Genomic DNA, 140663 nt, shown 5'->3' on the forward strand with positions numbered 1-140663 from the left:
GAAAGATACAAAACATTTTAATAGTCGGCGATACGGGAAAAGAAAAAATAACGTTGAAACAATGTGTTTTCTAGGTTGGGGCGCAAACGCCAGTTTAAAACTTAGAATTTTTGATACATTTCTTACTCTTGTAAAGCTACGGAGCACGTATAGATGAAATGTTTTCGCTAATCTCAGTTATCACTGTTATTCAGTAAGCGAAGTGACTATGCGCAGCAGCCCAGAAATGCCCGAGAGTCAGAAATGTTCTCAGATTTTCCGCGGAAAGCCTGATTGAAACCTGTTTAGGGTATTCTTTGTATACATGTTTGTTGCTTAGCGATTCCAAAAATAATCTGAATTTTCTAGTATTCGAATTCGAAGATCATGTACACCGACACTTTGAAAATCAGTTAATGTTATGGGCAGTCAGGAAATCATCTCAAAAATTATGTCAAAGCTCTCAAGAGCGATAGAAATCTCGAGTACATGATGTAATTCTTTTCGAGAAATGCCGAGCGATTCTGGAAAGAGCACGACGGAAAAATCACTATCACGATTTTGTTACATATCCCGAAGTACTCAGCAACTGTACTGCATGGACTTCAGCTTGGATGAACCAGAAAGGATATGTAACATGTTCCTATAATGTCACGCACGACGGAAAAAATAACTATGACGATTTTGTTACATATCCCGAAGCGCTCAGCAACGGTATTGCATGGACTTCAGCCTGGATGAACCAGAAAGGATATGTAACATGTTCCTATAATGTCACGCACGACGGAAAAATAACTATGGCGATTTTGTTACATATCCCGAAGCACTCAGCAACTGTATTGCATGGACTTCAGCCTGGATGAACCAGAAAGGATATGTAACATGTTCCTATAATTTCACGCACGACAGAAAAAACTATGGCGATTTTGTTACATATCCCGAAGCGCTCAGCAACTGTATTGCATGGACTTCAGCCTGGGTGAACCAGAAAAGGATATGTAACATTTTCCTATAATGTCATGCACGACGGTAAAATAACTATGACGATTTTGTTATATACCCCGAAGCACTCAGCAACTGTATTGCATGGACTTCAGCATGGGTGAACCAGAAAAGGATATGTAACATGTTCCTATAACGTCACGCACGACGGAAAAATAACTATGACGATTTTGTTACATATCCCGAAGCATTCAGCAACTGTATTGCATGGACGTCAGCCTGGATGAACCAGAAAGGATATGTAACATGTTCCTGTAATGTCATGCACGACGGAAAAATCAATATCACGATTTTGTTACATATCCCGAAGTACTCAGCAACTGTATTGCATGGACTTCAGCCTGGGTGAACCAGAAAAGGATAAGTAACAGATTCCTATAATGTCACGTACGACGGAAAAATCAATATCACGATTTTGTTACATATCCCGAAGCACTCAGCAACTGTATTGCATGGACTTCAGCCTGGATGAACCAGAAAGGATATGTAACATGTTCCTATAATTTCACGCACGACAGAAAAAACTATGGCGATTTTGTTACATATCCCGAAGCGCTCAGCAACTGTATTGCATGGACTTCAGCCTGGGTGAACCAGAAAAGGATATGTAACATTTTCCTATAATGTCATGCACGACGGTAAAATAACTATGACGATTTTGTTATATACCCCGAAGCACTCAGCAACTGTATTGCATGGACTTCAGCATGGGTGAACCAGAAAAGGATATGTAACATGTTCCTATAACGTCACGCACGACGGAAAAATAACTATGACGATTTTGTTACATATCCCGAAGCACTCAGCAACTGTATTGCATGGACGTCAGCCTGGATGAACCAGAAAGGATATGTAACATGTTCCTGTAATGTCATGCACGACGGAAAAATCAATATCACGATTTTGTTACATATCCCGAAGTACTCAGCAACTGTATTGCATGGACTTCAGCCTGGGTGAACCAGAAAAGGATAAGTAACAGATTCCTATAATGTCACGTACGACGGAAAAATCAATATCACGATTTTGTTACATATCCCGAAGCACTCAGCAACTGTATTGCATGGACTTCAGCCTGGATGAACCAGAAAGGATATGTAACATGTTCCTATAATTTCACGCACGACAGAAAAAACTATGGCGATTTTGTTACATATCCCGAAGCGCTCAGCAACTGTATTGCATGGACTTCAGCCTGGGTGAACCAGAAAAGGATATGTAACATTTTCCTATAATGTCATGCACGACGGTAAAATAACTATGACGATTTTGTTATATACCCCGAAGCACTCAGCAACTGTATTGCATGGACTTCAGCATGGGTGAACCAGAAAAGGATATGTAACATGTTCCTATAACGTCACGCACGACGGAAAAATAACTATGACGATTTTGTTACATATCCCGAAGCACTCAGCAACTGTATTGCATGGACGTCAGCCTGGATGAACCAGAAAGGATATGTAACATGTTCCTGTAATGTCATGCACGACGGAAAAATCAATATCACGATTTTGTTACATATCCCGAAGTACTCAGCAACTGTATTGCATGGACTTCAGCCTGGGTGAACCAGAAAAGGATAAGTAACAGATTCCTATAATGTCACGTACGACGGAAAAATCAATATCACGATTTTGTTACATATCCCGAAGCACTCAGCAACGGTATTGCATGGACTTCAGCATGGGTGAACCAGAAAAGGATGTGTAACATTTTCCTATAATGTCATGCACGACGGTAAAATAACTATGACGATTTTGTTATATATCCCGAAGCACTCAGCAACGGTATTGCATGGACTTCAGCCTGGGTGAACCAGAAAAGGATATGTAACATGTTCCTATAATGTCATGCACGACGGAAAAATCAATACCACGATTTTGTTACATATCCCGAAGTACTCAGCAACTGTATTGCATGGACTTCAGCATGGGTGAACCAGAAAAGGATATGTAACATGTTCCTATAACGTCACGCACGACGGAAAAATAACTATGACGATTTTGTTACATATCCCGAAGTACTCAGCAACTGTATTGCATGGACTTCAGCCTGGGTGAACCAGAAAAGGATATGTAACATTTTCCCATAATGTCACGAACGACGGAAAAATAACTATGACGATTTTGTTACATATCCCGAAGCGCTCAGCAACTGTATTGCATGGACTTCAGCCTGGGTGAACCAGAAAAAGATATGTAACATGTTCCTATAATGTCACGCACGACGGAAAAATAACTATCACGATTTTGTTACATATCCCGAAGCGCTCAGCAACTGTATTCTTGGTTTTCACCAGTCATGTGATCAAAACTAAAAATCGTAACCATTCAATAAATAAATTCAAGAATCTAGGATATGATAGATGATTGCTATATAAACAACCTCGCCAAGAATCAGGTTTCTGCTGTTGTTCATTCGCCCGTTATTCGCAGAAGCGTGTCATCCAAATTTATAGCGGAGCTCCGGCGGCCCGAAGGGCCGCCAAGCGGAGCCCCATACTCATATAGGAGAGAAAAGGAAACCCATGAGTTGATTTTCTCATGGTCATCATGGCTAGCGGTATTGCTCGTGGGCGCGTACGCACGACGGCGACGACGACGGAGTCGCGCAACATGGCCGCCATACTCCAAATAATAGGTTGACAGAGACATGCAGTCTTGGTTTACCGTGTACTTCTTTGATATTGGACATCCATGTTATGATCAATTGACACCTGTCAAAACAAGGTATCCGCTGACCAGTATTACGTGACCATATCGCGGGCTCAAGTTTACAGCTTATCGAGGTCGCGTGGTTTTTTGAAGTTGACCGCTGACCAAGTGCTGGTTTTCGATTGGATTGCGGGCTCATCTCAGGTTAACTTGTTGAAAACAGGGCAGGATTGTTCGGAAGCTGGTTAACGCTAACCAAGGATTAAAAGTTAACCGAATTATAACTTTTTTTTCTATACAAATGTTTTTTGGCTGCTTTGTTTTGTGTATACAGTGATTATTAAAGCTCAAAACAGAAGGCCAAACAATATACAGAGAACCGCGCCGCAAAGCTACAAAACTGAAATCAAAATTCTACCTTTCTCCTGGGTTATTTGACTCTGAACAACGCGGCCCAGGAGCTACGCTTTTAGGCTGGCCTAAATCTATATATTAGAGCTTTGTATGGAGACGCCATGTTTGTACCCTTCGGAGGGGCACAAACATGGCGACCGTAAAATAACAAAAACATCCGTCCTTGAGTTTTGCTATTGAAACGAACATTTTTACTCTAGTGCTCCGACACATTGAAATAAATGCTTCTTCTAGTGCAAGCACCGTTTATTTAACAAAAACTAAAGCGATAACTCGTCTTTTGACCTACGCGACAGTCTTTTCTGGCCGCCATTTTCATGTCACGCAACGCAAAAGCTTGGAGTGCTCTGTTACAAAAAGAAGAACTCTGTCGAGCTAAAACATTGTCAAACGTCACGTTCCTACAGGGTCTTTTATCTGATGAAACTAAAACCTCAAAAGGAAGGATAATTTCTAATTTTGGAATATGACTACGTCACATGAAAACCAAGAATTGCATGGACTTCAGCATGGGTGAACCAGAAAAGGATATGTAACATGTTCCTATAATGTCATGCACGACGGAAAAATAACTATGACGATTTTGTTACATATCCCGAAATATTCAGCAACTGTATTGCATGGACTTCAGCCTGGATGAACCAGAAAGGATATGTGACATGTTCGTATGATATGAACGAGCGAGGGAAAATGACGATTTTGTTGTTGTTTTTGTTTCCTATAGTGTCACGCATTACTGAAAAATAATGTGGTTTTTGTAAAATATCCTGTAGCACTCGGTAACGTAGAAATACTGCGAGGACATTTGCGTGGGAAATCCAGAGCGGATTTATAATGTGTGGCTGCATGGTGATTTTACTATACATCTGGATTTGTCTTTCAGAAAACTAGTGTACCATGGACTTCAGTCTAGGGTCTAACCCACGAATGAAAATAGTGATTTAACATTTTAGTAGCTATCTAGACCCCATACAATCTAAAAGCATGACAATGGGTGTAAGTTATGATATAAATAGAATATTAATCGGAAGACTTAACTTGGTGCGTTTGACTTGTTGAGTTTTGAAGCTGTTGTCTTGATTCGATGCTCTGGGAGGTTGGTCACGGGCAGCGCAAGCTGAAAACACTTTCTGGTTCTCTCCGTCGTTCTTGGGTGAATGAATTCACGTATAAATCAATTGTGGCTGGCGATTTCGTTTGATTTTCAACAACTGTTTTATGGTTTAAGCGAAAACCAATCCAAATGTATAGTCAGGGCAGCTCCTTTGTTTCCCTTCCCGTGAAAAGAAAACCCACGCGCCTTCTTTAACTCCTCAAGGCAAATTCGATTGGAAACTGGCTCAATTTCGCACAAATGCGTCAGAGAGACACCATATCTTCTAACTCAGAGGCACATCTCGTTTTGTGTCCGTTTTTAACGACCGATGACGGGTTCATTCGAAGTCGAAGTCTTTTTTTTTATATATGACCGCGCAATATTCCCGCGTTATAAAAATTTATTTTAAAACATCAATTATGTGGCCAGATCATATCTGAAAATAACCAGGTTAATTTTGTACACAATCTCACTGAAAGCAATTATCACTAACCACAATAGAACCGCAAAAGTCTTGCGATGACAGCAACCTAACAGATAAATGACATCACCCCATAGCAACCGGACCTGGCGAATTTTTGAGCTTCCGGTTAGCTCTGGCTCGTGATGTGACATGCCTTCCTCTCGTGGTGCATACTGTTTCTCTAAGTGGGTGTATGTTCGCCTCATGTACAGTCCGTAGCTAGTCATTCGGATGGATGAATGCCTGTCTCTATTACAGTAGTTATTTATCTCTCTAGAAGGACAGATGCCAACCTCGGGTGCATCTCATCGTCCTTATAGATAGACATGCATGCCCTCGTCGAGGCAGTCAACCGTCCTTCTAAGAGGGCGAGTGCCTATGTTTGTACTTGAATCAGACCACAACAGCTGGGAATTATGAGGATTTATTTTTACACTCCTTCTGTCTAGAAGTATATAGTCAAACTGAAAGAAACAAATTACAATTACTTTGAGGCTCCGTGCCGTAATTGTCGTAATGAATGAGTTGCCAGTAATCGGATACCCGTGTTTGCGAAAAGAACTCTGGGATCGTCAGGGGGCAAACATTGCAAGTCGCTAGAAGGAAATGTATGGCGAAAAGTTGTTTCGACGCCCAAAAACATGGTTTTGGGGAAAGACCAACGATTTTTCGCCGTTGTTTTATCGCAAATGGATTTTGGCAATGTTGATACATGGAAAATGTAAGTTTTTGTTTGAATAACCGTGAAATAAGTGATAAAATTTACCGATAAACTCCCTTTTGCTTGCGTAAGGTTTATTGTGAAATACATTGAAGAGAATATTGAAAATTTCAATACATGCCTGATCTCAAGAGGCTACCCGGAGCAAATGGTAGAAAAGACCCTCCGAGAAGTTAAATATTAAGACAGAAAAGAAGCTCTAAAACAGAAATCGAAAATTGCAGAAGGAACTACTACCCTTTGTGTCGGGCAATTTCACTCAACCGTCAATACCAAACTTCGGAAAGCATAATCACGCACAAACGACACTTTCAAATACAACTACTCAGAGATATATTCAAGAGTAACCCTTGATCTGTTGTAGAAAAGGAAAATCACTGAAATACGTGCTTGTAAAAGCAAAACAAAGGCTTTGAGCAACACAGTAGCCACACAGCATGAGTCGCGCGGACTCGTTTGTCATTAAATCAACCCCAGACAGTACAGTGATCGCCACCGGGCTTATTTCCAGTTTTATTTGTACGACTGAGCTTTCAAATAAGCCAAAAGTAGCCTGTACACAAGTTGAAAGGCTTTACTGGGTTACTTCCTCTCGATTTATACCTAATTAATTTTGTAATATTTTCAGACCATTACGTGATGTAAATTTCACAATGAACCTCACGCAAGCAACGGAGTTTATCGGTAGATTTTGTCACATATTTCACAGTTATTCAAAGAAACACTTACATATTCCACATATCAACATTGTCCAAATCCATTTGTGATAAAAACGACGGCGGAAAAACGTTGATCTCTCTCAAAAATCGTTTTCTTGTACCTCGAAACAACTTTTCGCCATAAATTTCCTTCTAGCGACTAGCAATGTTTGCCCCCTGACGATCCCAGAGTTCTTCGCGCAAACACGGGTATCCGATTACTGGCAACTCATTCATTGTCCTCGAACTAATACAAACTGAAAATATGTTATAATTCTACTTACAATTCTTGTAATCCTTTCCCGTCCGTAAACCTTGCGTTTAGGTTATGATTCTTTCTCTGTACGAACTTAGCGTCTCTCAACGAAATAGCGTCCCCTCTGCGAGATTCGAACCGCGTGATCCCTTTTATAGAGGTATGTCCCTAGGGACCTTACATACCCACGCAAGGACTTAAGATAACTTCGTGTTCGTGCAAAACAGCCTATTCCTAGGCACCAGCCATTATCTCAGTTCAACGATGGGTGATTGTACCTGTCGGGTGCATGCATGTGAAATCGTCTTTAGCTATAAACGAATTCCTATAAGCAGGCATGCCTGGTGTGCCATGAATTGTATTTTGGGATGGGCGGATGACTACCTCAGGTGCAGTCTGTCGTCTTTCGGGATGGTCCAAATGCTATTAGACAATTGTGTGGAGGGATACCTTTTGAGATACCTAGGGTGCAGTCCACAGTTTTTTTAAGATTAAGGAGTGCCTACTTTGAGTACAGCCCATTGCCACTTTGTATAGATGGTCACTTACCTCCAAAGGGCGCATATCCCATTGTATAAGGAAAATGGCTGATATCTACCCTTATTACGGGCCGCGAGTCTAAAGAGAAAGAAGAATATCTCGAAAGCCGTCACCTGCCTCTCGAGATAGACTTTAATGCCTTATGATCACGATCATATATAAACTAAGCTAAAACCTCTTTTAAGAGATGTCAGTAATACCCATACCTACCTAGTGATGTGGCTGTGACACTCGTCCCCAATTTGAGTCTGTAAATAGTATGGCCTTTAATTTTAAGCCTCATTGGCTCATAGCTTCTGGCGCTTAACTACAGTTTGACCCAGTTTCTGTAGCCCACTCTTCTGGGCTGTGGATCGCAGGTTGCTCCCCGGCCAAGGATTCTGTCAGTTATTAATTAGCGTTTACCCCAACAATTCCCCTGTACGTAGAGGTACGGTGAGAGTAGTGTCTTGCCCAAGAACACACTGATCACAGTGAACCCGGCCAGGACTCGAACCCGGACCATGCGATTCAGAGTACAGCACATGCACTAAGAGTTATTCCACTGGGTCTACCCATTGCGATATGTTTCAAGACAAGCTAAAAACTAAATCCCGTAGGCTACTATTTCTGATCATTTTAGTTCGATGTAGAAAGTAAGAGGGGTTACAAAACAAGTCTAGAAAGGAATTCCGTAACCGAAATTTAATAATTCATTCACGACGGTTTTACCTCTTCATCTCTATATCTCCTTCAATGTTTTGGGGTTCTCTTGGCAACTACAAGTAATTTCTTTCACAACAGATATCACTTTGACTCGGACAGTTCAATTTTTTTCTGTAGTTCACATAAATCAGTTCTTTCACATGTTCTGATGACTGCCGTAGCGGAAACAAAAAACGGCGAGACCGCAAATAAATTTAACTCCGTAGGTTGGTCTGCTCCCACTTAATGCGTTTATAGGTATATTCAGCACTCGTCATTCCAACAGTGAGATTGAAAAAAAAAACGACTTAGGATTCTCTCTTTTTGATCACCGGTGCATAACTCTACAGTTCTGTTAAAAGCTTTTAACCGTTGCTTCATTGTTAGTATTGCAGCATTACAGTGCTATTAGCTTTGAAGGCAATCAACTAGTCAATGCTAAGTCAAAGCTGTCATACTGATCACGTGAATCCATAAAGTTGATCAGTGTCACCAACAATAACAGTTGATTGCTTTACCCATGAATGAGTTCTTTAATTAGAACGCTTCAGCGACATCGATCAAATGTAAATAACGCTTCGCTATTAGTAAAGTGCAGAGTCGCCACTGGAGGCAATTGTTTGTTATAGGGGGAACATTAACACTCTTCGAGCTCACTTTAGTTTATGGTGGTTCGCGGAAGTAGCTAAGGTGGAAGGTAAGAAGGCAAATGGGAACTCCGCCCTAGATCTTGGCTGCTTAATCGTTGACCCAAAGCCGTAGAAGCTGAAGCAATTCAGTAGGTAGTTATCCATGTTATGTAGTCGATATTAACATGCGGCCTTCAGCGTTTTTCATCTTGGGTTGGTTTATAATAGAATATCTAGTACTCTTCGCAACTGTCTTGAAGACCCAGTGAACGTTTACCTGATACAGGGAACATAAAACTGTGAAACTGTGGTTAAACATGTCACTTTTTCTTGCCTGCCTTCCACTATTTAAGCTGTTGAAACTGCACTGATGTTACGATTTAACGCCATGCAAATAACCTTTGCTGTTTATGTTGTTGGTTAATTAATGTATAATACCTTTGAAGGAATCAGGGCAAATCTGATTTATTACGTGGCTGTTGCTAGCTAGGTCTCTTTCGGCAGTGTACCATTTCTTGGTGTTATTGGTCACAGTTACTCCAGCGTCGATATTATTACGCTACTAGAGTAACGTGCCTTCTTGTTTCAATTTCAGAACCTTTAATTTCATGCATGGATCAGCAGAATTTCATCTATATCGTTTTAGCTGTGTCAGTGGTGGGTTGCGCTTGTCAACTCATTCTTTGCTCTACAGTTATTTATCTTCTTGTGCACCTTAAGCGAGTTCAAAAGAAAGTCCAGCGTCTTTCTTTGAGGGAGAACAGTTCTTGTAACCTTAGTAGCAACGAATCTTTACGCTTGACAGAACTGCATCTACTTCCCCTCCGGACGCAGCATGCACCAGGTGAATCCATCACTGTGTTACATCGCAATCCGCATCCTTCATTACCAGCACAGTTTAAAACTACAGCAGGAAACCTAAGACGAGATAATTTAGGTGAAGGTACAGAGAAGAACAGCAACCTGGAAGCAAACAACGAAGGATTTGATGCTTAGTTCACTGTGTCGACTGTGAACGCCAAGAGGCCTGAACAGATGAATGAATTCTGTACTCGTCGTTTTCAGGAGCTATCAGTACTAAAACTAAACAAAGTAAACAGAGGTAGTTCCGACAGCCATAAGAGTCTCGTAAAAAGAGTTTAAAAACTACGCTTGTAAGCATAACTGGCACAAGATTGGTTACATGTGAGATAAGATTACAAGCAAATGGTGGTATACATGCATGCGTTCGCTGAGGTCATGCTTGGCTTAGTCAGTTTACCCTTAATCGAGCATTTAGAGGCCATCGAAAACCGAATGACTAAAAAGCGGGATTGTCAGTATTGCTTTCAGTGTCAGTTGGGAGTTCAACCAATGGTCTATGGCCGTGCTGGACATATTTTTTCATGCCTAACCCCTCATAGAATACCCTGTATATAGGAAAGCTGTGCAATTATCTCTATTTAGTAACTCATGGAAATGAATGACTCGAAAGAAGAAGGTACTTTTTCGGACAAAACAATGAGCAAAGTCCCCCCCTAAATGTCATTAATTAGATAACATTTCGATTTCCAAAGACCTCATTTGCACTGCGAAAGTAAATGTACTTGGATTGCGATCCTATAATTAATTCTAACGAGCAGTGCTTTCCTGAGTTTTTGCAAGTCTTACAAGAGAGCTCCAATTAGTTATCAGTACAGCAAATATGCAAGCTCAGCAGTAATGCCGGGATTATTCCGAGTTCGTTTGCTATTTTTACTGTGCCCACTAAAACACAACATAGATGAAATAAGTTTCTAGTAAAATATTAACTCATGGTACTAAGAATGATGCGCTATTAAGGGACGCCGGATAACATTTAGTGAAATTCCTTTTCTTCGACTAAATTGGTTTTAATTAAATGACATCATTTCGAGATTTCGTCTGGTTTCACTTTCAAAGAGCATCATCAATATTCTTATATCACTGTACTTAACCCATATTCAGAGTCACGTTTCGTCAGTTTAAATATTTATGAACCAGCTCATTACTAAAAAGGAAGAATTCGACGCATTCCGGCTCAGGATCATATCGAGTGAAGTTTATGAGATAGAAAGAGAAGCATCTCTTTCAAAGTAGCCTGAATCATTGTCATGACCGTAGTCTCATAATTTGCAACTGAAGACAAGGGTATGTTGTAAAAATAGTTAATCACTGATCTTGTTATCTTCCCTTTTTGTGTTGCTTTGAATATACATCCTGTTTACCACATGCAAACTTGAGTTCTCCAGCTTGCAGAGACATATCCCGTGATGCATGACTCAGTCATTTTTCCAATATTTATTTCCTTGTAAAACCAAACAAGTCATTCTACAAGTCACTTCATGTGGCCACAATGGTTCAGGTAACAACAATTGTGATAAAACAAAAATGAAATATTTAAATGTGTATTATACGACTGAGATGTTTTCGCATATTTTATGGCTTTGTATTAAACACTCAAACTGCGTAAATTTCCTAACATCTTCAATTGTCAGTTCTCGGCCTCAGTCACGGTATGGTCTGTCAGGTACAAGACACTCCGATGTCCAACAAGCCATTTCAGAAGTCTGTGGCAGCTGTTATCGCTGACAATTCATTTTGAAGACAAACACACGCAAATGCGAAAACAAGCTCTCCGTTTCATATCCGTTTCAGCACAAGGTCAAAATGGGGGTAAACCCCTCTTGACAGTTTCGTTCTAATGGATCAAAATACCTTTCTTCGTGTTTTGTCAAAGCATGTTTTCGCCACACATAAAATGATCAGAAACGATACAAAATACAATGCGCTGAGGAGCTGTGGTTAGATCGACTAGTTTTAAAATTTTATTCAGGTATTGGGCTGCGGAAACACAGGGCTATTTTAGACCTTCCGGCCATTCAAGGCTTATTGTATGGATAACATTAACAGTCTCCCGTTACGTCCGTGAAGAATTTGCCAAATTTTATCGTGTTTAATTTTGGAAAAAAACCTAGAAAAAATAAAGATTTCGAGAGTAGAAGACAACAATGCAAGAATAGATTGCAGATTTAGTAGTATTCTTCCACCACAGCGAGAAAAGCCTCAATATTTCAAAATACTTCCTTTTGAATCTAATTGAATTGCAAAGATGCTCGCTCTTGCGTAACTGACAAAATTGAAATGCTCGTGTCAAAGGGTTATTCCCGTCACAATCTTTGGATTTTGCGACAACAAAGGAGGCACGATCTCGAAAGAGCTGCTACGTTTGCAAAAGTTAGCGCTCAAAAACAGGGAGAAAACTTGATAACTGACTCGCTGAGTTCAGAAAGAACGCTGTCTTCTGCATAATCGCTGTTTGGGACAGTCAACCGACGAACACTCATCGCTGCCTCGGTAAATCGGCGGAAGGCAGGATCGGCTCGAATCGCATCCTAGCTTCAGACAGTTCAGGCGATATTCAAGCCAGGCTTGTACCAGCCGTAGCTAAGGTTCTCGAGAGTTTTTAAACCACCTGTTTGAAGCTTCTTCGAATTTACTCTTCGCACGAGCGCTACGCGGGGAAACCAGGGCCGGTTACTTTACAAGGTCCACAGCACATTGAGTGACTCGCTGATCCTGATCACTTGCACAAGGTACTAAACAAATTTTAATATTCAAGGCAGGAGATCCGTGCATTACGCTCCTTATTTTCTTCTATACATTTTATCTACCAGACCAGATTGGCACGCCAAATTACCTATATCGTATGTATTGCCTTACTTCCTCAAGGAGCTCGTATCTTACCGAAGGTGTTTCCGCAGCGCGGTCTTATATTATTGTTGTTTTATTTTTTAAGTAACGTATTGCTTGTGTAAAGATTTCACCGCGGCGGGATATGTTGCATGGTTGCACGTTTCTACTGAAAAGCGTTTCTGACAGTCAAAAAGAGGCCTTGAAATTCCTTTTTAAGATACAAATCGCCAAAACCCCTCACATTTCTTAAGTGCGCTAGTCACATGGGCAAAGACAGCGATTAGTGACTTTCAGACACTTAGCGATTTGCATCAACATGCATAGATAGGAAGCCTTTCAATTCGGTAGGTAAAACGAAGTAGTAGCGAAACGTTTTTATAATTACATTTCCTCTTTTAAAACTAGCATTATTCCGCAATTTCGTTGTTTGGTAAAATTTCCTTAAAAAGGTGCTTCTGGAACGGAGTAAGAATTTCAAGAGCGCGTCGGGACTTAGATCAATGGATCATTACTACTTAATAATTAAGAACCGCCATTCTTGATTCTTTGATGCGACTCCCAATAGCCAGTTTGTATTATAAGGGGGTTTGCGATGATCTTATATTTCATTTTATATGGCTATCGGTTAAGAATTCCACCGGACATAGCTTCAATTGGATAAAACAATCTTTTTGTGAAGCACTTTCATTCAGCGACTTCTGAAACAACATTCTTATTATGTTTGGAATTCGCGCGGATAAAGCCATTCTCCGCTATTCCGGTCGCTAAGATATTGCCTTCATTTGCACTTTCCAGTCGAATTAAGGTGACAGCGACTCTTTTTTTAAACTTTTTACGACATCATGTTCCAATTTGAGTAATGCTGTCAACTGAATTACAATGCGTGAATTAACTGGTGACTTCAAAGAGACTATTTTTTAATGAATTAGTTCAGTGTGCTTGAGGTGATTAGCACAAATTGCATAGCTTCTCGCTTGGTATACGGAAATGAACTTTGCTTCGTTCCTGCAGTGGGGCTGATAAAATTAAAACTTCTCTTTTATATGTAGTGCTAAACTCAGTACGTTAGGTTACGAAAATCCATGACACGATCACTTTATGGAAAACGTCTTCATAAAACGTTAAATTCTCCCAGGAAAGTCAAGTAAGGAGAACTAAAACCAAACCTCCTTTGGGTTTTTTTTAAACTAATACCCCTTCAAGTAAGTGGAGTTCAAAAATATTATTTCCTTGCTATAATTATCACCAAAACTCTCCCATCACCGGAAGTATTCAAGAACGGCATCGGAGGTATTCAAGAATGGGAAATTAATCTAAACCTGATAACAAACGGAGAAAATTGAAGCGGAAAACAGGAAAAAGAATATAATTACAAGATTTTCTGGAAGAAAAAGAGAGCGCGTTCTTCATCCGATCCAGTGTTATTTTGGAGGGAAAAAGCGCCGTCCTGATTTTAAACGCAAGATACCCCAAAACGGAATGTCTTGGTAGCGAAAACCACCTCTTTAAAGATTGGCGACATCATATTTGACCATGAGAAAATGGCATAACTTTCCTGAAATACTGACTCGATATCGTCGATCACTTTGCTCAGTAAAAGGTGTAAAACGTTTTTTGTTGAATACTTGTTATTTCGCGAAAACGTTCCTTCGAATCTTGTCGGAATGGGGGTCGAAGCGTTTCTATTTACTCTCTCTAAGAAACAACGACAACAACGCTTAGAATAACAACAGCAATAAAAATGCTAAGTCATAATTATAATCCCAAGTCTGCTCAGTCTCTCACGCACATTAGCTGGAGGACCGAAAACTGACTACGAAGGTCCATACTGATATTGCAAGAAATCAAAAGCGGCACTGCATCTAGAGAAGCATAAAAGTAGTAATACAAATTATATTTGTGTACGTCTTTCTTTTATATCCATGCTGTAACATACAAAAGAACAATAGAAAACAAATATTGCTCAAGGGTAAAATTGATCCGCAAAATATGCCTGGCTATATTGCTTAAAGGAGCAATGTCACGCTTTGCGCATATTGAAAAGTTTAGCCTAAAATTTTCAAGTTCGTCGTTTGCAATCCGTGTTAATCTTCTCCATCCTCGACGTCCCTGCTCCTTTATAGTTTATTATTTTCTTTTTTGTGTTTTTCTATCTTAGTTAACTACTATTTTCAGGTGTTCTTCACTGAATTTAAAGGTCATTTTGCTAGTGGCAGAAATAACTCAAAATGCAATGAAAGAGCTCTTAATGAACGGGCAATTTTTCGTTTCAGCTCATGAACCTGACAGAGATCCTGACAGCGGTAGTGTGCGGCTGCTGTGGTCTCCTCTGCATTGTCGTGCTGTATCTGTGTGTCGTGGTGAGGAGAATTCGTCGGGAGTTGAATGAGCTCTCAAGAGACCAAAGCCCTCTTTACACCGATGCCAACGACAACGCCGGGAAAACAATCAAAGATGAAGACGTGAACAAAAAAAGAAGCTCCTCGGCCGGGCGTTACGCCATAGACCCTTGTGCAGGCAGGCTACTGAACAGGCCGGGATCTATTGCACGACTGGAACCGGACGAGACTGTCACGGTACTCGAGCGCACAAGACCTAATAAAGAGATTCCTGATACTGGCACAGCGAGCACCTCTCAAGAAGCTGGCCCCAGCAAAGAGGGGATCGCGTTACAGTTCGACAACGCAGCTTACGAGCCCGACGGTTTGCGGGACCATTCCAGCCGCGAAAGTTCCGGTGAATATCGACACACCAACGACGAATGCGAAGATGAACAGCCAGTATACGAAAACACTAACGAGCCGATAGATGAGCCAGTGTACCAGAACAGAGGTGACCTTGCCACTTTCAATAACCCAGAAAGGCCTAGATTACACACGATGGATATCATGGAAATTGCCTAGTCTCAGAAACCCTGAGATTGATCAACTTATAAATAGAGATGTCGGTGTTTCATTGAACAATGCATCACAGAAAGGAACTGGGCATCTACTGCTACTTAAGGATTTCCGCATAATATTCACTGAGTCATTGCTCGCTTGTATGTTGCAAAACGTTTCTTGTTTGAAGTGCAAGAGAGAAACGAGAACAGTTTTCTTGTTTTATCACAGGTTTCTGTACAGGTTGAGTCTCATGAACAGCAACATTTTGTTGGAACCACTCGCTCTTTCACAAATCTGATTTTTTCGTTCGTGGTTAATTAATTAATAGTAATAATAATAATAATAATAATAATAATAATAATAATAACAATTATAATAATATTTCAATTATTCGCTCGTAGACAATGATCTTTATATTGAAATATATCTGTTGATATTTGTTTTAAAATGTAGTTTTCTATCTCTCTGCCCATACTAAACGAGGGCGAAAAAGTCAAAGTGTTTAATATACATTTTCCGCCTAAATTGCGCGTGTATTAAGTCTGTTATGCCAGATAAACCATAAAAACCCTATTGTAAATATGTACGTAGTTTGGAAAATTATTTTTGTGACGTAGTCGATGATTGGAACAATAATATAGAAATATATTGCAAGAATTGTGTCATAAGTATTTTTATACTGAATAACACTTTTGCTTGAAAATTGTATGCTTTTATCTGGTCATACTAAGAATAAACGCGCCAAAATCAAAATTCACTGAACCGTTTTTCCTGATCATGCACTTGTCAGATAAAGGTTAATTCACGCACTGCGATTTGTAGGCGCGTTTTGGGTTGGTCCAAATAACCAGCCCGATTTTAAAATGAAGCAAAGAAAAAAAGAAAAAAAAAAAAACGTAGTGGGTAAATTGGAAATTGGCTTGTTAAAATGAGCCAACTCATGGAACAATTATTGATCGAAGCTTACAGACAGACACAAGGGGGAACGGTGCAATGAGGTTAACCCAATGTGAAGCACCAACCCGTGAGACGAGGCCAGACCAACGCAAACCATGGGACCTTCGTGCCCTACTCTTTGCGATAGGTGTGTGTGTTCTTTAACGTCCCTTGCTGACCACGTAACGCTGAAGAGCCAGGAAACGGGGCCTACGGTTAACCTACAAATTATCTTAATCCACTTAAGCAATACCGGCTTCAATTTCTTTCGACGCTCGGGTTTATCGGGATAGTTCAGTTCACCAGATCGGCAATGATTATCATACAGATCAAATATAATGACTACTTTGTCTGTTTACGCGGAGATATCGCCATGTTGCGTTCAGATGTAGCTTATTGTCGAGTCGGAAAGAAAAGGCGTTCTGGGGTGCTTACCATTTACAAACGAAAGCCATCCGATTAGAAATTTCAGGCATAAACCTTAAACAATTGAATGCCACGCTGTGGGAGAGGGAATCGCTATAAAGTATATCCACATCAGCTAGAAAAACTTAAAAGGGCAGAAAAATAGCATCAACTCAAATCACAGCCCATGTTTTCTGATGCTTCCCAAACGGAATGGCGCGAACCATTTGATTTTGCCCCTGGAATTTCCGGTTTTCCCATGTAAATGGCAAGTACCCCTGACGTCAGATGAATCAGGGATACTGCAACACGTTTCGAGAGTAACTGCTCCCCTCGAAAGTACAGATAAAATTCCATGATTGTACGCAATTTTAGAAACTATCCGACGCTCCCAAAGTAACGCTCCTCTAGGAGATATGAACTCCAACGTCATTTACTTGTTATGAGATGCAAATAACAGATAAAACAAGGCGAACCAAATCTAATATTTTGGTAGATGACCCACATTACAAAGGAAATATATGCTCTCTTTGGTGAAACATAAATGCTCTTCTTCAATATGTATCATGTTCTTGTCTCTATAAACCGAGAACAGTTTCTTTTTCTTAAGATGGATCAGCCCAAATTTAGTGCAGGTTTCCGCATCGGCTATAAGTAAAAATCACTCGAAAGCTATACTTGTTATGACCCTCCAAAAGAAGTGATATAAAAAAGCTTCTTATTCCGAAAGTACCGAGACCGCCACTTTCGAAACAAACAACATAGAAGGGGAAGTATTTTACATAATAATAGTTACGTAACTTTTGGTCCCACCGAGAACTAAGCATGACTTGGCCAAGGTCAACAAGATTGCTAACATCCAATCGCAAATAACAATCCTTGGAGAAATGTTAAACCACTTAGTTACAGACCAACAGGTGACAGAAAAGATTCGTCTGAGCTAACCTTGACTACTGAATAGCCTTCGATCACACGATAGGCACGTGACAAACTAATGATAACAGTGTAGTTATGCCCAATGCAAATTTAGCTTCCTTAACAATAGTGTTCTTGTGTTGAGTGTCAATTCGCTTATAGAATTCTCAGAGCGTACTTCTGGTAAACGACTGTTCCAATTTAGCTTCGTGGAAAGAATTGCTAGTCAAAGGATAAGTTTATTTGGAAAAAAGGCGTCGCCGAGCGATTGAAACTGATTTCAGTGAGGTTGGCAAAGTTTATTGAATGCCATGACTACTCGAAAGAAAGTGCAATGCTTTTTTTAGGTCCAAGTGGGCAAACAATCTGAGTTAGCAGTATCATCGCTTCAGTGTCGATCCATGGTGGAGACTCGACTGATTAATTGATTGTATTGGTTGATTGACAAGAGTACGATAACAACTGCCAGAATTACGCATCAAGTGAATTATGAATGCGTTTAATCCATAGATGGCGTTATGTGGCATGCACAGAGGGGAATTTTTGGAAAAGACAACAAAGAGCCGATTGAGCTGGCCCTGCCTGAATTACCATGTACTAAGTATTACAGCTCGCAATCTCGTCACTAACCATGAATTGAATTCAACGAAACGTCAAGGAAATTAACTTTGAATACAACAAAGTGTTTAATTTTCGTGCCTAGCATAAAGAAAGTCACTCAAAAAGACAGGCTGCCACTCAAGAGACCCTTAATTCTCAAACAGCGAATGTGCTAAAAGGTGCACTTTACTATGACGCAAAAATGTGACCCCGATCTGATTCACAGGTCACGTGACGTGTATTAGCTACCGCTGGTCTCTGGAGAGATTTTCAGTTCGGTGTGTTATGGCCTGAATGTCGTCTGTCTTTATGGAAGTATGTTGGCATTCTAGAAGAGGCTATTTCTAATGCTTGATACGTACACGAACTGAACTTTAATTACATCAAGTCTGGGCTCATTTTCATCATAAAGGTAGGAATTTAACTGCAAAACGTACTAGTGACGAGCGCGAATTAAAACAAACAGTACCTTGAAACGAGAATTTGAGTTTTTTTTTCTAAGCCTTGAGATAGATTATTACTTGGCAGATTTTCACTGTTACTTGGTTAATATGTTTTTTACAATCTGCACAAAAGTTACTGGAGAAATATTTCCGGCCGATACACAGCACATACCTGAATTCTATTTTTTTTATGGAGGAGGAGAAAAGCTTCTTTGTAAATATCTTACATTTCATTTCCGTACACAAACTTTAGCCATTATTACATGTAAGGTCGCCATAAACATCGATCAAGTACTCTCTCTGTCAATCGCTACATTTAGAAACGCAGCCTGAAAAGTCTGAACTTAATTATAATTGCTGTCATTCACGTCACGCAATAGATCAACCATTGTGCTGTCAACATCGTTTGATTTCTTGTTTTGTTGTTCTAAAAATTCTCTTTTTAAGACGAAGAGAGGAGTCTGCAAGAAATATGGCGTTAGATTTCAACACCTCAGAAATTTGTTATTTTGTCAATCAGTCAGTGTAACCTTATTATAGTGTCAGCATCAAATTGACCTAAAATATGTCGACGACAGCTTGTTTTGGTATTCAAAAAATACCAAGGATATTTCTCAGTATATGGAGGCCAATGTCCAAAATTATTTCCTCTGGAGAATTATTTCCTGGTACTTTATTCTCTTGAAACTAATGATAACAACTTTTCGAACGTCAGGGAGGTCGATCTACTATATAAAGAAATTAACCATCTACCTTCAATGTAAAAAAAATGTTATGATATGTAAGTGATTGTAAGAAGGGACTCTTTTAAGGGGAAAAAGGCGGACCATTTTTTATGTGTTTGATAAAGGAACTGTTTCGATGACTAAAGATTGCATAATATTTTGTTTTTGTCGGTAACAGAATTAAAAAAAACACGCACACACAAACGTCAGAGCTAGATAATAAAGAGATTAAACGACACACAGATGCGGGGGAAAGGGTGGGGGGGGGGGGGGGGTGGGTGGGTGTAGGAAATAGTGGCATATTGCATGAAAGATCCAATCCAAAGAACATTTCATAGATGATGAAGGGAAAAGGCTAGAGTAGATAATTTCGAAAGTTTGACATAAATCTGATAACAGAAACCTCTTCGGAAAGTAGTCGGTTACTACTCTGTAACATGTAATGGCTGGGATTAATCCTACTCCCACTGAATACTAAATGCTAAGAAATGGAATGCTAGTTAATATTAGTCCATTAGGGATACTGCCTATATATTAGCGCTGTTTCTTAGATTTCCCCAACAGTTCGTCAATACCCATAAACGCGTAGGGGCCAAACCACCCCCCAAATGTTTCGTCAGTTCTTGGGTATTTCACATTATTTCGCATTACTTAAAAAGTATTGACTCTTTCTACACTAAACTTGGCAGATGAGCAGGAGACCTATTGGCAATTGTATTTAGGTGAAAAATGTCAGTAAATGTCAAAGTTGTGACGTCACAGTGATGACGTCATGTTTTTTGCCACTTTTGAAGTTTTTAATATGCGTATTTTTTACAATGTGTTTGAAAGAGCACATAAAAGGGAGTGGAAACCTGAAAAAATTTTGTCCATATCACAAAAATTAAATGAAATATGGCATTTTTAAACATGAAAAATAACTCTGCAAAATATGGGGTCCCCCTCTTGAGAAAAATCCCCAAATTGGAGCCGTAACTTTGTTCCAGCAAATGCAGCTATGTTGCACATGTGATGTGCCAGATGACTAAAGCAAAAATAAAGAAGAAAATCGGAATAAAAAATTATCCCTCTAGTGCTATTGCGTTAAAATTAGTTTCGTTACGTCATAACCTGTGACGTCACCCGTTTTGCTACTGTTAATAGCATCCTAACAAAGCCGAAAATCAAATTTCTAAAACCATACGATTTTTGACAACATCAAGCTTTCTATTTTTCTAGATTATTAGCCTTCCTAGTATAAAACTGAAAAAAATAAACCAGAGAGACTGACTTAAGAAGGACAGTTTGGTTAAGCAAATTCCGGGGGGGAAACAAAAAAATATTTAACTTATCATATCTCAAAAAATAATCATCATAGCAAAACACGGTTTCCGGCGTTTTATTCCTTAAGTCAAGGCCTTTTCAATGACATAATCTTTTTATCAGATTTTACAAAAAATTATAGCACGTTTTGGTGACGTCATCAATCATGACGTCATAATCTGACATTTTGTCACAACTACCAAATTAAAATAAACTGGAGAACAAAGAAAGCTCATCTGCCAAACTTGGTTCAGAAATATATAAACCAAGCAAATATAGTCTTCATGAAACATTAGGGGGGTGGTTTGGCCCCTACGTGAATGCTCATAAAAGGTGAGTGTCAGGTGTAGGTGCTGTCCAAGAATTCTCTTCAAGAAACCTGAGTGGACTCAAAGCACGCACTCACTAACTGCCACCTAATGCAAACAGGCCTTATTAACTGTTTTTGTTTTCGTCTCTTTCTTCAGCTGCTGCTTTTTAAGCAGACACAACCACTAATCTAAAGCTAAAGACAGGCAAGAAAGCAATGGGAGCTGAAATGGAAATGATTTTAACTGGCCTTCTTTTGGCGCTTGCCACTGTTCTTATCATCTCGGTGATCGTTCTAGCGATGTACGTTGAGATACTAAGAAGAACCGTTGCATTGCTGGGGAGCAACCCGGTCATTTTGGTTAAGCAAGTCCCAATAAGTCCTGAGGATAAGGTCAAGGCCAGTGCTCCACGGCCCAGGGCAGTATCTGGAACGTGCTCCTGGAAATCGGGCTCTATGGAAAGTGTTTTTTATGTTCCCTCACGGGTGGGATCACCTGAAGTGTTCCGCAAGAATGACAATGACTTACTTGTTGCCAATACGGCCGCGTGTAACACATCTGGGTTGCCGACTGACTCATAATTAGTGAGCGAATTCCTAACCTCTAAAACCGAATAGTCTTTTGACAAATGGGCCCCTAAGCCTCATTAAAATGTTCTTCTAACTTATAGAGCTATTTTCATTTCAAGGCAAACGCCATAGCATCATTTGTTGCCTCATTAGTATACGACTTTGCATAGAGAAGACAGCACAATGACACAATTTGACTTCAAATTTTTAACGATCTTGCGAAACCAACTTCATACCCATTTAATGAAACTTTGTGAATCGTGACATTTCTACTGCTCTTTCGGTGTAAGATTAAGGCACATATCGACTTTCAAAAGATGGCGAAGGAGCTAACAAGCTCCTCCAATCATGATCTTTGGAAAAGTTGGAGTTTTTGGTCACAAATTTCTCGGGACAGTGTATTATGCCATCCCCTTTAAATTTTCAGTGTGGATATTTTTGTAGCTTGATCAGAAACTAAATCTCTTATACTAATGACGCAATTTCCTAGACTGACGTTAACCTGAGTTTCTAACTTGCAGCCTGGCCCTGACTGAGTTTTCCCTGATTTCCTCCTCTGAATACTCCAAAAGAACTTTGTTTGCAGTGCCACGACACTGCTTGCTTTCATTATTTACAACCAGAGTTGGATTTATCTGTGAAGGTAATATACTTAGAGACATTAAACAAAATCTAACTCTGCTGATTCAGATAGTCAGAGAGTCAGTGAAACTACATAGATATTTACAAAGCCAGGGTTGAACTCGAAACTTGTTTTTAACATCTATTGAATGGGTACAAAGCTTTTATCACTGAAACCTGCTCCATAACTAAAACCTGATGTAATTGTTTGACTGTAAAACTGGCAAGTTTAAACGCTGAAGAAAAACCACACCCCAAACCTCTGTGTTGACCTAATTATTTGACACCTAAAAGGGTTTTTCTACTTTGTCCATTACTTTGGCGTGGTCATAAGTGCCACGCAACACATACAGTCCGCTGATCATGGTCTCTTGATTTTAATGAAACGAGTTGATCGAAAGAGCCGTAAGTCGGCCAGCAAATTTCCTTTAAGCTATGATCAATGGCATATTTTTTTATGCTATAAGGAAAGGACGAAAGCATTTCCCCAGTTAACATCATTCTTTTCATGTTCATTTCCTTTCATTGGTTGAGATGAGCTCTATAAATTGACGTGCTTCCAATGTATGGCTCTTCATAGCTAAATTGGTAGAACAATGCAGCGCTAACACAGAGGCCACGGGTTCGAATCCCATCGAAGTCTCACAATCTTTACTGTTTCGGGTTTAACATGCAATTGCTTACATTGCTAGCGCAACTTCGATGACCACAGCTTCATTTTATATTTGTTAACATCATTTTATGTGTTCCCATCATTCATTCCAGGATCGAAAAAACGGGCACAACAAGTGCGCATGTGTCTATTGAACTGTTATGTTTACAATGTAACGCAGAGGAGATCTCTGCTGAACGTTTTACCCTATCAAGGAGGCTGCAGTTATCTGGAACTCCAAAAATGCCGTTTTCTCAACTGTCGGTTTATTGGGTGTTAACATGTAATGCTCACTTCAAGTCCGAATACATAATTTGTCCAGTTACTTTAAGTAAATGCTGTTTGAACACTGCTTTATCAACTATGGGACAGAACATCTAGTTTTACATGAAGAACTTGTGAACAGACTCTGTTTTGCAGAAATGTTATTGGCATCAAACATACGGCTAGCGTTGTTGTTTTTATTTTTCGTGTTTGTTTTGCCGTTTAGAGAAAGGAAGAATTTTAACTGTTTAGTTAAAAACACATAATTCTGTATTTACATTCTTTTCAAACTTTTAGGGACCGTTCATTTTTTATAAGGTAGGGGGGGCTGGTGGGATTTGGGGGGGGGCCATGCGAAAAAAAATGGCTTTCGAGGGGGGGCCATCCCAAAAAAATAAGGGAAAAAGGGGGGTCACGTGAAATATTTTAGTAAAACTTTAAAATGGCATAATGTCTGAATATCAAAAAAATTGCTATAGAATAAACATAGAAGGCAGGATACAAATTTATTACAAACTTTCCTTCTGCTTTAAAAAAACGTTTGGCGACAAAAAGCATTTGTAGATACTGAAACAAAGTATTTAACACTGTTATTTTCGAATGCAACTTTCACTGGCACTCATCTTCATCTTCGCTGTCGTCGAGTTCTTCGTCGCCGCTTGTGCTGCTATGGGAGTCTCTTTCACCAATGCTGCAAGAAGCAGCAATGCTTTCCGTCAGAGTGTACTCTTCAGGGTACATGAAGGTGTAAACATAATCTCTGACTTCCTGCTCAGGGTTGGTGGTGATTCTGCTTCTTGCAGCATTGGTGAAATAATTCCCTTCCAAGAGCTGTGCGACGTATGGCCCATCCCTTCTAAATAACGACGTGGCAACATCCTCAACTTTAATACACTCTTCCGGGACGGCCGTTCTAGGAGGGTACACAAGGCATTGTGGAAGATCATTTCCTAGCGGGTTTCCAACACAGATTCCATAAACTCGTTGGACGTTGTTTTCAGTCCGCTTCCTCTTTCTTTCATTTGACTTTCTGTGGTTTTCTTTTTTCCTTCTCCTTTTGTTGATGTGCTGTTTGAGTATGCCCTTGAATATGCTGTTATAATTGCTCTTCTTATTTTCTAGTGCCTCCATGTCCTGCGTGACCTTCGTCAACATAGCTTCTATACATTTGATCGGTTTTACATTAAAACTGTGGGCAAATTCTTCGCCCTGCCTTAAAGCAAGCCCATTGGACTGAAAGAGTGTGGAATCGTGTTCCTTTACATCTTTCAATATGACATTCAACTTTTCCACCATTGCTCTGTGCTCTTTGATGGAGAAGTTCAGTTTTCTTCCATCACTGGGCTTCAACTGGTACCCTGGCATGGAAAACTCACTCGCCCTTTCTGAACAGCCATCCGCACTTAGAGAGATTGCTTCTTTTTCTCAAACCAGTTCCTGACCATTCCTGCCTACCGGAATACCACTACCTCTCCTACCAGAAGACCCCAAAAGAAGGGCGTGATCCAGATGACTGGCAGCCAAGGGTCCAAGCGAAGAAAGAGCATGGAAGTGGCAGGCTGGTTTTATCTCACCCAGAGAGCGTTGCTCTATTTGCAGATAAGTTTATTGTCAAATCAAAGTTTGTGGTGGATTATCTTCAGCATCTTGAAGTGCTGGAATTTAAAAGGAAAAAGAGAGCAGAAGAAAAGGCAAGGTTAAGTAGGGACGCAAAAGATAAATCATATGACGATTATCCTTGGACTGAGTTGTGCGAAGATCTAACCAAGCTTCAAACGCTACGTGTTCCAGAACTAAACAAGTACTTGAACCACCTCGGGCTGAAGCAGCATTTGAAAAGCAGCAAGAGTGAGAAAGTAAAGGCAATTGTAAGACATTCATGCTTGCAGCAGAAGAGTCCTCTCAGAGCTGGCCAACCAACACTGAGAAATGCCAGGACATTGACACAAAATGACAACAGGGCAAGTGCTGACAGCAGTGAAACGGATGAAAGTGACAATGATGAGTATGACTGATGCCATTGACTCTGGGGGAGAAGATGACTCAAGTGACGTCATTCTTGCATTTATCAATTCAGATGAGGAAGATGCCAATGAGAGGCCAAATGCCACACGCTCAGGGCGAGCCATAACTAGGAGATCCGAAATTGACTTCTCTTTCTTTTGATTTGTTTTTTAAACAACAGCTCTCTGTAGTATAGGGATTGTAAATATTGTCTTCATAGTGAGCATAATAACGTGAAGTAGGGGGATAATAGAGAAATATTGAAAAAGTGGAAATCTAAATATTGTTTGTTCAATTTTTTTGGGGGGGGCCATCCCAAAAAATTACCGCTATAAGGGGGAGGCCATGTGAAAAAATTGGTAAGCTGAGGGGGGGTCATGTGATTTTTAAATGGTGCTTCCCAATTCCCACCAGTCCCCCCTCCCTCATAAAAAATGAACGGTCCCTTAGCTCGGGGTTTATTCCAAAAAGGTTCAATTTTCAATTTTCGCAAATTTTAGCCTCGATATTCTATAAAACACATTCTTATATAAAAGAAGAGTGTAAAAACATCTTGCACATTTAGTGACATCAGCGGTAAAAGACCTGTAGAAAAATGTCTCTAACCACCATGGCAGTGGTTCCATGATGACACCTAAACGTCAATTTTTATCGGTTATTTTCGCTTGCCTCTGTGTTTCGAAATTATTACTGATAAAAATACAGTAATCATTGCCGATTACTATGATAATCATTATCTGAATAGAGTCATTGTACATCAGAAAGTTCATTGAAATTATGGTTTTTCGTACTGTTAAAAAGATAAGGCGAAGTCATGCCTCAAGAGACATAAAAAAAACCCATGATATTTACACAATCGAAAGTCAGTCAACATTGACAGGAAAATTGCAACATCACGGAATTGGCGTTAGAGATTCTGCCATCGTTGCCATCTGAAGTGGGCGAAAAGGTATCGACAATAAAACGTGGTTTGTATCGTGCTTTTCTTATTATATTTTCACTTTCGTTGAAATGTTCACTTTATGTTCACCTGAAAATCAACAAATCCATTCACGCAGCTGCGGAAGAAAATTTCCAAAAAAAAACAACTTTCTATTGTTTGTTTTCGTATTTTCATAACAATACGTGTAATTTTTTCCTTGTATTTTTTTCCCAGTTTCAGCCCAGCATCACAGAATGGGCAATAGTTGTTCGTATTATACATTTTGTTTATATTACTACATGAACATTTTAGTGACAAATACTCATTGGAAAATTTTTTTTTTCAAAATTGTACGTACTTGTTGTAGTTTAAATAAACAGGTTGAAAACATCACGTTTGTTTTAACAATGTCAATTGAACTCTTCAAATCGCTCTCTTTTGATAATTGAAATAAATTCATTTCAATCTATCTGTTAGACTGTGGGTTCAAATTTTATTTGTCTTAACAATTAACTTTTCTCCACGCTTATAAGCGGATTTTCACACCACATTCTAACTCTTCAAACGTTTTTCCTGACGTTTTTCTTTAGCCGATTTATATATTTCCTTCACTGAATTCTTCTTCTGAGTTACTGTAGAACTTTTCATTACTGCGCTTAGAACCTCAATGCGTTGGTTGTTACACCTTTTAATAAAAAGTCTAGCTATATTTGTAACTTTTCTATTTTAAGTGTATTTAGCATGTTGACTAGCACACGCTTTTCAATATCCCACTTATAACTACAATGTCTTCACGGGTGAGTTTTTGTTAACTTTTCCTCAACGCGTGAACGTTTTTATGTTTTTTGGATTCCTTAATTGATTTTTGAAGGGAGTATAGTAAACGATGGGCAAGTTTTATGTGCCTGACGCCAGTAATCTCATATCTCACCCGACAGCTTGTTGTCAGAAAGGACTAGACAACGTCAATATAAGTTTACAAAGCTGATGCAGATAACAATTGACCGTGACAGTTTATTGAATCATCGCATGAAAACGACAGAAGATAACGGCTGTTATTACAGTTGGTCCGCCGTCACTCCACGTACGACAACTATAAGAGTTTCATTCTTAGTTTAAAGCTAACTGCGTCGCAATAACTTGCTAGGAAGCTTCAAAACTTTTTCATCCTCCTGCGATCATCGCGGAACATGGAGGAATCCCTTTCTCTCGAGTTAGCGACGAGAACAGAGACCTTAGTTTGGATTGAAACTGTTTTGTTTGCCGTTATCAATGTTGTGGCCCTCTTTGGCAATCTTCTTACTTGTTACGCCGTGCGCAAAAACCAGGGGCTTCGTACACTTCCCAACATGTTTGTAGTAGCACTTGGTGTAAGCGACATTCTGATGTCGGTCTGCTGTATGCCCTTTTCAGTGGCAACATTATTTCGAGGAGAGTGGATTTTTGGCGAAACATTTTGTCGTGTTCTCAGCTTTGAAGTGTTTACGTTTGGAATGGCCTCTCTCAATACCATGGCAATAATTGCAGTGAGCCGATATTTTCGTGTCGTTAAATCAGTAAAGTACCCCGTAGTGTTTAAAAAACAAAGAGCTTTGATGTACATTGCTGTTGTCTGGCTCGTGGCATTCGTTGGATCTGTTCCTCCGTTCTTCTTCGAAAAAAGTGCCGTTAAATTTCACGCTGGTAAAGCAATGTGCTGGTACTCATTTCAAAGTAACATCGCATACACTATATTTGTCGAGTGCATTTACATCGCAACTCCTTTAACTGTTATCATCATCTGTTACGCCAAGGTCTTTCACACAGTGTCTAGATCAAATCGTGTCTTCGTGCAAGAAAATAACCCTCAGCAACTCAGAGCGAACGTTGAAGAAGCCAAAGTGACCAAGACTTTAGCGGCAGTAATGGTCGGTTTTACGTGTTGTTGGCTTCCTATTTGTATCGTGGATAACATTGACACTGCACGTGGAGAAGACACTTTGCCGAGACAGGCGTACCTTACATACGGGTTCTTGTGTTATTTGAGTAGCACCATCAACCCCTTCATATATGTTGCCACGAATAAACAATTCAGACGCGAATACAAAGCTATTTTGAGTAACATTGTTTGCTTTGGGCGCCAAAGTAATGACTGAAAATCTGGTGCGCAATATTGTCGGCCGCGTTACATTTGTTTTCACTTTTTTGTTTTCTCGCCGACTAAAACTACAATATTTAGAGAGAAAGCCACAACAGCTTTAGCTGGTTTTCATTCTGGTCCTCTGTCCTGTTCGAATTGGAATTTGGAGTTGCTGGTTTTTGTTGAGGGTGGAAAACCGGAGTACCTGGCCGGAGAAAATTCCTCGTAGCAAGGCGAGAACCAACAACAAGTTCAACCCACATATCGCACAGAGCCGGAATCGAGCCCGGGCCACATTGGTGGGAGGCGAGCGCTCTCAGCGCTGCGCCATTCCTGCTCCCCAAGGAATAATATTGGAAACAAGATGTGTTTCGGAATCACTTGTGTGTTGCAAATGAGCGTTCTTTGAAAACTGCTGCCTTTGCTATAGCTATAATGGCTCTGGAGTTTGATTTGTTGACTAGAAAGAGTTTTGCTGGTCGCATGAATGTTTACACTCTTGAATTGAGATTATTTACTTAATTCACAAAATATTATTTGGTCACCAGTTAGTTTGGATAGGGCGGTACATCAAAACAGAGGATTGTATTGCCCTTGGTATTAAAGCAGTTAATTCTAATGCATGGAGTAATAATTAAAGTTCCGTTTGTGTGGAGACAGTGAATGGCTATTATAACTGCTTTGGTGTAATTTCATAGCCTTTTTCAAAGCAAAAATTTCCACACCGCGGAGATCAGTTTAATTAATTAACATCAGCCATAAGCAAAGGGAATGCATTGCCCCTTTTGCGCCACGCCCAATATCTGGAGTCCGCTTGGAATCTGGGTTCACCCTCTCGGTTGGACACAATGTGTACGCGTACATGCAAAAATAATGCGTGTTTCTCGAGTTCTAGAGAGCTTTTCTTCAAGTAAAGTGTAGAAGGCACAGAGGCCTAACGGTTAGTGCCCTGGACTCCAGATCAGGCAGTCTAAGGGTACTAGCCCAGGTTGGGTGCACTGTGTTGTGTTCTTGAATAAAAAGTACCTCTCTTCATCTTGGTGTATAAATGGGTACTGGCGAATTTGGTGCTAAGGGATAACCCTGTGATGCACAAGCATCTGATCCAGGGAGAGTCGGAATACTCCTAGTCGCTTCGTACCCTGGAAACCGGAGATATAAGCGTTTGTCTGATTGGCCACTGGGATTAACTTGATTTTCCTGAATTCTTTTTCCTCATACATCGAGTGTAAGAAGAGGAGCTACCTGTTAAAGGATTCGTGGCCTGGGTCCGAGGAATGCAAAAAGAGGAAACGAATTATCAGCACCTAATATTTGCGTAGAAGATTGTCAATGAAAAATATTCAACGCAATTTAGCGTGCCTCATGTAAAATAAAATAGCAGACATTTCAATTCAGTATTAAACACAAGCAAAACTGTTGTAGATGCCACTACCAACCCTCGTACCCAGGCTAACGCGTGTGTATTTCTCACAAAAGGTTTCTAACACCAGTTAGTAAAACCTGGTTGTGACCCTTAGCCGCGTATTTTGTTTAAGCTTAGTGTCACACAATTGCCTGTCGCACAACGGAATGCCGTGACTCACCGCGTCTATCGTGACAGGAGGAGGGCTATAAGTTCTCCAGTTCAATATATATATTTACACAGGCAAAATCAACAACCCAGAATTTCGACATGAAGGACATCATCATTACAATGTTTCTCATCTTTGCTATCGGGAAAGCTGGGGGAATAGGGAACTTTAGCGGCCACGAAGATGATGAACTCTTTAAAGGTACTATGCACTATTTTCACAGCTATGAACTATTTTCACATAAAAATTAACGTGACAATTATCACATCGGAGAGGTGTTTGAAGAATCACACGAACCAGGTTACACACACTGAGGAAAGGCCACGGCTTTTCGTGTTCATTCTTTCAGAGTCGCATAGCAGCAAAACAGGTTTGAAGTTCTTTGCGGTTACAATATAGCGCTGTGACGAAAAGCACAGATATAGCGAAGATTTAAAGCGTTATTTTTAAGAGAACGAAATTTAGCCACCTTAAATATCCTAAAGAGGGAGGTCAAGAATAAGAGTGTGCTACCAGATATTAATTAGATAAACCAAAAATGTGGCTAAGCTTAGTTAGGCTACATTTTTCATATCTCTGTTAGAAAATTAAGGGGTATTGTTTGATCTCAGTCGCACATATTTATGATCTTGGGAATTTCCAGTTTATTGACACTGCTCCTGTTCCCCTCCCCCCTCCCCGCATTCTCGGATTTGGAGTCACCTGATTTTGGGGGCGGTGTTGTGTATTTTGACTCAAAAAGGAATTATTTTAGTTTGACCAAGAGACGACCCTTTCACCTCTTTCAATCGAAATATTAATACTGTATGAAAAAATCCTTGAAAGTGCGTCTATTATAATTAGATATATATAAGTTAGGGTCTAGCGAATTGAAGAGCTTATATTCTTTCAATTTTTTTCTAATTTGCAAAGGGAAATATCTTACATAAGTATTTTACTGAAGTACTATTTAGAACAGGCTCGACTGCTCAGTCGCCGCAATTAATTATTTCAAAACAAACTGTTGTTCATTAAAGATGGGTTCATTTTGGGCCACAATTCAAGAGAGCAGCTCTCCAGCTGTTGCATACAACTGTCATAATCTCAAGGCCAGTTCTACTTGCTATCTAGAAAATAAGAGTTATTCTGTTCTATTGAACATCCGACCTTTTCACTATTCTTGAATGAAAACATGACAGTGTTGTTTCAGCTGCTTTTCAAACAAAGGCACGGCCTTCATTACACTACAAATGCTTGCATAAGGTTTGGTTCCTAATATTTCACTTAGATATAAAAGCAAAAGCTGCAAGAAAGCAAGATAAAGTTAATACTATTGGTGTAAAAGACTTGTGAACTTTTAAATGCAGTTTGAGCTTATTTTAAAATTCTCAAGGAGAGTGACGATATTGACAGAAGTAAGATCATTCTGAGATTTAATCATCTCAGTTTTGCATGTCAGTTTTATTCTTCAAATTCTCTTCCCTTTCGTGTTCAGTTTCCGATCTTTCTACTTTTCCGTTCCTTATAAAATGGTAACCTATCTACAGCCTTTAGGCCTTCTCTTTCGACGCTTAAGAGGTCATGACTTATGAACTTATCTCTGCAGTCTGAAGCCATAACAATCGTGACAATATGAATGTTTAGTCACACACTGTAATATGTGTAGTCACGCACTGTAATATGAATGTTTAGTCACGCACTAAATTTTAGTCTCCGCTCTACTGCAGTTTATATCCGTTTAAAGGGCTCCAGTCTTCCTTACGCAGGACGAGTCGAGGTCAGCAACGACGGTGAACTATGGGGCACAGTGTGTGACAAGGACTGGAACATAAAAGACGCCCGCGTTGTCTGTAGACAGCTGGACTTTTCGTTTACAGAAGCCGCTGTCCCCATGGCCGGGTTCGGAAGAGGGTCAGGCCCAATATTTCTCAAAGATGTAAAGTGCAATGGTTTTGAGCAATCGCTACTTAGATGCAAACATGACAGATGGAAAACCCATGACGTAAACGTGTCATGTGACCATAGCATGGACGCTGGTGTCGTGTGTAGACCTCACAAAGAAAGTAAATTTATTTTCTCTACTTTTATTTGACGTATTAAATCCACTAACGTTCATTGTGTTATGCTTAAGACATCTTGTTGTTTTCATTCTCTGTGCTTATGTCCTCTGTTTACAGTTACCATTAAACACTAAACCTGAACCATGCATAATTTCAAATACTGTTCAGAATTCCCTTCACTGTATAAATATCGAGATTTATTAAAATAAAAGCTGTCAAAAACCCATCAGTTTGATCTAACATAACCGTTTCTGTTTTATACTTGATTAACCTAAGCGCGCCAGAGTACTATACAAGCATATCTATAAATTTGCGGCCATTATGACGAGGAGGAAATATAGCCCATAAGAGAATGTAGAGAATTTGGCTCTGGGAAGAACGAAAATGGAAATCATTAACATATCAATAAAACAAACTCGTTGACATTTCTTCTTGATGACAAAACTTTGTTCTTTTTTGTTGTTCACAGTTTTGCAAACTAGCGTGTTCATCGTTGTGGCTTGCCTCCTGGCTATCTCATACGTGCTGAATATCTGGTTTATTTACTATGTATGCTGCAAGAAAAGACGACGGAAAAAACGTCACCTGACAGCTGTGCAGCAGAGGGCAATAACCCGCAAGAAAGGATCTCAAGAAGGGTTAGATAATCTGGCTATTGATAGCGAGGGGTGTCTGGATTTGTCCGCCGCAACTGTAAAAGAAAGAAAGAAACAAGAAAGTCCAAAACTTCAGAGAAACGGTGTCCATCCTACACACGGTGAACCAGCCCTGAGTAGAGAGGATGGGCCGGCGAGTATTGCCGCTTACCAGCAAGAACAGCAGCAGCATGTCTACCAGAGGCTGGAGTCATGCTTGTTAGATCCGTCTTCTCGGGAATATCTGGAGATTTTAGAATCTCTTCCCGAACGCCCAGCCTATCAACAACCAGAAGTAACCGCCAGTGAAGAATTACCCAGAGTTACTGGATACCAGTCCATTTCACCTCAAGCATCAGAGAATAAACAGGTTAATAGGAAGGGAAACGAAAATCGATACGAGCAATTACTGCTGAGAAATATGTCCTCGGAAAAAGCACAGGCTTCTTCGGTCGAGCAAGATTCAGAAGAATATGGAAATACTTCTGTAAATCAACTTCCTGATTACGTTGAGATCATTGGTGATGACAATATTTTGGCGGGAAATACCATGGCAACGCCAACGTCACCGGCAGTAAATGCAAAGAATCCATATGAAACGTTGAAACCAGTACCAGGCCCTTCGCATCGTGCACAGGGGAACAGCTCATGTTCTACCCTTGCAAAGGACCAGCAATCATTTCGAGCAGAGAACGAAGCCCACGAAGAGGATTACGTTGAGCTATTGCCTGAAAATGAGGTTGTTGGAAAAGGAAGCAAGTCTACCGCTGACCATGAAGATACATATGAACCAATGAACCACTGAGGGAAGAGATTAGAAATTCCTAACAACAAAGTTCAGAACTTGTTTTCTGCGATTTCGACGATCGTAATCAATAAGAGTGCTTTGGAAATTTTATAAAAATGACATTTTAGATCAATTTGTTCAAATTCTGAAATTAAGTTTTTGTTTATAGAAAGGCAAATGTATGAATTAATTATTTAACAAAATAATTCCCAAATATTTTCTAAAAAGGTACGCATGCTTCGGTCAACTTCGTTTCTTAAGTTGCCAAACTAAAAGAAATCGAGAGCATTCATTCAATGTTCGACTGCTCTCCGGTAGGGACCGCTGACTCGATATGACCAACAAAAGAAAAAAAGTTTGCGAGGGCTTATAAATGTCAAATTAAACTAGACTGTAGATATTCCGTAGTTAATATAGTAGAGTTACGTTAAAGCTCTATTGGGCTCCTCCTTCTTTAAAGGAGCCCAGTCACGTTATTTTGAGTTATTTGGGCCAAGTATAAAATTACCTATAAATTGAAGAAAACCTAGCTTACTAAGATAGAAAACACCAGAGATAATAATAAACCATGAAAGAAGAAGAATGGTTAAGGATGGCGAAGATTAACACGGATTACAAACGGCGAACTTGAAAAATTTAGACTAAACTTTTCAAGTGCGGCACAAACCGTGACGAAGCTCCTTTAAAGTTGCGTACATGTATCTAATGAGTCGTCGACGCCCCCTCCATCCCAAAATAAAAGATAAAAAAACTGGAGAGAACTATATGTCTTTATAGTTATTTGCATGTCATACTGTTGCCAGATTCTTTAGTGTGGAGAAATGTTATTAACTGTTCACAATGGACAGATTTGCTATTTCTTCCGCTCGGGTGGTTTGTGGTTTGAAATAATTTTTCTAACCATTCGTTCTTTTCCCTCATGAGGCGAAGAACAGAAATTAGACCCCCGTCCCGAGGCTTAACGGAGCTTTTATGATGAATTAATTTAATGGAAAACGCAAATAATTCGCAAGCAAGTCATTACCGAAACATACTGCTGCCAAACGATAATTTATAGTTGAATTGAAAGTAAAGGAATTTTTCAGATCAATTTTTTTATCGCTTCCAGCTGATTTTGTCTCCCCCGTCTTGATTTACGAGCAGCGGCTGCCACTGTTTACGCTTTGTTTCGTGAACTTTCGGAACTGGGAACCAAAGAAGAATCGATTACCCTTATTACATATTACCCTTTTATGCTGATGTTTTTATAGCTGTCAACACGCGTAATTTCATTGAGAATGAGACCAATTGTTTAGACTTTCACACATGAGCACAGTCACGGAACCTCGATCAAAAGCTCTTGGCTACAGAGGAAGGCATAGCTCTCAGGCATTGGTAAGTAGGAGTCAAACCCCACTGAAGTATAACCTGTATTGTAAAGATCTTCAAACGTATATCTAATGACTGAGTTACTGTACTATAATCATAAAGGACTCGAGATAATTCAAATACTAACATAATCAAGTTGACTTCAGGGTAATTCACCCCACCCGAAAAGCGCGTATTGACACTATGAATCTGTTCGTTAAGGTTTCCTTAAACGTTTTAACCAGAAACAGCTACGAGAGGCAGCTAATTCCTTTCTGGAGTTGTGGTGGTTATGCGCTAATAGTTTGATCTTTAGGCTGTAGACAACGCCGGGACTCTGACGGTTCTCATTAAGACGTCCCGTGTGCGGTCCCATGTGTGTGAAGAAGCGAAGAGCTTTACATGAAGTTGAGATCTGATCAATAGATTACCACTACGACTCTTGTTGACTAAGAAGTAGCAATGACTGCAGGTTGAGTCTTTTTTTCATGTTGAAGTCAGTCAGATTTCAGCGTCCAGAACTAGAGGGTATTTTTGCTATGGTGTCATGAAGGGGTTTTACTCATTTGAAATTCCTATAGACATATTATTATCTATGGCTGTATTTTAATCTGCCACTTCGCGACCTTCGATTCTGACCCTATTTGAGCAAAAAATTCCGCAGATGTGTCGGCGAAATTCTATGAATAGTTGATTGACATCCAAGATTAACGAAGGCACTCCAGTCATAACAATTCTTGCGAAGAACCGATTTTGTGTGTTCCACAGCGGGAGATTAAAGCCCTTTCACCAGTCAAAAGCAAGTGGGCCGTAAAACGCGATTCTGTCAAACAAAAATATATTGAAATAATAAGAGATGATTGACGATTTATCGTTTAATGAGATGAAGACACGAGAAACATTTCAAAGCTGCCTTGAAAACGGATGCTAAGAAGTGGATAATACTTTGAAAATTAAACGTGTTCTATAATCAGTTTAATCTTATACCGTGTGGCATGCAAGATTTGATGCCAAGATTTAATCGGACATTAAATGAATACTTAATATCTTTTCCTAAATTTGGAACTCACAATAAAAATAGCTTTATCAGGTCCCTTCAAATTTACTCCCTTTAATTTCACAGTAGGCATGCTGATAGTTTTAAAAACTTCTTGCTGTGTTTATTATTTGGGTGGTATAACACTGTAAATGTACGACTGGGCCTTTCAAAAAATATCACGTGAAATCGCCTGAATATCTTTTCGGAAATTCTCAAAAAATGTTCTAATGTCGCAAACATTTTTCTAAATATCTCGCAAAACCCGCTTAATATCTCTTATTTTTGTCTTAAAAATAAACCGATTTTGAATCACTTCGCGAAATATTTCAAAATTGTCAAAATTTTCTGGAAGTAGCTGAAGGCGTAGATGCCGGGAAGAAGATTCAGGCTCATCGATTTTACTTGCATCCGCCGTTTTGGAAAATTGCTGTTTTATTGCTTTAGCAATACGGAATATATTTTTCAAATAGGTAATCGCTGAGCTGGATTGTTTCAGGCATAGAACTAAGAATTGTTTCAAGAAAATAGCGAGGAAAACACAGGGCTCAGCCAAAAAAATTATAAATATTTCTAAATATCCCTAGATTTTCTAAATATCTCGGATACTTGGGAAAGGGACATTGCACGACACTTGTGGTATAAAAGACCTTCTGGTTACCTCTTTCACGCACAACCAATTAAAGTACACATGATAAATGAACTTGTACTGCCATCACACAGTGACGGTGGCAACCCTCCGGGGCATTTATGCCATTATTAATCTGCCAATTTTATTCTTGAAATATAGAGTAAATGTACTATCAAAAACTGGCGACTTTACCACGTCTACGGTAGTTTTATAATTTGCTTACTGGTAAACCACTGGTAAATCCTGCAGATGTTTTGTTTAGTCCACCTCCCATATTAAAAACCAAATGCACTGATACGAAAATTAGAAATAAAACATTCATTCATTCATTCATTCATTCATTCATTCATTCATTCATTCATTCATTCATTCATTCATTCACACATTCGTTCGTTCGTTCGTTCGTTCGTACGGTCGGTCGGCATTCATTCATTCGTTCGTTCGTTCGTAGTCGCTCTTTCGTTCCTTCGTTCCTTTATTCACCACTGTGAGTTATTCTAAAAGTTTTCTTATTTTGTTATTTTGTTAAATTACTATCCATTGGATATGTGTTGACCTAAAAAGAAATTTATCTTATCCACTGCATATGTGATTTATCTGGTAGATAACATTATCTACCTGAACAACCGAGCCCAGATGTCTATTTATGAAAGGGAATTTTCGTCTTGAAACCTTCCAGGTTTATACACTAGTGCCTCATACACTTAACCGGCTAAGATGAGTCGAGATGTAGAGAGAAAGGACCAAGCCGCAGACGATGATGACGATGATGATGACGACGAAGCCGAAATCATGGAAATACGAGGCGTGGTGATGACGCCAGGAATTCAGTGGAGTGTCGCCTGGGAACGACATGTGGTGAATGTGTACACGGGGTTAGAGATTTATCAAAACCTGAAGATTCCCCATGGTAACAAAAACCGTGAAATCACCCGGATGTTAGAGGAGAGTATTGAACAGAACAAGCGAATGACTATTGATTATCGCATTGCTGACAAGGAAATCCTTGAAGTCCGCTATCGATGAAGATCTGACATGTTGAAACGAAGGTAGTTCTAATTGTCGACGATGAATAAAGCTCGAAAATAGCATGCACCGGGATGAACGCATCAACAAACTACACTTCAGAATCATTAAGGCTATTTACTTCGCTAGCGACTTACGATTGTGATCATAGTATAGAATTAGAATCAGATGAAAGAATTGAGAAAGATATGGAGAAAGAGATACGTGGTTTGACTGGGTGGACAATGGGAAGCTTATATATGCTACTCAGTTTTGGATTTCAGTTTTTTTTTTCAGATTTCAGAACAGTTTTTCGATCTTGAAATTGAAGTATTAAGTTGTCAAAGTCAAACGGCTCACGTTCTGTTACCCAGGAAATTAAGTTTAATTACAAATTAAGGCTGCTTATGCTGGTAAAAATCTAATCCGGTGCTACTTTATTGAAATTCAATTCTATTGAAACTACAATTTTGCCATCGGCGATAAACTGTACATGGATCAAATTCTGTCATTTAAGTCTCACTAAAGGTTCAAGAAGTCTTTGAAAATCTGTCGAGAGAAAAAGAAAAGCCATGAGTGCATTGATACAGCTCACGTTCACTGAGAAAAGTATCATCTATAAATGAACCACTATATATCTCTGTATCAGAGGGTGTCAGCAGGCTTGTGATAAACTCTTCTTACAACGCGGTATCTTAACATCTTTATCAGCAGAGTGTTTCTCACACACAAAATGCCTTCTAAAAATATGCCTGACCAATTTCAAACATCCGTCCACTAATTAGCCCCAGTCCCAACTCCCTACCAAAATGAGCCTGCTAAAAAGCTTTTTGAACCCAGGAAGTGGCCAATAATTTATTCATTTTGGCGCGAATTCGAAATTTCAGAGTTAATTTATAAATTTCAAAATCGTCATGGAAACGTTTGGCGCGATATTTCCCGATACAATAAACAAGTCAAAAGCCCACGATTGTAAGCGTAATTTGTCACCCATGATGTTAAAAGGTAATCAAATGGTATATGAAATTAAGAAATAATTTCACTTGTGTTGTCAGAATTCAAACAAATTCCCTCGCCCAAAGAAGCGGAGAATCATTAAAATGTTGAAAAAAAGCACATAAAATTATTCCCTAATTTCACTCGTCATCATTTTATTTCTCGCACTCATTGCCAGTTTGCTCAAGTACCTTGAATATTTATCTTTCCATCCCTGTCAGGATCAGCTTTCCGTAAAATATCCCGCAACTCAAAGTCTCTCATCTGAGAGCTTCCCGGCATGCGTTTCAGTGCTGTCTTGAGTTCCTCTGAGCTGAAGTAACCGCGCTCTTCAGGGTCAAAAACCCGGGTAGGGTTGAGTGTTTGTTCCTCACTGTCTTCCTCATCTATTATTAAGGCTGCCATTAGCCTCAAAAACTCCGCGAACTTCAATTTTCGGTTTGCTACAATACAAGGAAATCAAGACATAAGTCAAACCTCTAATTTTCCAATTTTCCTCTAATTTTCTGATCACTGCTTTGTTAAAACAGCAGTTGGTTTGACTTCTTCTCAGCAGTGGGATAATGCTATTTTTAACTAATACTCCAGCAAGTTGTCTTGATAGTAGCCAAGGTTTTTATTCAGTTTTGTAAGTTTTATCCGTTGTGCGATAAACAATTGATGGCAAGTATCTTCTTGACAATTGTTTCTAGTTTCATCTTCGTGGACTATGTACATGCGAACTTGTCAAGTAAAACGGTTTCGCTTGCAATCAGCATAGATATAAATTGTCAAAACTACTTTTAAGAAAATGCATGAAATTAGTATTAACATATTATTTATCATGCTGGAAGCCGGCCCCTTGTGGTAATAACCAACCAATGGCATAGCTGATTATCATCTTGAATTAATAAAGGTAAATTAACATACTAGTGAATTGCTGAAGCCTCGTGCGTTAGACCGTCGGGGAATCAACTTCCATGAAGGGTTCACGCCCGAGGCTTTAGCTTTCCGGAATCACTTGGTGGTTAATTCAACTTTGCTTATTTCATGTTGATATTTAGCTACGTTTCAAAGTTGTCCGTCAACTCTACTCAATATTATCTGTTCAGAATCCCCCTAACCAAATGCAAGACGTCTAACCTGTTAGATCCAGTTCATTCATGAAGACCCACACCTTCGCCTCTAGGGGATTATGACCGAGTGAGCGGATCAGCGGGAAAACAGCACCAACTCTGATTTTTCCTGATCCCCTTTCATCATACACTGAAAACGCTTCTTCAAACTCTGTGAATTAATTACTGGCTTATTTATGTGTAAAAGCTTTGACAATAGCTGCAAATATGCGTAGCAATGATCTTGTTTTAAAACAAAATTTCTGAAAAGTAGTCAGAAGTTCGTATTGCTAAAATATAGCCATCTACAACAACTGTACTTTGCCAATTCTTGACTATTCATTTTACCTGATTACAACTTCTAATACGCCGGCTTAGATGGTCGGGACATGTACCGTACTGGACTGTACCGTCAGAGAGGATACCTAAGGTTGCCCTTAGGTGAGCGCCTGTAGGCAGAAGGAAAAGGGAGAGGCCCAAACCACCTGGAGGAGGACGGCTGAGATTGAACTAACGTGAGGTGGGTTTGACATGGGGTGAGGCTCAGGCAATTGCGAAGGACAATACTCGGTGGAGGAGGACATTGTTGCGGCCCTATGCCCCACTGGGGGTTATAAGGATTGATGATGATGATGACACACTTCTAAGGCTGAACTTGTTGTTTATCGATGATAACGAGAGTTATCCATTCATTACGTTGATCACGTAAAGTCACTAAAGATATTTTAAGAAGCTGCAGCAGAAAAATCCATCACCTTCAATTTGCTCTTTGTTGAAAATTGGAACATCTTGTTCGTTTTCTTTTCTAATGGCTTCATTGATTCTTTGCTGTTGTGAGAATGAAGAAAACACATTTAGTACGTATGAATAATTTGGTGTTGTCATGTTGAACACGTTTGCCTTGATGGCCTTTTCAGAACTAACATTAAAAGCAACCAGTAAGAAGATTAAAAGTGTTTAACTCGGTAGAAAGACGAATGCAACTAATTATTGTAAAAGTGAAATTGCTCATTTAATACACCTGTCCCTGCTGGGAGCCTTTACACGGCAGCAGCAACTAGCAAAAATTACTCTCACTGTAGTTAAAGTAGTTAATGTATACCTCCCTTCTCGATGATTTCTTGATATAAAGTCTGACTACACCCCTAGCTTTCCTCACTGCTTGACGCGCGTACTTCAATGGGACTTGTGTGACGTTAATTCCGTTTATCTTAAAACAAACAAATATATTACCGACACGTTAATAAAGTTTCGTCGTCGTCGTCACCATCATCATCTTATATGCAAAGCGATTCAGAAATAAACAGATCGGACGTAGAATTTCCATAAATGTTTTTGCTAGGGCGGGCATTCCACTCTATTCCATTTTACGGAGATAAAAATAAAACAAAGAAAGATCAATTTTCTGTAGATAACGTTCACAAACTAGAGAGGGCTTTTTGTGTTTTTGATATTTTAACTGTTTGATTTTCAATTTACTTACCGATAGCACTCGGTCCCCAGGCCTCAGCTTTCTGTCCACAAAGCTTCCAGGAATCACGTGATTGATAAAAATTCCCGGATCACCAGGGATTCGTGGATTATCAAAACCGCCATGTAAAGTAAAGCCTAAGTCAGCGGCGTGGTCTGAAAATGTATTTTATTTACAGCAGTAAATTACTTTGAGCTGGACTTTTTAATTCAGTAGTAACTCAGCAAGTCAATCGATTGTTCGGTTCAGTTAATAGTGGTTAGTCAACCGTTCAGTCAGCAAGCCAATCAACCAGCCAGCCGGTCAGTCATCCAGTCAGTCAGCCAGTCAGTCAGTCAGTCCGTCCGTCCGTCAGTCAGTTAGTCAGTCACTCCGTCCGTCCGTCCGTCATCCCGTCAGTCTGTCTGTCTCTCTGTCAGTCAGTCAGTCATCCAGTCAGTCAGTCAGTCAGCCAGTCAGTCATTCAGTCAGTCCGTCCGTCCGTCAGTTAGTTAGTCAGTCACTCAATCCGTCCGTCCGTCATTCCGTCAGTCTGTCTGTCTCTCTGCCAGTCAGTCAGTCAGTCAGTCAGTCAATCAGACAATCAGCCAGCCAACCAGTCAGCCATTCAGTCAGTCATTCTGAGCCAGTCAATTATTCAATTAGTAGTGCGAGGCAAGACAAAAAAAATGGGTCAATCAATCAGTCAGTCAGTCAGTCAGTCAGTCAGTCAGTTTATCAGAACTTCTGTGCCATCACTTACAGCCTCGAGCCAGCTCCATCATGACTACTCACGCACAGGTACGAATTAAACACAGAAAACCTCAACGTCTATGTACCGTCAGGACGCTTTGGAATTTCCACGAACACATACTCGGAGTCTTTTTTGAATGAAGACAGGAACATTTTGACGCTGGCAACCTGCTGAACCATTTTAGCAGCATTTTTAAACGCTCGACTTTTCGGTTCGGGTTTGTTGAGATTCTGGTCTGACTTCATATCTTTAGCACCATTTAACTTTCGCTCTGTAGCTTTTCTGTCCAGTGTGATCGCGTCTGCGCATGACTGAGCCTGCATAGTGTAAAGGAAAGTAACGTGTATTAAGTTATAACTGATAAAAAATATTGTACATAACCCCTCCCTCGCCTTTTCGGCGGCTAACTTCATAAGAAATTGCAAGAAATCTCTTTTTGCTACATTCTGCTAAATATTTAGTGAAAAGGAATTTGTAACTTTCTTGAATGGGTCGAAACAAAAGACACTTTACAGGGTATTCACAATAACTGGTGTCTCCCATAATTCTCGTTAGTTTAGATTCATGGAACAGATATTTCCAGCTTGTGAGAGGCTGACCAGTTGGTTAATCAAATAACGTGAAGTGGGCAAGAGCCGACACACAAGCAGCATTGGTAACTTAACGTGCTAGGAGAGAGAGTGGATTCTCGTTTTATAATGTTAGCGAACCAGTTGCAATTTAACAAATTGACGTCAGTTTTTCATGGGTCTGTCCTGTTGTTGATCATAAATTTCGCCATAACATTGTCAAAGTATCCGTGGATCCGCAGACTACTTTGATAATGTTATGACGAAATTCATTGTCAATAACAGAACATACCCATTAAAAACTGACGTCAATCTGTTTTTTACAATAACAAATTGTCAAATTGTCCGCTCTCCGCTCGTTGACGTATCGCATATTAAATTATAAATTCATGTATCTGTCCGCTCACTGACAATGAAAATTATCGTAAAAAAATTAATGGCTGATTATTTCTTTGACATCAAACAAGAAATCCTTCAGTCAAATGGGTAACGCACACCTGAACGATCTCTTGAGAGGAATTTTGCCTTTGTTCTGGTTCCTGTTTCTCTGCTCCAGTGTCCACCGCTGAGTTTTCTAATTCATCTTCCTCTGGCGGTTCAGGAGTAGCGCAAGGTGTGGATTCCGTTTGACCCTAAAATACATTCCTAACATTACTTCCAACTGGAAAAGCATTCACCATAAGGTAAGTTAAGCAGGGAATTCTGCATACGGTGCAAGAGGCCAACGTTAATTCTATACCACCCTCATTTTGTAACAATTAAGTTACCGGTACATTTCGTTAGGGTTATTTAGACTCCTATGCGGAGAGAGAACTTAAGAGCAGCGATTCTTGCCCAAGAACTCAACACAAATGATTTCTTCGTCCAGCTCGCCCAGCTCGGTTCCCAATGTATAATAACTGCCGCCACCACCACCAACTTCTCTTCACGCCAGCTCCCTGTTCCAGAATTTCTTTCGTATTCACATTACATATACAGCTAGCAATATCTTTCATTGCCGCTGCCTTTCCAAGATTATGCATACAAGAGGTCCTTCGAAGGCCGGATCTTCTGTAAAGATTGAGTTCAACCTACACATATTCTTCGGGATGTGGTCCGCAAATACACGAGCAAAATAATTCGTGCTCAGTTTCGTCGTCAATCAAAACTTGCATAATGCCCAGAAGTCACGAAAGCTGTCGGTTCCAAACCGGCATTATTTGTCTACCGAAGAAATTTTTTAATAACAATATTACAGGAAAGTGAATGGTATCAGAGTACAGTCATCAAAGCAATTCCTAGTTGTTCTCTCCCTTACCGGGAGAGCAATATCGATGTGCAAACTAAGTGTTTGGAGACGAAGACTGATTTAGAACTACAACATTCAGTTGTCGGTTGGCACGAATTAACACCCAGTAGACAACAAACATTCTCAGCTTTGCACCTAATTGCAAGGCAATCAACACGATTTGAAGTTTCTTTTAACTTGGAAGATATTTATTACTCTGCAGATTTGAAGAGTTAAATGCCTAAAAGAAAGAACACAGCTACGATCCAAAAACTGCTTTAAATCGTCGTCGTAGTTTGAGCTTTAAAAGTACTTTACAAAAAAGTTATTCCACATAAATCGACTGCAGTGCATAGTTATGAAGTAATCATAAATGCACTTCTGCTAAGAAACCTCAAGACGATGAAAGATGTAAGATTGAGTTGTAAATTCGGGCTTAACAGCGCTGAATGTAAAAAAAATAGAGACACGGCAGCAAGTTATGACTTCAGACTTACCATGACTGGTTTGTCTTCTCTTCCAAACTTCCCGACAACGAACACAAGCGGAGGAATGTTTGCGAGGGTCAGAATTAACATAAAGAATTACAACATAAGAACACGGCAAATAGAACGATCTCAATAAGTCACACACCGAGTCACCATAACATTCCATGTGACGTGTGCAAACACATTCGCGCGACGAATTACATTTGGAAAAATTGTTTGACTTCTGGGGCAACTATCACTCCAACCGTCGTTATAGATATATTTTGCAGAGGTGTTCACCTCTGCGCCGTCTGTGCTGTTAACTGTAATAATGAGGTGCTTGTAATTGTAACAACAGTTATCGGATTTTGTAACAACACATTTATCCAACTGTTGTACTGACAGATTGTCTTGTTTCGTATGGTCGTTTAAAATTTTAATTTTTTTTTTTTATTTTTCATGCATATAATAGAGCAAAGATCTCGTAATATGAGGTTATTTTGTAATTTTGTATTTTATAGTTTTTTGTAATTTTTCCTTATTCGTTTAGGTAACACTCTTGCATATGCAGGATTAGTTTTCGCCATAGGGGTAGGCGCGGGAGTAAGAAATACTCTTTGGGGAAACTGAAGTACTGCTCAGCAGCTTTCTGCACAGTTATTTTAATTTTACATTTTGGGATGAGGATGATTTTACATAGCACAAAATAGCTATGACAATTTTCGACAGGTCTTACCATTTTGGAAAACTGTTATTGTAATTTACAATGAGTATTATAATCTTGGGTATAATTCACCACCATACAGACGTCATATACCGGTCAGATGACTGAAAAAAAATTTATTCCCATTGAACTTATACAGTAATAGCCACGTTCGGCCTGACAGGGTTTTTGAAGTAACTTATTAAAAGCAAAATATGTCATCTTATATATAGAGTTTGACAGTTTTTGGTTTAATGGATTTAAGGAGTCAAAACCAGCTAGTAATCTAAACAGGTTATCTATGGATTGCAGAACTAGTTTTTTTTCCCTAACAGAATTATACCTTTCAACCTACGTTGGCAATTACACATGTTCGCTTTTCAAGCTATTTTTTTTGCACAAGATACTTACAATCGTGGAAAAAAGTCTTGAGGCAAATTTGCACTTTTGGCGCTTTTCTACACATGCCCTGCGTCAGACGCGAATACAACATACAAAGTTGAAAATTAGTACCTGCAATTTCTCCTGGTTTTCAACATTGTATTGGGTGGGGAGGGGGAACAGCAACGCGTTTTTAAAAGGATAGCTCGAGCCTAAGTTGTAAAATACAGATAATTCGTTACATTACATAAGTGTCCAAAGGACCTTTGTTCACGATTGTAGGTTGGGAAAGAAATTAACAGCAAGTAGTTACGGTAAACTCTGATTTATAAAAAAGTTACTCCATTATTTTTCAAAAAAAAATTGTTCAGTCAATAACTCGGGAAGGGTAGCTCTAGTAGCTCTAATTGTTATATTGATGAAGTATATTATTCTCTACCACGTACTTCAGAAAAAAACAAAAAACAAAAAACAAAAAACAGCATCTTTCGTTTCAGTATTTGTATAAAAATAGGCTTTCATCATCTTTTAAAAATGAGTAAATAAAATTAAATACATTTAGTTACGTTAACTATATAAAAAAAATATCTCTCTTTCGTTTACAAAAAAGACTTCAAAAACTCAAACAACCCACAGTTTTGGAACTGTATTAGCATCTCAGTATAAAAATATGTCCCTCTTTGTATCTTTTTTGGTTATTCTTGACTCTTTGTAGGAGACGCTGAGGAAAACATTGAACGAGATTGCTCCAACACAACCAAGTCTCCAACATAAGAAACTTGTTGATATTATTATATGGTCCTCGTCGTTGATTGTTACATTATTCTGGCAATTATGATTCTTTGTGAGGTTCTTTCCACATTGCAATAATTAACCAACTGCATTTAATGTTGGTTCGTTCCTATTCACACGTTGGCCATGGATTCATGAGTGTTCTCTTTACCTCGACTTACAGCATTCTAAAATACGGTTTGTTATCTTGCATTACGATATTTCGACTTCCGCCATCAATGTTTCGTGAAACACATCAGTATTGCAGCTCATCCATCAGTATTGGTGGAAGAGCGGTAAGATGAGATCTTTGAATTCTAGAAAAAGACAAAATGTTTTAACATAAAATGTTATTGAACTAGCATCAGGTCCGTATCGTATTCGTGTTAGAATTCGCTTTTTTCAAGCTTAGCTTTAGTTGGTCTTTGGCTTACGATATCAATGGCAAAAATACGGCAAGGGGCCCACATCCCCCCTTCTCCTGCCCCCTTGTTGGAGTTAGAAAGGACCCACTCGGCACCCCCTTTTCCCCCCAAACAACAAAAAGCTAATGTTCACTTCGTTCCCCCACCATCCCTGTCCCCCTTTGAGTACAGGGCGACACAGCTCTACGAACAGTTCCGACGGGCATCCCCTGGTACCCCCTTGGGAGTTCGCATATTTTCAGTCACCTCGCACAAACCTTCAAAGTTGACATGTCCATCGCCATCAGGATCTGCCAATTGGAGTATTTCCGCCAGTTCACTTTCTGTGATAAGGTCGGATCCTGGGATTTTGGTCAAAGTATCCTCAAGCTCGTGGAGTCGGAAGAAACCCTTCTCCTCTCGGTCGAACACTTCGAATGCTTCCAACAAATCGGAATCACTTTGATGCGAGGACTTGATTTTCGTTAAGATCTGTACAAAATCCATGAAGGAGATTTTGCTGTCCCCTGTATGAAACAGAAAATAGGTTTAAGAATTAACCGTTGGAATTTCCAGCACCCTATACAAACAACAGGCATTTTGATTCATACAGAGGAACAAAAAACGTTTCGGGAGTGAGGATTTTTCGTGCTTTGCAAAGTTATCTTCAACAGGATGATGTCGAGTTTGGGGATTATTTCAGGAAAATCACCTTGCAGCACCCGTCCTTCGAGTCTCAGCGAACCAGCTCATATTTATTCCTTTTGCTTCGTTAAGTCATGCTATAAAACAAAGCGATACCTCTTACCTCCTAATCTAAACTCTGTGGCAATGACATCTTTATCGGTGGATGTGAGATTATGGCCAAGTTGCCGACATAACTCCATCATTTGTTTCAGGGATATTTTGCCTTTGCCCGCTCTGTCATAGACAGAGAATGCCACTTTGTATTCTGAAAATTAGCAGAAGTCAAACGAGTTAAATTTACATTAAGTTTACTTCGACGCAGCCCGTTAGTCTGTTCCTTCATTCGTGGAAAGTAGGAATGTACTTTAAACATAAAAAGTCTCCTGCTTTATATCTCGAGAAAAGTTATTGACTTGACTTTTCACACTCCAATTAATTGATGAGAGCTGAAAGAAAATTCATTTACCATGTTTTATATATGTGCACCACGAGAGAGCTTTGGAAAACTATTTTTTACCATGCCATGGAAAATACAGTGGCCAGCACAATTAATGCGACATACACGCGGCGCACGACGGGAAGGTTGGGTGAAATACCGTCGCATTTACAACGGCTTTCCTTTATTTCGATTGGCTGTATTTTCTATGGCGTGGTATAAATCACTTTATTTACGCCTCAGCCAGTGAACCTCCAGTGATTATCCGGTCAGCTTGCTTGCATCCTCAATTTATTCTACTCAGGTCGATGTGAGGAAACGAAACAAACGCTTATCATTTGAGTAATAATTTAGCTAGAAGATCCGAATCTAGTTTTATAAATCTAACAGGATAGTCCATCACGCCACAGACGATTGATTTTAATTTTAATTTTATTTTGGCTTGAGATGAAGTTTCGTTATTTCTTGGCAGATACTATACCTTCCAGTTGCTCGGCAGAGAAAGCCCTCGCTGCTCTCCACGCACTCCTTTTTCGCATCCTCTCTGAGGTGTCGTTCTGCAAAGCAACACCAACGATAGTAATACATATGTTACAATCCACATCCAACCTTGCCAAGTCTATTTTCTTGCAAGAGGCGAACATGAGTATTTCTACTCTCCCCGGATTGGCTGCAAATCTACAGAAGGTTACCCTTAGTATTTTTATTGAGTTGCCTTAACAGTGTACTGGGACGAATTGTAGTGGAGGCACTGTAAGATTTATCAAGCCACTGCCCGAAAATACAGCATGAGTTTAATGCCCAGGACCATCCCGGATGTAAATTTAATCGCCCTAATTACCTAAGTCGAGTCCTTACGCGTCCCTCGGGATAAGGACTGATGATGCTGATGATGATGACAATGATAATGATGATGATAATAATGATGAATCGAAGTCGACGCCAATATACTACGCACGATTTTCCTCTCAGCGCTTCTCACATTCTCCTATATTTGCACGCATGAATTATCGATCAGCACGCGTGAATTATCGATCATGATAATTAATTAGTGGTAATACAAGCAAAAAGTACCTCAGAGTGATCTGCTTTTTTAATGTGAAATCTCACTCGTCCGTCTGCTGCTTTGATTAGATCGAAAGCGGATCTTAACGGAACGTTACTCACATTCGTACCATCAATCTGTCAAGGAAAGCAATTAGATCATTCATTCGATTTATTTGCTCTGTTGCTTTTTTTAACTGAAACATTAGTTTGGATATATAGAATTTTTACCCAATAAAAGAGAATGAAAGACGGAGAAAGAATTAACTAAAGGAGGCTGACTTCACGCAAAGTCAAATGAATACGACTGTTGATAGAGAGAGATTTATCATAACCGAAGGTTCATGCACTGTCCAGAGCGCAGGGTATGAAAAAGAGGCGAGAGATATACAAAGTTTTAAAATGAACACCTTCAATATCTTGTCCCCAGGCCCAATAGCTTTATCCAGTACACTGCCTCGTTTGACCGCTGTTATGAAAATTCCCGGATCTCCAGGTACACAAGGTCTGTCTCGTCCACCGTTGATCTTTAATCCAAGCTTACCAAGTCGTCCTGATAACAAAACGTGTCAAATTTAATCGCTTTCTATCTCCGATCAATTGCTCATCTTATTTTGCCGTTATACTGTAAATGGCTGGTTAAAACCAGGCCACTGAGATGAGCATCGTGGAATACGATCATCTGAAAGCCGGAAGGTTTTAGTCTTAACGAGTAAAATAGATCTTTATTGACGTATCTTGAAAAAGCCAGCCTAAAGATTTCAAGTCTGTCGTTCGTAATCTTCACCTGGCTCAGTTAACTATTCTTGTCCCTTTTTGTTTGTTTGTTTGTTTGTTTGTTTTAGTTCCTCTTTTGATGTTTGACTATCTTATATAGGGTGATATCTTTAAATATTTTGGGGAGGAAGGAAAGGAAATTATGACATCATTGTAACAAAGCAAATTTCAGCACATCTCGTCTTATGTTACAATGTTTAAGAGGCGCTTCGTTAGCTCAGATGAACACCTTCCCGATAATAATTAGACTATCTATACCTTTAGGTCCAGTTGAAATTTCTACAATCTTTTCGTTCTCCTCTGTCTCCTCATCTTCAAACACTCGAACTTCCCTATCGTCCTGAAAAGAAACGGCGCGAAAAATTGAAACATTTGTAGGTAGAGCTAAATTTATAACTGCCCTGCTTTACAATAGTTTAAGCTGAAATCTCTTTATTGTCTTTAGTAAGTGCCATGTAAGATACTGTTTTTACAGCCCGTCTACATTAGTCCGAGGATATAGCTGCTCGGGATTCAGTTCAAACCTCAGACCGGACGGTTGTGGGAGCTAAATAGGACATTCTTGAACCAACCTTTAGCACGGGGATTTTCCTGATTTGAATCTTGGCGACTCTGTCCGTTGCACGTAACATGTTAAAGAAAACGTGCTGAGGGACATTTGTTACATCACAACTGTTAACCTGAAGAGAAAAACCCAAATCTGCTATATAGACAACTGAATAAGGGAAAAAACTGTTCTCTAAATAGTGTAATTAAGTTACTGTAATATGGAATGTCACTTACATTGGTAGTAAAACATCCCTGGGACACTGATGTATAGTAATGCAACGAACCATCTGTGTTTTACAACTGAAGTTTGAAAAAGGACGCTATTCTTTTAAAGTGCGTTGCTGTTTTCCCCTCCCCACCCAGTACAACGTTGAAACTCAGGGGAAATTGCAGGTACTCTTTTACAACATTGTCTGTGAGGTAGCTGGGAGAAGGCTAGGCAGGTGAAATTCAGTATTCGCGCACGACTGTTTGTCTAGCGTGCGTGCAAATGACCCAAAGTGCAAATTTGCCCCAAGACGTTTGTCCATGATTGTAGTTCTCAGGGTTTCTCTCTTGCTCCCCTGAGGGCGCAGGAATTAGGTCTCCCTGAATGTACATCACTGAGGTGTTTAACGCAGTTAGTTATTTATGTTACGAAAGGGTGCTTAAAATTTCAACCAAGATATCTTAAGGTTACTTGAAGATGGCTGTGTAATGTATAAAACAAGAGAAATGCAGCTTGTAAATAGCAAAAATCCATTTCGTGTCAATTTCAACATGCTGTGTTGTATTCATTATCTTTCTTTTCTCGCATACCTTTAGAATATGATCTCCGATTTTAACTGTCCTCTGTAGTGAGCTACCTTCTTTTATTTTTTTGATAAAGATTCCTGTGTTTCCATCGATTGACTTTTCATCTTGACCACCGTATATTTCGAAGTCAAGAGGCAAAAGTTGTCCTAAAGAAAGAAGATACGATTACCTAGATTAGAGAGAGAAACGATCCTTTGTTATCTTTGGCAGGAGAGATAGCCAAAGTCACCCTCGAGTCAACTGGCCTAAACCACCAAAACATGTTCTGGTTTCTGTGGCAAGAACCAACTTGGCTGAAGTATTGCCACTTCCTCTGTGTGGAAAACTAGTAGATAGGAGATCATATAGCACCCTCCCCCCCCTCCCCTCAATATGAGACAATGAGAGAGTAAGTGTCATGCTCAAGTATTCAACATAATGAACTCGTCCGGTGCTCGAGCGCAGGCTGCTCGATCAGGTATCCACAGTGCAATTTATTGGGCATACGTATAAAATTGTCCCATAATAATCAACTACAAGAAATTAAGATACGTCGTCAACCAATTTTAGTACAGCTTGTCTTTTGACTCTTAACTAACCTCTTAGTCCAACAGCGACTTTGACGTTAACTGTGTCGTCTTCGTCCAAGTTGGGTTTTATTTCTTTTTCAGATACTTCAGTTCCTCTCCCTGAATCGCTGTTGTCATCGTCAAAGCTTAATGTCCCCCACGATACCATTTTTGAAGAGCCCTGAGAAACCTACAGAAAGGCAAAGCGGATATCTTCTTTCCGAGAACGACAAAGAAGAAATTCTTGGTTGACCAGTTAACAGACAACCATCAGCTAATGGACTAATAACGGAACAACTCCTTGATTGATTGGCAGTCGGACTGACCGAGTGACTTAACCGATTAATTGATTAATTGATTGATCGACTGACACACTAAATGACTGACTAATTGATTGACATATCCAGACTGACCAACCGATACTGAGACTGACTGATCGATAGATTGATTGATTCAATGAGAGACTGACTAATGGACTGACTGACGTTCAGACAGATCATCTCATTGGTGGACTGACTGACTACTCAGGTCAGCTGCTTGCTCAGCCGGCTAACAGCTCTAAGTTTCATTCATCACTGAATTCCGGCCCCCGCTAGGCCCCCTGCTCCAGGGAAGGGGGGAAAGATAGGGAAAAGCCCGGTCTGGATAGAGTTAACTTTTATGAGTTCTTTTATTCATGAGAAGCTAGAGACTCGATATTAATGCTAAAGCGGATTTCAAATCTGCATTTATGGAATATTTTTGGGGATTAAAATCAAGTAAGCTGTCAACTCCTATTGTTTCGAGCGAGGGCTCGAATTGACGAAATGAGCTTGAAACATATTCTTCAGTCGTAAACACTGATAACGTTAATTACATTTCTCTCATCTCTTTGCATGTTCATAGGTTATTAACAAGGTGACGAAATGTTTCTGGTCTATTCATGTTACATGGAGAGTACAACACATATGAAGGTTTTGCACAATGAGGTCGTTTGATAGGACAGTCGTAAAACAGTGACAATCGAAATAAAAATCCGTGGTGTTTGGTTCCTTTGTAGAATTTGATTGCGTCACTTGTCAAGGCATTACTTCTATCTGTTAGCTACGATAAAAAATTGTCGCACACATTAGTAAAGGAGATCGAGTAACATTACTTACCTCGTCTAAAGTGCTCCGCGATATAACATGTATCAGTGCGAAGTTGTCAGCAAACCGGAGCATGTTCTCAGCCACGTGACGAGACACATTTCGTACATCAGCGTTGTCAATCTAGGATGGCAACACATCAAATGTCATATACTAGACTTAGGGAATAAAAATTTAGGTTTGAACGGGATAACCTATGAGAGTTTTGTATGTATTTTTTCCAGGCTATACTTTCACAACTGCCAAGGTTGTGTACATAACTACAATGATCTTTCATGCATTTAAAACATGATTACAAGCTTGCACATTGTTGAAATTTTTTCTTTTGTTTTGCGTTTCACTTCCGTCAGATTCGCCGGAAAGTTAGGAAAAAAGTATAAACCAAGGTAATAAATTAATTCCCTTGAGTATTATGACCCCGCTTACATTTCCAATTAGTCCATCTTCAGGAGAGGCTTAGAGACCAAGTTAAAAGTGCGCGAAGACGAGGGTGAGTGTTTTCCAATAGCATAGGGAACCAGGTCCTGATGTTGATTTTAATTCAAGTGGAAAAATTCATTTTATCTTGCTTTGATCTGCGCAATATTCTTCTTTCAAATCAAACCGATGCAACTTGATTGCTACATCACAACCTTATCATATGTTCACGATAATCTTACTGATTGAGTTTTACTTAACAAAAGGTTTTGCAACATCGTATGATGCAAATAAAGCCAGTTGTTGTAAATGGGTATGGTGAAAGAGAACAAAGAACTAATATCAACACAAAATAAACACCTTCACTGAACTCGAAGACTTTTAATTAGAGCCTGCATTTTTCACTTCATTTTTAAAGTTTCAAAAACCTCCAGTCACTCATAGTCTTTAGTGTTCACAAAGAATCAGCTGACCTTCGTTAGTTGACATCCAGGGCCCAAGAGCCCATCTGCCTCGCTTCCAGGCTTTACCCACATGATAAAAAGTCCCGGATTTCCGGGAATATAAGGTTCGTCATTACCTCCAGCAATCTCCACATCCGGGTTACTGATTTCTCCTGATCGATAGCAAAGAAGAATATTTTAATATATTTGACAGTACACAGCTTGCTTGCTGGCTTGGTCTCATAGCAATCAACGGACATTTGATGTTAGACACGTCTATGATAAGTCTATGACATCAATAATGAATGTCAGCGGTAACTCGGCCAAAGGAAAAAAGTCAATCTTGCAAGACAAGGGATAAAGTAATACAATAGCTGATCAATAGCACTTTACAATTGATTGGAAACTAAATAAGAATTATTCATAAAATTATTAATAAATAAGAAATTAAACAAAAACACTCAATACATTAAAATACTTTAAAATGCTGACCCAAACAAAAACGTCTTACGGACGTTCGCTTTCGAAAACACTAAGTGACGAGTACTACCCTCGACCTTAGACTTTTTCTCTAGCTATCTTAAACCCCGAGGTTTAGCCTTTTTACTCAGTCGTTTATAATTAATGCAAGAATTTTAGCTTTTCTTTTAGATCACGCTTACGCGAAATTCTGGTATTAAACCCACTGTGAAAATGTAAGCATTTTGGTTCAAAGGTTTTGTAAATTCTGGAGACTACAAGTGCTATTTGGCAGCCATCATTGGCTTCCTTTTTGGAACTATAGATGATTAATGAATCATTAGTTATATCAATATGATCACCAAGTTATTCTCTATGTCACTGTTGTGTGATCAAACTAAAGTTTTGCTTGTGTCGCAAAGCGCGCATTCTGGAGGTTAGATATCTTTCGGGCGCCGTCGTGCGGTATTCGACATCACTCGTAAATTTTCAACGTCTGGATGCAATCAACAAGAACAATAACTCTAATCGCATTGATTAAAATTAAATATAGGAAAAGATGTACATTTTTCGCTTTACGTGTCGAGTCGATGCGAAGTGGGAGAGATTGTTTCTCAGTTAAGTCATCTAAGCTACAGCCACTTTGATTTATTGACAAGAACACTTTCTGAAAGCTTACCTCTCGGCCCAACGGATATTTCAACACTGATCTCGCCATCCACGGAGTTGGTAAAGGAATGTTCCTCGTGCTTTGGGCTGGATGAAGCAGACTTCAAAAACGCTCTGAATTTACCCCTTCTAACTGCCATCGTGTGCGCATCGGGTTATCACGAAAACCCGGCTTCAAACGAGTCACGAACGAGTCATCACCTAGGAGGACAAGAGCAAATATTTGCCAACAAGCAAATCAATATTAAAGTAAATAACTACATTGTGCAGCTGCTGTTATATTCGCATTTGTTATTTAACGCACGAATTTGAACTTCGTAAAACGCAGGCTTACTTACAATTTTACTTTAATTCCAACTTTTTACGGAGAGCTTGGCTTATGTTTCTGGGCCGCCTTCCCGTCTCGTTGCAAAGCAACATTTTCTAGCAGTTCTATGACGTACGCTGATTTGCAATGGGAATAGAACCTTTTGTGCAGGCTAAAAAAAGCTTGACGTTGACGTTATATTGTTCTTATTCTTCTGTCTTTTGTAGTTTGTTAATTGACTCGCAAAGTGAAGCACCATTTGCATAAGTTCCGTCTTTGGTGTTCAGTCAGGCAATTAATATTTTGATTTCTCGCCGTTTTAGCGGTGTCAGCGATTCTATTTTAAAACTTCTCCCACATTGGGCAATACACTTAATTTAAAATAGTAGTAAAAGCTTAATGTGTCTTAGTAACTTACCTGTCGAGCCATTTTCTAGTTCTCCTTGATCGACCTAAATGTTCAAGGGTAATAAATAAACAATCAAAATTTCGGTTTTCAGCATTTGCGGAACTTGGACAGTTCCCGAACCGTTCAAGGGACCATAAGTGCTTTTTCAGTTATTCGATGCAGGAAAGCTCTGACTGGAAGTAAATGTTGCCAGTTGGTCTCAAAGCACCGCAGAGTAACCATTTTCCAATTATGACTGATGCAATTGCACGAATTGCAAGGATATCGGTTTTCAATTAGTTATCATAGTTTAGCAAAATAGTGATTTTTATCGGTTTACAGGCGCAATAACTCCGCACGGGATTTAAAGAGAATGTACAAGAAGTACTTTATTTTAAATCGCGAGACGTTTTCCGTAACCCGGACCTGAAGCGTTCCTATTTTCGGACCTACAAAGGAGCAGCTTCAGTTTTGGAACCGTTCCCAGGTCCCTAAGTGGATCACTCCCTCGGGTGAGCTTTATTGACCGGTCTGTTGGGGCGCAATTTTGGCTGTGCTCACACAGGATGGGTCGTGCGTGGACACTTCTGACACCTCTGTAAAATTAATGTTTGCGGGTGAGAGTTTAAATTAGAATTGAATTGAATTGAATTCTTGCCAACGAGGTCGTTTTACACAGAACCTTTCCTTATGTCACAGAGGACCGGTCCAGAACCTGTCCATATTTATAGTAAGAACAGTCTCGGACAGCATTAGATCTATTCGTCCCGCCGGTGTGGACATATACGGCCAAAATTGTTCAGCCGGAAGAACGAACTTCTTAAATGATTACATGGTGTCAGACAGCTGACATGAGAAGCTATGAGAACCTACACAGCTCCATACTGCTGGAGCTGCAATTTGTAGGTCGAAAATTTGGACTGGACAAGGACTAGAACTTGATAAACGCAACGGAAAGTCCGGGCCAAGTGTTCAGTTGGATCAAATCCATTTGGTCCGTTGTGAACATAGCCCAAGTGAGCATGTCTTCGCCGAGGCAATAATCTTTGACAACTTTGTCTAACAGCTAACAAGTACAACCTCAGTTGATGAGGAGGACTAGCAAGTGTTTAGCTCCTTGTTATAAACACCTTGACAAATTTAGTAACTCTAGTTGATTTGTCACATTTATCTAGCGTAAAAAAAATAGTTTCACAATCACCATGAATACACACAACGGACAATGCTACTATAAACTTATTCAAATGTTTATTTAAACAGCAGCGTATACGACACATTAGAAGATCTTAGAATTGGTTCCAGAAATCTAACAGTAAATTGAAAGCCTCTCTTATCGTTTCATATTCTCAGCTTTTGACAAAATGTAGCTGATATACAGTATCCAGTTCTCGACACTTCTTGATCATAGTATTGTTATAAAGCAAGTCACACATTGTTTAGACTAGGTCGAGTTTTCAAATATGAGTAAAGACTTCATACTAACCTATCAACAAATGTCGTGTTACCCGTGATTCAGTTTTCCAAAAGGGCCTTTTGATCAGTCTTTTGTTTTGGAAGATAAAGTAATATATAAAATTTAGCTAAACTTAGTTTCTTAAAATTTGCGTTCTTGACTATAATATCTCTGCTCAATCTATGTTTATAAAAATTCTTTGTTTTAGATTTTTCTATTCTGGCACACAAAAAAGATTATTTGCAAACAAGAAGTTTATATTCCAGAGACATCTCGTTTTTTCACAACTATTACTTGGAAAGTTCGTTTCCTCGGATCGTGAAAGCTCGTTTATGTTCTTTCAGCTGGATGGCAAATGTTAAGTGACTTTCATCTCAGCTCATATAGCAGAGCGAAATATGTGATAACCACGCCAGTTACCTGAAAAAAAAGAAAATATTCACTTTGAAATGTTTGTGATAAGAAACTTGACAAAATTTACAGTGTTACGGTAATGTTGACAAGTGTTGAAAAGGTATTTTCTGTAAACAGAAAATTAAACATTGGCGCTATTTCTAGGGTTTTGAAACTAATACTACATTTAAACATATGATTTTCTCTGTTCTATGATGTAACTTGTCTGATTGTCATTGCATTCATCTCGCACATAATGTCACGCGCAAAGCAAAACGTTAAAGGTACCTTACCGTAACAATCAACGTTTTGGTAATGGGTACCAGTCCTCCCGCGGTAATTGCAACGGGGTCTCCATTTAACTTTGCCACGAATAGCATCAACTAAACAAGGAAACAAATATTAAAAAAGGGAAAACAAGGAAGTTAATTCCAGGCTTAATGTGCTGCGTCATTGGCGAGGTACTTATGCGTCACAGTGTCCCTCTTTCAACCAGGTGAAAAAAAGGTGACTAACAAATTTATTGCTGGGGGAGGGGGGTGCCCCTTGGAGTGAGGGGAAGGGGACAAAAATATTTCTAGTTGCATGATGCTGTGAAAACCGGGAAAAGGTCGGCAGATGGCCCACCTTAACCTGGCTCAGACTTCACTTTTGTAATGTCTTTGTTTTACATTCCTTTGATATCTAAGCAAAGGCAATTAATACAAAACTACAAACGTTTCCTTAGATCGAAAATGTTCTCCCTTTGTGGAACAACACCGCTGTAAGCTCTTGCAACATACCTCAGTATGTGTATCCAGATCAACGTTGGATATCTGAACTTTCTGAACAACCTCCGTGAAGGAATGAATCTGCGATGCAAAGAAAAGTTTACCTTAAATGGTGTCAGCTGAACCTGGAATCGTAAGAATGCCCTGATCGATTTAGAAGTCATTTGCCTGCCAAACAGAATTACTTTTAAATTCCAGGAATTCTCCAAATATGTAAAAAAAGAAGCAAACTTAAAGAGGTATAGTTACAACTGTGAAAGAAAGAGATGAATTGCAACGACCACCTAAAAATACAAATGGTCAATTAAATTGTTCCAAGGTACGCCGTCCGTAACGCAACTCCCATAATCAGTATGAACGAAAAATATCAGGTTTAAGAGGAGAAAATGGTGATTAGTGGTTTGTGTGGTTAGCGTTAAATTCTTGGTCAAGGCCTTACTTCCGTCCAGGACCTCAGTTAACTCGCTACGAGTATAACTTTGTTCGCTCTTATGGCTTGCGGTTATTTTAAAATAGCCTGCTAGTGATGTGCAGTGCTTTCCCTGGCGCTAGCTCGAGGGTACTCCCTTATATGGAGTATATAAGTATGTGCGGCCCCAAAGGGTGTTTGGCCGTTTTGGTCATAAAAAGGGTATCGATTTTGGTCTCAAATAGGGTATGGTTTTCTGCGCTCTTGTCTTGAATTCGTATTATTTATAAGCTACTTTTTCATCATTATCGACCATCAACAAAAGCCCCTCGCAATGCCTTTAACATCGGTCTGAACTAGGGAACTAATTATAAGGCAGGTCATCAAATTTTGGTCAGGTCATAAATAGGGTAGGGAAAATCACAGATTTTGGTTTTAAATAAGTTAAGGGTTTTGGGAAGCGGGCCGCACACCCCCACTCGATACTTCTTAGAGTACCCCCGCGGGCGCAAGTTCCCATCCTTAAGTGAACCTTTCAGCTGGCTCACGCTCGAAAGGCGAAGATTCGAGAACAATGCGTGCTAACCCTAATCATGTCGCTAGTGTAAGACAATCCTACTTACTCTGCTGTTTAACTGTGCCCCCATGAAAGACACGCCTGCCATCATAAATGAAACGGTTACAAACCAAAACGCTAAAGTTACTTGAGTCGTCACGCTGTTAGTCTTCACGAATATCAAATTGTAGAACAGAAAGCAGACCAGAGGAATGTTTGTGACATAAACAGTAAGAGTCAAGAACTTGAACAAGTTGTCCACCTTCCTCACAGACCCACATAGAGACGAATGCTGCTGCCTTAGAATCTTGACTCTGGGCAATCCATCGGCAGACGCAGTCAGGCGCAAAGTCTTTCTCAGGCGATAACATTGATGAATCAGGGTCAGGCACACAGCGGAAAAGATAGCAAAAGGCATGAGCCACGCGGCAGAACAGTAAATAAAAACAACGAAGCAAACGGCCTTAGCGGTTGTGCTGCTAATGGGAAGGGGGGATACCAATGCTTGTGCGAGAGGTTGGACGGATTCTGAAGGAACGAACAGAACAACAGCGTAAAGCACAAGATTTAATGTCATCAGGAAATATGCTGCCATAAGCGTTCGTTTAATGTACCTTATCATGCATGACTCGACCACTAACTCGTCAAAGTTCGGCTGAGAATTCCAGTACATCAACAAGCTTTTCAAACTGGACTTTTTAGTTGTCATGTGCATAGTCTTGAAACAAATTGAAGCTTGCAAAGCGGTCTGTAGAAACCATAGGAACGGTGCTAGCAGTTGAAGACTGCCAGAGTCGCGGTAGCTACCGACCCAAAACGAAGCCAAAGTCTTGCTGAAGTTAAGCCACAAGACGAGCAACACGAGGCATTGATAAAAACGCTTTCCAAAAATCGACATTTTTCGATTTGAAAAGTCTCCTTCACAAGGATTCCTTACGTCTTCGAAGTACAAGCCAAACAACTTCATCGGGAAGAATACAGATTGAAGCTTTGCAATAATACAGATCCTTCTTGAGCAAACGCTATTCAGCTTATCTGTAGTCGAACTGTCGGTTACTTCTTGACCCTCGTCAGTATTTTTCCGAAACTCTTTCAGAACTACTCCGGAGGAATCGACCCCGCCGTCGATTGCGCCGTTGGAATCAGCAATTCCTGAGGGACGACTCATGGTTGCTTTTTGCAAGCGTGTTCAGTTTACAGTGGAGCTTAACGCAGCTTAATTGGAGAGATTTTGGAACAATAACAGCATTGACTTAGTCACGGCATGCTCAATATTATTTGAAGTCAACCATTGAGACGTCAAACATACCTTCACCGCCTTTGTTATTGCTTGTCTGTCAGTGATGGATACTGGAATAACTGATAAGGTCAGATAACGGGAATTTAACTCAACTATTTCTAAATCAGTGTGTCAAATTCAAAACATATTTCTGATAACAAAAAAAAATTCATTGATTTCATTGATCAAAAACAAATCAAAGATGACAGATAAAGATTTCATGCGGGATTTTGATCCGCTTAGCATATTTGTTTGATTTAAATTCCGAAACGATATTGACATTTTCGTCACGTGCGCATAGCGGTAGCGCCTAACCCCTACCCGTAAGAGCTTTATTGCACGATCAGAGTGAATGAGCATATCCGCATATAGTACAGCGGATATGCTTAGTAATGGTTACGGAACAGATTTCTGAAATTTTGGTTTTCAAATGTCTGGTTTTCCTGAAAAGATCTTTTATTTTGGGATAAAGTGACACGAGGCAATTTGATTTTTGTTGTGGAATATAGTCAGCTACGCTTTTGAGTAAGTGAGTTTCTTATCTTTACTTTGAATATGAAATGTGCACATGTATTTTAGATGTTCAAAAGTGAAATTAATAACCAGATTGAAATTGACATGTTCGCACAGTAAGATATAGGGGATTTAGACAATAATTTCTCTGCCGCTTTTTTTAAATTTAACATTGTTGACCATACATTAATGTGATGTATGGATTTGACTTATTTAAATTTGTTAAGAAATTAATATTAATATAATCAACAATTATTCCGCAAGTATACGCGCTACGCGCCTCGTTAGCTATAATCATATCAGACCCAACAAGCGCGAGTGGAGTAATTGTTTGTGATTGAAAACGCCCCCAGATATGGTGAAAATGGAACTACGATATCATTGATTGACTGACTGACTGACTGACTGACTGGCTGAGTGGCTGAGTGGCTGAGTGGCTGAGTGGCTGAGTGGCTGAGTGGCTGCTTGGCTGAGTGGCTGAGTGGCTGACTGGCTGACTGGCTGACTGACTGACTGGCTGCCTGGCTGCCTGGCTGCCTGGCAGCCAGTCAGCCAGTCAGCCAGTCAGCCAGTCAGCCAGTCAGCCAGTCAGCCAGTCAGCCAGTCAGCCAGTCAGCCAGTCAGCCAGTCAGCCAGTCAGCCAGTCAGCCAGTCAGCCACTCAGCCAGTCAGCCAGTCAGCCACTCAGCCAGTCAGCCAGTCAGCCACTCAGCCAGTCAGCCAGTCAGCCACTCAGCCAAGGCGGGTGTTCCCCTCCAACTAAACGATCACCCACACATTGTTTTGCAGCAGGAAATACCTCTGTATAAATGGAATGAATCAGTTAATCTACAGCAAGTTTTTCTGCTTTTGCAAATTATGTCTGATGGTGAAGAAAAATTCATTCCTGTTTTTAACTTTGGTCTGAGATACATTTATCGAGGCCTGTAAATGTTTTTAGTTAAAAGCTGAAACAATAAGTTTCCAATATTTGCAAAATTAGGGAATTCTTTTACAATACCGCAACATCTCATTTAGTATATTGTAACTACTCTGATAAAAGTAAAAAAATGGAAGCCTATAGGAGCACACATTATGAGCCTATGTTTGTAATAAGCACCCTATTCTCTAACACACCTCATATTCCCATCTTCTAGCTAGTATTACTGACCTATATGCTAAGTTATCTTTTGAGTTGAAAGTTTAAGGTTATTTTTGAAGTCCATTACAGGCCATTTATTAGCACTTATTTAACTTGAAAATCTTGGTTTCTCATTTTTTTTCAAGATAATTCAGTTTTATCCTCACATGTACCCACTGGATACCTATTTTTACATTTTGCAGATGTCAGTTGCAAATGATATCGATAATCCTCAAAGCATATAGTCGAAACTGCCCTTACGGCCATCTCTCTAAAACGGCCATTTTCCTTTGTGCCCGAGGTGGCTGTTGTGGAGATATTCTACTGTTATCACCTAAAATTGTGCTCAGTGCTGCACAGGATATATTCTTAGCCTTGTAATTCCAGGCCAGGCCTTCCGAGTCAACTTTTGCCGTAAAGAGAGCTGTAATGTCTTTCATTCCAACTGATATAAAAGTGCAAAATAAGTGATAACCACACCAGTCACCTAGCGAATAACAAGAAATAAAAACAATTTAATTTCTCTATGCTAAACACGATGTCATGTTACAACTGATTTTACAAGTTATATCTTTAGATCTAGTGGGAAATGAAAATATTCGAGCTGAATGTCACGACAATACTAACAAAAGAAAAAGGATAGCTCTGACTGGAGAAATTGAATGCAAATGCCATCCCTTTCCACCTCAGCTTAGTAAAGGAGAGAAACACTAGCATTTTTTTTTTACTGCCTTTCATTACAAACCTGAAGACCTGAATAGGCAAGCTTGTTTCGAAAACTCACCATAGTGAAAACGGAAAACATTTTCTTACTGATGGATCGGTGAATCACGGGGTACGTGCTAAAACGAGAACTTAGAGTTCGGCGGTACTGATAGAAAGACCACCGTACGTTTCGGTGGGGATGAGTAGAAAACATACCTTAATGAAAAAGAAACTCATTTCAGAGGTGACGAGTAAAAACTCTCTGTGGTAAAAAGGAATATAATTTGGTGGAAAATTACAGTTGTAAATGGTCGTTGATACCTTACCGTAACAATCAGAGGTTTTGTAATAGGTACCAGTCCTCCCGCGGTAATTGACACAGGGTCTCCATTTAACTTGGCCACGAATAGCATCAACTAAACAGGAGAGAAAAGGTTGATAATATCATACCTTTAAGCTGTATTTGAAGCTTTAATCTATCGCAGTTGATGCCATATAGTGGGTGATCAAAGGTTTGTATCAAGTGATTAAGCTTAGGAAGTGCTGCGTATAAATCTTACTTACGACATGCAGTTATACTTCTTTTATTTACTTTTCCAAAGAACACAAATCAACATGAGCAACCATTTCATTTGAAGAAAGTCGATTTTCTTATTCATCTAGACGTTTTTCGGTACATTTCGTTGTATATACTTCTGAGCGATTCCGTAAAAACATGCCTGCTAGGTTTTCGCCTGGATAGCTAGCGACCTTAAACCTAAGGGGAGTGGGGGGAGGAGAGGCTCCGTTAAGGCCAGGCCAGGCACATTGCCCAGGCACTGGCCTGTCTGCTGGTGGTTTGCTAGCGGTCAGCTGTCAAAAGCAGGGGGTAGGGGAGGGTGTCTTGTACTGACACCCTCAGTTAGCTAGACTTTGAGTTTTCAGCGTTAAATAACCTTGATATTGACTTTTAAGCGCGGTACCGGCCGTGCGGTTGAATGTTTAAATGTTTAGGCGGGCTTTATCCAACCACATTTATTCTTTTGCTTTTCGAGACACCAATCTTGACACTTTGTCTCCTTGCGCCCCGAAACACGTAATGTGGCAAAGCGTGTTTCGGGGCGCAAGTGAGTTCAAGTTACGGAACTTGATATAGTGCACGGGTCATTTTGCAATTTATGTGCGTTGGCTTTTGGGCTGGCGTTACATATCTTCGCTACACAGTGCTGACGAGCCCCAAGAAGGGCGAAACAGCTGTTCACTGTTGCGATCCTACTTTATCGGTTCTTGTCATGTTGGTGTCTCGAAACGTTTTTCACGTAGTATCAGCCTTGCAGGACACCGCGGAAATACGTTTTTTGACGTCACAGTAACTGGTCAGTGGTCATCACCATCGGGCTGTGCTGTCCTTCGATCGAGCAGTCTCTGAGATCGGTATTTTGCTTTGTTTTAAGGTCGAAAATATCCTTGATAGTTCTCGTTATTGGTGAGTTTGACATCCTGAAATGGGTTTTTAATACTCAAGCAATGTTCGTAAAGAATAGCGGTACAGGGGAGTCATTTTGTGTGGAGTAATGTGTAGTTTGCTGACTCGAGCCAGCTCAAGCGGACGAAGCGTGGATCGTGTTGCTTCAGCCGCCCTCGCCTCAGAATTGTGAAAATCAACGATGGGTATCCAGCAAAGCAGAAAATTTGTCCTGTGTGCAGCTTTTGCAAGGATTTTGAAGACTGGTTGGATTTAAAGTGTAATTTGCACGAAATGGTTAAGGTACATGTAAGTCGGGACCGTTTTATTCACACTCACTTTGCGCCGACATGTGGTGCTTGTTCATTGAGATTGTATTTCGCAACGCGTCAAAGAAACTTTGATAAGAATTTGTCTTTAAAGACTGGCGTTTTGGCTTGTCTATCACCTTTCTGACTTTCTGCGCCTTTTGGAACGGGTGAAATATTTTTTTTTGTACCTGCCGTTTGCTGTAAGAATAAAACATTTGTTCATTTCATTCACAAGATATTTCTCTATCATTAAAGATTGTTTAAGCCTACATTTATATAATTGTGGCGTTTGCGAAGGGAGTAGAAATCGAAAATATTATGATTTGTTGGCCGCAGCGAACGCTGGAAATACTGTAAACATTTAAGACCGCTCAATATCTTCGGTTCATTGACAATTTTTCCTTTTTTGAGGTCTTTTTTGTTTCCATCAATTAAATGTTGATAGCACATGGAAATTTTCAAGACCGTTTCCCTGTACATGTATGCACATGTAACTAAATATTTTAAAATGCCCAAACACCTGTATTTGTTTACACGAAACCGCTTCCACTTATGAGATCTGGTCATGTTTCACTTCTTTTGATGCTGAAAAGACATTCAACATTTCAGAGAGGCAGTAATCAACTCCTCAATGAAACCCACTAGTTTATTTTGTTTACTCAGTCATTTGAAGCTTTTCGATTTCTATTTCCCTATCTTACATGTGCATTGTATCAACTTTCATAAATAATTGACTGTTGTTGTTTTTCCTTTCATTTAATTTAATTCAGATGAGCTTTGCTCAATCACTACAAAATAATTTTTACATTGTAATCATACATGTACATATCACATGCTTTGAAACAATATGAAATTAATTATGATCGCCTTAGTAATAGTATTGTATCATCCTCCCTTCTGTAAGATTCTTACTTAACTTGTAACCACTTTATTACAAGACATGATAGCACCTGATGGCAATAAATTATATATGTATAATATTATTATAGGTATTTATTTTTTTCCTGTGATAAATTGGCTAACAAGTGGGTTTGTTTATGCCACTGTGTCTCTGAATTGGCTCACTGTCGTCTACAAACCATTGGTAATATATCTTGGCTACATCTAACTCAGATACTAGACACAAAAGCATGTATTAAAGAACAGATACATTTCTTACAAATGAATATTTATTGCATTTAGTTCATCACTTTAGTTCTACAACATTGCTTTTCTTCAGTGAGAAATTTTGTGCAAAGTCTGAAGTTGTAAGTTGCAAAAACAAGTTCCGTCAGTAGTTGCGAATCACTTAAAGTCAGGCTTTGGTGCTGTAAACTGAATGGCAAAGCGAGGAAATTAGAAATTGTCTCAAATACGCAAGTGATAAGAGGTAAACTTGACTGAAATCTACAGACTCCTTTTTTTAGGTTTAGGGTTAAGGTTAGGCCTAAGGGACAAGGTGGGAGGTACAGTGGCCATGTGGTTAGTGCGCTCAGCAATGGATCGAGCGGTCCGTGTTTGAGCCCTGGTCAAGGACATTGTGTTGTGTTTTTGAGCAAGACACTTTTACTCTCACAGTGCCTCTCTCCACAAAGGTGTACATATGGGTACTGGTGAATTTAATGCTGGGGGTAACCCTGTGATAGACTAGCATCCTATCCAGGAGGTAGTAGAAATACTCCTAGTCGGTTCATGGTGCAGAAACCGAGATAAGCCTGGCCTGATGGGCCACTTGGCTCTATGCAGACTTTACCTTTTACTTAGGGACAAGGTACTGCATCAAGTGGGGGGAGGGACAGCGGAGTCAGAACCTCCCACTTCCCATACCCTGTTCTCCCACTTCCCATACCTCTATCTCTTGACTCCCAACCTTGTTCATCCTGCTCCTGTCCCCTGTAAATTAAGAGACTCAAAACACATCCTAGTCATTTAGCTGCACAGTCCTCAGGCATTTCCTTTTCCTTTTTTCCTTCATTTTCAGCCTTGCTACTCTTACCCGTCTTTCAAGTGAATGACCTATGACTTAACCACTGTCAAAGGGTTTCATTTTGAGCCTCATTTTGAGCCCAAGGGTGAATTTTTCTTTGCCCGTCGGCCTAGAAGTCTCTAAAGACACTAAATGAAAGTCAAGTAACATTTTCAGTTCTTGTTTTTGAAAGTATTTGAAGCCTTAATGAATGACAAAAATTAGCATTTTGCATTTCTCTCCGGATTCCTACCCCCTATTCTCCCGGGCTCCTGCCCCCTGCCTCTCCCCACCATCAACAGATGGCTGAATGTTCAGGAGAGGAGTTGCCATATGGAGAGCATTGGTCAGTGTTCTCTCAGTTGGTGTTTTTACAGCATTGATGTTGTGGAAATCATCCATGGACAGTATCTAAAAGGATTTTTGCTGAGCCAAAATAGAAAAAAATGTACAATAGAAGAAGTTTTCTATTGGGAAATCCAGATAATAGTAATATGTAAACAAATATTAATGTTACAAAGTTATAGAGTCTCAGGCTCTAAGGTAATGTGGTCAGAAATTATCTGGGTGGCCTTATAATCAGAAGATTGTTGTGTGAATACAGGGGGGATAGCCTATTTATAACTAAAAATGAAATTCATTGAGTTTTAACTGAAAGTTGTTATTACCCAGATTTTATGGTAATTTTATTGTCTTGTATGCATGTATTTTTAATTACACTTTTAACAGCTTTGTATTCCATGTCTTCTGTCATCTAAAGATAATCAGATGTCATGTACTTCTTGTGGTTTTTTTAATAGCTAAATAGCTTTTTTTCTAAACTCTAACAGCTATGCAACTAGTTTAAAATAATTTTCACACTTTAGAGGCGCTAAAAGCAAAATACAGAACTGCAACAATTCGAAATTATGACAAGAAACAAAGAAACAATAATAAACATGAAAATTTAAAATTTTATTTTCGCCAGCCTCAAGCTTTCTGAAGTACAGTATAATTAAAATTGGATATTTTATGAGAAAACATACCTCGGTGAATTCTTCCTCGAGTTGAGGCCAGATTTTGAACCCTTTTGGGGACTCAGTCCTACACTTGTTACACCAACGTGTCCAAGATTTATACGAAGCACTGCTTCGATTTCGGCCAACTTGGTCTATAATTCGGTGATGCCGAGTGAGGACAGGATGACCGTGATTACTTACGTGAGTGCCCCCAATCGAACAAGAGGACGAACACGAGCATGTCTTCCCGACGATTTTGATCGAAATGCCGTTGACATACCGATTCATACGGTTCAAGCCCATCAATTCAACAAACTTGAGAAGTTGATGTCCTCAGAACACCGTTACAGCAACACAAAAGCTGCCTAGTTTTCGCCTTAGCGCACATCGTAACGTAAATTGCCACTGGCTCGCCGCTTGCGAGCATGAACTCTCACGAAACAACAACAATTTCACACCGTGTGCAAGTTCAGTTTGGCTTTGGCATAATATATAATATTAACTGAGAACTATCCAACAAATGAGCGGAGTTTAAAAGCTAAGTTTACAGTGTGCGCTCTAAGTTTTGTATCTTTTTGACTGTCGTTAAGACTCGCTGCGAAAACCATTTAAAAGTTGCAGGCATTTTGTAGATTTGTTAAGGTGTACCGCTGACCAGCAAAATACTGTATCGCGCCCCAAAAACGTATTTCCGCGGTGTCGCCTTGCAGTCTATTGCTTGTTATTCTGGGTATTTTACTCAGTTGTTTAACCTTGTTGGAGGCTTCTGTGTTAACATGGCACCCTGCTAGAGTGGTCCATGCCACACGCATGCGTGAGGGGCCAATCTCCTAGCCAGGGGGGGGGGGGGGTGGTCAGATGACTTCTGGCCGGTGGGACTGTCTTTTAGTCAATGCGGGCATGTTTTTGCGAATTCGGTCAGACTTAAAGAATCGCATTAAAAAACATAGCTACAATCCTGCATGACCATAAGTCTCGGTGCACTCTGCACTTTTGCCAACATATGGTGTTTCTGTCCACCTTCCCCTCCCCATCCCCAACACATGATGCCGCGGCTGATCCATTCAAAGTAGACACCCTATTCCAACATTGCTTTGGGTGGAGGGGGCTCATAAAATTGAACAATGACTTCCACTTCAAAACATTGCTTTCCCATGCAGTTGGCATTTTGTAAAGTGCCAGGATTGTAGGTTTTTAAAAGCATACCTCAGTGTGTGTATCCAAATCAACGTTGGAAATTTGAACTTTCTGAACAACCTCCGTGAAGGAATGAATCTATGAAAGAAATGAAACAAAAAATTATCTCCAAAATAAAACCCTCCAACAATTTCTGAGAATTACGACGAGCTTTTTATTGCTCTATTACAAATCTGAACTAAAATCCCTTATTTAAAATCAACTTTGGTTGTTTTAAAGTTCATCCATATGGTTGAGGGTCTCCCTAAAAGTGCAAGAAAGAGCATTATCTGTAGGGTTAAAAGTGTTTGTGTCTCGGGCAGTTCTTATGGTAAAAAAATTCGCAAAATCACGTCCGGTGCTAGGCCTTACTAAGCCTTCCCTCCCTTGTTAATATTAAAGTTAGATTGTAAGCTGACAATTTAAAATATTCTTTAATTGGCTAATCATAACTAGTTCAACGTTTCAGTTGAAATTAACCTTTGAAGCGTAATGACCTTTCACTTACTGCTAATAACAGAAATTAATTGTTAGAACTGGTTATGAGAATTCGTGGGTCCTTGACAGGTACCAATTCAATCATATCTGAGATTCCCAACATATAAGTACCGGTTCTGTTCGGCAGATTTTGGCATTCAGTTGCAAGAGAAAGCCCTCTCTCGGTAGTTCGTTATTATCAGTCTGATAAAATTGCTTGTTGCAGTTTTTCTGACCGTATAATGGCTTTTCTAATTTTTGTTTTAGTTAGAGCTAGAGTATCTCTCACAATACACATACCTTGTTGTTTATGCTTGCCCCCAGGAAAGACACGCCCACCATGATAACAATAACGTTAGCAAACCAAAAGCTTAAAATCAAAATCGTGGTCGTGTCATTATACTTGATGAATATCAAATGATAGAGCAGAAAGCAAACCAGCGGAATGTTGGTGACGTAAACGACAAGTGTTAAGAACTTGAATAAGTTATCCGCTTTTCTCACAGAGCCACATAACGACGAGTGCTGCCGTCGTAAAATTATCACCCTCCGTAGTTTATCGGCGGACGCAGTCAAGCGCATAGCCTTTCTAAGACGACCGCATTGATGAGTCAAAGTCAGGCAAACGGCTGTAAAGATAGCCAACGGCATCAGCCAGGCGGCTGTGCAGTACAAAGTAACTACAAAGCTAAGCACCTTCACTGCTATGTTGTCGATAGGGAGGGGGGACATTAGCGCTCTTGCGAGGAGTTGTAGGGATTCAGAGGGAAGAAAAGCAATTAAAGCGTTGAACGCTGAATTTAATGCCATGAGGAAATATGTGACCAACAGTGTTCGCTTGATGGACTTTATCATGTATGGCTCAATTACCAATGCGTCAAAGTTCGGCTGAGAATTCCAATATGACATCAAACTTTTCAGACCGGACTTTTTGGATGTGATTTGCATAGTGAAGAAACAGATCGTAGCTTGTAGAGCGGTCTGCAGAAACCATAACATCATTGCAAGGACCAGGGTGTCATCGTGACGGTGGTCTTTATCGACCCAAAACGAAGCCAAAGTCTTGCCAAAGTTGAGCCAAAACACCAGTAAAACGAAGCACTGATACAAACGATTTGCAAATACAGAAGCTCGGCTTCGATTTGGCACTCCCTCATAATCCATTATATCGTCGATGAACAATCCAAACAGCTTCATAGGAAGGAACAAAGGTTGCAGCTTTGCAATGAAACAAATCTTTCTTGCATGATCGGTGTTCAGTGCGATTGCGTTTGCATTCTGAGTTAAACCTTGCTCATCCTTACTTCTCTCTCTAAACTCGTTTAAAATGATCACTGGGGAATCGACCTCGCCGTCTGTAGTGACTTTTGAGTTATCATTACCAAGTTGAGTACTCATCGTAATAATGCTTGCTGTCGAGGTTGTTTTCTGATTAATTAAGCGCTATACCTCCTTCAGCTACCCATAATAAAACTTATAGTCACGATACGCCCTATTAATCAACTTTGATACCCGCCTACTGAGAGGTGAACAAAGAAGACAGCAAAAGAACAGGAAAGATAAGAATTCAAGTATAAACACACGCGCACATTTACGTTCCAGTAAAACTGTTCAACAATAAACCCTACTCAGTCCACCGAAGGAAAACCTACTTACTTTCGGGAGGACTCAATATCGGAAGAGAGTGCATGGTGTTTGTTATCGAAACGAACAACTTGTTTGGGTTTATTATTGGAAGTGTTGTTGCGTTTAGATGCACACAGGTATGATGCATGGTAAAACTCATGCCCCGTCCACACTACGTCGAAGAAATTTGAAACCGCAGCATTATTTCTCCGGTTAGGCCTACCGTCCATACTAATCCGTCACGAAAACGGAGCTTTTCGAAAACGCTCTTCAAACTGGAGGAATTTGAAAACGCCTGCTTTGCGTTTTAGTGTGCAGGGAAAACATTTTGAAAACGGAGCTTTTAATTAGAAAATAATGGCACGTCGATAATCATGTGATTTCCCCGACCGAGTTTTACCCAAACACAAATGCAAAATGACCGGTGATTGTTGCGTTTTCAAATTCCTCCGGCGTAGTGTGGACGGAGAGCATTAAATGCGTTTTCAGGGTGAAACCTCAGTTTTCAAATTCCCCAGGGGTAGTGTGGACCAAGCCTGAGTAATAGTATGAAAGCTCGAGCAAATAAGGATTTACACTACTCGTGAATTTAAATTTCAAATTGCACTCGCCTTAAGAACTCGCGCAGTTTTAAGAGAAAACGATTATACTACTTAACAATAAGTCATCAATATTAGTTTGTACACAGTGAAGGCAAAGTCAAATAACCAGTATTTTATTTTTACATTTCAAATGTACCCCTAGTTAAATAGAGCTCGGATAGGAATTTCTGTCCCTCCAAATTCTTAAATGACTGTAGAAATATATTTCTATTTATAAAAATATTCAGGGTACATAATACATATCCCCATCTCCCGATCCCATGAAACCCACCAGTCACGCTGGTACAGTTCAATATTCGGGAAATAATTTTAAAGTTCATGCGCTTTTTCAGTGTTCAAAACTGCAATTCGATCTTTGAGACTTCATTCAGCGAAAAAGTGATGACTGTTATTCCTTTCACGGTATATATATTTTTAAAGACAATGGACGTCTAATTTAGCCCAACTCCTGAAGAAGTATGAAGATGTAAATGAAATAAGGAAAATAAGACTGGCCACTAGTTGCCGAAATCAACAGGTAATTCTGGGCAGTACATAAATAAAATTTTCATTTCGACTGCTTGTATTTGCAATTAATTTTTCACATTTTCCTGTACCAGTCAAGAAGTTGTCTTTGCAAAATTCCCTTTTAAAAGGAACAAATATACAATTTTTAAAATATTTCCAAGAAAAGGAGTGAGGTGGAAAATATGGAAATAACTTAAAAACTTTGCAGGTAAGATTCCGTCTAATTTTCCCTCTGTAGGAAAATGAGTTTCTTTTTGAATGCGTTCACATCTAGGAAAAATAAGAGAGATTTCTAATATTTCCCGCGGTGTTCACCAAACTACACATTTCTCGATTGGATTCATTGGCGATCCTAGAGGACAATCAAAGGCATTTGCAAAATCTGGATTATTCTTTAGCGTGACATCAACCCTAAAGGAGATAAATTAAAGATAAAATACGTCAAAAAATCTTTTAAGTTAAAATATAACTGCTGTATACCCCCTATTATTAAACACTGAATCATTAGATAATGCAATACAAGGATGTTCACTGGCTTAGCCATCATGGTATATGAGCCATTATGAGATGCTCTGCAAATATGGTAAGCGTGAATTTTGAGGGAGTTATCTATTTTATTTTATCAAGGTTCTGTGTATTTTTTTTGGGGGGGGAAGGGGGGTTAATAAAACAATGATTCCACTCGCGCTTGTTGGATATGAGATGGTTAAAGGCAACTCGGCGCTCGGCACCTCGTTGGCCATCTATCATCTGCTATCCAACGCACGCTCGTAGAATAATTGTTGATTAGATTATGTTGATCATGCCGTTGGGCGGTATTGTTCGAGTTGTACATGTCATTAGTCCTGACACGAAAACTTACACAGTTTGAATTCAATAACATTTATCACCAAATTAAACTTTCCGTAAGAACTTGGTAAAAAGATCACTAAAACGTTAGCGTCGATGACATCGCATTTAGCGTTTATCTCTCGTTAATTTGACGCCTATCAAAGTTACCATTTATTTTGTTTAGTTTTTTACTTCACTAGTTACTCACCGTAATTTGCCTGGAGAGTGAACATTAGCTTGTAAATCAGTCAGTTGATAGCTAGGAGTGGCCCTCTCGCACCAAATCTGTCCAAAGAAATAAATATACAAAAAGATGATATATATTTTTTTCATCTACAGATGCAAAACGAGTTACAAAGCTCACTGGCAATCAGAATTAGTGACTTAATTATTACAAAACGGAGAGACGCTTATGTCTGCGTCTTGTACCCCATCGTCGTTCACAATATGATGTATACTGCTGTGTTGTTGAGTTTTATTGAAACATTAAAGCCCGGGGGGAGGGGGGGGGGTACTTCCAGAAATATTGAGTGGGGGTGTGCGGCCCTCTTCCCAAAACCCTTATCCTATTTATGACGAAAATCTGCGATATTCCCTATCCTATTTATGACCTGACCCTTAAATCAAAACCCTGTTTCAGACCTGCGTTATGATTGGTTCCCTAGTTCAGACTAATGTTAAGTTACTATAAACATAATTTGAGAAGGGCTTTTGTTGTTTTTCTTTTCGATAATGATGAAAAAGTGGCTTCTTCTTAAAAGCTTACCCATATGAAGGCTAGAGTGCAAAAACCATACCCTATTTACGACCAAAATCAGCTAAAATCGATACCCTATTTATGACCAAAACGGCTGAAAAACCATACCCTTTGGGGCCGCACCTACCTATATAGCCCATATAAGGGAGTACCCCCCCGGGCATTATAGCTTATGCCGTTAATGCCACTCATCTATCAATACAAACAAAACCAATCGAGACGGACAGTCCATTTACGCATTTGAACATGCATTATGCAACAATGAAAGACATTGCATATCAAATCAAGCAGACAACAAACGCGACAGTCCAAAACCATAGTTAATAAAGAGAAATGGTTATGAAGGCCGGTAAACATCAAAGAAGCAAACAAACAGGCTAATATTTATGTTGGAAGGTCCTTCGCCCAGAACATCTTTTGTTTTATGCTCTATGACTATGTATGAATTACATAATCGCAATGCTTTTATTGGTTAGTTGTATAGACCCTATTCATAAATAGCTGCCAATTTAAAATTCTTTTGTATGCATTTAAATTAGCCCAACTAACCTCGTTTGAGAGTAAAAATTCTCTTGAATTGTCTACTCAAAAACGAGGTTAGTTGCGCTAATTTTAATACTTACAAAAGAATTTTCAATTGGCAGCCATTTATGAATAGGTTCTATGAGCACACACCTTTTACATTTTGCCAGGTTTTGTGCAGGGTCAACCCCCAAAATAGCTAACAACAACGTACAACAAAGAACTTTGTCAGGTTTCCTAACTATTTTCTTCTATGAACTATGCCAAAACGAAACGTAAAACAAGAAATCCTTTCACTCGGCATTTTTAAATATTCTTACCTGAGCAAAAGAAAGGAAAAACAGTTGGTTGGAATTGAGGCCAAGATTAGGCAGTGTACTATCATGATCAGTCTCAGCAAGCCACTTGTGGTAAGCCTGTTATAAACCCATAATATCCGGCATCAGAACTTTCAGAAAATATTTACGGAAGTTTCTCTTCTTTACTTAACTTACCATTTCTTTTAGGGTAGACAAGTTACTGAAGCCGGGTCAACTGGTTGGCAGATAGGGGGTCTTGGACTCAGAATATCCAGATTTCACGTCCAGGGGCCCGTTTCTCGAAGATCCCGAAAAGTTTTCGCACCCGGAAAGCCATAGCAAAATCTCAAACCTTGATTACAGCGCTGTTTTATTCACATATTCTTAATATGAACAGAGTTTCTCTTCATACAAGTAGTTTCAGGCGAATACACCTCTCCGATTTTAGATACAGATGAACTAGAAATGGCTTTACGGGCCCGAAAAGTATCCGGGGCTTTCGAGAAACGGGCCCCTGGGCCGGGTTGTTCGAAAGCAGGTTAACGATCGTTTACGTTAACCCAGGATTATAAGTTAACCGAAGTATTAATTATTCTTGTTAAAAATGGTTTTCATTGCTAATGTTTTGTGTAGTTTGAGATTATTAAAACTTAAAACTGAAGAACAAACAATACAAACGGAAAACCTAACCGAAAAGTTACAAAACTCATATCAAAATTCTGGCTAGTCCTGCATCCTGGATAGCTAAAATCTTGGTCAAAATAAAATAAGAAAAAAACCACCCTCCCCCGAATCAATGATGAACTAGCGCTAAACGCAAAGCGCGCCATTTTTGCCATCATTGAAATGGGGGGAGGGGTGGTCTCAAATTTTTATTTGTATTGCCCAAGATTGTAGCTTAATTGGGATTTGAACAGCCCTGCCCAGTGCCCCCGCTACCCTATTGCAATGTCCCCAACCTCTAACTAGAGAGTCAAAGAGAACCAAACTACCTTCCTGAAAACTTGTCTACCCGTCATGATGGAGTCTCCATTAAGTGACACGAAAATCGTTAAATAACTCATTAACACTTCAAAACCATCTCCTTACCCTGTAGGCAAGCTTTAATCCGCCATTGTCGGCTGTGTTTTCTCCTAACGTCTTTTTACCATCCAACTAGAAGATAAATAAGAAATAACAATACGTGTAAACTTGAGGGGAGATGGAACAGGACTTAACAGTTTACAGCAGGAGACTTGGCCACCGAACGACAACAACAAACGAGCGTTGTTTTGAAGAGGACAGGTGACTCCAGTTGAAAAACCAAGTTTTTTTAAAGGGCTACTGGTCAGAGGAATTTGTACGTTATGACTGACCGCAGAGTTAATTTTCTGATTTCCTGCTTGCACAGATTGTGTTAGGTGGCTCGGGCCGAATTCTTTGAAATTAAACCCTTATACCCTTTATATGAAAAGAAACTGCCCATGAACTGCAATGATGTGACTTTCATCTCTAACTCTAACTTTGACATTGCTGTTCCCAGTTGTACAGTCTTGACGCATGTCTACAGAACCTAGTAAAATGTTTTAGTTTACCAAGAGTTCTCTGTAGCTCAGTACAGTGGCTAAAGCGGCTGAATGGTACACGGGAGGTCAGAAGTTCTATCGGAAACTGTATTTTTTCTGATTGCCTTACCCTCGGGACAAACAGCCGAACTTTTATTAAGCAGCCACATATGAAACCGCCACTCCTTGTTAAGCGGGCAGTTACCAAATTCCCGGTATTATTGTAAGTATAAGCTCATCGAAGTTTTTAGATGACTTACATGGTGTCCTAAAACTGTATAATGCTGGTATTCATTCACTAAACATTGCTCTCTATTTAAAAAGCCAACTAGAGATTCTTCATCCCACCAGTTTGCTAGGTTTCCTTTTTTATCAAACATGGCACCTGTAAGATGAAAGCACAGCGGGTGTGTTAAGTTATATATCGTCTGTAACAGTTTCTAATTATTCATCTTTATGAGTATTTCGTTAACTGAAGTAGGAAACCCGTAGCAGGGAGGGGGAAACAGACCTGAAGAATCAAATCCGTGAGTAAGCTCATGACCAACCACAAATCCAATGGCTCCAAAGTTCTCCGCGCTAATAAAATAAAACAAATAATAAATTATGTAACTGAGATGAAGGAGAGAAAAAGCTTACAAACAAACCAAACAAAATTGACCAGTGGAGCATTAGTAGCCTAAGAAAATAGCGCGTGCTGGTGGTTACGGATGTAGGGGACTGGGTTTTGGCAGGTGCTGTTGGTCACGGAAGGAGGGGTCTGGTTTCTGGCAAGTGCTGGTTGCCACGGTTAGAGGGGTCTGAGTTCTAGTCCAAAGAAACGTCACAACAATGTCTTTCTCCGCCCAGAATTACCTATGATTTGTCAAGGAAACTGGCAAAATTTTACAGATAACCTTTGATGGACTACAGTCCCTTTCCAGGAGGTAGTGATGAAGTAGCAATATATAGCTGGTTGCCTTAATGCTTTATGTTACTGTTTGGATTTGAGGCATAAGACATACTTTAGATCAGTTTTCCCGCTAACGTGAATACGCTGGCGAGTGCTCTTAAATACTTACTGTGGATGTTCAAAATGATAAAATGGAGGTCTAAGAATTCCTGCTGGTACGACTGAAAAGTAAAGAGAACTTGATAAGGAGAGAGGTCGACTTTCCGCATCAACGTCTTTTGCTACTTAGCTGAGAGCATAAACATGATGCTGGCGTTTCATCCTGAAAGGAGAGAGTTCTGCCTGCTAATCGAAATTCCTAAAATTCTTAAGCGGCAGTTTTGGCGGGAACGACGGCGGGACCTACGCACGCGCAGTCACGCGCAGTCACGCGCAGTGTGTCGGACTGCCATGTAGCAGAAACTCGTACTCACCTATTTTATTGCTTTGAGGTGAATAGTATGCGTTAATCTCAGTCGGTCGCATGTCCCATCTGTAACGACTCATAACGCTTCCTCTTGCTTGCAGTGTGTTTTTCATTCTAAGTTTCTGCTCGTTCAATCGATTTTGAAAGAACTTTTTGGGGTCACTTTTCAGCTGAAAAGAAAATATGAGAGAGTTTAAAGCGGTTATAACCGCATTGCTACACACAAACCAAGTGAAGCATTTTAAAGACCTTAAACGTAGCCTAAAGGGGAGCCTAGGGGTTTTGGGCGCTGGATTTGAAATCCGGAGATCCCGAGTTCAAATCCTCTCCCCTGCCACTAGATGGTTTTGGGTTTGGTGGTCCCAGATTCAACTCCTCCACACCTTGTAAATAGCCAACTGGTCAGCCTCCCGCCAGTTGGGCTTTTTAACAAGCTTCTGTTTGATTTATAATGTTTGTCTTATTTTCAGTGTCCACAATTAGTACAGCAGTGATAAACACTTCGACACCTAAAAAAATATATTTATTCTATTTTATTTAATTTATCAAAGCTTGAATTAAAGTTAAATGTCTGATAAAATTGTTCTCGACACTTACTCCAGAAAAATATTCCTCTAGTGCAGTTATATTCGTGATAAACTCTGGGTAACCTACTTGCTGAAAAATGGCTTCGGCCTGAAACAGAAATAGAAATACATCAAAGTTAAAAGAAAAACCCCTTGAAAGCTCTCTAAAATCAATGCTTCTATTTTTAAATAGAAGCAGTTAAAACAGGTAGATTACAAGCTTGAGAGTTTATATCTTCAGATCTTCCTCGGAAGTTTTCGGAAATCTTCGGCTATCTTCGGAAACCTTTGGAAACTTTTGGAAAATGTTATTTGTATAAGCATTTTCTGTGACTGAGTTCGACTGGCCGAGCTTCTCTCTTCGAGAATACTGTTTCCTGTAAATCATTGTAGACCAGGCTTCTTACCTTTTCTTTCGCGGCCTGTTTTGTTTGACTGTCCATCCAATTGACAGTTTCTAAGTTTTCAATGAAAGCCTCTCGTATGTTTTGAACCATTTGATTGGCCTGAAATTGAGTAACAAAGTTTATTTAAAGCAAAGTTTGATTTCTGTTCAGTTAAGAAAAAAACAAATAAGAAAACTATCTTTAGGGCCCAGAAGTATCATTACCGTGCCGCCGAGGACAACGCCAAGTTAAAATGAATATATATTGTACTTTCTATTGGTTTACGAATTGCGTCTCATACAAATATTTAACATGTTCAAGTTCAAGTTTAACAAGTTTAAGTTCAATTTGAAGTAACCTATCAAACACGACAGACGGTGCATTATTACCACAGTTGTAAATAGCAAGAAGCCTTAGAACGCAGTTCTAAAACACTTTGTGATATGGCTCCTGTACTTACTCGATGTAAACTTTGATTAGTAACACCGCTTTCCTTGTCAGTAACATACAACATGGATACCCCCATGTCAATGGACGCGTCTGTATTGCGGACGCAGCGCCGCCATAACTCACTGGATTTCTTTATTCCATAAGCTTGGCGCGCGTACTCCAAGTATGTGTCATGGAACTCCGATGAAAGATAAGGACCGTATTCATAAATGATAGTCCAAGTAATGTAATTAGCAACCACCCTTAAATGAAAACAAATCAATCAGCCCAACTAACTTAGTTAAAGCAGACAAGCTATGAATGGCCTTAACAAGTTGTATATTTCTAGATCACTCGCGGTTTTGGAAATCCCAGGAGGGTGTAGAAATAGATAGCCAATTCTGTCACGCGGATTTTGCTCACGTGGAAACCCCAAGCGGCTTACACGCATCTTCGTCTTCCACGAAAGGGTCCACGCAATGCGCGTGCGAGGTAAAGTTGTCCGTGGGAGAACTGGGTACTGCATCCAGCGCTGCGATCGGTGATAGACATTCGTTAAGATTGTTTTGTTATGCGATCTGATTTTTTTTCATACCAAATTTTTCCGTGGCTTCTGTCCGCCTTTATCAGATTTGCAATGTTAAGGTTCATTAACATTGCAACTCTTATGAAGGTGGGCAGAAGCCACAGGAAATTTGGTTTAGTAAAAACTGATCGGATACTCGGAACTTGGGAACCATGTCTAAAATTAATTTGAGATGGACTACTTTGGCAATAAGACCTACATATGGGAGCTTAATTCTTTGACCAGTCGTCCTCTATCGATATGGATATGGATCGATGTCGTATATTGTAATGCGTAGATACGTACTCCGTAGACTTTTTTCTTGTGGTGTAAGTTTAATTGTAATTGTTGTAATTGTTCGATCGAGCAAATAAAAAAATAAATAAATAAACAAATAAATTTACAACTCACCCCCTAGTCTTACTATTTTTGAAAATTTTCATCAGTTCTTCCAGATACTTGGGAGCCCCCACAAAGATTTCTTCTGATTCCGTGATAGGGTTGCTTAAGACTTCAGTTAATTTGTTGAAATATCTTGTCCAGTTAAACTGAAAACCAAAGAAAAAGTAATCATACGTATTATTAGACTGTTGTTGTTGTTGTTGTTGTTGTTGCTGTAGCTGTCGCTCTTTGTTGTCACTCTTATCACTTGTTGTTAATTGTTATGGTTGTTGTTGTTGTTGTTGTTGTCGTTTCCGGTTGTCCGCTCGTTGACGAGCTAATATTTTCCTTGAATTTCATGAAAACGCAACCAGCTTTAAATCTGTAATTGCCGATGAGAGCGGATGAAAGTTGATGATCACACCCCAGACGATTTCAACTCTCCTCGGCTCTGTCGTTAGACCCCGCTTTAAAGTATCAATTACGACTGAGTACCTTACAACTGTTCATATATTAAAATGCTTGCAGTGCCATACAATGAACATAATAAATGAACTGTCGAAAGGAGAGCAGATTTTAATTACTTTTTGGTGATTTTTTTCAAGATACGTTGACAGAATTTGAAAAAGTCGGCGCACGTTTTGAGGTTGAGATCACAACATTATGCATGCATAGCCCATAGTGTCACTAAACAAATAGTTTTAGTTCACTTGTATAGTACTTTTTAACAAGACTAGGCCATTACATTTAGGTTTTTATCAACGAAAAGACGTCCTTCTCATGAAAGTGCTCCTTTAAAACAACTACACGACAACATTAATAATAAATCGATCTTGTTATTCTTAGTTACTTATATCCACCTAAACTAGCGATCCAGGCCAAGAGCCGGGCGTAACATGTAAATGAAAACGTTCTTACCCCAGGCAGATTAGCTTGAAAATCACTTATCGTCCATTTTATGAGGTCACTACGTTTCTCTTTGCTCTCAAATTTCGTCTCATCTTGCATGGCCTATGAAACGAAAGGTACAACTAGTAGGTTCAAAACTTTTACATTTTATGTCGTTTACATTAAATTTTACAGGTACTTAAAGTGATCTTATACAAAAAAAATATATATTTTTTCTACTATAACAATTAGAGATACTTAAGGCTGTTCAGAGCCTGAATTCATTAATGAGCTAGTACGAAATATTTGGGTGACCATTCCTTGCTACGTTAAAATCCAAATGTCACTACCCAAGACTTCTTATGTTTACCATAAAACCAAGGTGGAATTAAAGCAAATTAGTTCTACCCTACGAGCAGCGGGAAGAGGAGGAGACCTCGTCTCTTCCTCTTCCCGACTTTTCTAGAAAGATCGAAGGGACCTCTGCTCGCAGGGTAAATTAGTTCAAAATACGCTTTAAAAAATAAAATATATTACAACATTTAGAGAGGAAGCCACGTCAGCCTTAGCTGGTTTTCAAGCTGGTACCTCTATCCTGGTCGAATTGGAATTTGGAGATGTTGGTTTTTGTGGAAAACCTGACAACCCGCCGGAATTGAACCTCGATCACACTAGCGGGAGGTAAGCACTCTCACCACTGTGATATCCCTGCTCGCAAATGGTCAGGCATTCTTAGCATTTATGTTTCAGAAAAATGGTTTCCGCGTACAACTTTCTGATTATAAGACCACCTTAAGAAAAACAGCAATTAATGGCGTTTGTGGTTTCCAGTTATTACCTTGACCAATTGAACCTCCAAAAGTATGATGTATTTGAGCTCTTGTACAACCGTGTCTACCTCTTGATAATCAAGAGCTCCCAGAAGTCTTGTTAGATTCGCCATCAGTGCAAAGTATGCTTTCTCCAGCTGCGAATTGAAAAAGTTACAAAATTTACTTTTGAAACATAATTTCGATTTTGTTTTAATTCCGAACTCAATGTCTTGTAATTTACCAGATTTTCGAACACAACTTTGTTAGATTTGTTTAAGAGCCATTGATGTCCAATTCATTTCTCCATTAGTGGTGCTCTTTGCTCCTTATATCATAACTGACTGTTTTGCCATGTAACTTCGCAGAACATTTTGCTGGCGCAAACTCAATGCCTTCCAAAATTAAACATCACCCTCTCCCCCTCCCCCCCCCCCCACAAAAAAAAACATCAACATAAACAATTTGAACTTCCCATGACGATAAGCTAGCATAAAAATAGGTCAACCATAAAAGCCTTCTGTACATAAGCCTAGTGCATATTTTGGTTCAAAATCTTACGGTAGCAATCACTGAAAAAATCGAATTTTGGCTGTTTCTCTCAATTTTTAACGGACTGACTGTTTACTTGGTGACGCATTTGGGTTCAATAAAAAGCAATAATTCAAAAGCCGATCGCATACCATTAATACGACACCTAGAATACAGAGGACTTGGTTTATTTGTTTAACTCAAAACAACTCACCGCTAATAAATGTTCTTCCTCTGATAGATAGACATCACGTGACTTCATTAGGGGCTTTCCTTGGCCAATCTGATAAGCCAGATACAAAGTATATTTTGAATTCCTCTCTAGGCAATAAAGGGGAACTTTTCCAGATACAACGATGGTGAAGTGAAAGTCTTACAAGGGAGAGCCGTTAAAGATTATGAAACAGCCTTACTCTCGGGTAAACTGGCATGTTATGAATTTACAAAGTTGAAGATTTATAGGACACAACAATAAGAATTGACCTTATTCTAAATGTAACAAACTCACCACCCTAAATATGGCTTATAACTTGAAAATTCTTCCAACAAAGTAGATTTTAGAAGCGTTTTTGTAATGTTATGTATGTTTTAAATGTAAATCACAAAACATCCGTTATGAAAGCGCGGGGTACGTTAAGGCGGTTCTTCCATAACTCGATAGAAGTACAGAATTAATAGAACTACCACGACCTTTTCACGCCACGATCCGGCGAGCAAAGCGAAACTTTCATTTTAATAATCGAAATAAATGAGTGATTTTGCTTTCCTTTTCTCGTAAGGATCTGACAGAACTGTGCATTTTGAAAGGAAAACAAGTCTCAGAATTACTCAAGTTCGGATTCCGCAGAGGAAAAATGAAAGCTTTTACATTTCCGCAGGAGTCCCTCGGCGTCAGTGATGTTTTTGATGTCCTTAGGCAAGCTGTTAAACAAGCGCGCTGCGCAGTCCTGAAATGTGCCAGGGAACTGAGACACTACCAAATTACGTTCTGACGAAGATCCCAAGTTGAATGTCGGTGTTCGGACGTCTAATCTAAGACAGGATGACCATTCCGCGTTATAAAGTGCTTTACATATAATTCTTGATAGACTAAGATCTCTATGGTACTTAACAGTCAGCCAGCCAAGCTTTAGCACATCAGATATACTAGAGAAACGGTTTAATACGAAACTGGCAGCCGTGAGCTGCACACGCTGCAAACGATGGGTGACGTTATTAGGGAGCTGATGATATACTACATTGTTATAGTTCAACCTAGATAGCACGTGACATTATACTAACTACTTTCTAATGTGTAACTGTGCAAAGTTCTTGACTTTCCTGATCACGGACAGAGTGCTGTAACAGCTTGCCACCTTAGAAAGGACATCATTATTCCATTTAAGGTTTTGATGTAATTCCGTCCCAAGTAACTTAGAGGACTTCACCCTGTCCAAGATTGTTTTAGTATAAATCTACTAGTCTTTCAAAACTTTATCTAAATCCTCTTCACAGACCTTCGAAAACGCCAAGAAGTGGCCGTCATTTTGTTAACAAGGGCACACTGCTACGCTACTCACTATCCATCACAGAATAGAGAGTGGTTAGCGTAGCCAATCAGATAGCACGCTGGTAGCTTTATACTAAAACATAATAGAGAGTGAGCAGCATAGCCAATCAGAGAACGGCATTCGCTATAGGACGCCAGTAGATTCATACTAAAAATCGGTAGAGGCACTTGAAATGTCTTCTATTTCTTAAAATAATGATATTGAAACTGAGTTTTTGTGATTGGTTTAAGTGCTTGTTTTTTGTTGGTTTGTTTTCTTATTGAGTCGTTTGTTTGCTTGTTTGTTTTGTGGAGCCTCTTTACTAAGGGTTTACTCTGCCATACCGAGAGACGTGCTGGCGAAGAGGAATTTCGTGGATCAACACTCAAAGAAACTGTGAATAACGGGAACACGCCGAGCCCGCGATGAACAACACCAAGCACGTCTTCTAGTTGCCAGTCCTCGTCAGAAATGTCATTTGGTACATAAGGTGTGAACTGTTCGCCCATTGTATCTTGTATTAACTTCTTTAGCGGTTCAGCTCCCAGTCTGTCACGTTCATCTTGGTCCAAACAGGACGCGTACCACTTGTAAACTAGTTTTCCCACACTGTTATCTAAAGGGAAAAGAAACCATAGAATTAAATGAGTAAAACATGGCTTAAAATACTAGTGAACAAAGTAATAAAGTTCCGTTTACAATTTTTGCAATTAAGTGGCAAAATAGCGTTAGGTAGAAACAGTTGGCAACCATCTGCGAAGAGATCTTTTTAGTATGCAACTTTATTTTAGAACGCAAGGACTTCAATCTACTTCATCTTTCATTTCATTGCGCCATTAAGGCAACTTCTGCCTCCCCCTCGTTTCCTCACACTTGACTGGCAATTTTACTGTCGCTCGCAACCTGACTTAGCACGAACACGTTGCGAAAACCGGTTCTCAAGGGATGCAGGATTCGTCATCAATGATTTTGGGTTTCCCAGGCCAGTTAGACGAACTCTTGGGCCCAAAGTCAAAAACAATTAGTTTAGTCCAGTTGTGAAAATGTTTTCAATAACTACAGTATGAACAAAATTTCTGAACTGGAGTTTCCTAGAAAAGGGAACGGCTATGTTTGAAGTTTACTCTGTACTTATTTATTAAAAACATTTTGGGAACTTGATAAAATGATTCAAACCTTGTCATACATACTTTGGACGTAAAAGCTCACGCTAAGGTCTGTTAAACTTCAGTTGAATGAGTGAGGACGAACCGTGCAATGTTTGGTACCTAACAAATATTATCGTGCCCAGATTTGTAATTAGCCAATCAGAAGCCGCGTCTACTGTCCTGATATCCTCCGATATCATATCACTGACTCGCATGATATGGCCACCATATCATGGTCACTTGGCCCAGTTTAGGTACAGTATAAAATACCTAATGGTACTTTTTTTGCTCGCGACGACGGCATATCAGACGAATTTGGTCGAGCCAAAATCCAAACCAAGGCTCAGCCAAACTCGCCTGATATGTCGCCTAAGCGTTTTTGTGTGATCAAGAAAAAACGTTGTTTTTCTGGACGTAGAAGACGTTTGTTTGAAAGGGTAAAGGTTAATTTTTATATCGCGGCCTCCTTCGTACCTGAGTGTTCCTGTTGCTCAATCAGATACTTCAGTCTATTTTCCGTCTGCTCAGCTAAGTAAGAAAATATCGTCCATTTGGCGTGGTCTCCAGGCAGCTTTTCTGCTATCCATCCGCCACATGCGTATTGGTAAAAGTCTGTGCAGGGGTTGACATTTGTGTCCATCATTTGAGACATGTTCCTGCTCTGTTTAATGCATTGATCCGTCTTGCATTCTGGAACAGGTCGAGAGGATTTGGGTTTATGCTTTGGATTTTGGTTTTGGTAGTCTGGCTTCATCGCACTTTCAATGATAATTATAATCTCGTCATCAGAAACTACGTAAAAGAAAGAATAAATTAATAATTGTCATTCGTTTTAGGTATTGTAGTTAATGGAACTCAGTCACAGCATTTTGAGTTAGTTTGGCCGCGTACAAAATTACCTTGAAATTAAAGGAAACCTGAAAATAGTGATGTGCTAAGATAGAAAAACACCAAAAAGATAATAACAAACCATAAAGGAACGAGGATGGTTAAGGATGGAGAAGATTAACACGGATATTTCCCATCAACGAACTTGAAAGATTTAGTCTAAACTTTTCCAGCTGCGCAAACCATGACGTTGTTCCTTTAAGCAACAACATGCTTTTGCGAAATCTATGTAAAGGACTACGTTTAGGTTCAGTGTTACCAAACAGTTTTTGTTCTATTGCGGAGTTTATATGGACCCTTATCAACGTGGGTCGGGTAGCAACTCCGTAAGGTCTCACATGAATGGCTTGGTACCCTTTGAGAGAACAATAAAACAAACAACAGAAACAATGTCCCTATCCCAAAATAATAACTGCTGCTAACAATGAAAAGAATTACAAGCTTACGAGAGCTGCTTCACTTTGTAGTCATGTGTAGTTAATAGAGGGAAATGGTTATGAAATCTAGCAAAGTTCTTTGTTGCATGTTTTTGTTGGCTATTTTGGGGGTTGACCCTGCACAAAACCTGACAAAATACAAAACGTGGTCACCCTCTTAAGGGTGATCAAGCGATAGTCTCTCCTTACAATATAATTAGTGACCAAACCACGATGGTAACAGCAACGAGAATGTCACCAAACGAGAGGATTAATGAGTAAAACAATGGCTGTGCACGTGCGTTATAACTCTTTGTACATGTCTTTGCCAGCCTCTGCAAAACAACAACGTGAAATGACTAAGCGTCTCCACAGACTAGACACTTAGTTGTCGACAACCATTTGTCATCGACTGAACCAAATGTTATCTACAACTAATTGTGCCCGATGCGAGCATTACACATCACATTGGAGTGTTAGCCGTCGACATCCAAGTCAGGTCAGCGAGACCTTGGGAACTAACGTTCATTGCGCATGCTCACAACACAATACGCATGCTCAAATGTGTGTAATTGTTGGATGGTTGTCATTCTCGTCCCCAGAGCCTCCGTTTCTTTTGGTCACGTGGTCGGAGAAACGGAGGGTAGCATCAAATGGCTCTGGTAGCAGCCATTACCGGATGTCCGTAAATCACGGACATCCGGTAACGCATGCGTAATTTTGGCCTGTATATCTGCTCATGCTCAGAAACTAATCCTGAGGGAGGGGAGAGAGGAATAGAGAGTATTCTTCAGATGTAAACAGATCGGAACGCTGACATGTGTTTTCAATTCGCTGAAGTTAGGTGATTTAGAGTTAAAAAGAGAGTAGAAAGCGGCCTTAAATGCCGTCGCCGCTTCAAACACGATTGCCAGCTTGTGTAATATTTTACCAACGGGTTTCGCGGTGCATTTTGTGGTGGACCGTCCAGAAAAGTTCAGGAATCGATAGCTGTGTTCTTGTTGTTTCTTCTCTTCATATTCGATAAAAAGGAGAAGTTTAAAGAGCGAGGTGCAGTTGTGAAAGCTTTCAAGCAAAGTAATCAGGATACGGCATGTATTACGTCTATCGCTGACACGGTAAAATTTGTTTATGGACACACGGAAGCGTTTGTGGAAATCAGCCGTGGAAATTGCATCACTGACCAGAGGATTTAAATATAAGCCGTGCTGATAGATGAAGGGAAAATTTTTTAATGGTAAGAACTGTGTACTTCCTGGTTATTTACATAGGTTTGTAAGCTGCAGTAGAATAAAAATCTGTTGAACTCAGGAAAGTTTTGTTGTATTGGAGTTTTGCTCATGTTTCCTTGCAAGGAATGTAATAAAGGTGCTCACTTTCATAGGATCTTTCGTGTCCTCATTTTTTCAAGTAACCCCATTCTGTTCTATTTTTTTTTTACAAAAAAGGCTCTTACACAATCAACAGATCATTAAACTGTCAAATTAAATCAATCGATCAACTTTTATTGTGCATTATTTACAGAATTAATTTACATCAGTATTATAATTAAATAAATATGAGAAGAGAAATCTATTTTGCATATGGCTATGGAAAGAATAAAAAAAATATGTGTGTGGTAACCAGGGTATAGGGTAGCAATTGGCCTTTTGAAGTGGTTACAACCATGTTAAGAAAAACGCCAAGAAAAAATAAAAGTCCTATGCCAGTTGTTATCGAGTGGTTATATATGTGTGCTGGGGGCTTCCATAATGGCTCTGCAGCAATTTTAATTAGCTTATCTGGAACATCTAATGATGGTTTTTGTATATTCAGGCTTGAGAAAAGCCTGTAGACATTACAAAACTAGATATAGGGCTATTCCACCATTTTGTTCCCCGTCCCCCACTGCTTTTGTTGATGTAATTGTTTTTGTTCATTTTATACCTTTCAACCAGCTTATATAAAGCTTAATCTTTTGGGTGCTTTCAACAACAACAACAACACCAATTTATTTCAGTATTCCCATATGAGTACATGGTGTTACCAAAAATATAATACAGCTAAAATGATGTAACTATAACATTAGTATCTGGCATTGGTATACATGTAGAGGTTCCTGATGTGAAGAGAGTGATTCATATTGGTGTGCCTCAATGTACATTAAGGAAGATTTTTTTTTAGGAAACTGCATGAACAAAATGAATGGGAAACAATGCAATGACATTGCTCTTTTACAATTCATGTTACTTCATGGTAATAAGACTCTTCAGCCTGTTGTACAACCATGTGCAACAACAGATCTCAATGTATACTTTCTATGTCTTGTGGTTGATCAGAACATCAGCCACATAGCTTTACTATCAACAATGGTTCTTTCTCCATCTCCTTTTTTTTCAGTAGTATTTATTGAACTGCAAGAGCAACATTCCCATTTGAATTATCCATAAATGGTCATCCTTCAAGGAATTTATGTAGCACTATTATGGTCTGAAAATTAACAAAGAATAGTAAATAATGGCAGGCAATAAATTATCTTTCAAAGGCTAACAAAAAGATTATGATATTTTTCTTATGGGGATATTAATGTAACTCTGTACACCTTTAATGTTTGTTTTGTTTTTAGTAGAGATAATTCCCACATTACATTTGGAAACCCACTAGTCCCGATGATTCGTTATCAGTTATACATGTATAAATAATTGTCTCTTATATTTGTTCACAGTTATTTGCATGGATGATAAATTATTGTTATTTACTGATTAATGTTATTATGATGGAATAAAGTTTTGCTAGTTGCAGTTGCTTCCTAACTAAAATGGGGAGAGAGGAAAGGGCCTCAAATTTCAGCTATGGTTATCTATGGTTATTTACCTTTACACATCATTTCCACAAGTAAATTATAAAAAAAAAAAAAAAATTTGGGTGAAGGCTCTAAAGCAAACTAAACTCTTGCCTGACCACAAAAGGTTTGTTTGTGTTTTTTTGGGGGAGACTATAGGAGAGGTCTCAATAATAAAGAGAGGGGAGCTAAAAAAAAAGATATTATATATATCTATAACAGCAGAAGCTTCTTAACAGATAGTAAAAGATACATACATAACAATATGTGGAAGAAACAAACCAAACTTCATGTTCAGACCATTTGCTACAGCATCCACGTACGTAGCAGAGTATTATAACACGGACCTTTGACTCATTTTGGCAATTTAATATCAATACATTTTGGACTGCTAGAATCTGATCTCCTTGATCTTTCAGAGAGAGAAAAACACACTCACCTTCGCATTTCCAGTGCCACATTTGCTTAGCAAGAGTGATATTTCTTCGTCTTTTCACCTGGCTCTAAGTTTCCTTTTGAGCTTTTCATAAAGGAAGACAAACGTTTCTTAAAACCCACTGCCGATTCGAACTTAATTTTATAATTTCTTGGGGTATGGTCAGCAACAAAGTAATTGTTGTATTAGCTGGTTGATTCTCCGAGTTCTAAACGTTTCTTCCCACCTTCTCCGCTGCTACAACAAAGGACGATGATTACGATCGTGAATGACATCGTTGCAGGCGACGTACTCCTTTGGTTACGTGGAAACTTTCACAATTCCTTCGGATCGATCGGGAAAGGTCACCATTTGTTTTTTCGTAAAGCGCGCCTGTGTCAACTGAGCGAAGGTGCCGCCTCCGGGCCGGAAGTAAAATGGAATGCGTAGAGCTTTGTAATTTTCATTTCTGCTGCGCATTCATTTTTTGTCAGCCAATGAAAAAATTCGAATTTTTGGGTGCGTCCAGAGCTACTCGTCAACGGCATTTTAAGACGAGTAGCACTGGGGACGAGAATGGATGGTTGTTGACAACTAAGCCAATGATTCCCCCACACGGAAAAAACGGTCATAACGTAACCGGTCGACAACTAAAGCAGTTTCTCTTTCGAAAAGGGAAACTGCTTAGTTGTCGACAAATAAAAATTTAGCGTTTAGTTGTCGACGACTCATCTCACAGTTGTCGACAACTAAATGTCTATTCTGTGGAGGTTCTGCGTATTTCGGAGAGCGCGAACGACGGCGGTTAATTTTTCGTATTTTCATTTGGAACTGAACTCTGGCGTTGCGAAGTTAGCTTGAGTACGTAGGCGCACTGAGCAGATACTGAGACAATTGCGAAATTCGAACTTAAAATATAAATTCATTTTTTTCTAAGTTACCGGAGGGTTTTACCGAAAGATATACTCGATCCCTTTAATAATAAAGTGTATCGAAGGTAAAATATTTCTTACACAATAATACTTAATAATACTTTTAGCGTCTACAATAGGAAAGGACAGATAAAAATGTGGTTTGCGTGTATTTCATATAGTTTATGCCTTTCTGATAGGCCCTGCTCGCCCGCTCGTTTAAAAATTTATTCACTTGACGATGTCATAACGAAATTTATCGCCAATAAAAACCATTTTGATAGTTTTAAATAATAGATATTTAATTGCCTCTTCAAGGTTAAACAAAACAGACAAAAATTAACTTATTTTGATGCTGGACAATATTTTTAGATACTGTGTAACTTACTGATTTAAAATGCACTCGTAAATAGCAATTTAAATGCGAGTTTTTTGTCAGTTTTTCTTGGTACTTTAATTGCAAATGTGTGTGTGAGAGCACAAATTAATGCTAAAACGTGTTGCTCTAAAATGAGCCAGGTCATTTAATTTACGGTTTATTTCTAGAACTTTATCGGAAAACAAATTTGATTTTATTCAAAACTGTATATCTACATCCGCTCTCTCGAATAGTTTGTTTTAGAGGCTCGAATTCCCATCTCCCGTCCGAGTTAAAATTTCCAGCCTTCTACAGAGATTTTTCTCAGAACGGTTTCAAACCCATGACAACAACGGAGCCAATCAAAAAATCCCATGTTACAATGAAAGAGCCAAGAAAACATGCATGTCTGCGAAAACTAGTTATGTTCTTTATTGAATTTTCGCCTGTTTAAACGAATCAGTTTTTATCTTTATGCATCCTTTTAAAAGTCCTTGTTCAAAGGAAAATGAAACTTAAAAAGCTTTGTAAATAATGTCAGCTGACTTATTAGGTCAGGTGTAAAAATTAGAAAAGAAACCTATTCAGTCACACACGCATACAATTCCGTTTGCACCACCACTCTTGAACAAATTTTTATGAGATTTGATTATTCATAGATGTTTCACCTACACTTAAAATGTCTCTGCAACCTGGTCGGAAATGCTATTAACTGTCCGATTTAATCTGCAGTAAAATTTTTTTAAACGTAGTGTTAATTTCGGGTAAGAAGCTTGTTTAAGTTAAATGCGCGAGTTTTACACTGGCGAAACTTTGCCGGATAAAATCAAAAGAGACTGATGTCTCCCTCGAAAGATTCACGACAAATTTAATTCATAAAACGTTACAGTCATTGAGCGAAATATTAACCTCGAAAACAGGTTGCTTTCAAGATGTTTTAAGGAGACATTGTCTGTTGTAAGATTCCCGGAAATCTGATCCTAAAACCAGGAGGGGAAGTAAAAGGTTCAATACTTTGGCTCCAGTTTTACATTGATATCGCGCGTGGCCTTGCTAGATTTTACTTTAAATTACGACGATGTTGAGCATTTGTTTTAAGAGATTTTAAATAGATTAAACTCAGTATTGTCACAGCCTTTGTGATACCAAACATCACCAAAGAAAACAAAAGAATATCTGCGAAAGTCGACCGGCTCACGGGTCACAATGATCGATCAGCCCAGCTGGGTCACGGAGATAGCGAGCCAGGAAACTATTCTCTTAGCCTCTTCGAAATATCGTTGTAACATCAGTAGTTATTAAATCAAATTATCCTTTTTCACGGTCGTGATTAGGGCAATATAGGGTGAATGCTAAAGAGTAGCGACAACCGAATCATCCGGCGACAAGCTCGCTAGAAAATTCGTCTTGTTCGCATGCACGCGCATTGAATATTCCGCATTAAATCAAAACAAATCATTTCGTGTTCAGGCAGGATATTTACGCCCTGCTCGAGGCCAGAAATCTCTCTGACCCTAATGAAGACTTTTCTGTCTCTATATGTTGAGGTTGAAGCGATCAGAAAGCTTAGATATGGGGACGCTGACAATACTCAGAAGACTCCCAAAGTTCAAACAGTATTCTGCAGAAAGTTTACATAAGAGAAGAAAGTTGCTGCGAATGAAACCTTTCGCTTGTCCCATGCATAGAGTAGGAAGGGATTACGTACCTCTCTTGCCGTTAGATTTTCCTGTTCCTCTGTGCGTGTTGATCGACGTCAGCGAGGCTCCAAACACAACAGACGCCATCACCATCAAACCCAATATTCCTCTCATGTTGCCAGTCCGCCAAAAGGCGCAACCTTGCTGTAGTCAACTCTAAATTAAACAACTTGTTTCTAAATTTGTTTACGTCGTCGTCATTTTGAAATGTCGAGATGAAAATCAAACGTGTAGCAATGCCACTTGACGTCTTCAAGGGACAAAGTTTGTTTAATATATCGGGATATTTTTTTCCGCATTCAAATGAGCATGCAATGATGCAGTAATTATGAACTCCTTAGCTGCGACCTGATCCCAGTGGAATGTCACTCTTATGTAAATAAGCATTTTATACACTTACTTAGACATTAAGGTGGAATAATTAACACGCACGATGTTAATTTATGCTAATAAATGGCCGCTTTTTCCTTTTATTCCGGCCCTTAAACAATCTGTTTTTACGCCAATATCTAAGAACAAAACAAGTGCTATCGAAGTGATTGCGCAAAAAGAGGGCGTTCGTGTACATGTACAAAAAAAAAAAGAAAACCTGATAGGAAGTTTTTGCATAAGAAAAGAACTCATTGTTTGGGAACATCAAAGCGTCAGATGAAAATGACAAATACAACAAGTTATGTTCTTTTTCAATGAACCATGAGCACGCAGTCTTTAAATTTAAATTTGACACGTCAACTTGTCAAGATAGAATACTTTCCAATGTTAATAAAGTCACGTAAAATCGTTAAACAACACTTTGTGATAACGTTAAACGATAACCGAGAGAGAGATGCACAGTACATTTTTTAAAATTTTAAATTCTCCGATTCATCACCCTTAATTAATGACCACTTCGAATTCTTGCTAACGTCCAACTTCTCCTATACGCAAAGTCCAAATTTTTTTCAGTCAGATGTATTCGTTACGATGAGAGAATCTTCTTTTAAGTGACCAATACCATTTTCAATTCCACGGATGCTGGCTTTTTAGTTTTTCACTTGTTTTTAAATGTTCAGTAGGAACCACGCATTAGGATGTTACAACAAAGTTTTTTGCCAGCCCTGAAGGGTTTTAAGATACGGAGTCCAAAAATTGAATTGATCGCAATTCGTATTTTTGTAGAGGGGATTGTTCCCCTCCAATGAATCTTCATATACGAGGAAAACATGTTTAAATCACAATAATTTCATCAATTTTAGAAAAAGGGATGGCGCAATGGTGAAAGCGCTTGCCTCCCACCGATGTGGCCCATTTTCGATTCCGGCCCGGTGCCGTATATATGGGTCGAGTTTCTTGTTGGTTCTCGCCTTGCTCCGACGGTTTTTCTCCGGTATCTCTGGTTTTCCTCCCTCCACAAAAATCAACATCTTCAAATTCCAATTCGACGTGGATGGAGGACCCACCATGAAAACCAGTTAAGGCTAATGTGACTTCCTCTCTAAAAAATGTATTTCTTTTTTGTTTTAAATCACACAGAATGTTATCAATACTGATTAGAAAAGTCCTTAGATCGCCAAGTACATGTTTGGGAGTCAGCCCCGCAACCAAAATTTTAATACTAGTTTTCAACGAGAAAACTGCCTCTTTAATACACTTTAATTTCCACCGGCTGCAAACGTATCTTAGTGTAAACGGCATATACCTATAAGATTGGATCGATCCAAAAATGAAACGAACAAGGCTGACATAACGCAAGTAAGAGCAACTTGCCAATCATAGTTCATGTAGTATTCAATGAGGACGTGAACCAATTTGTATGGAGGGGGCGTCATTTATTGTAGCCCTTCCTCGCCAGGCGTATTTGTGTGTGTTCTCTCTTCTGGTGTTGTTATTGTTACTGTGGTTGTTTTTAATGTCATAGCACTGAACATAGCAAGGTTCATCCATGCATCTTGATCTTCGTTTCCTACCCAAAATATCCTGTATAGATTACACTGAACCTGATATCAGCCATTCTGTATTTAATGAAGGTATCAAAATACCTCCTTAAATAAGTAATAAAATGAGGGGTCGTTCTAATATATTTGGGCAATTTTTTCAATGCCAGGAAACGGTTATTTTATTTCACTTCACTTCACTTTACCTTCATTATTTTATTTTACATTTTAATTTTGTTTTAGTTGATGGATTTACAGTTTACAACGTCGTGTGCTTTTGCCACCTCACAGAAAGTTTTATTACTAGCGCAGAGATTTTCACGGCACTAGAAAGTCATGATAGATAAACTCAATCTTCTTGCACCTGTCATAAAAATAGGACGATCGAAGCAATGATATCCTTGAGAGAGTTGAGTTTCTTAACTTCACTAAACAAGCTAACAAAAAAGTTCTTGGCCAAAAATAAATTAATTTACTGAAAAATAAACGATGATGTGATCTTTGCGATAAGGAAACAAAGCCTGAACAACATATTAAAAGCAAAAATTGGCATATCTAAATAGAATTTCCCTATTTCTGTCACAGATAGAGACTACTCTGTCAAGCTCAGATCATGTAGCAGACGAAATATTGACACAGCCATCGTTTGATAAAACAGAGAGGCTAAAACCACTATCAAACCACTGAAGCTGGAAAAACAAATTATGATATATGCGTCCAAAAAACTGGCACTTGAAACTTTAGACATAGAAATGAATTTTATGTTAAGTAGCTTTGTTAGAAGAAAATAAGGCAATAAATTTGTGTTCTCGGATTTTCGTTTTGTTCAAACTGTGTTTCCAAGAGAAGAAGTTTCACGTTCATTGTTTCTAAGTACCTGTCCAGGTCTTTAAAGGATCAATTCTGCCCGTCTCTTTGGTTCATTGCATTCTGTTTTATTTTCTTATTACTATATCTCTCGGGAAAGCGTCTAGCTTTGTGCCTGTATTTTACGACCGAATACGAAGTCGTTTTGTGAGTTACGGACCAAGTTTTTACCCCTTCGATATGGCCCAAGTGCGAAGTGCGGGGGCCATAAATCGAACTGAAAGAACGAGGATCCGTAACTGACAGAATGGACAGAGAGTTAAGTATGAGATGTTTTTTTTCTCTAGCTACTCAGCGGTCCGGAATCCTAAACCCTTGAATCTGATTGGCTAATAGCGTGCTCCAGCGGTCCGGATTTTCCCATCTGGACCCCAATTACGGACCGCTTCGGAATATCCAACTTTGGCAACTTCTCAAGCCTTTTTTTAGGGGGGTGGGGGGGGGGGGGGGAAGTGGTGAAGAGAATGGGGTATTTTTTTGTTTCAAGCCTAATTTGATATCTTTTGTCGGTGTAAAGCAGCAAATGAATTCATTTGCGATTTTTTGTGAATGCGTGTCGCTTTAATTTTACAGCTCATTTCTCAACTTTATTTCAATAAAGAACATTTTAGGCCAAAAACCAAACCTTGCTAAACGCAAAATTTCCATACTCAGTATTAAATATAAAATCAGCCCTACAAATTCTGCAAACAGTGTCGCTCTTTGTGCCCGAAATGTAAAACGAACGTGTACGCCAGATTTGAACTTTAATAAAAATTCAATACAAAAGTTGTTTTCAAAGCAAGAGTAATGTCCAGGATTGAACGGAGTTACGAAAACTGCGAAATTTGCAATAATTGTCAAGACCATCAACATAACCTACTAAATTTATTCAAAGGGTTGCAAGGAAGGTCGATCCAAAGTCACGAAACCTGCGAAATTTGCAATAATTGTCAAGACCATCAACATAATCTACGAAATTTATTCAAAGGGTTGCAAGGAAGGTCGATCCAAAGTCACGAAAACTGCGAAATTTGCAATAATTGTCAAGACCATCAACATAATCTACGAAATTTATTCAAAGGGTTGCAAGGAAGGTCCATCCAAAGTTACGAAAACTGCGAAAATTACGAAATTTACGAAAACTGCGAAATTTGCAATAATTGTCAAAGCAAAATTGCGTTCAATCCTGGACATAAGTGGAGTACAAAAACACTTCAAGCAGTGGAAATACGTTAATACCATGCACGCCGGCAAGCACATCTTCTAGCCTCCAATCTCCCGTTTCCGCGAAAGGAAAATTGACCACTTGGCCCATTGTATCTGGTATCAACGTATTTAGCGGTTCAGCTCCCAGTCTGTCCCGTTCCTCTTGGTCCACGCAGGACTGGTACCAGTCGTAAACATGTTTTTTCTCTCTTTTCTCTAAGGCCATCGAACAAAATAACAATTAACAAATGTTTTCTTCTAAGCTGAGAACTATTGAAAGCAGGCAATACTGGACAACGGCTTACAAGGAATTGGTTACGCAAATTAAAGTCAGTAGAAACTGTCCGGCTCAGGTCCAAATCTTGAAATGCTTATCGCAGATCTACATAAACATCAGTTTCGATTCGAAAACCCCTTCGTTATGCTTCGTTCTAACTGTAAGTAAGGTTAGTATTGTAAATAAATGTATAATTGAAAAAATATTGAAATGAAAAAAAGCAAACAAAAAAACAAATTCTTCTTTCTAACTTTAGAAAAACACCTTTTGTAAAAATCACAATCGATTAAAATGTTTTCTGTTTCAATCAGCAATCAACTTCGTACCCAGGCTTTCTGTATTCACAAACTCATGACGCAACGGAAGACGGTTAAAAGAACCAAATCCAAGATGGCGGGAATAGAATCGGGCTGGACACGGAAATAACATTTTTTATTTTGTGGGCGTTTTCTTGCTTCGTCTTACTCGTTCACGGGGATGTCCTTGCACTTCGACCTTGCTATAGAGCAGAAGCTTAGAAACTAGCTGGGTTGGCGCAGCGCTGAGAGCGCTCGATTCCCCGCAATGTGGCCCGGGTTCGGTTCCGGCCCCGTGCCACATGTGGGTCGAGTTTAGTGTTGGTTGTCGCCTTGCTCCGAGAGTTTTTCTCCGGTTCTCCTCTGGGTTTCCTCCCTCCACAAAACCAACATCTCCAAATTCAAATTTGACCAGGATAGAGGACCCGCAGAAAACCAGCTAAGTCTGATGTGCTTCCTCTCTAAATATTGTTATTTTTTTAATTTAATTCATATTTGTTCTTTGTATTGTCACGCATGTCTAATTTTCTCGGCAGAACGTGACATTCTCCAAAAAAAAGACCTTTTCTCTAAAGGCGTTACGATTGGTCTGTCATATACCTGAATCCTTCTGTCGTTCAATCAGAGACTTCAGTTTGTTTTCCAGTTGCTCGACTCCTCTAAGCAGGAGAATATACTTCAATAGCCCAAGCCATCGGGCAGTCCTTTAGCTATCCATCCCCCGCATACGTACTGATAGAAGTCTGTACATGGGTCCGCGGATTTATGTATCATCTGGAACATATTCATGTTGTGTTTGGTGTACTGGTCCGTCGTGGACCTGGGAATGTATTGTGATTGGCCAATTCGTGATTTATTCCTTCGTTTATGGGAGTAAGGCCGCATCAAATTTTCAAGCTTATCGATGACGCTGTCTTTACAATCTTAAACAAAACTAAGAACTTTTTTCTTTATCGTAAATACTCTTTTTCTTTGTCCATCGTACCTTAGAAAGAATACCGGGCAAACTGCGGTGATAAACATTGCGATAAAACACTTTGTTAAAAAACGAAAATTGTATCTTTTTACTTGACGTTTCGTATGTTTCAACACACATCTTCACTCGGAAGTGACCGTATAATATATGTTTTCCAACAATGCGCTTTACCACAATGTTTATCAGTTTGCATGTTATTTTTTTTTTCTTTAATTAATTAAGCTCGTGTGCTTAATTTATAAATATAGAAATAACTCACTACATCGACACATTTCACAGATTGATACAACAAACTGCTAGGCAAACAATCGCACAATCAGTTCCAACAACAACTTTGTTTGGAATTCATCCACTTGATCAGCAAATAGGACATAAGATATGTTTGGAAACTAAAGAAATAGCAGCATTATTTAGTGTGATATCGACCCCTCTCTCAAATGAAAACGCAGTTTTAGACACTGAATTTATTTTAAACATAATAGGAGGGGCCTCTGAGACGTGATTAAAAAGAATTCGTACAAAAAGTTTGATTGCACAGAACATTTCCCATAACACATATCCAACGTTTGATACAAGATACGTCACTTCATCTTATGCTCTCAGAGCTCGTTAAACATAAATTCACACATTCTTCCTCGTAAGGTTTCAAGGCTATGGCAACGAGGATGTCAATAGAAAATCACACTTGATAAGGATGGAATCGCATCTTAAAATGGGATAAATTTAAAAGCGGCTTCGATGATATTGAATTGCACCCGTTTTATCACATCTTCAGCTCTCATCCTACCATTACCTACATATTTCCAGTAACGTTTGAATTCCCTAACTCTCTCCGTCATCGCCGAAACACGCGGTGCATGGTCTAATGTTTGGTGCGCTGGACTCTGCATGGAGCGGTCCGGGTTCGAGCCCTGGCCAGGGTCACTGCGTTGTGTTCTTGGGCAAGACACTATACTCTCACAGTGTCTCTCTCCACCCAGGTGTATAAATGGGTAATGCTGGGGGTAACCATGCGACAGACTAGCATCCCGTCCACTTAAGTCAAACGGCGGGATTTTAATTTAGTTTCACTGAGTTAGCGCTGAAGAATATGAGAAATTAAGATGTACATATATCCTTTAAGTCGTGTCTAAATCAGACGGAGACTCAAAACGAAATAATTCCTAGCTTAGTCTATCCATCTAAAAGCACGAGGTCGCGAGTTGATATGGCCATTTGAAATAAATGTCTGGCGCACAAGATGTAAAATGGAAACTTCCAGCTCCACCGACTCTGGATCATAGAGAGGAAAATAAAGTATAACTGAATCATTTTTCAAGAAGACGTTTTCGCAGAAAATGCCCATTTTTATAAGGCAAGCTTGCCCATCACCAAACCCACAGGATATAGGCTTCCATCCATCGTTTGATGGGCGGGGACCGTCACAAATTGACCGCCACCAAACTTTTTAGTGTTGCATCCTTTGCAGTTTACATGTGCGTCGATCCTGTTCAAATCAGTCTAACCTTTCAGAAGCTTAGTAGATTTAGTTTATTGTGACGAGAGTACCTATTCCTAGTTTCTAAAAATTCGCGTAGTTTCAACCCCATAAATCTGGGCAACTTTCTATTTCATTCAAGACTGACTGAACAGGCCTGATTCTCATTGTAAATCAGTTCTTAAAGTTTAATACAGCTTAATAATTAACGTAACTCCTGCAGTTTGATGTTGACAGGGACTTCAAGTTTTGTGCTGTTAAAGTTCACAATTTTTCTTTCAATATACGTCACGAATCTTGTTGTTTACCTTGTTTTACAGCTGATGTTCTTCCATTCCTGTGTGTCTCAATTGACATTGCAAAGGTCACCAACACAAAAGTCGCCATTAATACCAAAGCATACACTTCATTCATCTTGGGTTGCCCCAGTCTGCAAAACCTTAAGTATCCGTCTTTGAAACTAGCTATTTCAAATAATGCCACCTGGACAGGAATGTTTTAAATGTGAAAGCGAGGGATTTAGATGTTTCTTTTTAACTAATTCCCTGACCAAATAAATGCATGATGATGCAGAAATTATGATCTCCTTAGCTGCCATACAGTCTATGAAAAATGCCTGTTTCTGTTGTTATGCAAATATATATACGCAGCTTTGGAGATTTTTCCTGTTAACGTGCAATATATTTAAGAAAAGATTAAATTAAGAAAACTGAAGTTTTTAGACATTAACTCTAACGAGTTTTCAAGCCAGTTTTTCCTCTGTTGCATTTTTAAATTGAATTAAAATTGGCTCTTTTCCTTAACCTCCTGATCCACATAATGCTTATTTGTTTTCCTTTGTATGACAAAGGAAAACAGTATGGCTGTTTCCATGGTTACAAGACGGATATACTAATCTAGATGAGCGCACACTGTATTAGCACGAAGGAGTCGTTTCTTTTGCAATCACCAGAGGCAAACAGTATCTGCTCGAGGGTTTCTTAAACAGAGAAGTTTGTGTCGGATTACGCTCATGTGATTTGACGAGAGACCAAAAGACAAATGAACAAACAAATAAATACCCTCGCTCGGTGTTAGCATCAAAAACCTCCTAGTGGAGCCAAGCCATTAACTTTCAGAAAAAAATATTTCAAATTGAACATAACAAGGTTAAAACCCCAAGTGTTGGCTATTTGCAAACGTGGCCGGGGAGTTGAACTCGGGTTTATCATGAAACAACACCAACCAGTGGTCAGAGCGTGACTTGATCCCACGACCTCCCGATTTCAAGTCCGGTGCCCTGACCCCTCGGAACAAAAACAGGTGCAACTCAAGAGAGATAAGTCCTTTATCTAATAAGTGGAAAATGTGATAATAGGTTTTTGGCCTGGGAAAGCACTTTTCCAAAACCTGGAGAAACTCTCTGGCTGAAGAGAGGCCGGGATCTGTTACAGGAACGTTATCTCCAGAGACATCAACAGTACACAGAATTTAGGACCAACTTTAGCCTTTTAATCCAAGAATATAACAAGAACATAACCAGAATATGTAACCCAATGCGGCCGTAGTGGTATCCGATGTCCCACCACCTGGGGCGTAACCGAAGAACAATTTACAAAACACTTGCGTATGTTCTATAGTCTCTAAACAAATTATGTAATATTTTGTTTAATAATCCTAAACCGCTATTGGCTGCCAATGAGCTCATTGCGGTTCATGGCTATTCCATCATAGGCAGGCCAGTTATTCCGCCCGTAAATATTAACTACTTACAACTTCAGATAGTTCTTATTACAAGGTGTTGCACCATAATACACATGGACAGGTGGTTACCATGGTTACTGGACTTTCAATTAACTGCTAATTGTTGGATTTTTTTATGGTTATGATATCGGCAAATTCTACCCTCGAAAAAAACGATTAAGACAAAATCCGATAGGAAATCGAGCAATTTTAGTTTTTAATGGACAAAAACCTGTATCAGATTAATTTTTAAGTAATTACAGTCCTTTTTGCATTTTCTAAAATCTAAAGATGTAAATAATTGCCTGAAATTACACCAAAAACAAATTCCCATGTAAACTTGAGAAAATAAATTTCAAAGTTCAGAGTTATTGTGCCAACACAGGTAAAATTTCATCATCAGTCTCATTTTACCAGTAATTTCAAGTGTTTTAGTAACCTTCAAAATCAGTTTTCGACATTTGTTGTTGTTAGAAATAATTTCTTTTGAGAAGATATTTTAAAAAGTTGCACAGAAGTTTGCAATACGATGTAAATAATCTCGGTACAAAATTTTTGTTTTTGTTCAAAGTTTAAGTTTTGCCTGAACAACAGAAAGCGTTGTGTTTGGAATTTTGCATCGGTTGCAGTCAAAGAGAGTCTCAATGGGGTAAACGTCAAATGGCCAAACAATTGATCGCCAATCGTTAAAACGCAATTTATTTTCCCCTCAACCGTCAAATTAGCAAGCCAATATTAACCGTCAAATGTCCCAGATTTGACCGAAAATTTAATCGTCTACCGTCAAAACGGATCATTTTTAACCGTCAACTGTCAAAGAGACCACGTACCCCATTGAGACCCTCAGAAACAAGTTGTGATCGGCTGGTACCTGATGTGACGTGTTGAGCTCTATTGTTACGTCACTGGGTCACTCTTGAAAACCTTACTTGTACATCGGGAAGTGAGAAAAATGGCGGTTCCATTCTGTGTGATTTTAAACACTTTTTTTCTCATCGTCGCCATGTGTTCATTTTCTAAATCAGAGGTGTTTCTAGCACTGACTCACATGACCGACATTGTGCGAATGGAGCAAACGTTCGGTTCTTATTTGGAGGAATATTTACATCACAATCCTGCAGCTCCGACAGAGTTGAAGCGGCTGGCAAACGATGTCAAACTTCATGTGAAGTCTCTCAAAGATGACGACATTGAAGTGTTTCTAGGGCACCCGGTGAATGCATTTTTGCTCGTGTGGCGGTTCTTAACGGAGTGGAGAAATATCCTCGATAAATTGGATGAGAGAGACCCCATTGGGCTAGGTAACTACTGACATTATCTCAATATACTTTCGCAGCAGACACATTTAACTTCTCCGGCTGTTTATGTGGAGTTTAAGATAGTAGGTAGAAAAAAATAGAATTGTCTTGATGAAGTATTTTCTGAGAGCGTCACTGTTGCGATTGTCGCATTACGGTATTATTTTTATTAGTGTATGTAATCGTATGAATACGATTTACACTACTGGTGATATTTGAAAATTCTCTCAAAATTGCTCGAGCCTCTAGGCGAGTGCAATTTGAAAGAATTTTCAGATATCAGGAGTAATGTAAATGCTTAATTGCTCGAGCTTTCATACGATTACTCATTTATTATATGACTGAGTATATTGCAAACACGCGCGCGTTAATTATCATTGCGGTGCAAATTAAGAATTAACGATAAATTGGCCTGCTCTCAGCCAACCACAATGAAGTCATTTTCTCAGTCATATAATAAATAAGTTTACTTTCTTAATTGCGATTTCGACCAAATTAAGAAACAAAAGTAAACAATATATATGTATATATATCGACAACCTTACAAAAGCATAGAAGCTGAACAGAAAATTCACGATAAGAAACCTTACCTCAAAACTAAAAACAAACGGAGTGCTACTCAGACTAGAACGCAGATATTTATACAAATGAACCTGAGGTATATATAAATCTCATTGACGCTTGCTCCGTTTAATTATAATTTAAAGGGTGTGTGATCAAAGTTCTGTTCCAGTGAGCCACCAAAACTGCAGAATAAGCATAAAGGTTGCTCATAAGGTTGTTATAAAGTTATACACTAGAGCTGATTTTTAATCTTTAACTTTTGAATAAACCGCTTTGAATAAAATTTGTTTATTGATATAGCCAGTGCGAAATTTATCAGCTAGGTGTGACATAGTCAGAGCGAATTTGCTCGCTAGTGTCAGACTTTTATTTTATGAATATCAAAACGATTGCCACAAACACCGAATTTAGTGGGTATGTACCACGTAATTAAATTGTTGTCTTTCGTTTTCTTGCTTGTTTGTAGCTCTTTATGACCAGTTAACTCAAGCCGGTCCACAACACCCTAAAAACACGTGCGTTACAGCACGCTATAAACCGCCGGTGAACATAAACCTCAGGGTTCAGGTACCAGCTCTTGGCTGGTAAACAGAGAAAAAACGAACACACTTAAAAAGCGTTTGAAATTGAAGTTGCCGGAAGAGAATTTAGAAAGATTTTTAGGAGCTACACAATTCTAAATTAAACCATACATTCTCGCTAATTTTCAGTAGTGGAAATCGTTTTATTGCAAAAACCCATAGCTTTAAACTTTGGGAAAAGTGCGCTCCCATCCATTCAAATGGCACAATGTTTTTAACAAAGGTTGATCATGAGTTTATAAACTCGTACAGGAAACTACAAATTCACGAAAGTAATCAAGAGAAAAGAAACGGAAAAACCTATTTGCTTGGACGTGAAAGAACTTAGCGATTTTTCAGGGCAATTTCACATTAGGGAGTTTAAGTGATCTCGACGGCGACGCTGAAGACAACGTGGATTAAAAAAATTATCTTATATTCTGCCTAAGAATCTCGAGATACTGTAAAGTAATTTACTCTGTTTCACACAGTCAAACTGAACTATCACGAAACTGAATCTGGGACACAGCGATAAATTAATTTGAAATAGAAATTCAAAACAGTTCCATGCAATATTGGTTCACGTTCCCCAGCCATAGCAGAATTTGGTCATTTTACGTTGTTGTTTTGCAGAGGACGGCAAAGAAATATAATGTACCAAGAATTATAACGCACGTGGCGGTGCAAAGCCATTGTCCTGCTCATTAAACCTTTTGTTTAGCGACGTTCCCGTTGCCGTCGTGGTTTTCTTAAACTCCCTATATATACTATTCACACAATGAACAAGATATTTGACTAAATCGTTTTATTGCAAAAACCCATAGCTTTAAACTTTGGGAAAAGTGCGCTCCCATCCATTCAAATGGCACAATGTTTTTAACAAAGGTTGATCATGAGTTTATAAACTCGTACAGGAAACTACAAATTCACGAAAGTAATCAAGAGAAAAGAAACGGAAAAACCTATTTGCTTGGACGTGAAAGAACTTAGCGATTTTTCAGGGCAATTTCACATTAGGGAGTTTAAGTGATCTCGACGGCGACGCTGAAGACAACGTGGATTAAAAAAATTATCTTATATTCTGCCTAAGAATCTCGAGATACTGTAAAGTAATTTACTCTGTTTCACACAGTCAAACTGAACTATCACGAAACTGAATCTGGGACACAGCGATAAATTAATTTGAAATAGAAATTCAAAACAGTTCCATGCAATATTGGTTCACGTTCCCCAGCCATAGCAGAATTTGGTCATTTTACGTTGTTGTTTTGCAGAGGACGGCAAAGAAATATAATGTACCAAGAATTATAACGCACGTGGCGGTGCAAAGCCATTGTCCTGCTCATTAAACCTTTTGTTTAGCGACGTTCCCGTTGCCGTCGTGGTTTTCTTAAACTCCCTATATATACTATTCACACAATGAACAAGATATTTGACTAATACTATCAATAGTACATTGATCCAAGTGGTTATTTTGCAGAGTAAGCACTTATTTTTCTTGTTCTGACGTCAAATTGACTCTTCTCTAGAACTTCGTGAACTCATTAAAGAACACAACATGTCATTTCCAAGAAAACAAGATTTAAGAGGCTGCGCGCTAGCAATTCTACGCATTCAAGATGTCTACCGCATCAGCGCCGAGAAGATTGCAAGTGGAAAATTCTCCGACAACACTGTAAGCCCCGAAATGAGAACAGTCCATTGTTTAGAGCTGGGTCACATTAATGATCATTGGGAACACTACGAGGAAGCTTATGGCTGGTTTACGGAAGCGTGGAGGCGACTGAGTCCGTTGGACAGGAGTAAAGGAATGAAGAACAAAGACGTACTACAATATTTGATTTGGACAGAGTATAAGGTGAGGGGACTAGAAAGACGGTCTTATTTTTCTATAGTCTTGCAATGTGGAAACGAGACACTGATTCAGAAGTTTTCCGCGAGCTAAGTTCCTCTCAAGGAGCAGTTTTATGGGGTCTTCCTTTGATTTTTCTCTTTGATTTATGTGTTCGGAGACTCGTAGCCGTTGGCTATTATTTGCGTGTTTTCATTTTCGGGAAGCGCTGGGTATAATGGAAGGGTCAAAGAATCCCATAACTCCTCGCGTGCTCCACTCAAACCAGACCGCTTTCTCTTTGCAACAATCCAATCTGACCCGTAAATAGCCACTGGGTATGACTCTGGTGTGACAGAGAGAAGACGAGACGATATCATCACTTTTAATCAAACTGTGGTGTAGTTGATTTGTAGTGACGCACAGAAACCATTTTTATTTCCCAGACGAGCTTCACGTCTTCAGTAATGATTACAGATCATTTTCCTAATTAAAGCTTACAAATAACCAGTCAGCTTCTAAAACCCAACGTCAGTACGAAGTATAAATGACATAAATAAAAGGTTTTTTAACTTAATATTAAGGAACAATTTCTCTGTTCATTTTTAGACAGGTAGATTTGGAAGCGCTCTTAATCACACAAATTTCATCCTTGAGGAGGGTATGTTACTGGAATTTACACGCAAATAACATTGTGCCTAACACTGATATACTGTTTTCATTTTATTGTTCATTCCTAAGGCCTTCTAAGCCGCCATTTTCCTTTTTTGGCGATTTATTCATAATACAAGCCAGTTATGAAAGTGTGTGAAAGTGGTACCTTTTCTCAATTAAAGGTAGACGAAAGGAGTTATTACCTTTTCTGTCAAAAAGGGTACGGGATTGGATCTCGAGGCGGAGTCTCCCCATGTAGAACTTTGTAGAGTTGATTCAGCACCTAGTGGCTCTAGGAGCCTTTAAAGAGAAGTCTTTTTATTTAGGCTAGGGCTGCAATTTTTACTTTATATAGACCCAAATGATGAGGAAGCCCAGCAAAACAAAGCATATTATGAAAGCAAACTAAGTATGATGGAAGAAGGAGAACATCTTGAAGAAGCAGAAGAGGAAGCACATGAAGAAGAGACGTCTGAAGAAACTGACAAGCCTAAACCAAAACAGGAATTTATCTTACATTACGAGCGACTTTGCAGGGGCGAGTCCAATAGGGTATGTACAGCACGATCGGGCCCGTGCCCAAATGTGATCAGTGAACTCTCTAGCTCCTCCACGGAGGCTCAAAAAGGGGCATTTTTTGGTGGGAAGAATCCGCTGAGCGATACGAGTGCAAACGCAGGGTTGCGTAAGGGATCTGCTCGACTTTGCGCCTGCACTCACTTCGAGTCGCACAGCGGATTTATAAAACGAACGTTCAAACCTCTGCAGAAGAGACAAGTCAGTAGACACTAAAAGAGTTCCTAGAACCATGACCACCATTAAACTAGAATATGACTTTCTCTTTCTTTTTTTCATGGAATGTCGCATAACCTGGGTTGTAGCCTCTTCCAGGCAATCAGTTAATAAATAAATAAAATACTTTATTTCACGAGGGTAACATAATTTACTGGTTGCCCAGTAGTTTACAATATGGCCCTCCCTAATTTTACATAAAATCATTTACATATTATATACTTATGAATAGTGATTAAAATTTAAATTAACTTAATACAAATAAGATCTAGAAAGTGCTACTAATTACAAAGTGTTCTAGTGTAGCATTTAGTTAGTTAGTTGGGGTGCAGCGCAAAAAAAGCCAAGCCAAAATATACAGGGGAAAAGCACGGCGACAGAAAGCGAAGAAACGACTGTGGGTAAACTTACAAAAAGGTGGTTTCGGTATACCAGGATCTAATATACCCTCTGATAGGTTAATTTTGAAAGGTTTTTGTTCACAGTCGACCGTTACTGACACAGATAAGAAAAAGCGATATAGCGACGGTCCGCGCCGTGTAAAAAAGGGTTGACGGGCCTACACTACTCCTACGGTTAAACATCATCGTTTCTGTTTAAAATGTGAGTAATTAAAATGTCGCAATGATGTAGGACATTAGTCGTGATAAGAATTTCTATGTTTTCTGTCTTGTTTAGTCGTATAAGTTTAGGCAGTCGTCACAATTTTAATATAAATTAGGTGACATTTTTATGTTAAACAGACGTTACATTTTGAAGTTGTTGCTTTGTAGCCTTTTATTTACAACTTTTTGATGTTTAATTCTTTTTTGGACATACCTATGCCTTTTTCCAGATAGAGGATGGGGAATTTGCGCTCTTTTGACCAAGGTTAATTTTCCTGGGGGTCGGGCATTTGAACTGAAAAGATGATCGGAGTTCAAATTCCCCCGCCTTTGCTCGGCCTCCCCTCCCCCCTCCCCCACCGGCGGCTTAACATTGAAAGGTGCATTAATTCTGGTGCCAAGACGAAATATGGGGCCAATTTTGTCTTCAGCTAATCTGTGTCAGAACGTTTTGACTCTGGAAGACGAATTTGTCCACATAATTCGTCTTGGCACCGGATTTATACCACATGGATAAATGGTCTGAGATGGACAAGTCGTCTCTTCGGATTAACTGTCTCTAACATAAATGCTGGACGAACTTGGCCAAACATTTGTAGTGTAGGAGATACATTTGTATATGCACGTATTCAAACTGTAGTATCCCCCCGGGGGTTAAGATCAGTCCATGGAAAGAAAGAAACTATCGATAAGCCAACAACTTAAACAACGGTATTTGAATGATTTTTCGGTATACACTAAAACTCTATCCTCTTCGTATTTCCGCAGAGTCAATCTGAACTGGATAAGTTAACATGTTATTACTACAACAAGCATCCGTTGCTTGCCATCAAGCCAGTCAAAATTGAAATAGCGAGTCTTAATCCTCACATATATCTCCTACACGACATTATCAGGGATGAAGACATTGAATTTATCAAGGACCTCGCAGCTCCTAGGGTGAGTCAGAATTCTTTCGCTTAATAACCTAAGTAAATATATAGTATAAAATATTGAACTGTAAGCCTTACACTTTATTTAAGGAGGAGCAAGTCTCATTACCTTAACTGGTTTTCGTGCAGGATACTGGTAAAACTGGAACTTGTAAACGGTGGTTTTATTAAGAGGGAGGAGAATTGGAGTGCCTGGAGAAAAACACTCGGACTGACAGCAAACTCAATCCACATCAGACACTAGGCCAGAATCAAACCAGGGCCGCCTTCTTTGATCCAGCCGGGCGTTCTCATCCCTACGCCATCTCTGCTCCCCAAATGAATCGGAAGCATGAGGGATTATTGTTCGGCTCTCGGGGTTTCTGAGCAACATTAACTTCCTACCCAGGCCATCAGGGTCTCTCTTCACGACTATTTTGTGACTGGGAAATATAGAGACTGCGGTTAAGAATGCTTTCTGCAGTTTTGACTTCTGCAGGTACATTCTACCTGGCAGGAATAACCAACTTGATCTTGAAAAGTTGAGTTTATGTAAATTTTTCAAGTTCGTCGTTTGTAATCCGTGTCAACCTTCTCTATCCTTGACCATCTTAGTTTCTTTATGGTATATTATTGTCTCTGATATTTTTCTCTCTTAGTAAACGATTCTCTTCAGGTTTCCTCCAAGTTAAAGGTAATTTTGTACGTGGCCAAAATAACTCAAAATACAGTGATTGTGCTTTTTTAAAGCAATACGTTTAACTGAGGCGGGCCAACTAAAAACAGTCCTATTGTCGCCCAGTTTATTCTTGAGTGTGATGAAGTATATCTCTTTCATTAATGCAGCTTGAAAGAGCCACTGTCACCAACAGGAACACGGGAAATCTGGAATTTGCAGATTATAGAATTAGTAAGAGGTATAGAAAGTCAAAACTGAAAAATTTTGTAAACAATTACACTTTTATCGGCGTGGCCAACCGTCCATGTGGGCCTCTCAGCAGATCTACAATATGAAGACATAATTGATCATCGCAGTTATGTGCGCAGTTCATAACGTAACCAGCTCCCAGTGTGCTTGGTAGCTCAGTTGGTAGAGAACTGCATCGGTATCGCAAAGGTCGTGTGTTCGAATCCCGTTCAAGCCTGAATTTTTTTAAGCTTTAATTTCACAACTGCTCAGTAGAGTTGTGTATAACTGCGATGATCAATCATGTCTTCACGTCCCTCTCCGCAGTTCTCATTTATGATAATTTTCATATGCTCACTTAGATCTACAATATGTCCCTTAGATTTGGCCAAAACAGTTTTACAAGATCTCTTCAGTCATGTAACTTGTGATAATCGGCATTGACATAAATCAATATTTTGCCGACACGGAATAGAGAACTGGGTGCGAGCGTAGTACGAGAAGGCTCACGGTTAGTACATTTGCAAAAAGAGACGGTTGAGAAACTTGTGACGTCATTGTACGGTCAGCCTTGCCACTAGCACTTTCGCATAAGGTATATTTGTCTGGAAACATAAGTACGAGGCTAAGGGCGAATAACGTCATTTTTATTCAAATTTAGGCAACATTTATGCGACGGGTCTTCTAGTTATAGTTTAATTATCCCTCATCGTCAAAGGTTTCCCGTTCACAGTATTTCGCAGTGTGTTCAGTCTTTAACGCTTCTAGTGGTGACGAAACGCGATCGTGTAAATTTTGTTCCGTATAAAAAAGATGATAGATTCTAGCGCACAACCCTCAATTATTTGGATCCAGTGAAAAGCATTACTTAGTATTTTACGAATAAAACAAACTCGTGTTGTATTAAACTAACTTTCTTTACAGTGGCTGGCTAGATGATGAAGAAGGAGAACCCATCATGCGATTAAATCGAAGGTTGGAAGCCATTACAGGTCTGTCTACTGCCAGTCGCCACAGTGAAGCGCTACAGGTGATTATCAGACCTGAATGTACAGTCGACTCTCGATAACTCAAGCCTTCAGGGGAAATAGTAAAAGGTTCGAGTTACCGGGAGTTCGAGTTATCGAGGGTAAAATTATATAGAAAATGGCCTGAAGGGAAATGAAAATTACTTCGAGTTAGCGGGGGTTCGAGTTATCGGGAGTGAACTGTACCGGAATTAACCGCAGTACAGGGGGTTTAGCGGGCAGCGTGTGTAGCACGATGCGAGCGCCCCAGCGCGAAGGAAACAAGTGACGCTAAAATCTTCGCGCTCTGTACCATCAAGCCCCAAGATTTAATTTTTGTGTTCGGTTAGAAAGAGGGAACTGTTGCCTTTCAGTGTTGTCCAGAAAGCTTGCTCGAAAAGCATTTAACTTGTTTAGATAATACTGTATGACTAAACAGGCTAATATGCTAAATTTTGATATTATTCCTATCCGAGCTTTTTGCCGGTATTTATCTGTTGTTTTTGTCTTGTTAGGTTGTTAATTACGGTATTGCCGGTCACTACGAACCCCACGTGGATCACGCTAGGGTAAATGCTGAAACGTCAAGTTTTAACCTCAAGTTTGTCGTTCACGTTTTAGTCTCAAAAGCTAATATACTTTATTAAATCTGTATATTTCTTATTTCACACGGCAGTCCGAAAAATCAGCTATCTTCCAGATGGGCATGCGCAATAGGATTGCCACAGTGTTGATATACGTAAGTGGACTTGCGATATATTTTATTATATCAAAACCCTTACTAACCTTAATTTCCACGAGTGGCCAACATTCACTCTCACCCGAGACAAGTAAAAATGATTTATCGTGTGTGTCTGTGTGTCCTTATAGATGACTGACGTAGAAGCAGGTGGTTCCACAGTATTTCTGGATGCAGAGACAGTCATTGAACCTCAAAAGGTAGGCTTATCAACATGTTGTGAATATAAATGACAGGATCAAATAGCAGTTAAGGCGTTTTATCCTGCGTAGCAGGCGTGAAATGGGGGAGGGGGGAAGGAGAGGGGGGGGGGGAGAGTAAGCGGGGATAGACGGAGGGGCAGTCATTCCCCTTCTTCCCCGCGTTTTTTGCTTCTTTACTCCCTCCTCATTCACGCCTGCAACACAGACTAAGGCGATTTTGCGCTGGAGACTTGTTTCGTTCGTTCGTTCGTGTTTCGTTCGATCATCCACCATCATGGACAAGTTCGTCGATATACTAAAAATCTTTCATTGTTTTATTTTCAACAGGGTACGGCAGCGTTTTGGTTCAACCTCCTCAAGTCAGGTGAATCGGACGGATCAACAAGACACGCTGGTTGTCCGGTCATTGTTGGATCAAAATGGGGTAAGATGATTTACCTTGGCTTTCGAAAAGAATCGTATGCTTCTTTGTTTGCGCGTCAGACTCGTTCCCAGTCGCTTCTCCGTTGACAAGATGAAAAGAATTCAGATGGTCCACTTTCCTTCACCATAATCCCCCGCGACCTTCTTGTTTTAATTTTTCTTCTTTTAAGCATCCCCTTGGATTTAGTCAATTTTACAAGACAGGTCTTGTTCTTAAAACTGGTGCTTTTTCCTCCAATAGATCAAGCAGTCGGTCTCAGTTTAAAGAAACAGCGTTGCTGAATCTAGGCGTCTTTTAAATGGCTTTGCATTGTTCCTGGGACGAACCTATTGTACTACCGTAGCCAGGCAACGGAAAAATGCTCAATTCGGTGGATGTACACGCTCAGTTCGCGTCAAAATCAACGTTGTTTCGTACGAGATGACCGAAGTGAACACTTGCAAGTGTTAACAAAGAACCCATCGAATATTGTGAGAATTCTTAAAAATTAAAACATTAAAGCTCGACCTCTCACTTTTTTTCGTTATTTTTTCAGTGTCTAACAAGTGGATCCACGAAAATGGACAAGAGTTTCGACGCCCTTGTGGCTTGTCACCTGATGAATAAAATGATCCGAGTTTATGAATCTCTTCACGAAACCTATGTTTCGTATGAATAGTTTGAATACTGCAAGATATGAATTACATGAATGAGCAGAAACAAAGATTTTATCATAGTAAATAATTCATTTTGCAAAATAAATTTAAAAAATCTCAACAAAAGAGCTTGTAACTAGTAAGTTTTAAAACTACTGAAAATGAAATAGACGTTCCCAGTTGAATTTTTTAAAAAACAAGCTGTATAGAAAGCCTGAATAAAATTTAGCCTTGAACTGGACTTGATCTCAGTGTTTTTTAATTCTATTTTACATTTTCAAATTAAACAACAACTTAATTAAATGCCAGGTTTCATGCGTCTTTTAACGAAGTTTTATACTTCATAATGGTAAAAATTCGTAGTAAAGTGAATAAAAGCTGCTTGTCATTTATAATTGTCTTTACTCATGTACTCATTGACCACCGCTAGGCGTCAAAGAGTCTTCTCTCCTTTCTCCGCTTGATCTCTTTGCGAAGAAAGAGTGATTAAAATTTTTTTCCGTAATAATTACTATACGAGGGTAGTCTGGACCTAACGCAGTATAGTAACAGAGAAACGCGCGAGTACACGCGTGCACACGCACATTGGTGGCATAACAGTGTTAGCTGTCAGCGGTTACATGGTAAAAAATCTAAAAGCGTGGTTACCAAGTTTGTCCTCTCCGACTTCTGCTCGCACCTGATGTGTTGATGTTTTATTGCTGTAAAAACATCGAAAGAATCCAGACGTCAACGAGTCAAGAGTCTGCAATGAAGTAACAACTTTTCAGGGGTGCAAGTAGTTATGCTTGGCCCTTATTGAACGGAATCGCGGCCTGTTATGCGCCGTTGTAGGTCGTACATTTTACCTGTACGTGTCGCTCACGAAGTCAAGTGTAATGGGGAACCAGCTCTCAGGAATTGCTCCTTCGCAGATCTTGAGCGTTGAGCATTACTTCAGCGATCTACCAGACATCGAATTCGATGGAAGGTAAGATGATTTCCGCTAGCAATAAGTGAAATGATTGAAGTTTTATTTATTGGTTTTACCCGAAATCCCCAGTTTCTGCGCCGGTAAATCATGGCAGTTACGCGTACCCTCCTCCTTGCATACATAAGCTTACATGCACAGTTGATATTTCTAGTAGCGAGATTACAAACACAACTGGATTAAAACGCGCTGTTCTTAGTTTACCTCGCTGTAGCTGACAATTTCCATATCGTTGTTTGGCGTAAATCACCGACCCCACGCGCGGTGTAGAGAGACCCTGAGAGACCAAAAGTCGAAAATGAAACCTATGATTACTCCAGTTACAATTACTCAGGCCCTAAAATATTATAAAGCAAGATTAATTTTATTGTTTGCTCGTTTCCTGTACTAGTTTGGGAAGCACAAGGTTTTTCAAAGTTGCTCGGGCAAAGCACAGGTGAGTGGGCAGTGAAGGAAATCTAAGTATTTTATTAAATAAACATATATATTAAATATTCTCCAACTTCCACAGATTTCAGAAGATGGTACCTTAAATTTGTTACTTCATTTTCCCGAGTTATATATATATATATTTTTTCACTCAAGTTCTGAAACGTGATTAAAAAACGTCTTCAGCTGTTGCGGTCGAGTTCAATTCGTCCGTGACCATAAGTAGTGTGATTGATTTTGTGCTAACAAATTGCGACATGCTAAATCAAAACAAGATGATTCTTTTCAAAATTATGCTCGTGGAAAAACTAGTGACTTTCAGTGACATTTCTTCCCAAAATGGGACTTAAAAACAGTGAACATTCATGGTATTTTGATGTGCATGAATTTGTTTACATTGACAAAAATACTTAACATTCAAATAGTTTTTAACATATTTTCAGCTTTTCATTGTTCTAAGTTAGTAATTCAATTATCTTAAGTGGATTTACACAATGAAATTGATTTGAGGTTATTTTTGAGTTTGGACAGCCTACATTGCATTGTCTGCATTGTAAAATTAATATTCCTTCAGTTTTTGTTCTTTGTAATATCACATTTATCAACTTTTTACCTGTGTAAATATGAATGTGATTGAAAATTTAGAGAATGTCAAAGTAACATGACTATTATAGATTCAATAATCTAAGAATGTTTTCTCTCTAAAATGAAAGTCAGTGGATCTGCTAGTCAACAAATTGTATGAATCAAACCATATTGAATCTAGTTTACCATAAAATATCTCTTTCTGCATTTTGGTACAATTATAATGAAGAGAAATATGAAAAAAATAATTATTATTTTTAAAATTCAGTGATACATTATGGTCCAGTGGTGGGCAAGTAGTCAGACAAATTTGTTTGTGCTTTTTCAGTCTTCAAGTTGACATTTTTCAAGTTAGACCATATTCTTTCATTTGCTTCTCAGCAAGAATTTTCAGTTAAAATGCAATATGTAAGTTTCTAGTGCCATTGCAATTGACACTCTTTTTATTGTCAACAGATATGTCTTTAAAACTACATAATTATTGAAAGAAAAACCTTTTTTTAAATTATTTGATATGTGCTGGTGCAATAGGCAGTTAGCATTTGATTCCAATAATTAATTATTGAAGACAAGGTGTCAGACTTTTAGATTGAGTTATTTTGTGGTTATTACTTGCACCAGTTTTACATTCCCACCTCTTGAATTATTGATTGTTACTTCCTTTATTGTTTTTAGCTGGAAATTGTTGAAATTGAGTCACTATTACATGAGATCTTTGTGAACATTTAGGCAGTAAGCTTCAGTAGAAAAACATGAATTTATCAGGTGCATTTGGCATAATTTCCAGTTTTACTGCAATCAAAACTTGTTAGCCACTGAGAGGATCCATAGTCTGTTAAAAATTTTCCTTTACTTCACAAAGTGTTTTTTAAAATTATTTATACAGTTCCATAACATATTTGGACGATACAAACTCTGATCTAACGAGTCTTTATTGAATGTCTTGACTGATACCAAATAACTGCTTGAGAAATTTTGATTAAAATGTATAAAATACCTCCGGTAATAATAGTCTGTTCTTCATGTTACCAAAGAAGGAGTAAAGTTTTGTAATTTTGTTTTATAAAATAGCTGAAATCCTTTCAGGTATCTTTCTGGCAGAAAAGCTATTCTTTATCAGAGTGTATAAAGTATATTCAAATGAAATTAATTGTGTGTATATGTACATGTGCTATATACCGACTACCATTTATTATGTCAGATTAGTTTTGATTTCTTTTTTCAATAAAAAGCCCCTTGCTCCCATCAAAAAATGTTAAACGATTAAACGAGGTTGTTGAAATGTCAGTCACCAACAACAGTTCTTTTCAGAACTACCCTTACCCAGACAATTACACAAGACGAACTACTGACACTCCTGGGTTCAAACCATTCACTATACATGTGACTCGTGATTTTCTTATTAAACTAGGGAAGGATTATGTGTGGTGAAAGTGTTTGCCATCCAAGACCCGTCACTTCCATTGAAGACATACCAGGACCAGCTGACAGACATCAAGAACAGACTTGTCACAGCTCCAAATGTTCTTCCATTTCATCATTCCATCCTAACAGACAAAGCTAGTCTGCTAATCCGGCAGTTTATAAAGGATAACCTGTACGACAGGATAAGGTCAGAATATATATACAGTCAAACCTCCCATAAGTGACCACCCAAAATGTCAAGCTTAGGTGGCCGCTTACGGGAGGTGGTCGCTTATGAGAGCTTAAACCATGTTGGGTCAAAATTTTACCTCATTAGCATATGGTAATTTTAAGCCATTTTAAGGTTGTTTCTTTTAAGACTGATAGCGTACTGTCTATGTATATATTTTCTTTCAATTTTTAAATGTTTCATTCCTGTCAAAAGTCAATTTCCTGAAAAAATCTGGCACTTCCCATTGAGAAATTTCCGTCTCTTTCACTACCCAGAAATGTGATAATGTTACAACACCTTATTATTCAATGTTTGCTCTATTATCTGCCAAGAGGTCGTTTACGGGAGGTTAAAAACAAAAGAAAATTTCAAACTTTTAGCTCTAAAAGTGGTCACAGTCGCTTACGAGAGATGGTCACTTACAAGAGGTTCCAAACGCAGTGATTTGACTTGGAAACTTTTGGTACTGTGGAAAGCTGGTCACCGAGGAGTGGTGGTCGCTTACAAGAGGTGGTCGCAACCGGAGGTTCCACTGTATTTAACTAATTTAAGATCTGTACTCTCCCTGTTATATAATATCAGTGTTTTGTAGTTTGATTATTTCACTGCAAATAGAACTTAAGGTTGTTGCTTGTAAATTATTACAGAAAGGTAACAGAGCTTGTAGTGAATCTTATGGTAAATACATGCAAAAACAAATAACCACCATCTGGAAACCATGAATCTAACCTTAAGCTAACCTTGTTTTTGGTGTTCTAGCGTTTGGGAGTTGTAGGTTTTAGTACATGCCAGTTGATTCTCACAGCTGCAGCAAAATAGTTAGTGTGTTCCATACTATAAGTTTTAAAGTCTGGTCCCAGTTGCTCAAAGAGTGGATAACACCATTCACCAGATAAATCACTGTAAAGGGAGGAAAGTGTAGTTCATTTTGCCAACATGGTGGATAGCATTATCCACCCTTTGAATAACTTTGTTCCTTGTGGGGTTCAAAATACTGATTGCGTGTAAAATTGTTCATTTATAGCACTCGGCCATTTCTTGATGTCGTTGAAAAGAAATGGATTGTCTTCCAGTTGTTAAGTGCCCTGGATCAGTGTCATTCTGTCAAGGTATGCCTGGCCCATTGAATATATACATGTAGATCATCTGTCAACCGCCTCTAGTGTTAAATAGGCTGTTTATGCAGCTTACAAATTATGTATTATCAACTTGCTTTTTTTACAAATGTATTTCAGGTTTGCCATGGAGACATAAAAACTGAGAATGTGATGGTAACCGGTTGGAACTGGGTCATGTTAACAGACATAGCAAGTTTTAAGCCAGCCTTCCTTCCAGAGGATAACCCTGCAGACTTCAATTTTTTCTTTGATACATCTCGTCGTCGCAGCTGTTACATTGCGCCTGAGAGGTTTTTGGATTCAAGACAGGCAGATCAGTTACTAGCAAGAAGTTCCGTAACAGCTGGCAATGGCGACAGCCAATCAAACAATGCAAGTGACCCCAGTCTCCCAGACATGGACCTTGTTAGACATCAGCAGGGAACATTGACCCCAGAAATGGACATATTCTCAGCTGGGTAATAATATTATAAATAGCATAGCAAGCAATTTTTCTTGGACTGTTCTGTCCAAGGGGGAGAGGTGCAATGAGGTTAACCCTATGTGAAGCACCTACATGTACCCATGAGGTAAGGCTCGACTACAACACCGACAGCTCCATGGCCTACGCTTTGTGACAAGTGTGTGGGTTCTTAAACACACCCTGCTAACCATTTAACTGTAGATGCAGGAGAAGGGGCCTACAGTTTACAGTTTGTATCCGAGAAGACTTAGGTCTAGTCATTTGTGGATGTGAAATTTTTTCAAACTTAAGGTACCACATTCTCCTCGATTATTTTAAGACCCTGAGTGTTGGTTCGGTCTGGGGCTTGAACCCTCAACCTAACAAACAGCAGTCTGGCAGTCTGGTAAGGAAGATGTATCTTATAAGGAAAGTTTATTTGTGCCTTTTAAATAGAAGGTTAAGTCCAAACTTTGGCCAAATGAAGTGGTGTTGTGCATACATGTATCACCAGAACTTGTCCCTTTAGCTAGGGGGAAGTGTAGTCAATGATTATTTCAACTGGCAACAAAGCTGACTTGTCTAACTTTCTTTTCAGATGTGTTATAGCTGAACTGTTCAATGAGGGCAACAGGTTATTTGATCTCTCAGAGCTGTTGTCTTATCGCAATGGAGATTATGACCCTACAGTGACACTATCAAATATTGAAGATGCTAATATTAGGGTACAAGCTGACATTCTCAACAATTTTTTCACATTTGAAAAGCATCAAATGCCTTTATAAATTTTCTGCCATGTAGCTTTTTCAAGCGGAATTTGCTTTCCCCAACTGTTCTTTTTTTTAGGAACTTGTGGGACAAATGATAAGCAAGGACTCAAAGAGCAGGTTATCTGCTGCAGAGTTTATGAAGAAATACAGAGGTGAGCGAAATATTGAGAACAGTCTTTACATGACAAAAACGTTGATGTCCATATTTTTATGAGCAAGTCTCTTCGTATCATCTGCAGATCTAATTAATATCAATCTGGTTGTCTGTTTTCAGGAGTTATATTTCCAGAGCAGTTTTATACCTTTCTCAAAAACTACATGAGCAAGTTTGCCATGTTACCTGTGCTTACTGCAGATGAGAAGATTAGCAGGTACTGTATTAGTTTTTTGTATCAAGGGTAAAGGTCATTTTGTTGTATAGCACTTTGCATCTGCCAGAGATATGACTCCAATTCAGTGGTGTACAGTGTAGGTCACTTTGATGCAAATGCAGGTTGATTTACACTTTTACCTTCTTTATGAAAAATTGATATCGCTGATACATGTAGACTTCCTTTACATATGCAGGATAAAGCGTGACATTGAACAGATCCTTAAGGAACTGCTTTTAACAAACAATACAGATGATGAAACTACTCCTGATAAAGATGGTAACTTTTTTTACTTACCTTTATAAATTCCTTATAGATGACTTTTCACTGACTTTTCTGGGCATCTCAAAGGCTTTCCTGAAATGTCAGTCATCTCCCACCCTCAGCATTACCCCCAGGGGTAATGCTGAGAGTGGGAGATGACTGACACCTCAGGCGACTTAAAAAACTTACAGTTCAACAGGGGCCAGGACATTAATTCTTAGTTGAGAGTAGTTATGTTGAAGATGTTAACATTCTCTTTTCTGTTTCCAGGCTGTCTGGTGATCATTGTTTCTCTTTTAACTTCTTGCATCAGAAGCTGCAAGGTAAAGTAATCTTTTTTTTGTTGTTACTGCTTGTTTTTTTTTCATAGCTTTTCATTTCCACAACATTTAAAACGAATTGATAAAGATGCAGTTGCTGTGATTAGGGTTATTTGGCTTTGTTTACCATTTCACTTGCAAACTACATGTAGCTATGTTGAAAGAGCCTTTGCTTCACAAACCGCTCTCAACTGTTAGCAATGTTCAGTTTCTCTTTCTGCCTTCACAGTACTGTGTGTCCAAACTGACAGTCTTGGAATTGCTTCTAAAGATCGCTCACCATGTGGGTGATGACATCATTCTCGAGCGCCTTCTTCCCTACATACTATATCTAGTCAACGATCCTTTACCACAAGTCAGAGCACAGGCTTTGAAGATATTAAGTCAATGTCTGCATCTTGTGCGCAGTATGCCTCGCAGTGATGCAAACATTTTTCCAGAGTACGTTTTGCCAAGCCTGTCATGGCTCACACAGGACCAGGAAGTCATTGTGAGAATAGCTTATGCCGAGAACATTGCTTCCCTGGCAGAGACGGCATTGAAATTTTTGGAAATGGCACAGTTAGATTTTGCCAATCAAGAAAGCAATGAGGATGACGATGCCCCTATACAATACCAGGTGAACACTTGTTTTTCTCTTAAAACTTTCAGCTCCAAGCTCAAAATGCTATTTCTCCATAAGTTTTAACAATTATTTAGGACTATATCTGATTCACTAAAATATTCTCCATACTGTAGCTGATTTACATGTGTAATGTTTCTTCAGTCGCCTCACGTGACTGCTTGCAATGCATAGATGGTTTTCTCTGTCACGCAACGAAAAAATAAATCGAAAACTGTTCAGTGGATAAAGTCAAGAAATTTTAATATTATAGGAGACAGGTAAAGAAGACACTTCTCCAAGTTTTGGGTCTCTGCGTTTTCCCAAACTTCAGATATTCGTCGAAATGTTTTGCGCAAATTTACAGAGCCCAGTATGGAGCCGCCATGTTGGTGGAGCTCTGTGCTCCACCAACATGGCGGCCGGAAAATAGTGCAAACATCTGGAACTTACTTTGGCTATCGAGGCGACTGATTATCTGAACTGAACCAGCAAACATTTACACAAGCACTTTTCCTAACACTTTAACTCCTAAAAAGGCTAAAAATCACTAGATAAGTGTATATTTTTCCACAAACGCGATCGGAGCGGTATGTCACGCACCGCCGTAACTCTGAACTTCAGTTTCCAAACCAAGCACGCTATTGAGCTGAAAAGTTGTTAACAGATATAAGTTTAGATCCCCTCATGCCTTATAAGGATAAAAATTTTCGTAGCTCTTTAGTTTCTGATTTTTGGAATTTGATGGCGTCACGTGAAAACGATCTATTGATGTTGTGTGAAGAAATAAGGTGGCACTCATCTATGTTACAGCTCATGTACAATGTACATTCCTCATTGGTCGTTTTAAAACCTGTGGAACACATATCACTTATTCTGGAGTTACTGGCACTTACACTACAAGGCATTCAATTCCATGTAGTGTGATGTTGTCTGGTAGCGTCGAGATGTACCTTGATTGAACAGGTTCATATCGGCATCCCTTCTCTGAGAGTCGATTGAGTTGGCAGTTTTTGTCCATGAAACTACCAAGTAACGTGTCTTTTCATTGTGCCATGCTTGTGCAACAATATTTAGTGTACTTTTGAGAATTCTCACTAGTGTTTGATTGGTGTATAGGAATTGGCACTGGTTCACCGAAATGTGTCTATATTTTGTTGCTGTTTTTAATTTTTTGTCTCTTTTCTTCAGGGAAGTTATGACACTGAGCTACAGGCACTGCACGAACTAATCCAAAGAAAAGTTGTCACACTCCTCAGCGATCCTGAGAACATTGTTAAACAGACACTGCTTGAAAACGGCATCACACAGCTGTGTGTGTTCTTTGGTCGCCAGAAAGCAAATGATGTTCTGTTGTCGCACATGATCACGTTCTTGAATGACAAGCAAGACTGGCAATTAAGAGGAGCATTTTTTGACAGTATTGTGGGTGTCGCTGCGTATGTCGGATGGCAGAGTCTTGTTATGCTAAGACCACTCCTGGAGCAGGTATGGAGTTGATGACTGGGTACTTACAGACTTTTCTAAGGAGGTTATACAGAACATAATTGGCTTAATTCATTGCATAACTGTATAAGTGAGAGGCCGTGTCTCGTGCTCTATGACATGAAGCAAGAGTGTCTTTCAATATCTCGACTAGTACATTAAATAGGAAATATCGGGAACGTTGAATCCTTTGCACCATTGTGCTCTATTGAAAATGTATTGTTATTGTACAACTTGACACAGAAGCTGAATTTGTACATGGGTAACTTGAAATAAATGTGGTTGATGAGCTTCACGTTCCGAAAAATTGCTGTACACAGAGAGTTAATGTTGTAAGATAAAGGGTCTCCTTGACTAATTTTTTAGTACCACAATGAAGATTTTTCAGGTTACTGTACATCACTTGGCACCGAAGTGTTATAACTTGGATTTGTGTAGTTAGCATTTTGGTTGGGGTTTTTCTCCAGTTGATGTTTAGTTCTTGTTTTATTCGTTGCAGGGTTTGAGTGACACTGAAGAGTTTGTTGTGTGTAAAGCTTTGAATGCACTGACTTGTCTGGCAGAACTGGGACTGCTCCAAAAACCAACACTACAAGAGTTGGTGTCTGAGATTGTTCCCTTCCTTTGCCATCCTGTGAGTCAGCACAATATGCTTTGTTCATTGTTATTACATAATTATGTCGTTAGCCTTTTTAGGGACTTCTGAAACTTCCTGTGTTATTATGGTATCAGTACAAAGTGGTTTGACTGACTTGATTAAAGAACAAATATAGGAATTTGGGACCAAAAGCCGTGTTGAAAAACAGTTCATGAAGAAGGGATTGAATAAAAATGTTAATGAAAAATTTGATTAAGAAAGAAATTAATGAGATACAAAAGCGTTTTGTAATCGTGTTAAGTATTGTGGTTGATTGAAGAACAAATGTGCAAACCTGGGATGAAAAACCGTGTCAAGAAACAGTTCATAAAGCAGGGCTTGAATTTACAGCTAAAAATGTTGATCAGAAAAAAATTTTGAATGTATGAGAAACAAAAACGTGTTTTAGCTGTTGTAAGCGGGAATTAAGAATCATAGGAAGCGTGAAAACCCTTAATCTTCACAAACAAGTGGCGAAGAAACCAATATGTCTGCATACATATAGGCGCTGTGCTAAATAGATTCATACAAATATCCAACTTCTTTTCCCTCGGAAACTATCGCCTGTAGCAGAGCTGCAGTAACTGTACCAAGCTGTTGATTTAATAATTATAAGGTACACATTTTGTTTCTGTTCCCGCAGAACATGTGGGTTCGTTATGGAGCTGTTGGCTTTGTGGCTGCCGTAGCTCGCACTCTCAACATAGCTGATGTTCACTGCAATCTGCTGCCTCTCCTGCGACCATTTCTTAAGCAGCCAGTCGTACAAGTAGACCAGGAGGTACAAAAACTAACTTTGAGGTTTCAAGGGGCTGTCCGCGTAAGAACGGATTAGGCAAATTTCGGACCTCCGGCCGATAGGCCTCTTTTTTTCAGTGAAAGTCAACCTTTATAATTACACAATATACAAATGTCACATTTATTTGGATCGATTCGACTTTTTTTCGGACAGTTTTCAAGGTGACCTCAAAACTGGCTAATTTCCCTTGGGAGAGTCTAAAATTTTGGCATTAATGTTACGTAGTACAAACTCTTAAGTTTTAAGAGTTATTGCTTGATATTTTATTCGAGAAATTGGAATGCACCCCTCGACATTCCCTTCTCTTTCACCGAGCAGAAAGAGAAGAATCTCTGTCTTGCAGATTTTTTATTTGAAGTTAAAAATTCTCTCAGTTTACAGTGAAATCACTTTTAATATGTCAGTATGCTGTGTTTGTTGTTAGGTGATTTTGGTGAGCCTTCTGAAGGAACCCATCAACAGAGGAGTGTATGATTTTATTATCAGATCACCACAAGTTGTTAGTCTTTTTGAAAGGTATTGCCCAGTAAATAATATTAACGTTAATGTTTTATTTAGAATGAGCACAAAGTATTTTTAAAATTTTTATTATTCTGATTGCTGAAGATAATAAAACAATCAGAACTAAAAATCGAGTGTAACTCGCAACAGTTGCAACCATCACAAAGCTCTGGCTAAATATTCTACAACAAAGATGAATTTTAGCATTGACCTCTTATTCCAGCAAACCTTCAGAAGATATACGCGTCATTGGTTCTCGAGAGACGCGACTCGTATCGCGAGACGAGATTCTCGTCTCGAGAGAAACGAGACGAGAAGTGGTAACTTACTTCTGAGTGGTACTGTAGTATGGCCTTTCTTAACGGTCTAAGACCAAATATCGGTTACAATATAACGTGTGACGTGTCATTTCAAATTCTTTTAATTTATTAAACTTGTTCAGAGAACAGCCTGCGTACTTCGATACTAAAACGCCTGTTTGTCATAGGTTCTTGAATTCTCTGCCAGTGTTATTTGCCTTTCATATCCCCTATGGAAGTACCTCGATAAAACTGATTTGTTTTATTTATCGTTAGTTTGTTTCTCATAGTTTGCAGGACAGGCAGTTACTTCGGAGTCTCTGCCGTGCAGGTCAGCGACCAAATTACCCCGAGACAATTGAGGCCCTAGTGCCAGTCTTCCGCAAACTGCACTCGCAAGGCATCACCGAGGAGGACGAAGACAAGTTAATCTTCCTCAGGGAAGTGATTCTCAAGTTACACAGGGCCAAAACCAGGTATAACATAGTTAAACCCCTTGCTTAAAATATACGTTCTCCTGTTACTGCCAAACGGTTGTCTGTGTTAATCTAGAGAATTCTCATTGCCCCCCCCCCCCCCCCTAGCCCTTTCTCGCACTCCCTCAGCATTTTGTAAGCCCTCCTCTAAAGCGGCCTTCACACGGGAAACTTAAGTTGGCAAACTCGTACCTTCACACGTCAAAGTCGTGTCAAATCATAACACGCGGTAATTTGCAACATGGCCGACTTAGTGCAGTGGCACTCACGTAGAACATTGAAACAGAGGAAGAGAAGAGAAGAAACAGAAAGCGGTGGAGAAATAGTTTAGCAATAGACCACAAGTTTTCATGGTTTATAGGCGGGATGTTGGAAGAACACGTAACTCACGAGCCGCAGGCGAGTGATTTACGAATTCTTCTAAAAATTTACCGATATTCTTTTGTTTTTTGTCCCGGGTGGAGAGAGGCACTGTAAGAATAACGTTTCTTTCCCACGAACACGACAAAACTATCCTGGCCTGCACAAGAACCCAGGCCGCACCGAGTCCAGCGCACTGATCACTTGGCCACCAAATAAATTCAATGTCGTATGTTTTTTTTCGCCACAGTGCCATGGAACAACCTGAGAATAACGACGAGGTGATAAAAGGAGACATTAACATCAAGAACCTACATGTGGGAAAGACTGTGACCAGGCGACATGCAGAGTTGGTGAAGTCTACTGAAGGGAAAAATGATAGTAATGTAACAGCCAAAAAGGGAGGCTCGAAAAATAAGAAGGCTTCCATGGTCGAGCCACCATCAATGGTAAGATTAGATAGCGTCTTGTTAATTTTTAATTTTTGAAAAACAATATTACTATAATATATCTTTTTGTTGCTTATTTTCTCGTGACTTATTGCTGGCGATATTCGTGATTTGAAAAAAAAGATAGCAAATTTAAACCCCGTGAAAAAACATTACGACGAAATTTTACGACACGAAATTTATTCTCCGACCATGAAACCCTCAAATAAAACTGTTACTTCACATGTTTTTAAGTTTCCATGCTGATGACCTCTTTCTCTGAATGATACGGCAAAGAAAATACATATCGTAGTTGCTGACCTTTGTAGTGTCGCGTTGTGCTCTGTCACAAACGAATTTTCCGATTCTGAAACCGTTTTGTGTTGTTGAGGCGTGTCAGCATTTGAAAAGATTTTCGCAAGATGTTGACGCAAAAAACGAGTATCGAGAAAGAACTATTAGCGTTGCTTGACGAACTGCAAAAGAGACCACATGTTAAGATTGGATTCGAAGAAAAACAAAACTGTTTCCCTAGGAACCAGTAGTAGTGTGATTGTGACTCTTGTATAGCTAAGATTGAAGTGTATAGTCATTAAAGTATGCTGTAAGAGTTTTCAAAGGTCGTTCCTTAGTTTTCTTGTTTTTTTTTCAAATCTTTTTCGGCCACCAGTTAGGATATTTCGTCCATGGAAAAGCACTAGCTAAATCGCGTTTTTCCTAGCGGCTTTATTTTTTCCAACATCAGCACAAACAAACGGCTGTTCCCGCCACACAAACTTGGAACGCGGATGTGGGAAAAAATAACACGCCACCTGGTGTCACGATGTCATCACGTGCTTTTACTTCACATAAGCACGTGAAAGTGAAGGCTTACTCGTGAGCTAACCACACCGGATGGGTGTGAGGTATACGTTTTATCTCGTACGAGATAACCCCTACGCAGACGTTCTTCAGGCGCATCACGCAACCTTAGTGGTGGGAAAGATTTCGTGACGAGCCGAGTAGATATTAGGGAGTTGACGAAACCACGACGGCGACGCCGAGGACAGCGTCGATTAAAAAATGGATTTTTATTTTACCTACGAATCTCGCGATACTCTAAAGTCATTTACTTTGTTTATTACTGTCAAAACTATCGCAAAACGAAATCCGAAACACAGTGATAAATTTGAAATGAAAATTTAAAGTATTAGCCGTCGTGGTTCAAGTTCTCCAGACAACGAAAAATTTGGTCATTTCACGTTGTTGTCTTGCAAAGGACGGCAAAGAAATGCACCAAGAATTATGACGCACGTGCACGGCCATTGTTCAGGGTCGGGTTGTTCAAAGCCCGATTAAGCTAACCCAGGATTAGCGAGAATTTTGATTTCATTTTTGTACATTTTCGGTGACGTTTTTTTTTGTATTGTTTGTCCTTCAGTTTTGAGCTTCAGTGATCTCAAACTACACAAAACATAAGCAGTGAAAAACATTTCTGTAGAAGAAAAATTGTTACCTCGGTTAACTTTCAATCCTGAGTTAGCGTTAATCGGCTTTCGAATAACCCGGCCCTGTCATTAATTCTTTTGTTCAGCGACGTTCCCGTTGCCGTTGCCGTTGCCGTTGCCGTCGTGGTTTCGTAAACTCCCTATTCATACACCTGTCACGCGTGACGCGTGACGAGCCAAACGAATGCCTGCGAAGGCCTCGTTCGAGGAGGAGTGGGGGGCAAGTTTTGTAATTGTCGCTTGTTGGGCAACATTTGCATTTAGTCATTGTTGCGTGACCATAAATCAACCAATAAGAGCGCGCGTTAGATTTGACTAAACCCCAGCTTTATTACAATGTATTGATATTGTAAGGCTAGGAGATATTAGGTGTTCATCTCTCTTGTAGAATCCTGAATGGCATCACATGTTTGGCGGAGCGGAGAATGCTGCTGTCGCGCTGGTCATGGCCAGGAGAGACTCGATGCCTGCTACTGCTCACCGACCAAAATCACCACTGGGAAAAACATTCTCCCTTCCTGTTGGAGTTGTAAGTGTTTGTTTAGTGACTTTATAGCTGAAACTTCTGGAAGAGATTCAACGTTGTTATTTTTTACCTTACAATTTGGGTTGAAAATCCAAGGGTGCAGCCTTCCGATTTTAGAGTGTTATATAGCGTTGAAAATCCTTCTTAAAGTTTGTGTCCCGCGGGAGCTCGAGAAAGGTGGGTTGCACTTTACAATTGCAGGGGGATCGGGGGGGGGGGGGGTGGGGTTTGAAGTTTGCCGATAGTCTGTCTGTATATTGCTAATCCGTATAGTCGTCTGTCAGTATTCTGTCGGTAGTGTTTTATTAGGGTCCCCTTGTGCAATCGAAACTAGATTGATACCGTAGGCGGGTTTGTACTGGGCCGTCAGACAGCCAAGTTCGAACACGTTTTTCACTAGTGTACTTGACGTCATGCTCAAAATCACCATAAACTCAGCTATACATGAAACTGGGTTTCACGCGAGTTCTTGAAAAGACGATGTATAAACCCTCCGTACCTAGATTGTGATTCAATGGTTGGGCTGCTAAAAGTAATTTACACTTTTGGTAATTTGTAAAAGTTGTTCTCACTCTCCTGTGTTTGTTTCTGTTGTCATTAAATACCAGCACACATTGAGAAATATTTAATATTTTACATTAGGACAACAAAAATGAACCACCACCTTTGGGCTCAACTGGGACTCAGCCTGCTACTTTGCCACGTCCAGACGCTAGTTCCCAGTCAAAGAAACAATCTGCACCAGCTCCTGTGGAATTTGTAACCCAGAATCCACTGCAAGCGCGATATGCAATGTGTAAGCTGCAACTAAAGAATTTGGTACACCACAAGAGGGAGCAGAATGCCGCGGGTTAGTGTCACTGATAGTGTCTTCGTGTGTATAAATCGAAACACGGCATGCTTTTTCCTTTTGATAAAACCTTGGAAGAGCGTAATGATCGACCGTTTGTTGCCCGTTTGTTGGCTTTCTGATTTCTTAGCCAATCTCGAACCAGGTTCGTCTGGGAGATGGAGAAATCGTGCTGTTGAAATGCACGTGCAGCTTCTGGCGTTTTGATTTGCTGGCAAGTTATAATGGCCAGCAAAATGCTTCGACCACCCTTTCATAGCCCTATTGCAGTGAGTACACTCGTTTGACATAGTTACTGTGAAATCAAGCGATAGCACGTTTCAACTGTTTGCTTTCCTCGTGTTTTTAGACATGAAAGAGAAAACTCTTCTTGGAAGTGTGTTAGCTGAGAGAAGTAAACCAATTCAGTCTCGGTAAGATGGTAAATGAATCGCTGAGACCACTCATTCTCCTTCTTTCAACCTGTTTTGAATCTTGTCTAATTTTAAGTAAACATGCACACTACCGGAGCTTGTCTCGGTTTCCATTGCATTGAGTGACCAGGAGTATATGTGCTCCCCAACCCCCCCCCCCCCCTTCCCCCCTTCCCCCCACTACTCTCCAGATTTATTGGAAACGCCGCTTTACATTATACTAAGTCAAAGTGGATTCTGGCGTTTGAAGCGGACGTTATAAAGCCACGCGTGTCTGTTTTTGTCAACAGTTGGAATCCTAAAGGATTGCTGGTAGCGCATCTTCACGAACACAAAGCAGCCATTAACAGGTAACATTTTTCAATAACATGCTGTATAGTCATATCATGGCTGGGGCAATTAATACAAATATACAAGTGAATTCAGCGTTCGCTCTCCAAGAAATGTCTGATTAGTTATAGGCTAAATGAACACCGTTTTTGTATTAGATGTTCCGTTACTGTCTTTTACTTTCAGTTTTCTTACAACTCGTCCAATTTCATTTCTGATCTCCCCGTCAAGTGCAAGGAGGCAATCCTTGTTGGGCCAGAAACCGTAGCCAAATACGTACATTTGTACGATAAGAAGAAGAAGAAAGCCCCTTTCACAGGGACCGTTTCTCGTTTGCATTGCAATGTAATCTAACTTGGATGCGAGGCAATTTCAGGACGAAACCTTAAAAATTGCTCGAAATTGCCTCACATACATGTTGGAATATACTGTAATGAAAGTGAGACAAGTTGACAGTGACAATTATGTGTGGTTTTCGTTCCCAACTATACAGATTTCAGCTCATGTGAGTCAAAGTCAAAAAGGTTTGGTTGGTCAGTGACAGTAATTTCAGTTTTGACGTTTTTCCTTAACTGGATAATTTACATGAACGTGCTCCAAACATAGTTGCACACACTGGTAGTCAACGTTATAATTCCCAATTCGCCCTGAAATTTTACTGTAAATAAATAAATTACTGTATTTAGAAAGAAGTCACATCAGCCTTACCTGGTTTTCGTACGGTTTCTCTATCCTGGTCGAATAGGAATTTGGAGTGCCATAATAATGATATAAAATCAAAAGCGATAAACAACTAGCAAAGAGCATTTTATCGTCACTCTCTTCTCTCCTTGTGGAGAATAGGGCCAGTTACCATAGATTTGTACGAGTTTTATAATTCTACGTTTTCTCCGTAGGTTTAGTTTTGATTGTGAAGAAATATCAAACTTTCAAGACAATGCTTGACCACATTTCCAAACATGTCGAGATTCTTCAGAAATACTCCGTTACGCGTTGTATTTACAACTCTCTTGGTGTTTGGGAATGTGGCCAAACAGGGTCTTTCGTGTTTGATCTACATGTATTACTCAGCACAGTTGTATCAATTTCGTGTAATCAAGTTTTAATTTTTTTCAGGCTGCAAGTTAGCCCAGATTACTCTCACTTTGCTACTGCTTCGGATGACGGGTCCGTTAAGCTATGGGATCTACAGAAACTTGATGGTAGAAGCCTGATTAACAAGTCTAGACAAACATACAGCAGACCAGGTAATGCGTCCGTAGTCTTGCAACTCTTTGTGTGAACTTGCGCTTGTTCAGAGAGAGCCGGAGAGAAAAATTCCTTGCGCCTTGCTCAGAAAAAACAAGAAACATTCTGAGGTTACCAGGAACACTTCGTTGTAAAATATGAAAACGACGGACTCAGAGAACATTTACGGTGATATGAAATAAGTGGAATGGCTTTACAAGTCGATAATTTTTGTAAGCCAGTAACTGAGCCGACCCCGGCTAAATTCGCGTAATATTTGAATGGGTATCTTGGTCTCAAACTGGCCTGCTGCGGATAAAGGTAAACTGTAGTATGCGAGGTTACAGGAAAACTAGATGTGCAAAATTCCTCTTAAATCGCAGAAACCTCAATAAAATTGTTTTCAAGGTGGAAAAAAGTACCGAAGAAGTGACAAAATCACGAAGGAACAAAGACTACAGATGGTTAAAATCGGGGAAGATGGCTGTAACGAGTTCGCATACGTGGAGTATTTACCGTCCCTGGCTACAGGGCACGTGACCCTTAGTTCTGATTAAACGCCTGACTTCTGTTTATAAAGTCCGCCTGTTTATGCATCTCCACGTGTTACAGAACTGCGACGAATTACAAACGAAGACCTAGCAAGTTTAACATACAAATTCATGATAAAGAAGGAAAGCTGTACAGCCAGCAGCTAGGACTGGTTGATTGTAAGAGCTGATTAAATCGTCGTATTTGTTTCGCGGGAAATCTTATGTTTGGGGATACTTGAAGAAGGCTCATAACTAACAATAACAGACATGTTTGTCGATTAGTAAATTTGGGTTATTGACCAAGCGTCGGGTCAAGATGGCTGGATATTGGCCAAATTCGTTTCTCTGTGTTTATGGATCTTGACTCCGTCTCGGTCCATAAGCAAGCGAAGAAAAGAACGGACTCGACATCCAGCGAACTTGAAGGAACAAGCTTGGTCAATAAAGGATTTATTGTATGGAAAAAGAATTTTTTGCGGGACACAGCGGGTAATCCCGAGCAGCGCCATCTTACCCGCTCGGGTAGCCAATCTCAGTGCAGGATTCGGTTCGCCATAGCCATAGCCATATAATAAAGCGCATTAATGTTTTAAGCCTGGGAGGTGTCCAAACTAAACCTGCGTGTTCTGCTGGCAGGTTGGAAGATGAAAGCGTTGGTTTTCTGCCTGGGATCAAGTTCCATAGCTTGTGCATCTGACGAAGGAACCATAGATGTTTTCAGGTAACTGTTCCTAGAGTTTAAACGTGCGGAAGGTGCCTTCAAACTTCACAGCTATATCCAAACACATGCAAAATGCTTTTCCATAGTCAAGTTGTAATTAAAGGAACCCAGTCGCGGTATGTTGAGTTATTTTGGCCACGTAAAAAGACTACCTTGAAATTGAAAGAAACCCCCACAAAATCATTTACTAAGATAGAAAAACATTAAAGAGATTACAATAAACCATAAAGGAACAAAGGTAGTTAATGATGGAGAAGATTAACACGGATTACAAACAACGAACTTGAAAAATTTACTAGGCTAAACCTTTCAAGATGTTCAAACAGTGACAAACCATGCTCTTTCTTCTCTCGGGAAATAGGATAATAAAACTCTTTGAAGTGGAAAAAATCTAATGGCCGCAGATCGTTTAGCTGGCGTAGGCCCAAACCGGTTTTAAGCCGATAGAGCTAGCTGTACTGATTGGGCGTTGTATTATTACAAGTCAAGTGTGTAACGACACTCGTACATGTGCGAATTAGCGAGTAAAGAGTAGTTTTCTTGTTTCTTTTTGTCTTCCTCTAGTCCTGTTTTAACACCTCGTTGCGTCGCACAACCTCGCCCAAAAGTACAGACTGTTTTGCCGTCAGTTGTTACACTAAGATTTTCCGTGAGAGCTTCCATGAACTTGAACTTCGTTTAAGTATTTGGCCCTAACTTGCGCCAAAATCAACAGAATGGCTTACCTATTTCTGTCGGCTGTAGGTTTGTTCTTATTCACTCGTTGGTACAATGAAGTGATGTGTTTGGTGTTGGTGTACTTGACTTTTCGTAAAAAGACATTAGTAACTACGCTTTTCTTGTGAAGCCCGCTTTAGATAATTTTCTTGTGAACTCTTAAAACGCTTAAAGGTTCGTGCCCTGATCTTCTTATGTTTAGAATTTTTCTGTGGTTGGATTACGATCAACTCATGCCAGAAACGCAAACAAGAAAAAAAAAAACTGATTAGGAGGTTACCGTACATATTTTGGAGGTAAAGTGTTTCGAAGACGGCATTGTTTGTAAAACCTTTGATGATGTAACGCGATATCCGCTCAATCGCTTTCTGCGAGATCTCTAAATAATGTTGGGTGTTGAAAAACTGAAGAAATATTTAGAAATATTTTCTAGCTTATATAATTCTTTCACCTGGATTTAACTTTACAGAAGGATTGTAGGCGATGCACACTCGAATAAATTTTCTTTTTTTTTACCATAAAGTGGAGAGAATTAGTAAAGTAAGTAATCTATGAAAAAAATAGAGGGGGTCACCGACCGTTTAAAAGAGTGTTGATACAACCGAGGGTGTTTTTCTGTACGCTTCATATCTGAAACGAAGTCGGTGACCCTCATTTATTTCTTGCATTTCTGCCACAAGTAATTCATTATCTGACCACATTGAAAGTTGGAAAAGATTTATAAATAAGAGGATTTTTCGCATGAACGCCCTTGACTAGAGTTTGATGTAACAAGTTTATCTGTATTTTCTTCCGTGAACAGAATTGAACAGAACGGTCAGCAGCCCAACTCCAGGCTTCAAATTAATCCCAAAGAAGAAGGAACGGTGGTAGAATTGACACAGTTTGAAACAGGTAATGACAAATTGTTGCCAGTGCTAGTAAGCGTTTTGAATTCCGACAACTCCAGAAACGTCGGCGCGTGGACTGAGCCCTAGCTTACGTCACTAGGATTTTTTGGGACCATTTGGCAAACTACCATGAGCTCTAATTGGTCAATGGTTTCCAAAGCAATCTTCGTCCAATCACAAAGCTGAAAGTTATAATAAATAATAATAATAATAAATAAATATTTATATAGCGCCTATCCATGCCTGCTCTAGGCGCTGTACAATTCGCCAAAATGAGCTGCACTAATCTTAATAATTAAAAATGTGTACTTAAGAAAGTAATAAAAAGTAAAAATCGCTAAGAATAAGAAGTTTTCTTAAAAAGATGAGTTGCTTTTCCCGAGAGGCCTTGCATGACGACCCAAATACCAAGGAAACTTTGTGTAGCTTTAGCAGTTGTCAGGTTAATGATTTTGCAGTTCCTTCGTCCGACATTTTACAACCTTTTGTCTGTTGATTTTTTTCTGTAGGTTCCCAGTCCGTGTTGACCTACGCTACATCTCACGGTCTAATCTGCGGCTGGGATCTTCGATCGTCTAAACTGGCCTGGAAACTAGAAAACGATCCTGCGCATGGTAACGTCAAGTCGTGTTTATTTGAAAAGACTTGAAGCTAATTGAATGTATGTTAGCCAACCGCTCATGGCTATTATACCCTTAAGCTATTGCAAATTACAATTTTTTCTATGATTTTCGTTGCATTCGGTGACTGCACCTACAGTACGAGCGGCAGTCAAAACCGGCTGTCTATCCGAAACGGCATGATAATAGTCTTTGCCTTCCCAGCTAACAAAAATAAAGACAATGCTAAAGTTGCTTGGGCCTTTCCTAATACTCGAGTATTGGTTTGGTTTAATTTGACGAGGAATAACTTATTTTGTTCAAAATAAGACAACTATTTTCCCACCTGGCGACACTCGACAAACTACGAGTGAGTGGCCGGTCCCAGGCGACCCATTTTTGGCGCCAAATTTAAAGCTTGGAGGCACAAAATGTTTCATATTTTTCACATTTTACAATCCGATATGTATTTTGGAGTTACAAATCCCTTTTCGTTGCCCGACCGCAATGCCTTTTTGTTAATATGCATTTGACGTCAGGACAATACAGTTTTTCCCGCCTTCTGAATACTGATTGGCCAATTCAAATTTCAGGCGCGCCTGCCGTATGTCACTGCGTGATTCTCGATTTTGATAGGTTACGCCAATCATAATTTCGTGTTTGTTTGTCTGCTAGGTGTAATCACTTCCTTTGTGGTGGACCCTTGTCACAGTTGGTTGACTGTGGGGACCAGTGCCGGGATGTTGGTTTGTTGGGATCTCCGTTTTCAACTGCCGATAACAAATCTCTCCCATCCAAGAGGTAATGTGTCTGTTCTGTGATTGACTGTTAAGTGCTGGTGATGTTGACGTACAGACTTTGTTTATTGAACTGTTATGTTTAAACGCTTCCAGGCGCTCGTGTTCGTCGGCTCGCCACTCACCCGATCGAGCAGTCCTGGGTCGTGTCTGCTGTGCAGGGCAACAATGAAGTGACCGTGTGGGATCTGGAGACTGGAGCGAGGAGACAGGCTCTGTGGGCAAGCCATACCCCACCCCTGTCACAAACACAGGTTTGACACTAAAAGCTCAAGCTTTAGCACTACGTAGGATCTTTCACAGATCCTACATATACCAGCAGCATTTTTGTTTGCGGTTCCTTGCCACATGTGCAGCTACTGAAAAACATTTGAGCATAAAGAACATTTCGCACAGTTTGCTTCCCTATTTTTAGTAATTCTTGTCCAACGTCAACAAAAAAAATTAACTGGAAATGTTTTTGCATAGAGATTTCCTTCATGTTTTTAAGTCGTAAGTGCACGGTTTTCTTAACGTAATGAATAGCTTAGGACTTCATAGTCTTTCTCTGACATTTTGTTCGCCTCATTTTCAGGTCTCCCCTAATGCAGTGCACGCGTTGTGCACCAGCAGACAGGACACCAGTCCCTTCATCCTGACTGCGGGCTCAGATCGCCGGATTCGCTTGTGGGACCTGGCCTACCCTGAGCATTCACAAATGGTGGCGGGAGCGGCGACAGACAATCTGAACAATGTTGTTCTACAGTACAAGTATGAAACTATCTTGAACTCTTGAATTATGTCCTTTAGACGTCCAGATGCAAAGCTCACGCAAAAGCAAGTTTACTTGCTTGCAACAATCAAGTCTGTGCATTCAAATGAAAGCTACTGAGCTGTACTTTCGCGTGGTACTGTTTATTATGCTGTACAAGGTGGTTCTAGCATTTTTGGTTGTGGAATAAAATCCCTAGTGTGTGACCATTCAAATGAGAGCTATTGAGTAGTACTTTCATGTGGTACTCTTTATTATGCTGTACAAGGTGGTTCTAACTTTATGCCTGTGGATAAAACGTTAGTGTGTGGCCTTTCAAATGAAAGCTATTGAGCAGTACTTTCATTTGGTACTTTGGTACTTGTTATGCTGTGAGAGGTGTGCAAGTTTGATTTTTTTTAGCAAAAAAAAAGTTTCTAAGTGGATGAAAGCCTATTTGTAACCTCTGAAATTAAAATTATTGCACGGTTTTTTCACGTGGTACTTTTCATTACGTTGTAACAAGTTGGTTCTAACATTTATGACCTATACATAAGTATTATCTATTTTTTTTTCTTTCTCCCAAAATAATAAAATTGTAGCTTGTTATGGTTTCCACATTATGAGCAAAAGAGAATTTCATTCACTTTTGTCGTCATGTATGCATACGCCAACTGTCTTCCTATTTACTTCTGCAGATCGCGTCTCATTGATGGTACCGATGTGCTCCAGGAAGTTTACTGCAAATCACGTCAGGGTGGCATACATGAAGACCTGCCGCGGCGAGGACCTGATAACCCTCCCGTGGGACATCATGAATGCATTAATGACATTGCTGTCACTAAATTACCACAAAACTATGTTTTGTCTGCCGGGCGAGACGGTGTGCTCAAGATATGGAAGTAGATCCAGCCTTCATGACGGGACTTCCCGCGGGCGTTGAAACTGTCGTATATAAAGTGCGCCCGATGATGTTAGAATGGAGAATTATTAGGAGTTAATAGATTTTAGAGAGCTTAAGCAAACTACGACGGCAATGGCAACGATGACGCCATCAAACAAAATGTTTAATGAACAGAACAATGGCCGTGCACGTGCGTTGTAAATCTTTGTACATTTCTTTGCCGTCCTCTGCAAAACAACATCGTGAAATGACTAAGTTCTGCGTATTTTGGAGAACGCGAACGAAGGCGGCTAATTTTTCGTATTTTCGTGTGGAATTGAAGGCTGGCGTTACATATTTATGTAGCTCGAGCAAGTTGTGAGACCAAGGTACACTGAACAGATCAAGACAATTGCGAAATTCGAAGGTAAAATGTAAATTCATTTTTTTACTAGGCGTTGTCCTGGGGGTCGCCGTCGTCATTGCTCAAGCTCTCTTTTATCAAGAAAAATACTCCTTAACTGGGCAAGAACGAATTGGTGTAGTCGATCAACTTTCTCTATAGAAAGAAAGCTTGGACAGCTCTACATGGCCTTGTGCGAGAGGTGCACATTCTGAATGGAGATGAAATTAATTGTCAAATATTGTAGAGATATCTATACGTGTCCGTTTCAGTCTAACGAGCAGTTTGTAAACAGGAAATTGACTATGTAATAGAGAAAATATAGATTGTATTCTTTAAATTGAAAGTTACCTGGTTCCTCTGGGTTTACAAGAATAATAGTATTTTATATTTTCATTACGTTAAATTTTGGAATCTACAATATATGATCTGGCCCACCGTAATGTTAGGTTGTTTTCTGTTCTTTCGGCTGGCTAGCTGTTCGTAGGATTACCATGCGTTAAATGGCCTTAAATATGCCATTTTCCGAGTTGCCTAGGCCTTTTGCCTCTGTCAAAGCGAGTCTTCGTACGAAATCATTCATATGAAAATGTGTTCCGCCTACAAGTTCATTTTCGTGCAAAACTCATTTTCGTATGAAAGGTTTTGCACCAGGACTCGTTTTGAAACAGAGGCACAAGGAAACCCGGAAAAGGCCCATTAGCTATTGTTGTTCCGGGCGTGCACGAAGAACGGTGAATGAAAAACATGCGAGGGGTCTGGGGGCCACCAAATTTGTTCGTTGTTTGTTGGTTTTTGTTTGTTTTGTCACAACAGCACGCCTGGTGCCAAAAAGCGCGATTTTCGGCGATATTTGGAAAGCAGAAAACAAAAATCACTCTTCTTCTCGAAGAAGTATCCCGTTAAATCAAGTTTAATAGCTTGCGGTTAAAGAGACAACGAGACATGTATGTCAGGGTGTGTGGTGTAACCGTCATATAATGTACAGACAGGTGATGATGCAAGAATTTTATCAAAGTTGATCTATTTTCGGCCACAGTGTACTTCGACCCCGTAAAGTCAGTAGCTTTTCACGACCATACTAATCCGCTCAGAGAATGCGACAAAGCCAAAAGATTCCACGCCAACTGTTTTCACAGCGCATCTTCATCCAGGAAAACAAAGCGCGCGGATTAATTTTCCGTGCTTTTTCGCTTTCTTCGTAGACTGGCGCTCTCTTGTGACAAATTACATGGGTTTCCTGTGGCGTGTGAGGGCTTTTGCTGTCTAGTGGTCCATAATCTTTCTCTTCACGCCCAAACAAAGTTTCACGTGATCAAATAGCGTTGACAGTTTGCTGCTATAGGTTGAAAGTTTACCTCAAAAAAAGCTTTGAAAGAAATTTCAACAGTTCATTTCATTTAATGTGCATTGACACTTATTGATAAATTTCTTCGTGCGTTCTGGATGACCCGTAAATCCACGCGCTTGACCCAAACGACATTGTTTTTTTGTGTGTGTGTGTGTGTGACTAATAAAATGGAATCGCTTACTGTTGATTTACTATTTGACGGATATGTAAAACTAGGGCAGTTTAATACTATTATCCTCGACTTGATACGAAGGGTCTGTTGTTTTTCGCTCTCATTTGAGACAAGGTGTCGAAAAGGTATTTTTAATGAGGGGGCTTGTTTTTGGCTCAGACGGGCACGGTCACGTTTATTTGTGATTTTATTGTTATTCATAAAACACCGTGAAGGATGCCGTTTCATTTACATTTTTAATTGAAGAATTGAGGTGTTGAAGTGGCAAGTTTTAAACCCATTGCAACTTTTTATTTCAGTATTTCGATGTTTTTCATTCATATTTTATATACGTTTGTTTTTGAATTTCAAAGACAAAATTGAACTTTAGTTAAGGTTATCTTGGTCTTTGGTCCAATAGTCCAAATACTGTTTTTTTGAATGGTTAATTTAAGCAAGCGGCAATTTCTGAAAAATTTCCAAAAAGCTATTGTTTGACTTGGATGTCGTTGTCAGGATTGCGTTACCTTGATTTTGCACGCGTTTACGACATGACAAAAGCATGGAGTTTGTCCAGAATTACAACAAGTGGACACTGCTCCACTCTAATGAACCTTTGTACTTTGTACAGATGTGACTCATAAAAATAACGTGACTTCCTTCCAACTGTTTGTATATGTTCTTAGACGTGTTCTCAAATACAGTTGAAAGCTTTTTACTTCAAACACAGTTCAAGGTAAGTATAAATTTACTCTTTATTTAGGGCGTTATTGTACCTCGCCTACATTTCATTTTCGTAATTATTTAACTTTTTTCCCGAAGCTAGGAAAACAGAGAATGTTTTACCACAATCCACGCAACTGATAAACTAAGTTGTGTTCCGTAAGTATTAGCTTATGCTCGTGACCTAATGATGTCTAAAGCTTTCTTATGTACGAAAAAACCTCTTAAACGTGTTTTGAATGTAGCGAGAAAATAATTTTTATATGTGTGCATCTCATTTGGTGCTGAAACTTGTTGTTTTCTCAGTCCGCATCCATGACTTTTGGCACAAAATTTGACGAGTTCGTATCTCAAGCGCAAATACGCTTCGCAATTGTTCTTTGTCGTTGTAAAAGGCGCACCTAAAGCAAAAATTATTGAAAGCAATCGTTCAACGGTTTTGGGAAGGAAATGTTTTTTCATGTCAAAATTCGTAGCTAAGCGTTGCGTGACAGGAGTTTGCAACTGGGGTGGAAATTGAAACGGGGTGGAAATTGGTTTTCAAGCTAAGAGAACATTTTTTTTTTCCATCGATTTCCTTAAGAACAGAATAACAAAGGAAACGAAACGAAGCTGAGAAAAACAGCTGTCCACTATTAAGGCAATCTATCGCACCTTTATGACCCCTGCTGATTGCCTATCGACGAGACTGAAATAGATATTATTGATTCTCCCAATTCAGAGACTAACGAATGGAAAATTCGCAAGTTAGTTTCACAGTCAAAATTGGGACATTGAATTAAACAGACACCATTTATTAAACGTACATTAGCCAAGATCCCAAGAAATATGTGATTCCCTTGTTTACTGTAAATAATATCTTGGACACCTTTTATATTAGTAGACCTGAAAACCTCGAAGGTGGCTGGCTAAAATGGGTCGTCTCTATTATTTAAATTTAGGACGGCTCTCAACACCCAAGCATAAGCCGTGCGCAGACGCAGTAAGAGTTTGTTAAATTGCGTAAGGAAATTCCTCTTGCAAAGGCGCTAATATGTATTCATGTGTTATGTTGCGGCTCGTGCTTATGCACAACGTAGGAGTGAAGACCAACCTTAAAAGACCCTTGTAATTAGATTCTACTATCCAACGTGCCCGATACGGAAAAATCTGACCAAGCTTTAAGACTGGCCGAGATATTGATGAAGTATTCTGGCTCGGTCAAGCTCGTTATCATTGAAAGAAGAACCTCTGTCCGTTGTCACTGTAAGAGTTAACCACCTGGCACAGATGATCAATCTCCACAATGAAGAACCCGGGACAAACTAGCGTTTTTGTCCTAAAATTTCGATTGCGAAATTTGTAGTTACTTTTCGTCTAACGTTCTGTTTTCAATTTTCAGCTTTATGTGGTCGTCTGTAAGTGAGATATCTCACCTCCGTCACATTCTTACATATCTATCACATCTCGTGCATTTCCGTAGTTTGGTCACGAGAACTTTGTGGTCTAACCTAAGTAACTGTATCTTATACGTACTTTGATAAATTTTCCTCTTAATAAAACAAAACAAATGAGCGCAAACACATCAGTATAGTTTAGGAGAGTAATTTCAGAAGTATCCAACATCAAAATCAGTGGTATCTGACAAATCAGCCCTATGTTAAAAACAGACAATAGCTAAATATAGAGAATTGCCCCGAGGGTGTCCCTTCATACAGGTTTGACAGTGTTTACACTTGAGTCTCGTGAACGAATTTGAATACATCACTTTGGAATTTGGAATTTGGACCCTGTTGAACTAATTCTTTTTTGCCACCTCAAACGGACCACGGAAGACGTGCGCAAAATCTCGAGACGAAAGTAAGACGTATTTCACTCTTAATTGTAATTTTTTTTTTTCGTTTAATGTCCTTTCCCCATTCGCATACAGTAGGCCTAATGTCTAATTATCAAAACTATTCATAAAACATTGGTGCAAATTGTGGGCCCGTGGGTTAATGGGACAACTCACGTATCGACATAAAAAAAAATTGGCAACCTTTCATCATAGCTGTTTGATAGAAACACCAAACTCTACTGAATTAATGAAGTCTGGAGTAAAACCGACCTAGCTAGACTTCCTGCACGGCCAAAAAGAAAGAGTGTTTCTTGCCGAAAATGCAGATAAACAAAAGTGAAGAAAGTACAGTTATTCTAAATTGTTTATTTCAGGAGCCTAAGGCGCCAGTGAAAGAACATTGTAACTCGTGAATTTATACCCGAGTGAGCTTGAGGAACTGATCTTGCATGTTGTCAAATGTACGCGTGGCAGAATTTACCCGGTGTTATCTAATTGGAGGGAGGAGAATTCATGTTGAGACGGAAGACAATTAAATAGAGCAGTTAACCTCGGGTTTACCTGTTAACTGCTCCACGGTTGCAATCAGTAAGACAGCAACATTTTGGTGTGCCGAACGAAAAGGAGCCATTAGAATCGATCAAAACAACTTTGCTGAAGTTGTAACAAACGTGATTTGCGAAGTTTGATTTTATGGCTTAAATCTGTCCTCACTTTCTGAACGAAGTTGTGTTGGCCAGTTTTCATAATGCGATTTTCTAGCTGGCCTTCAGTCTGTCCGTCTTTTGACTGAGGTACATGAGTTACAAGCTTTTTCTATGAAATGTTTCGAATTAAACAGTGTACTTACGTTACGCAGTCGAGTTAATTGTGGCAATTGATGGCAAATGTTATGTTCCTTTTTTATATAGATATTCATATTTTCTAGTCTTCAACCTTTTGAGGAAACGTAACCGGTGATGTACGTAATGACGACAAAATTGTACCTCGTTCACAAAGGCAATATATTTTTGATTCTGTTAAAAGGTTTAAATTCTTGATCGGTAAAATGTCAAGAGAATTAATGTTAACTGCAATATTAAATCAAAGCGTAGCTTCGTTTATGGTAATCTGTATTTGCTGTATTATGAAAAAGAAATAGCTCTGTTTGACAAACAATTACATTCGACTTTGCCATATTTCCACTAGTGGCCGCCAGTCATAAAAATTACTAAAAACTTCCATCTTATGCCCAAGTGACAAATTCATTACTGTAAATGCTTAAAATTGATATGATCTCACCTGTTTTTGCTTCTTTTTGTTTTCAGAGAATAACTTCCGCACACAAGCCCGGACAAGAATGGAAAAGCAGATCTTTCTGCGAATTGTCTTCGGCATTGTCTTGAAAGACGTATTCACAAGTGAGTGTAATTACACGTGCAATCTCGAACTGGAAGTTCCCACTCTCGTCCGCTATGCGAGCTGTAGAAAAACAAACCGTAGCGCGCGAGTTTTTGCGTCGCGCGAACAAGGAGGATTCAAGAAAAGTCAACAGTAGTTTTTTCCCAGTGATGAAGTGGGAATTTCATTTTATTGTGTTGGAAAATAGTTCTGTTAAAATATCGCCGTCTCTTTGTACACCGGTACATCTGTGCTTGATCATAGCTGTGGTTTCATTTGGTAGTCAAATATCCTAGGTCTTCAGTTTCCATGAGTTTTCACCCGCGTAATTGGAAAACAATGCAAGGCAACCAGCTGAATATAGACAATATACGCTCTTACGCGGTTTTATTAGTATTATCATGA

General features: G+C 39.4%; 12 protein-coding genes and 1 long non-coding RNA gene across 22 annotated transcripts in view; 7 read left to right on the forward strand and 6 right to left on the reverse strand.

The window, feature by feature from the left end:
* The first annotated feature begins 9097 nt into the window (after positions 1-9097).
* LOC145481915 (uncharacterized) lies at positions 9098-16601 on the forward strand. Of its 3 annotated transcripts, none has more exons than XM_081460483.1 (3): positions 9098-9292; positions 9735-11287; positions 15106-16601. In XM_081460483.1, the coding sequence occupies exon 3, from the start codon at positions 15109-15111 to the stop codon at positions 15733-15735; it is 627 nt and encodes a 208-aa protein (XP_081316609.1). In that variant the 5' UTR covers positions 9098-9292; positions 9735-11287; positions 15106-15108; the 3' UTR covers positions 15736-16601. The 3 variants fall into 3 exon arrangements, with proteins under 3 accessions (XP_081316609.1, XP_081316610.1, XP_081316608.1); XM_081460484.1 differs by having other exon boundaries at positions 9098-9288; XM_081460482.1 differs by lacking the exons at positions 9098-9292; positions 9735-11287 and adding an exon at positions 11310-12732 and having other exon boundaries at positions 15106-16600.
* A 9319-nt stretch (positions 16602-25920) lies between these two features.
* LOC145481920 (melatonin receptor type 1B-like) lies at positions 25921-29251 on the forward strand. The gene has a single exon (XM_081460493.1). It carries the CDS (start codon positions 27574-27576, stop codon positions 28516-28518), a length of 945 nt encoding a protein of 314 aa, XP_081316619.1. The 5' UTR covers positions 25921-27573; the 3' UTR covers positions 28519-29251.
* Positions 29252-29261: 10 nt separating this feature from the next.
* Positions 29262-34656, forward strand: LOC145481918 (uncharacterized). The gene is made up of 3 exons (XM_081460488.1): positions 29262-30277; positions 31783-32118; positions 32585-34656. Exons 1-3 carry the CDS (start codon positions 30178-30180, stop codon positions 33553-33555), a joined length of 1407 nt encoding a protein of 468 aa, XP_081316614.1. The 5' UTR covers positions 29262-30177; the 3' UTR covers positions 33556-34656.
* Positions 34649-37884, forward strand: LOC145481921 (uncharacterized). The gene is made up of 2 exons (XM_081460494.1): positions 34649-34911; positions 37231-37884. Exon 2 carries the CDS (start codon positions 37269-37271, stop codon positions 37575-37577), a length of 309 nt encoding a protein of 102 aa, XP_081316620.1. The 5' UTR covers positions 34649-34911; positions 37231-37268; the 3' UTR covers positions 37578-37884.
* An 89-nt stretch (positions 37885-37973) lies between these two features.
* LOC145481919 (uncharacterized) lies at positions 37974-45758 on the reverse strand. Of its 3 annotated transcripts, XM_081460489.1 has the most exons (9): positions 44184-45753; positions 42917-43051; positions 41936-42167; positions 41130-41272; positions 40749-40856; positions 40402-40474; positions 39675-39818; positions 38744-38995; positions 37974-38105 (listed from the first exon to the last, which is right to left on the reverse strand). In XM_081460489.1, the coding sequence occupies exons 1-9, from the start codon at positions 44262-44264 to the stop codon at positions 38065-38067; spliced, it is 1209 nt and encodes a 402-aa protein (XP_081316615.1). In that variant the 5' UTR covers positions 44265-45753; the 3' UTR covers positions 37974-38064. The 3 variants fall into 3 exon arrangements, with proteins under 3 accessions (XP_081316615.1, XP_081316616.1, XP_081316617.1); XM_081460490.1 differs by lacking the exon at positions 39675-39818 and having other exon boundaries at positions 44184-45758; XM_081460491.1 differs by lacking the exon at positions 44184-45753 and having other exon boundaries at positions 42917-43855.
* Positions 45759-45769: 11 nt separating this feature from the next.
* LOC145481916 (uncharacterized) lies at positions 45770-54904 on the reverse strand. Of its 3 annotated transcripts, none has more exons than XM_081460487.1 (13): positions 54374-54904; positions 53266-53408; positions 52388-52498; positions 51279-51438; positions 50704-50846; positions 49929-50036; positions 49615-49696; positions 48990-49132; positions 48610-48717; positions 48017-48092; positions 47221-47364; positions 46691-46939; positions 45770-46325 (listed from the first exon to the last, which is right to left on the reverse strand). In XM_081460487.1, exons 1-13 carry the CDS (start codon positions 54501-54503, stop codon positions 46285-46287), a joined length of 1638 nt encoding a protein of 545 aa, XP_081316613.1. In that variant the 5' UTR covers positions 54504-54904; the 3' UTR covers positions 45770-46284. The 3 variants fall into 3 exon arrangements, with proteins under 3 accessions (XP_081316613.1, XP_081316612.1, XP_081316611.1); XM_081460486.1 differs by lacking the exon at positions 45770-46325 and having other exon boundaries at positions 46361-46939; positions 54374-54564; positions 54702-54904; XM_081460485.1 differs by lacking the exon at positions 45770-46325 and having other exon boundaries at positions 46361-46939.
* A 1273-nt stretch (positions 54905-56177) lies between these two features.
* Positions 56178-60229, reverse strand: LOC145481922 (uncharacterized). Its single transcript, XM_081460495.1, has 4 exons — positions 58707-60229; positions 57687-57755; positions 57198-57287; positions 56178-56931 (listed from the first exon to the last, which is right to left on the reverse strand). The coding sequence occupies exons 1-4, from the start codon at positions 59805-59807 to the stop codon at positions 56881-56883; spliced, it is 1311 nt and encodes a 436-aa protein (XP_081316621.1). The 5' UTR covers positions 59808-60229; the 3' UTR covers positions 56178-56880.
* Positions 60230-61174: 945 nt separating this feature from the next.
* LOC145481927 (uncharacterized) lies at positions 61175-70797 on the reverse strand. The gene is made up of 4 exons (XM_081460502.1): positions 68908-70797; positions 68161-68229; positions 62583-62672; positions 61175-62038 (listed from the first exon to the last, which is right to left on the reverse strand). Exons 1-4 carry the CDS (start codon positions 70003-70005, stop codon positions 61988-61990), a joined length of 1308 nt encoding a protein of 435 aa, XP_081316628.1. The 5' UTR covers positions 70006-70797; the 3' UTR covers positions 61175-61987.
* Positions 70798-70936: 139 nt separating this feature from the next.
* Positions 70937-91734, reverse strand: LOC145481923 (endothelin-converting enzyme 2-like). 2 transcript variants are annotated; one of them, XM_081460497.1, is made up of 18 exons: positions 91403-91734; positions 84360-84575; positions 83082-83353; positions 81423-81491; positions 80707-80835; positions 79899-79991; positions 79011-79147; positions 78066-78297; positions 77627-77725; positions 77251-77328; positions 76661-76823; positions 76357-76408; positions 75807-75874; positions 75556-75680; positions 74841-74906; positions 73773-73868; positions 72382-72458; positions 70937-71753 (listed from the first exon to the last, which is right to left on the reverse strand). In XM_081460497.1, exons 1-18 carry the CDS (start codon positions 91506-91508, stop codon positions 71654-71656), a joined length of 2178 nt encoding a protein of 725 aa, XP_081316623.1. In that variant the 5' UTR covers positions 91509-91734; the 3' UTR covers positions 70937-71653. The 2 variants fall into 2 exon arrangements, with proteins under 2 accessions (XP_081316623.1, XP_081316622.1); XM_081460496.1 differs by having other exon boundaries at positions 70938-71753; positions 84360-84677; positions 91403-91732.
* LOC145481928 (uncharacterized) lies at positions 86674-91396 on the reverse strand. The gene is made up of 2 exons (XR_014048692.1): positions 88450-91396; positions 86674-87658 (listed from the first exon to the last, which is right to left on the reverse strand). It is a non-coding gene; the product is annotated as an uncharacterized LOC145481928 (long non-coding RNA).
* Positions 91735-100807: 9073 nt separating the features above from the next.
* On the forward strand, positions 100808-111616 carry LOC145481929 (prolyl 4-hydroxylase subunit alpha-1-like). The gene is made up of 12 exons (XM_081460504.1): positions 100808-101411; positions 104062-104390; positions 104973-105024; positions 105373-105569; positions 107183-107353; positions 108172-108242; positions 109157-109262; positions 109755-109808; positions 109916-109978; positions 110110-110178; positions 110509-110605; positions 111141-111616. The coding sequence occupies exons 1-12, from the start codon at positions 101063-101065 to the stop codon at positions 111209-111211; spliced, it is 1629 nt and encodes a 542-aa protein (XP_081316630.1). The 5' UTR covers positions 100808-101062; the 3' UTR covers positions 111212-111616.
* A 214-nt stretch (positions 111617-111830) lies between these two features.
* On the forward strand, positions 111831-135183 carry LOC145481930 (phosphoinositide 3-kinase regulatory subunit 4-like). The gene is made up of 29 exons (XM_081460505.1): positions 111831-112210; positions 112602-112646; positions 114636-114836; positions 115885-115969; positions 116096-116436; positions 117019-117145; positions 117267-117342; positions 117465-117561; positions 117758-117840; positions 118096-118148; positions 118375-118764; positions 119938-120234; positions 120731-120865; positions 121512-121649; positions 122092-122183; positions 122758-122943; positions 123554-123752; positions 125607-125747; positions 126387-126594; positions 126944-127007; positions 127298-127357; positions 128454-128584; positions 129734-129818; positions 131338-131429; positions 131935-132039; positions 132700-132825; positions 132918-133075; positions 133396-133571; positions 134250-135183. The coding sequence occupies exons 1-29, from the start codon at positions 112119-112121 to the stop codon at positions 134455-134457; spliced, it is 4191 nt and encodes a 1396-aa protein (XP_081316631.1). The 5' UTR covers positions 111831-112118; the 3' UTR covers positions 134458-135183.
* Positions 135184-136882: 1699 nt separating this feature from the next.
* The window catches only part of LOC145481931 (uncharacterized), a 6867-nt gene continuing 3086 nt past the window's right edge, over positions 136883-140663 (forward strand). The window contains exons 1-3 of one of the 3 annotated variants that reach the window (XM_081460507.1): positions 136883-137075; positions 137162-137221; positions 140186-140278. In XM_081460507.1, coding sequence (XP_081316633.1) covers positions 140218-140278 — 61 coding nt within the window. In that variant the 5' untranslated portion in view covers positions 136883-137075; positions 137162-137221; positions 140186-140217. The other 2 variants (XM_081460506.1, XM_081460508.1) reach the window with 2 other exon arrangements.

The sequence above is a fragment of the Orbicella franksi genome, chromosome 3 (genome assembly GCF_964199315.1).
Source record: "Orbicella franksi chromosome 3, jaOrbFran1.1, whole genome shotgun sequence".
NCBI lineage: Eukaryota > Metazoa > Cnidaria > Anthozoa > Scleractinia > Merulinidae > Orbicella > Orbicella franksi.

What these genes read in the sequence shown, in the direction of transcription:
- LOC145481929 (XM_081460504.1), top strand. Translation starts at nt 101,063, where the DNA reads ATGGCGGTTCCATTCTGTGTGATTTTAAACACTTTTTTTCTCATCGTC. An exon ending in GATTATAGAATTAGTAAGAG is followed by an intron (nt 108,243 to 109,156) that starts GTATAGAAAGTC and finishes CTTTCTTTACAG; the next exon opens with TGGCTGGCTAGATGATGAAG. An exon ending in TTGCCACAGTGTTGATATAC is followed by an intron (nt 109,979 to 110,109) that starts GTAAGTGGACTT and finishes GTGTCCTTATAG; the next exon opens with ATGACTGACGTAGAAGCAGG.
- LOC145481921 (XM_081460494.1), top strand. Translation starts at nt 37,269, where the DNA reads ATGAGTCGAGATGTAGAGAGAAAGGACCAAGCCGCAGACGATGATGAC.
- LOC145481915 (XM_081460483.1), top strand. Translation starts at nt 15,109, where the DNA reads ATGAACCTGACAGAGATCCTGACAGCGGTAGTGTGCGGCTGCTGTGGT.
- LOC145481923 (XM_081460496.1), bottom strand. Translation starts at nt 91,508, where the DNA reads ATGAGAGGAATATTGGGTTTGATGGTGATGGCGTCTGTTGTGTTTGGA. An exon ending in AAAATCTAACGGCAAGAGAG is followed by an intron (nt 84,678 to 91,402) that starts GTACGTAATCCC and finishes TCTTTTACGTAG; the next exon opens with TTTCTGATGACGAGATTATA. An exon ending in ACCTCAAAGCAATAAAATAG is followed by an intron (nt 76,409 to 76,660) that starts GTGAGTACGAGT and finishes TTTACTTTTCAG; the next exon opens with TCGTACCAGCAGGAATTCTT.
- LOC145481920 (XM_081460493.1), top strand. Translation starts at nt 27,574, where the DNA reads ATGGAGGAATCCCTTTCTCTCGAGTTAGCGACGAGAACAGAGACCTTA.
- LOC145481919 (XM_081460489.1), bottom strand. Translation starts at nt 44,264, where the DNA reads ATGTTAATTCTGACCCTCGCAAACATTCCTCCGCTTGTGTTCGTTGTC. An exon ending in AATTCCAAAGCGTCCTGACG is followed by an intron (nt 41,273 to 41,935) that starts GTACATAGACGT and finishes ATACATTTTCAG; the next exon opens with ACCACGCCGCTGACTTAGGC. An exon ending in TGGAAAGATAAATATTCAAG is followed by an intron (nt 38,106 to 38,743) that starts GTACTTGAGCAA and finishes TTCTCTCGACAG; the next exon opens with ATTTTCAAAGACTTCTTGAA.
- LOC145481916 (XM_081460486.1), bottom strand. Translation starts at nt 54,503, where the DNA reads ATGGCAGTTAGAAGGGGTAAATTCAGAGCGTTTTTGAAGTCTGCTTCA. An exon ending in CGCGGAGCACTTTAGACGAG is followed by an intron (nt 51,439 to 52,387) that starts GTAAGTAATGTT and finishes GCCTTTCTGTAG; the next exon opens with GTTTCTCAGGGCTCTTCAAA. An exon ending in AGTCGCTGTTGGACTAAGAG is followed by an intron (nt 50,847 to 51,278) that starts GTTAGTTAAGAG and finishes TTCTTTCTTTAG; the next exon opens with GACAACTTTTGCCTCTTGAC.
- LOC145481930 (XM_081460505.1), top strand. Translation starts at nt 112,119, where the DNA reads ATGGGGAACCAGCTCTCAGGAATTGCTCCTTCGCAGATCTTGAGCGTT. An exon ending in GTTTATGAAGAAATACAGAG is followed by an intron (nt 117,343 to 117,464) that starts GTGAGCGAAATA and finishes GTCTGTTTTCAG; the next exon opens with GAGTTATATTTCCAGAGCAG. An exon ending in GAGGGAGCAGAATGCCGCGG is followed by an intron (nt 126,595 to 126,943) that starts GTTAGTGTCACT and finishes TCGTGTTTTTAG; the next exon opens with ACATGAAAGAGAAAACTCTT.
- LOC145481918 (XM_081460488.1), top strand. Translation starts at nt 30,178, where the DNA reads ATGAAGGACATCATCATTACAATGTTTCTCATCTTTGCTATCGGGAAA. An exon ending in AGATGATGAACTCTTTAAAG is followed by an intron (nt 30,278 to 31,782) that starts GTACTATGCACT and finishes GCTCTACTGCAG; the next exon opens with TTTATATCCGTTTAAAGGGC. An exon ending in GTGTAGACCTCACAAAGAAA is followed by an intron (nt 32,119 to 32,584) that starts GTAAATTTATTT and finishes TGTTGTTCACAG; the next exon opens with TTTTGCAAACTAGCGTGTTC.
- LOC145481922 (XM_081460495.1), bottom strand. Translation starts at nt 59,807, where the DNA reads ATGAGTCGTCCCTCAGGAATTGCTGATTCCAACGGCGCAATCGACGGC. An exon ending in GGGCACAGTTAAACAGCAGA is followed by an intron (nt 57,756 to 58,706) that starts GTAAGTAGGATT and finishes TTTGCATCGCAG; the next exon opens with ATTCATTCCTTCACGGAGGT. An exon ending in ATCTGGATACACATACTGAG is followed by an intron (nt 57,288 to 57,686) that starts GTATGTTGCAAG and finishes TTCCTTGTTTAG; the next exon opens with TTGATGCTATTCGTGGCAAA.
- LOC145481927 (XM_081460502.1), bottom strand. Translation starts at nt 70,005, where the DNA reads ATGAGTACTCAACTTGGTAATGATAACTCAAAAGTCACTACAGACGGC. An exon ending in ATTTGGATACACACACTGAG is followed by an intron (nt 62,673 to 68,160) that starts GTATGCTTTTAA and finishes TCTCCTGTTTAG; the next exon opens with TTGATGCTATTCGTGGCCAA. An exon ending in CAAAACCTCTGATTGTTACG is followed by an intron (nt 62,039 to 62,582) that starts GTAAGGTATCAA and finishes GTTATTCGCTAG; the next exon opens with GTGACTGGTGTGGTTATCAC.